This window comes from Bos javanicus, chromosome 9 (genome assembly GCF_032452875.1).
Source record: "Bos javanicus breed banteng chromosome 9, ARS-OSU_banteng_1.0, whole genome shotgun sequence".
In the NCBI taxonomy this organism is placed as follows: domain Eukaryota; kingdom Metazoa; phylum Chordata; class Mammalia; order Artiodactyla; family Bovidae; genus Bos; species Bos javanicus.
In genome coordinates, this window is record NC_083876.1 from 63,929,605 (window position 1) to 64,073,783 (window position 144,179).

Genomic DNA, 144,179 nt, shown 5'->3' on the forward strand with positions numbered 1-144,179 from the left:
TTATGTTGTCTCTCCAAAGGAAAGGTATGAATTAACTGTATTCTTTGGGGAAAGTTAAATAGTTATTTTTAAAGGTTCAACATTTAGAGTTCTGCTTATAATTTCTCTTCATGCTGTGATTTTCTCCCTGAATCATATTTGTCTTTTGAGATCAGGCACTTTGGTTATTGGCTGTAGTGTACATTCAGAGTATATTTATTGAGTTTCAGCCATGTATCAAGTGCTGATAATGTGGGGACTCTAAATATAATTTGGAAAGTGAAACCAGTTGAATGATACTGTTCAGTTATTTTTTTCCCAGTTTTGAAAAATGGTCTATAGATACTATAAAATTTTTAAAAGGTTTTGCCAGTATTTCTATTATCTTTTTAATTGCTTAAAAATTCTAAACTGTGTATGAGTTTCTGTGCATCAAGTGCTTTTAACCAAGCCTTCAACATTTTACTTACTTCTCAGGGACAGGTGGGAAATTAATCAAGCTAACTCTTCACATTTAAATCCATAGCATTTTGGCTGGAAAAATAAAATATTTACAGCCCTTTTATGCCATTCTTACCTGCTTTCTTATAAATTGTGATATTTTGTTTATTTAGATGAGAAAAAATTCTTACGAGTGTATCAAACAACCTAGGCTTACTCTGATAAAATACCATAAATGGGGTGACTTAACAGAATTTTATTTCTCACAGTTCTGGAGGCTGGTAAGTCCAAGATCAAGGTGCCCAAAAAGTACATTTCATTCTGGGACATCTTCCTTTGGTCTGTAGATGACTGCCTTTTTTCCCTGTGTACTCACATGACCTCTGTGTGTGGCCGTGTGGAAGAAAGAAAGAGATCTTTCACTCTCTTCTTCTTTTCTTCTTATAAGTCCCCGAATGCTCTTAGGTTAAGCCCATGACCTCATTTAACCTTAATTACCTCCTAAAGGCATCATCTCCACATATAATCATATTGGGGTTTAGGGTTTTAACACGGGAATTTTAGAAGGACACATTTAAATCCATAGCAGTGGGTGAGCTCTATTTAAAGAAAATGTAATGTACAAAAATCTATAAATACAAAGTCATCTGCATAATAAAAGAGAAAGGAACTGGATGCATTCCCCATTGGCCAGGCATTTTATATCACATTTCACCATCCAGTAACTGTGAGATGGTATTATTCCTCTCTTGTTATTTATATTGAAGCTAGAGAGAGTTGGAATTTGAAGTTGAAGTTGGAATTCAAGCAGATCCGTCTCTAGTCTTGTACTCTTGACAGTGTTGCCCCATGAAAGGAGCCTTTATTTCCAAAAGTGATTACTTGAGATTCCTTTAATGGTTCCCTGGTGCATTTCAGATATTTTATTTTGCACTTTCCTTTCTATCCATCTTTATGTATGTCTTATACTGCATGAGTTTTACATTTTGAAATGTGTTTAGAGAAATAACTCTGGTTGTGTAGGTAAATTAAATAGATGAGAAGACACTGAAATTTATAAAGGACATTATGTCTGTGTTACAATCATTAAGCTATAGATATCAGAAGATCCTGAGAAATGGTTGACACACTTAAATTATCATTTATTGGGACTTCCCTGGTGGTCCACTGGTTAAGAATCTGCCTTCCAATGCAGGGGACTCGAGTTTGATCCATGCTGGGGGAACTAAATTCCCACATGCCCCGGGAAAACTAAATACTCCCCCCATGCCCTGCACCACAGCTAATGAGCCCGTGGGCCACAATTAGTCAAGTACTGCAACGAGGATCCCACGTGCTGCGACTGAGACCCAACACAGCCAAATAGATAAATGTTTTTAAAATTATTTATTGACTTACTAAAAACAGAGTTTACAATAAAAATATAAACAGAAGTCTAATTTGCTATTGTTCTTTGTAATGATATATACATAAGTTGTAACTTCAGACATAGTCAATATTAGAATAAAAATTACCGACTGAATGAGCAAACGCATAGACCTTGCTAGTCCACTCCACTTCCATTTCAAAGACTGTTCTCTTTTATGTATACGTTAGTGTCTTCAGTGTTGCTAGTTACATGAGGAGAGATCCTTAACCTGAGGCCTAGGACTCTGGAAGATTTTTAAGTCCATTGCAAATGGTTTTTTATTTCACTATTTTTTTAATTAATTGATGTTAATTTTTTTCTATCAAGTTACACTGAAGTATTATTCCAGGTATTGGATGTGGCTGTATTCCATTAAAACCTTATTTATGTGAAGCAGTGGCAAGCAGGATTTGGCCTTTAGGCTATAGTTTGCTGATCCCTTATGTAGAAGAGCAAAAGTGGAGAGGGAAAAGGGATGCTATTAGAAAAATTGTAATCACCTTCAAATTTAGGAGCAGGGGGTGCATGTGTGTGTGCTAAGTCACTTCAGTCACGTCCAACTCTTTGCCGCCCCATGCCGCCAGGCTCCCCCGTCCATGGGGTCGAACCTGTGTCTCTTACGTCTCCTGCATTGGCAGGTGGGTTCTTGACCACTAGCGCTACCTGGGAAATCCAGGGAGCAGGGAAGGAGGCTAGAAAATTTACTTTTTAGAAAAAGGCAGCTATCCTTTTCAGGGAAGACTTAGTTGGCCTTTTGGTTGCAGAGAGGTTATAGTAAGAAAGAGGCAAACTGCTCTGCATGATGAAAAGGGTGGTTAGATAGAGAAATTATCTTCTGGAGGAGCTGATACTGGAGAAGAAGGACTGTGTGGCTTTTGGACTGAGTCCAGAGGGTGAGAGAGAGGTAGCAGAGAAGGAATTATTCATGGTTTATTCAATTTATTATACATGTGTGTATTGAGCACTCACTATGTGCCAGGCAGTTTCAGATGCCAAGGATATATTTGTGTGTTTATAAACTTATATGTAGCCCAGGTAACAGAGACAGTAAAAGAATGTAAATAAGAAAATAGTGTATAGTATGTTAGAAAGTAACAAGTGCTCAGAAAAAAAATTAAACTGAAAAAGAAAATAGAATGGTGAGGGTTGCAGTTTAATGCGATCACTGACATTGAAGAAAGAGACCTGAAGGTGAGAGATTAAGCCATGCAGATATTGGGAGCCCATATTCCAAGTAGAGAAATAGCAAGTGCGAAGGTTTGAGTGGAAGTGTGTCCTTTTGAAAGAAATGGCCCAATCATGGTTCGTGAAGGTAGATAATGTCAGAGAAGTGATGGGAAACAAGATCACAGTGGTCCTTGGAAGCCATTATGATAACTCACTTGTACTTGGTCTGTGATAGAAAGATTTTGAGCACATGAGCAATGTCATCTTTCTAATATTGTGATAGAATCACTTTGGTTACTGTGTTGAGAGTGTTGAGAAGAGACTAAAGTGGAGTAAAAGTAGAGACAGAGGATTTCCCTAATGGTTAAGAATCTGCCTGCCATTGCAGGGGAGACAGGTTCAATCCCTGGTCCGGGAAGGTTCCACGTGCCTCTGGGCAGCTTGTGTGCCACAAGCACTGAGCCCATCTAGAGCCTGTGCTCCTCAACAAGAAAAGCCACCACGATGAGAAGTCCACACACCGCAGCAAAGAGTAGCCCCCACTCCTGCAAATAGAGAAAGCCCTCACGTAGCAACAAGAACCCTGTGTAGCCAATAAATGAATAAATAAAAATTAAAAAAAATAAAAAATAAATTTAAAACAGAGATAAATGGCTCATTTAGGAGGCTGGTAAAGTAATTCAGGTGACATGGCAGTGATTTGAATCAGGGCAGTACTTGTGAAGTTTTTGAGAAGCTGAAGGCTCTTTTTAGTTCTTTTAGTTAGGAAACAGAATTTATTGCTGGACAGGTTGTGAGTTTGAGAGAAAAACAGAGCAGCCAAGGATATTCCAAGGTTCAGTTTGAGCAATAGGAATGATGAAGGGTCCACTAAATTGAGCTTAAGGGAATTGTGCCTGGCACCAGTTTTCAGGAGGAATCAAGAATCCACTTTTGGGCATGTGAAGTTTGGATTGCCTATTAATCATCTCAACTAGAGATGCCAAGTAGGCCATTGTATTTGTGAATCTGGAGTCCATGGGAGAGATCTAGACAGGGGTATAAATTTGAGAGTCACCAGCATTACGATGTAAAACTGAATGAGAGCACAGAGGTTAAGTGTAAAGAGAAGAGAAGCAGTCCAAGGACTGTCCTCCTGGGGCTCTCCAGTGCTTGATACTAAGAGAGCTGGAAAGGACCCCAAAAAGGACTCCAAGGGTGGGGTTGGTTGATGTGTTTGTTTGTTTGTTTAAGTTTTTATTTATTTACTGATGACTGTGCTGGCTCGCAGAAGGCAATGGCACCCCACTCCAGTACTCTTGCCTGGAAAATCCCATGGGCAGAGGAGCCTGGTAGGCTGCAGTCCATGGGGTCACTGAGGGTCGGACACGACTGAGCGACTTCACTTTCACTTTTCACTTTCATGCATTGGAGAAGGAAATGGCAATCCACTCCAGTGTTCTTGCCTGGAGAATCCCAGGGACGGGGGAGCCTGGTGGGCTGCCATCTATGGGGTCGCACAGAGTCAGACACGACTGAAGCGACTTAGCAGCAGCAGCAGCAGTGCTGGCTCAGTAGTTGCGGCTCCCAGGTTCCAAGCAATGGACTTAGTTGCTCCACAGTATTCAGGATCATCCCAGAGCAGGGATCAAACCTGTATCTCTTGCATTGACGGGAGGATTCTTCACCACTGAGCCACCAGGGAAGCCCTGGTTGATGCTTTTTAGGAGCATTGCTGTCTCACATTGAGTTGTAAGTTTCCTTTTGCATTGTAACTCCCTCCATTTATGCCTAATGACTAAAGCTTTAACACTTCAGCATTATGCTAGCTGCTGTTGGGAGTGAAGGCAGTACTATATCCATATTTTGGGATAATTCAAGGTGGAGAAAACTGGTGCAGCAAGGAGAGGTGGTGCTGAGGTTACCTGAAGAAATTGTGGAGCAGCCTAGAAGGGCTTCCCTGGTAGTTCAGCTGGTAAAGAATTCGCCTGCAGTGCCAGAGACCCCAGTTTGATTCCTGGGTCGGGAAGGTCCCCTAGAGAATCGATAAGCTACCCACTCTGGTATTCTTGGGCTTCTCTGGTGGCTTAGACGGTAAAGAATCTGCCTGCAGTGTGGGAGACCTGGATTCTATCCCTGGGTTGGGAAGACATCCTGGAGAAGGGAACAGCTACTGCTACCCACTCCAGTATTCTGGCATGGAAAATTCCATGGACAGAGGAGCCTGGCGGGCTACAGTCCGTGGGGTCACAAAGGGTTGGACACAGCTGAGTGATTTCACTCACTTACACTAGAGCAAATGCAGCAACCTGGATAGGTAAGCAAGTCCTGGCAACTCTCACAAATAGGAAGGGACCTGCCAAGTTATTTTTACAAATTAATTGTTTTTGGCTGTGCCAGGTCTTCGTTGCTGTGTGCAGGCTTTCTCTAGTTGCGGCAAGCCGGGGCCACTCTCTAGTTGCAGTACACAGGCTTCCCGTTGCGGTGGCTTCTCTCGTTGTGGAGCATGGACTCCAGAGTGCGTGGGCTTCAGTAATCTCAGTACTCGGGCTCAGTAGTTATGGTGCACAGGCTTAGTTGCTCTGCGGCATGTGGAATCTTCCTGGACCCAGGGATCAAATCCATATTCCCTGAATTGGCAGGTGAACTCTTAACCACTGAGCCACCAGGGAAGCCCCCTGAGGGAACTTACTCTGTTGTAAACTGCTCAGCGCAGCTCTGCCACCAAATGGATTTAACGTGTCTGCTCAAGGTGTAATAGCTGGTCTGCTGTATCATCAGTATTAAATGAGGAAGATTCTTAGATTCATGGACAGTTCAGATAAATTAATTAAAATCCCCAACACTGTGTAACTTGAACATCTTTATTTCTAGGAAACCGTTATTGGCATCAAAACAGATTCTGTACACAAAAGCCGTAAGTTTGTTTATTTTTTTATTTTTGGCCGTGCCATGTGGCATGTAGGGTCTTAGTTCCCTGACCAGGGGGAACCTGTACCCACCGCGGTGAAAGCATGGAGTCCTGACCACTGGACCACCAGGGAAGTCACATTAGTCTTAAGTACCCTTTATCTCCTGTTCTTCTGTACCTAAAAATTGAATGTATTTTTCTTATTTTTAGGGGGGGGTGGGATATAGGGAGGGCTGTCAGATGGCAGGGGCCTTATAATCATGGGCAGTGATACCAGTGATGAGCTGTCAAAACAGTTTTCCTTCAGTCATATTGTCTTGGGTTGTAAGTATTTGCTTGAGAGAAGAAATAACTACCAAAGACAAAGAGTGTATCTTCAGTTTTATTGTTTGGAACCTAGAATTGAAAAGTATTTTTAGGTCATTTCTTAAACCACTGAACAATACAGGCACACAGATTTAGAAAACTTACAAAAATGTTCTTTAAAAATTTGTGTTTCAATAGGGTTTATCCTATTTTACTGGCCAGGCATAAAAAATGTAGCCCAAATGCAGTCCTGTTGACATTTTCCTCTTAAAATCTTATTGGCATTCATTTATTGTCAATCTCTATAAGCATAGAACCTGGGGCATTACTTTATTGCGTCAATCTTTATAAAGAGGTTATGACATTTAAAAGTACATTTGTATCAAGAGTACCTAATATTTGTAAACATTAAAAGCAAACATCCTCACTCTTCAGTCCTTTAGCTGTTGTCTGCTCACTCTTTTTTAAGGTGAGGCCTGCCATTTCTCGTTGAATCATGTATACAATGATGAGCAGGCTCACATGGTCCCCACTACCCCTTTCAGCAAGTATTTGTACATAAATCATGTGTGACATTAGTCTGGGTATTTCCTGAGCACCCACTCAGAAGGTGCTCCCACTCTCAGGCAGGAGTCCTTATGTGCGTGTTTGAGAATGACTGAGAGTGACTGTTCAAATATGGAGGCAGAGCTGACTTTAAACTTAGGTGGACCACTTGAAAAATCAACCTTGTCTTTCCTCTGGATTTTCCATAAGTGAGGAAGGGGTGAAGTGTGTCTTGGGTTGTAAGTTGTTGTCTTGGGTGTGTGCCTAGAATAAGTACATCTTGCTAGGGAGACACAGGTGCAGGTTTAGAATTACACCTTCTCTAAGAAGGTTCTCTTCTTGTGACACCTTCCCATTAGGAAGAAGGAGGAAAGAAATGGAGAACTGATGGAATGTCATAAAATGCCATGTGTTAGGCACTCTGCTGCTACTACCTAGCAAATTTCTATGTAGCTAGAGTAAATGGGCTTTAGCTGTTTCTCTTCTCTAATGGAAGTTGTTCCTGGGCATCCCAGTCTTTGCTTCCCTTTCTCACTAGCCCCAGATGGCCTTTTGCAGCTCCTGGCCTTTCCCATTATCCGCTGCCCTTTGTGTCCCAACTCCTCAAAGGTGCATGGTGGTGAGGAAGAGAGCACCACTGTGTGTTTAGTCCGTTAACTCCTTGTCACACACACTAGAGAGGAAAAACAGAGAGACCAGAAGTAAAGCAGAGACTTGTCCTCCATGAGTTTGGGGCTCCAGTAAATATCATCCTGAACAGTAACTGGATGAAAGAGTGTGGGACTGAGGTTAGAGGGCCTAGATGCAGGTCTGGGATCGTCACTTTTACCAAATGGCCTTAAGTCGGCTCTGAGCTTTAGTTTCCTCATCTTTCATACGGGAAGAAAACAACGCCTGTCTTCCCACGCACAAAAGTTATGGACATCAAATATGAAAATGTGCTCAGAATTCCCTTGTAAATGATAAAGTTATGTAAACGTAAGTTGTTTGGTGGATTAGAATGGATATAAAGGAGAAAAATGATGTGTATGGTTTAAAGGTGTTAATAAAGTTTTATTAAAATTTGCATATGTAAACTAAAGATGGCTGGCCTTCTTGTCAGAGGTCCCACTTTCATTTCTTTTCCTGTGTGTTCACTAAATTGCTGATCCTGAGTGATGATGCCAGTGTCTTTACTTACAACCCTCTAAGCTCAGCTTCTAGGAGACTGCAAAGACGGTCTGCGCCATCGTAAAACCAGTTCCTAAAAAACCGACTTGAATCTCACGTGAGAAAAAAAATACAGTTCCATTTAATGGCAAGGAGAATTTTTGGCTATTGGTATAAAATAATGATCACTGCCAAAACTGAAAGAAATATTAAAGAAAAACTTCCACAGCAATGACTTCCTGCAGAAAACTGGATCCGACCTTCAACTGCTGGATAAAGCACTTTCATTTTTGAGATGTATCCAGAAACCACGTTGATATCTTGGTCACCTAGAAAAATACATGCATTATTTTAACTACAGAAAAAATAGTGATTCATTAATAATAATAAGGGGAAAGCCAGTGTATTTCTTTAAAGTCCTTTGTGATTATAAGAAGGAAGGTACTCCTTTCATAAGCGAGGCTAAAGTATCACAAAGGACAAGGACAGTGGTGATCGTAAGTGCAAAGAATCTGATTGCTTTTCATGTTTCAGATGAGAAATGTGCCCATTGTCTACTATTGGATAATTCAGGGGAATAGAGTCCTCTCAACTCTGAGATGACTTGATAAGAAGGGACTTCCTACCTAGGGACTTCCCTGACACTCAAGTGGTTAAGAATCTGCCTTCCACTGCAGGAGACATAGGTTTGATCCCTGGTCGGGGAACTAATATCCCACATGCTTCAAAGCAACTAGTAGCCCACACACCACCACTACTGAGCCTTCAGGTTCTGGAGCCTGTGTGCTACAGGTAGAGAGTCGGCCTGCCACAACTGAAACCTGAAGCAGCCAAATAAATATGTAAACATTTGAAAAGGAAAAGGCTGTTGTCATTATTGTCACTCCAGAGTCGGGGCACTAAGGAAGTGGGTTAAGATAATTAGTTGAGAAATAAATGTGGCTTTTTTGTTTTGGGGGGATTTTTTTGGCTTGCCTGCTCAAGAATCATTTTCACATAATTGATAGTGAAATAATGGAGGCTTCATTTCCAAAAGAGAAGACAACTGACAAATACTAACTGCCTGTAACTACAGCAAACCCACAGTGACCTGACAGACTTTTATTTTAAAAGTACCACTTCAAATCATGTATCTGATAAGAGGTTAATATCCAAAATATATAAAGAATGCACACAACTCAATAGCCTACCCCCCAAAAAATCTGATTAAAAGATGGGCAGAGGATCTGACAGACATTTTACCAAAGAAGAAATGCAGATGACCAAAAAGCATATGAAAAGATGCTCAATATCATGAATTATCAGAAAAATACAAATCAAAACCACAATGAGTTACCACCTCACACCTGTTAGAACAACTATGATCAAAACGACAAAAAATGTCAATGAGGATGTGGAGAAAAGGAACTCTTGTGCATTGTGTGCAAAAATGTAAATTGGTGCAGCTGCTATGAAAAATAGTAGGAGGCTCCTCAAGAAATTGAAAATAGAACTTCGAAATAATCCAACAGTTCCACTCCTGAGTATTTACCTAAGAAAATGAAAATACTAATTTGAAAAGATATGTGCACTTCTGTGCTCATTACAGCATTATTTACAATAGCCAAGATAAGGAAGTATGTTAGTCACTCAGTTGTGTCCAATTCTTTGTGACCCCATGGACTGTAGCCTGCCAGGCCCTTCTGTCCATGGAATTCCCCAGGCAAGAATAGTGGAGTGGGTTGTCTTTTCCTCCTCCAGGGGATCTTCCCAACCCCGGGACGGGACCCAAATCTCCAGCATTGCAGGCAGATTCTTTACCATCTAAGCCACCAGGGAAGCATAAGGAAACAAATGTCCATTAACGGATGGATGAACAAAGATGTGTGTATATATATACAATGAAATACTCTTCAGCTATTAAAAAAAAATGACCTTTTGCCATTTGCAACTACATGGATGGCCCTTGAGGACATTATGCTAAGTGAAATAATTCAGACAAAGACAAATACCATAAATTCAACAACAAAGCAAGCAAGCTTAGTTACAGAGAACAGACTGATGGTTCCTAGAGGTGGAGGGAGTTGGGACTCAGTGAGGATGCAAATGGGTGAAGGGAGTCAAAAGTTAATACAAACTTCCAGTTATAAAATAAATAAGTCCTGAGGCTGTAATGTATAGCATAGTGGATATAGTTATTAATGCTATTGCATATTTGAATGTTGATACAAGAATAGATCTTAGAAGTCCTCATTACAAGAAATTTTGTAATTATGTAAGGTGACATTAATTGGACTTAACGTGGTGATCATTTTGCAATACATACAAATATGGAATCATGTTTTATACCTGAAACTAATGTTATATTTCAATTATACCTCAATTAAAAAATGTATTACTATAGTACTTAAAAAGAACCCTTCTCTGCAGTGGTTCTCACCCCTGGGTATACATCAGAATCACTGCAAAGCCTTTTGCCCCAACCAAGTAAATCACACTCTCTTAAGTCGGGACCAAGTTGGTATTTAATTTAAAATACTCCCCAAGTGATTCTAATGTATGATGAGGGCTGAGAACACTTACAGCCAAAGCTTTCCCAGCCTTCCATGCGAGATCTTTCTCTCTAGCACTCACTAGTCTGGGCTTGAGTGATACACAGCCATTAACTTTGTTTCATGCAGGACTCAAGAGGACACCCTCTAAGCCTGCCTTTCCATTTCCTATCATGGAATGGTTGGGAGTAGCTGGCGCCTTTCCTCCCAGGAAGGGCTGCCTCCTTGGCCCTGGCTCTGTCCTCCACCCTCCTTGGGATATGCAGCTACCGTGGCAGAACCCTCATGATAAGGCCGTAGAGACGGACGCAGAGAAGCTGTGCATGTGTCTTGTAAACACATGAGGTTTAGCCCTGGAGAACAGGAAGGGGTCATGTACTGGCAGTGCACTCCATGCACAGGAAGTGGTTCTCAATTGAATTTTTGAAAATGAGGCTGGGGTATAATGACCCTCACTCACCTGGGGTCATCTTGGGGGTTCCTATGATGTCCTCCACCAACACATTGTGCTGAATGCAGCAGGCGGCATATCCCATTCATGCCTACCTGACCTTTTCACACCAAAAGCTTCTTCAAGAAAGTTGAAGTGATTCGGGGACTTCCCTGGTGGTGCAATGGATAAGAATGTGCCTGCCAGTGCAGGAGACATGGGTTCAATCCCTGATCTGGGAAGATTCCACATACAGTGGAGCATCTAAGCCCTTGTGCCACAACTACTGAGCCTGTTTCAGAGCCTGTGCTCTGCAACAAGAAAAGCCACCACAGTGAGAAGCATGAGCACCGCAACCAAGAGTAGCCCCCTGCTAGCTGCAACTAAAAACAAACAAACAAAAAAAAGCCCGAGCAAACTAACCAAGACCCAGCATGCCCCAAAGTAAATGTAAAAAAAAGTTGAGATGATTTAACATGGTTTCCCACATCCAACCTAAAAATGCAACGTTTATATTTCACAATTTAAATAGCTGCTTAGCTGCACTTTAAAAGTTTTAAAACACTTTTTATGTAAAAATACGTTTTCCCTGGGCATAGATGGATGGGTTGAGTGCTGGGGAGGGGCAAGACTCTACTACCCTAGGCTGTTTCCTAAAAAAGTGGGAGGGAGCTGACAGTGTAGGGGCAGATCTGGTTTCTGGCTTTGCCCTCCTGGTGTCATCGTGTGCTGCTCCCCTCCTGGGATCTGTTCTGTTCCTTTGGGTTAGGGAGAGGAAGAGACACTTGAGCTTACCAGAGTCATGTTTTATCTTTTCATCTTTTATCATCTGGAATCCGTCTCCACCACTGACAAGGAAGCTTGGGAGGATCACCTTGTACACCTTATCCATTCTAAGAGGCTCATAACTGGGCACACGACACTGGGTGCAAAGAACCTCTAACTTGACCACCCTGTCCCCAGGGTTTCGGGAAATATCATACACCACGTGAATTCCTAGAAAAGAAAGGAGGCTGTAGGTTTTCACTGGATCCAAAGGAAAATTTTTGTTTTCTAAGAAAGATTTTGGCCCAAATCTGGAGTCATGGGGCTGCGGCTTAGTTTTCATTTAGTTTGAGCGAAACTTCAGCAAGAGAGCTGAAGTGACGTTGCAGCTACTGTATCTGGTTAAGTTTATCCTTGAGTCTTTCTGGGAGGCCTGAGAATGCCCGGGTGGGTAATCAGGGACTCTGCAGGGAGAAAACCACACCTTTTTTTAATTCATATCATGAATTAATCGGTCCAGCAACTTGGTTCAGTAGCTTTGGAAAATGAGGAACAGATGAGAGCTGACCAACAAATAGTTAATAATTTGGCCTGGGTGATTTCTGCGAAACATACAACTACCCAGCACAGTTCCTCTCTCTGTTCCCTCTGCTCTTTCCTGGAAAATGGAGAATATCTGGGCAACCCTACGGGCAGTGGGTGGGACTCCACCACCCTCTGCAGCCCCTTAGTCCCAGCAGTGGGGTGCTCTGGGACTTTCCAGAAGGGGGAAGACTTGAAAAGCAATCAGACCCCTCAAATGGGGTCTACCATCTAAAGTACAAACAGTGAGGTCAGACTATGGTGTCACAGTCAATTAAGATTATTCATATTAATTTTAAGTTTAACTCATTGGACTGTTGACAAAAGCACTTTAGAACTCCTTAACAATTTGGGAAGCATTTATTTTCCTTCCACTTTCATGGCAGTCCATAAGATAAGCAGGCACATTTTCTCACTGTTCTCTGAGAGGCTGAATGAAGACTTGCCCCAGGTCCCAGTGGAACTAGAACCAGGTTCCAATGTCTTGTCCTGGCTGCCCCTTGCAGAAATCATCTTTATTAATGGTGATTGGACATTGCATTCCCTTGAACCTCTGCATGCTTCCAGGCAATTACCAGGCAGTAGAAAAAGGTTTGGTTTGTTTTTGTTGTTGTTGTTGTTGTTTTACAAAGAATACTGAATGTTAAACAACTAAGGTTTTAATAGAAACTAGACCTCAAGGCTGGAGAAGGCAATGGCACCCCACTCCAGTACTCCTGCCTGGAAAATCCCATGGACGGAGGAGCCTGGTAGGCTGCAGCCCATGGGGTCGCTGAGGGTCGGACACGACTGAGCAACTTCACTTTCACTTTTCACTTTCATGCATTGGAGAAAGAAATGACAACCCACTCCAGTGTTCTTGCCTGGAGAATCCCAGGGACGCGGGAGCCTGGTGGGCTGCTGTCTATGGGGTCACACAGAGTCGGACATGATTGAAGTGACTTAGCAGCAGCAGCAGACCTCAAGGCAGCTGACCTGCTTAGACCCAGAGGGCTAGCTCCTGCAGAGAAGGTTGTCTGATGTCCAAATCAGACTTGGAAAATATTGCTCATTTTCAGGGCCTTGGGGCTTTGACCCCGACCTATTCTTAGTGGTCTGGGAGTCTACAGCCACTGAAAGACTGTGCATTGGTGTTGGGTGTGTGAAGCCCAAGCAAGCCTGGCCAGGAGGTCCTGGTGAGGTGGGGAGCTAAGCCAACCAGCAGGAAGCCTCCCCTCACCTTGGAAGGTGACTTACCTCCCACCTGCAGAAACTCGCCTGTGGCCTGGCCATAGCGGTGCACGCTGTGCTCGAAGGCCTTCTTCAGGGTGGAGCCTTTTAACTGGACCAGGTCAAAGGTGCCTCCAAAGGGCAACACAGCAGCCAGGTTCTCCCAGGTAATCGTGCCTGAGGGTAGTCACAGATGAGGCCAGAGGGAAAACGGCTTGCGAACAAGCCCAGTGTCCTTCAGGACCCGCAGAGGAGGTAAGGGAGACGGGGCCACGAGGAGACTATGAGGACAGCACAGCTGCGTCTGAGTGTTCCTGATGCTTGGGAAGACAGAGATCAGGAGGCCCCTGGCCGTGCCCTCCTCCACTGAGACTGTTTTGACAGTATATCAAGGAAGATGATTAGGGCATCTCTGGTGGGTCAGTGGTAAAGAATCTGCCTGCCAATGCAGGAGACATGAGAGGCCTGGATTTAATCACTGGGTCATGAAGATCCCCTGGATGAGGCCATGACAACCCCACTCCAGTATTCTTGCCTGGAGAATCCCATGGACAGAGGAGCCTGGTGGGCTACAAGTCCATAGGGTTGCACAGAGTTGGACTTGACTGAAGCAACTTAGCATGCACGTACGCAGGGAAGATGACAGGAGTGTCTCGAATATCTGTCTGGTTGGCTGGTTTTACCATGTGCTATAATCCAGGATATCTGTAAATGCACTAAAGGAAGTTGTCCAGCTGTTTTGTCCAGGGCTTGAAATTGGCAGTTTTGTCCTCCTCTTTCCAGATATCCAGGTGGAAGCTGTCACCATTTTGCATAAATCAGTCAATGATTCATGTGAGTCAGAAGTTCGATTTTTTTTTTTTTTTAATTTTTGGCTGCACTGCGCAGCATGTGGGATCATAGTTCCCCGATCAGGGATCAAACCCGTGCCCCCTGCATTGGAGTTGCGGAGTCTTAACCACTGGACCACCAGGCAAGTCCTAAGTCAGAAGTTTAGGTAAAGCTTGGTTCCACTAAGGCTAACTGCTCCCTCTGTGTGCACGTGTATCCGAGAATACAAGCACGTGTGTGTCCTTTGGGTGGGGCACTGACTTGAGTGGCAGCTAACCCAAGCTGAGGGGCCTGGCACTGTGGGCTGTGGCAGGCAGCACAGAGGAGCTAAGGCTGCCCGTGGCCAGGTTTGGGGAGCTGGTCAGACAGAGAGCTGAGGCCAGGGCCCAGGAGCATACCATTGTTCCGCTCGTCAATGGGCGACCGGATGCCACCTCCATTTAAAATGCACATGGACACATGGTTCCAGGACATCTCATCCGGGTGTCTCAGGTTGTTGTTAATCTGCAACAGCAGCAGGAATTTACACTCGTTATTCTGGGCCTTCTTTCTGAGGGTTCGTTCCCAGAAATGAAGCTGCTTTTCTTCTGCCCCTGTGTGCCCGGAGCTCTCTCAAGTATAACTTGTCAAAACTAGCTTTATGATCTGAGAAGCAACAATAAGATACTGTGACCAGTCCCAGGTCAGACTCTGAGCAGCCAGCAGCTCTGAAACCCTCTCCTAAGACCCTGCATCCCCAGAGCAGGGGCCCTGAGCAAAGCCCACCCCCCCAACCCCCAGCAAAGGCCGGGGGCCCCTGTGCAGAGTGGCTCATGGGGCTGCTCCCCCAGGACAGGCTCACACTTGCTCCTGAGGGCAGAGTCCAGAACCCTTTCAGCTCTAGACCTTGGGCCACCAAGAATCCTGGCAGTCTGGTCTAGGTCCCCAGACAGTTCCTAAGCTGGCAATTTTGGAGACACAGAGACAGCCCCTAAGATGGAGTTCCAGTCTTTTCTTTTACATAATATGTGTTTAGTGACAAGAAATAAAATGAATACATTCTCATTTGAAAAAATAGGATGGTGGAGGAGGTGAGGGAGACACGGGGTTGCGGCCAGGAGGACAGCACCGAGGCAGTATTCCTGACATGGGGGGAGGAGGGACTCCTTGTGCAGTGAGCACTGCTAGAGCCTGGGGTGTTTCCTTGCACACCTGCCTCCACACAGTCACACTCTGGCTTCTCTACAGCTACTTGTCTCACATGGATTGCATGGTGCTTAGGAGCCAGTGCTGGTCCTGCCTTGGGAAGTGTGAGTGTTGTCATTTACTTGGCAGGCTTTTTTTTAAAATTATTTTTAATTGAAGGATAATTGCTTTACAATATTGTGTTGGTTTCTGCCATACACTAACATGGATCAGTACTTGGCAGACTTCTACTGAGTGTGGCTTCATCCTAGATACCAGGCACAGAGCTGAGCACAAAGGTCCCCTGGGTTCCCCTGGGCGTGGTGAGTTTGACCCTGAGACCTCAGTTCGGCATGGCCCCTGGGGGGCTGCCCACAGATAGGTGAACAGAGGGGTGCTTTGGGTGTGAGATCTCACTCACCATGGGACTTACTATTCTCATGATAACTACATGTCATCGTTCTCTGCTTGTGAAGGCTGTTCCCACAAGGCCAGTTTCTCAGGGCCAAGAGGAGACAGATCAGGGAAATGCAGTCTGGCTTTGTTAGGCCCAAGCAAAAGTGTTTTATTTACTATGTCCACATCTTCAGAGAAGCAGAGTTTGTGGAGTCAGGTCATCTTACAAAAGGAAAGCCATATCCAAAATTCAGACACTTAAGATGAGCACCTCGAAATAAAGGCTTCATTCTTGTCCAGCAATAAAGAGGTTAAATAGTCTTGTTTAGCCTTCAGAGACAAAGCAGAGCAGACCTCTGAGCTTGCTTCTAACCTGCCTGGACATAGCCCTGACTGCTGCTGTGAGTGTCAGCCATGCCTGCTGTGAGGGTTGGCTGAGAGCCACCATAGATAGATAGAGGGAGGATCTTTGAATTTGCTGAGCCATCTGGCCAACCAGGACCAACAACATTCCAAGATTTGCAGAACAAAGCAAACAGCATTGTAAAAAAGGTTGTTGTTCCGATGCTCAGTCGTGTCTGACTCTTTGCAACCCCATGGACTGCAGCATGCCTGGCTTCCCCTTCCTTTGCTATCTCTTGGAGTTTGCTCAAACTCATGTCCACTGAGTCGATGATGTCATCCAACCATCTCATCATCTGCAGCTCCCTTCTCCTCCTGCCTTCAATCTTTCCCAGAATCAGGGTCTTTTCCAAGACCTACGTAATCTACATGACAAAGATTAACACAATACCAGAGCTGCAGTTTTGCTTGCAGACTGATGATGATGGTTTGCGGCCTGGGAATTGTGAGCGGGAACCCCAGACTGCAACCTTTGAAGTCTCATCCACAGAGCAGACATGCTGCCTTGAACCTTTTCCCAGTTGGAACTCCAGATGTGCTGTGTCGTGGGACTTCCCAGCACTGTTGTGCTATGTCACGGGACTTCCCAGCACTGTCTGTTAGTCAAAGCCCAATTTGGTGATGTATCCTCTGCTGTTCCTATTTCTCTTTTCTTTTAGTGTTAGTATATTGAAAGTAAGCTAGATAATTCTCTGATAAATATTTGTATTATTTATTTGTATATAACGAGTGGCTTGTTTTGTTAACAAACCTCTTGAACTTGAGATAAAAGTGAAAACTTTCTACAAAACAGGGGTGGTCCACTGGTATGGTTCAGGCACCTTCCCAGGGTACTCAGTGCGAATCCACACCAAGCTTATATCTGGGCATTAATTTTTAAAAAACATTTGTATTGGAGTACAGTTGCTTATAATGTTTTGTTAGTTTCTGCTGTATAGCAGAGTGAATCAGCTGTATGTTACATGTATATCCTCCCCTTTTTGGATTTCCTTCCCATGTAGGTCACCACAGAGCACTGAGTAGAGTTCCCTGTGCTATGCAGCAGGTCCTCATTGGTTACCTATTTGGGCATTAATCTTTAAACGTCTTCATTCTGTATCAGGCGGTCCGTCCTCACATCCTCCCTTCCTTCTTCCATCTCTCCTCCACCCTCCCTAGGCGTGGGCCCTGCTCTCCCGGGAACCACTCACCATAGCATCACAAATCAGATTGCCCATGTTGCATTCTCGAAAGCGGCAGGACTGAGCAGTACCATCCAGATAGACAATTGTTTTCCCCAATTCCTGGGTTGAATAGTTATCTAATTTTACCCGCCATTTGTTAATGTCTGCTTTTATGTTTGGATCTAGAAGAAAACAAACAAATCAGCCTGCAGTTAAAGCAGATCTCACACTGGCTTAAACGTGAGAGAAAGACATCATTCAGCTAACCTGACGTGAGTCTACAGTTCTTCACCATATTTGTGTACATTTTGGTTTTTGACCAGGAAATTTCCTTAGGCACATCTGTTCTATTTCCTGGAAATAAGGCCCTGCTTGGATCTTAAAATGCCAAGTGAACCAAAATCAACTCATCACATCTGACTACCGGCTGGCCCATTGGGGATAGCATCTGTGGTGCAGATGTGGGCAATGATTAGGCTTATACTTGGGCAGGTAAAGGGATGAGAGGGCCTGCTATGGGGTCCTGGCCCCTCCCTCTGGCTGTCAGAAGCTCTGACTCTCCAGGGCCCCTGATCACCAGTCTTTCCCTATCTGAACCCAGGTCTCCCCCAGCTCTCCTCTGGGACGTGAGCTGAGAGCGGTTCTCCTGTGCCAGGGTAGAGCTGTAAAAGCACAGCAAGCAGTGACACAGTGTCTGGTGCTGAGAGGGCTTAGAGAAGCCCTGGCTTCTGAAATTTGGGTGTGTTTTAAATCTCCTTATCCAAGAAGACAGTAGGGTAAACTCAAGGAAGAAACTCAGTTCTTCAGAAACATTGTCCTGAAACGTTAACAAAGCAAATAAAACACAATCCAGCCATCTAATTTTGCAATTGGTGGATCACTGCCCTGAATTTCACATACCTTCTGGGATGCTGCTGTTGAGAAGAATGGGATTTCCATGTGAAGTGACAACATTTCCTTTTTCATCAAACTCAACCTTCAAATAGCCTAGGTATTTGCCAAAAGCATAGGCCTGGACCACAGGAACCTTCCGTCCATCATCAGAAGTGACTATGAATGGGTACTGCCCTGCTGGCACCTCTTTGGAAGGTGGATTGCCTGCAATGAAAGATCCAGAGCTGATCAAGTCAGGCCTTGTTCACAGCTGGCTGTGGGCCTGCAGGCCACCGGCCAGGTGACTGCAAATTCTGAACCAATTATTCCCCAGCTGCTGCTCTACGCAGCTGGTCTTTCAGAGCCCGGCTTGGGCATCTGCCCCGGTTTCCAAATGCCCTTTTGGCACATGAATCCTCCCATTCTCAACCCAGCAGACATTTGCTAAGCTCTTCCTAAGTCCAGGGCACCGTGCCTGGTGCTGGGGGCACACAAAGATACGACACTGCTAAACTCTCCTGTCTCCATCCTGACCCGGCTCCACTCTCACCAACCAGGTGGCGTAGCCAAGTCACTTCACTTCCCTGAGCTTCAGTTTTCCCACCTGTCGGTTGTTCAGTTACTCAGTCTTGTCTGACTCTTTGCAACCCTATGGACTGTAGCCCACCAGGCTCCTCTGTCCTTGGAATTCTCTAGGCAAGAATACTGGAGTGAGTAGCCTCACTCCAGATCAAACCTACAACTCCTGTGTCTCCTACATTGCAGGCAGTCTCTATCCACTGACCCATCAGGGAAGCCCTTTCCCACCTGTACAATGGGCAAAATAATTCCTGGGGCTGTTGTGAGGATGAAACATCTAATCTCCCTTGTGTAATGTCTAGGACACAGTAGAAACTCGTTACATGTGTATTTCTTTCCCTTATGAGAGGATGGCAACCTCTTGGAAACTCTAGATGTACATTGGGAACTTAGACTCTTTAATGGAGATGACAAGAAATTAACATGGTAAATCAACTGCACTTTAATTAAACAAAAAGAGAAATGACAAAGGGCCATCCCTAGGTTTTGTTGCTGAGTTCTGTGTCCCCTTGGTGCCCTGTGGAATGGCCACACTCATGCCAGGAGCTGACCAGTGCACACACCACCCGCCCCAGCCAGACCACAGACCAGCTAAGTTCTGCTGAATTGTCTCCAAGGGGAGCCCTGGGAGAACCTGAGTGCCGCTTATCAGCCAGACGCTGAGACCCACCCCAGCATTGCCTTCTAGACACGGGCCTGTGGGAGGCTGGGAGCCGGGGCAGTGGGACCCTGAGCCCTGGTCTCTGATCACCTTACCTGACATGTTCCAATTCTATAGCTGCAACCTCCTGTGGGCACCCTGCACTTCCTATCTCACCTCCACAGGGACCAGGACCTCATTTGGGCTGTCCTGAGTCAGAGACAACGAAACAGACACCCTTGACCTGCCACTGTTTCTATCACCTCCCTCCACACACCCACCACCAGCGCTTCCTATTAGATGTTCACAGAGGGCCTGGGCAACTTCAGCTCGTGTTGACTGCTCACTGGACCAGTTAGGAGAGTCAGCCAGGAGCCAGTCCTGGACCAGATCTAGTTTAGCCCTCCAGGCACCCCACAAGGCAGCTCCTATTATTGCCCCCACTGTACAGACTGTACACCCTGTGTACCGGGCGTCATAGGCCTTGTGCCCAAGGTTATGCAGCTGGTCTGTGAAGGAGGGGGTTGCAAACAGGATTGTGAGGCACTGGAGCTTCTGTTCTCTCTACCTCCCAACACGGCCGATGATGTGCTGTTTTCAGAAGCCTGTAAGAGTTAGTTTCCAAAGGCCACTGTCCAAAGCAAGTGCAAGCCTGGGGCTGTGCCCTTGTGCTCCAAGCTGTGTCTGGGCTTCCCTCTTCACTGAAGACAAGCTGGGGTGAATGTTTTATGAAAAACCCAGTCCTGCTTTTGCTCTTGTCCTCAGTAATCACAGAGCAGACGTGCTGCAAATACCAACATTCCAAAAGCAGGAACAAGCCGTTGCCCGTATTAACTTCCCATTTTCTTGCTTCCCATGGAAAAAGAAAAAAGCCTTGGAACTTTATTTTCACAAAAGCACCTGACTAGAGATCCAGAGCAGGCCATGTCCCATCTCCATTTGCACGGATCACGACAGATGGTGGCTAGGACTGTTGTAGATGGTTGGAGGCATTGCAGAATAGCAAGGAAGGTTAATGCTCACACCATCCTCAATCGGTTCTGTGGTGGTCCTTTTTTGGACAAGCTTGGAGCCTGCTTTTTACTTCAGAGGAAGGGGGTATAGCAGCCCTCCCCCACCCCCTCAGCTGGAGAAGGTTCCTCCTTTGAGCTCAGAGAACCTTGGCAAGGTGCAGTTTCCATTATGTCCACGAGGTGGCGCAGAACACCCCATCCAGTAGGCAAAGGCCCTAAGTCTGTTTCAGAAAGGAATCTAGCAGATTCCTGGAAACCCAAGAAGGGCAAGCCTGACTGTTTTGGTCTCTATTTTTCTGCCTTCCATATATATATCTGAATTTAAACAGAATGTAAAAATTTGGAATCTAACTATTCGGTCAGATGTCTTATCAGATCAGCTTGCTCTTTAGAAATAGGAGCCACCAACCCCCAGCTCCTGCAGGACAGGGACCTTTTCCAGTTCTTGAAAGGCCTTGATGTGCCTTTTGTTAGAACAAATGGTGTGTCATCTTCATCCCAGATGGACCTAATTAGGAACAAGGAGGACGCTTCCCATGCAGCTGAGGCAACAACCAGTCTAGTTTGGCTCAGGGCAGCCTTCTCCACAACTCTGCTTCCCCTCCACTCATCAACCCCAGAAAACCGCTGGCAGAGAAATGTAATCCAGGGAAACCGTTCACAGTTCCCACAGCCCTCTATTCAGCCAAAGATGCTCAGGCGCCAAATATTCTCTCCACACACGGAACTACACGTCTTTAGATCCAAGCTTGTTTTCTTGGCGGGGGAGAAATGATTTACCAGAACTCTATTTCAGCCATTTGGCAAACAAATAATCTTGGGAGCAAGCCTGAGGAGGAAGGAGGTGTGGGCTGACATTTTATCCTGGTCACCGGGCATTGCCCAGCACAGCGAGGGAGCAGCCCCTCAGGACGTGGGGGTTCCCAGTGCTGGCCTTGATAAGTGCCTGTCTGGTGGCCCAGTGGATGGATCATGTGGTCACAGAGATGCCAGGGAGCAGACCTTCAACATAGTTTTCACTTGGCTGAATGAATTGCTTATTTTTAAAATATTTATTGAATTTGTTATGATACTGCTTCTGTTTTATGTTTTGTTTTTTTGGCCATTAGGCATGTGGACTCTTAGCTCCCTGACCAGGGATCGAACCTGCACTCCCTATATTAGAAAGTGAAGTCTTATCACTGGACCTCCAGGGAAGTCCTGGCTGAATGAACTGTAGAATGTTTGAGGCAGTCCATGTGATGATTTTAATGTATAATGGGACTGGTCTAAGAATTTCCAAAGTGAAAGTGAAAGTCGCTCAGTCATGTTCGACTCTTTGTGGCCCCATGGACTATACAGTCCATAGAAGTCTCCAGGCCAAAATACTAGAGTGGATAATCTTTCCCTTCTCCAGGGAATTTCCCAACCCAGGGATTGAACCCAGGTCTCCCACATTGCAGGCAGATCCTTTACCAGCTGAGCCACACAGGAAGCCCAAGAATACCACCTATCCCTTCTCCAGTGGATCTTCTCGATCCAAGAATTGAACTGGGGTCTCCTGCATTGCAGGTGGATTCTTTACCAACTCAACTGAGCTATCAGGGAAGCCCCAAGAACTTCCAATATTCCTACAAAAGGACTGGATTACAGTACTTGGTAATTTGCATATTTCACATCAATGCCTCTAAGGGACTTGAGTCTCTCTTTTAAATGACTGGGAAGTGCTTGCTTTTTCATCTGTTTACTCCTCAACGTCTCAGAAGAGTCACACTTTGGTCACCATTATCTTGTCCCTGGGCCACTGCACAGCCTCCTAACTGATGTCTATATATCTATCTCTTCTTTTCCTCTTTCTGATCCAGTTTCCCCACAACAGCCTGAATGATCTTTCTAAACACAAATATGATCGTGCACTCCGTGGTTTAAAATATTTCCTATCCCCTTAGTTGTTGTTGTTCAGTCGCTAAGTCATGTCCGACTCTTTGCCATCCCATGGACTGCAGCACACCAGGCTTCCCTGTCCTTCACTATCTCCTGGAGTTTGCTCAGATTCATGTCCATTGAGTGGATGATGCCATCTATCACTGGCCTTAGGGAGAATAGCAAAACTGATCAGGACCCTGCAAAGCCTTCCCAGGTAAAAAAAAAAAAAAAAAGTCCCTCCATGTTCCCTATTGCTTGTTTGTAGAAAAAGGCTTTAGTCTCCTAGACTTTCCCTGGGTTCCAAAGACTCAAGCAGTTACTAATTAGGGAAGTTAGAGACTGAAGAAACAAAGGGAAAATAGTCAAGCAAGAAAACCAATGATAGCTTAAAAATAATAATTTAGTGGCAGGGGAAGAAAAACGGAATCCTAGTTTCTCCACAAGGGATATACGTAACAATCTGACATATAGCTTTGAGTTGTTCCCCTACCCTCATCCAGGTGGAGAGTGGTGACTCTATGCTGACCACAAGCATGCAGATCCCAGACCAATTAGAACCAGAAGACTGATGATTAAGATTCCTGAAATACCACACTGTTACCTCACTACCACCAATCAGAAGAAGGTCCACCAGTTGTAACTCTTACCCGCAAAACTGCCTTTAAAAATTGTCCCCTGAAAGCCATTGGAGAGTTTGGGTCTTTTGAGCACAAGTTACCCATCCTCCTCGCTTGGCACTTGGCAAATAAATGCTGTACTTTCTCTCACTGCAACCTGATGTTAGTAGATAGGCTTTTCTGCACAGTGGGGCGAGCAGACCACAATGCTACCCAAATTGTAGCAACACTGTAATTTTTGTCATGAACATCATAACCTATCAGACGTACATGATATGGCCCTGCTTTGAGGCAGGAGGTAGATGCCCACCACCCCCATCACCCCCAGGGCAGATACTCCAGGATGAAAATAGCAGGACAATCAAAAGAAGAGGCTAAGCCCTACCCAAATAGAAGAAAAAAGATCACATTATTTCTCATTCTTGAAATCAGAAGACCTCCCTGACTACATATGTATAGGAAGACTCCTTGGAGGTCAAAAGGGGAGTGATGCTAAGTGATACTAACTACCCATAGGCTTCTTTGGCAGCATCCATCTTGGCTAAGAGATGCATGTACACATACGGGAGGATCCTGAGATACACCAAATATGCAGGCAAATCAACGGAAACCCAGAAGAAATGCCCCATATAAGAAATTCAAGCTACCACGAGGGAGTGACTCTCTCTGAGTCTATCCATGTATCTATCCACACGTACAGTACTCTTTTTTCCTTTTCATAAGTGCTTTCTTTGTTTCACTACTTTCCCTCTTTGTGGGAATTTTCTGCAAAGCTGAAGGGCCAGGTTCTTGTCACTGACCACTAGTCTAGTGGCTAGGATTTGGTGCTCTCATAGCTGCAACCTGACTGGATCTCTGGCCAGGAACCAAAACTCCACTGAAACCTCCTGCAGGCTGAGGCCGCTATAGATCAGCTTCATGCGGACCTTCTGCTCTGCACTTCAGCAATCTTAGTGTCTTCATTTCTCACACCACACCCACCTGCACAGTCACAAACATAGAGTAAGACTCAGAACCAGAGGCCCACGGGTGAATTATTTCCATTTTTTTGCTTGAGTTTATTCATCTGTAAAATGGAGAACGTAACAATACCTGACTTGGAGGGTTCCTGGGAGGATTTAAGAAGTTAATGAAGCATATGAAGCCTGATTCAGGTAAATGTTCAATAAAGGTTAGTGATAATTTGTTACCAAGCTACTTCCTGGACATTTTTCTGATCTTAGTCTAAATGTCAGTTCCTCAGAACACTCTCTGACAATTCCCCAGACGTGGTCAGGGCCTCCTACACCTGCCCTCCCAGCATTGTGGACTTCTTTCTTCACAGCATGCTTTGTAAGTATATATGATTGATTTTGTTGCATACTTTAAAAAAAAAATCTGATCAGCATCAGTATCCCTTTTAAGATAGTGAGTTCCATAAGGGCCCAGGGGCTGGCCCAGCACATAGCAGGTGGTTGACAAATGTTGAATGATTATGCCTGAGTAGTTCAGCCAGCTCTTTTTCAGATCAGACAAGATGTGTATGCCCTTCCTGTGGAGGAATCCATATGTCAAGGGGAGTCAAGCCCCAGTTCCCAACTTCCCTCTATCTAATTTCTTCAACAAGCTGGGTGGGGCTTGTAAAGCAGAATGAGCTGCCTGTTGAGAGAATGGGTTTGGGTATAGCTCCTTTTCAATCTGGTGACCTTGGGAGAGACTCTTAGTTCCTGGAACCTAAATGTATTTCCTGTATTTGTAAAATAAGAGATTTGCTCAGTGGTTGAAACCAAGAGGGTTTAATTTTTTTTAAGCTATGAGTATCTTCTGCATGCTGGAGATCTCCTGGCATTGCAAGCCATGAAGTAGGTGGGCCAAGAAGCACTCTGTGAGCGGGCACTCAGGCCAGCCGCTGTCAAGAAGCATTCTGCAACCACAGAGGTGAGTCACCAGCTCCTCGGCCACCTCTGTACCCAATCCTGACACACTGGCTGTCACATCTCCTCCGGGGACTCAAGGGGCCGCCAACAGTCTCCATATCTGGACCGTGTCCCTCTGTGTTGTACGTGCTTCGATTTACTGCCCACATTCTTGCTCTTAGATATTCAGTGAGGTCTAAAGAGATGATGCATCTCTGAGTGGTACCCGAGTGTGGACAAACCCCCTGGAATCCAACCCAGGCTGTGTACCTCTACCCAGTTGCAACTGGCTAGGGCAATTACAGGAGCTTGGCAGGGTGGGAACGGGCTCATACACTCACTCACTTACTCAATAAACATCTCCAAGCTCCAACAAGTCCTGGCATGCTGGACTCCACTGCCCTGTGGGGCCAGGCCTGAGGGCTTTGCTTCACCTTGTGAGGCAAAGGCCACCCAGTGTGACAGAGCAGGGGACGGAGTGACACTCCTATGGTCCGCCACCCTCTTCTCTTCACAGCAGATTAAGTCATGGCCGAGTTTCCTTCCAGATACCAGCATTCTTTTTTTAAAAAAATTTTATTGGAGTATAGTTGCTTCCCTGATAGCTCAGTTGGTAAAGGATCCGCCTGCAATGCAGGAGACCCCAGTTTGATCCCTGGGTTGGGAAGATCCCCTGGAGAAGGGAAAGGCTACCCACTCCAGTATTCTGGTCTGGAGAACTCCATGGACTGTACAGTTCACGGGGTTGCAAAGAGTCAGAGACCACTGAGTGACTTTCACTTTCATAGTTGCTTTGCAATGTTGTGTTAATTTCTGCTGTACAGCAAAGGGAATCAGCCATATGTATACATACACCCCCTCTTTTTTGGATTTCCTTTTCATTTAAGTCACCACAGAGCACTGAGTAGCGTTCTCTGTGACAAGTAGGTTCTCATTAGTTATCTATTTTATACATAACAGTGTGTGTATGTCAATCCCAATCTCCCAGTTTATCCCAACCCCCTTTTCCCTCCTTGGGGTCCATGTGTTTGTTCTTAATGTCTATGTTTCTATTTCTGCTTTGCAAATAGGTTTCAGATATCAGAATTCTTTTTTTTTTTTTTTTACAATATAGAACAGTGTTTTATATAAAAATTAAAAACAAAATCCTAACAACACAGCTGTCCTCTGGTTCTTTCACTGTGGCCTGTTAAAACAGAGTTCAGACCCAGCAATCCCACCACTGGGCATATGCCCTGAGAAAACCACAATTCTAAACGACACATGTACCCCAATGTTCATTGCAACACTATATACAGTAGCCAGGACATGGAAGCAACCAAGATGTCCATCGACAGATGAATGGATAGAGAAGTTGTGGTACATTCATACAATGGAATATTACTCAGCTATAAAAATGAACGAATTTGAGTCAGTTGTAGTGAGGTGGATGAACCTAGAGTCTCTTATACAGAGTAAAGTAAGTCAAAAAAACAAGCACCATATATTAACACATATATATGGAATCCAGAAGTTTCCACAGAAGTACACAGAAGAACTATACAAAAAAGATCTTATGACCCAGATAACCATGATGGTGTGATCACTCACCTAGAGCCAGACATCCTGGAATGTGAAGTCAAGTGGGCCTTAGGAAGCATCACTATGAACAAAGCTAGTGGAGGTGAGGGAATTCCAGTTGAGCTATTTCAAATCCTAAAAGATGATGCTGTGAAAGTGCTACACTCACTATGATGGAAAATTTGGAAAACAGCTGTGGCCACAAGACTGGAAAAGGTCAGTTTTCATTCCAATCCCAAAGAAAGGCAATGCCAAAGACTGTTAGTACCACACAATTGCACTCATCTCACATGCTAGCAAAATAACGCTCAAAATTCTCCAAGCTCAAAATGCTCAATTCTCCAACGTTCAAAATTCTCCAATGTTGGCTTAAAACTCAACATTCAGAAAACTAAGATCATGGCATTCAGTCCCATCACTTCATGGCAAATAGATGAAGAAACAGTGGAAACAGTGACAGACTTTATTTTTGGGGGCTCCAAAATCACTGCAGATGGTGACTGCATCCATGAAATTAAAAGACACTTGCTCCTTGGAAGAAAAGCTATGACCAACCAAGACAGAATATTAAAAAACAGAGACATTACTTTGCCAAAAAAGGTCCATCTAGTCAAAGCTATGGTTTTTCCAGGAGTCATGTATAGATGTGAGAGTTGGACCATTATGAAAGCTGAACACCGAAGAACTGATGCTTTTGAACTGTGGTGTTGGAGAAGGCTCTTGAGAGTCACTTGGGCTGCAAGGAGATCCAATCAGTCCATCCTAAAGGAAATCAGTCCTGAATATTCATTTGTTGCTGAAGCTGAAACTCTAATACTCTGACCATCTGATGTGAAGAACTGACTCATTGGAAAAGACCCTGATGCTGGGAGGGATTGGGGGCAGGAGGAGAAGGGGACGACAGAGAATGAGATGGTTGGATGGCATCACTGACTCGATGGACATGAGTTTGAGGAGGGTCCAGGAGTTGGTGATGGACAGGGAAGCCTGGCGTGCTGCAGTCCATGGGGTCACAAAGAGTCAGACACAACTGAGTGACTGAACTGGCAACTGGGATGGAATCTAGAAAAATGATACTGATGAATCTGCTGCTGCTGCTGCTAAGTCGCTTCAGTCATGTCCAACTCTGTGCGACCCCATAGACGGTAGCCCATCAGGCTCCCCTATCCCTGGGATTTTCTAGGCAAGAATACTGGAGTGGGTTGCCATTTCCTTCTCCAACGCATGAAAGTGAAAAGTGAAAGTGAAGTCACTCAATCGTGTCTGACTCTTCGTGACCCCATGGACTGCAGCCTACCAGGCTCCTCCGCCCATGGGATTTTCCAGGCAAGAGTACTGGAGTGGGGTGCCATAGCCTTCTCCAACTGATGAACTTAGTAGAGAACAAACTTGTAGACACAATGGAGGAAGGTAAGGGTGGGACGAATTGAGAAAGTAGCATTGACATATATACATATCATGTATAAAATAGTTAGTGGGAAGTTGCTAAATAACACACAGAGCCCAGCCTGGCCGTTCTGTGATGATGCAGAGGGGTGGGAAGCTCAAGAGGGAAGGGATATATAAAATTATGACTGATTTGTGTTGTTGTATGGCAGAAACCAATATATGATTGTAAAACAATTTTCCACCACTTAAAAATATGAAAAAAAAAAGACAAAAAATGCAGAGTCCAAAGAAATGGGACAGACAAAGAGAGAATGATTTGCATTATAACAGGCCTCTCTCTCTCTCTCTTCTTTTTTTTTTTAGAGAAAACTAGCATTTAGTTGGAGAGGGTGTTTCAGAGTGGTTGTGTACCCTGGGAAATGCTAGGTGTTTCTATTCAGTGAGGGTTTGAGCAGTTGATTTCCACAAAGCATGAGCTACAGCCACACAGGTGAGCAGTGGAGCATGGGATGCACAATTCATATGAACTTACTCCACTACTGATACTATGTGTAAAATAGATAACTAATGAGAACCTACTATACAGCAGAGGAAACTCTAGTTAATGCCCTGTGTTGACCCGGATGGGAAGGAAATCCAAAAGGGAGGGGATAGATGTATTCGTGTGGCTGATTCACTTTGCTGTACAGCAGAAACTAATACAACACTGTAAAGCAATTATACTCCAATACAAATTAGTTTAAAAAATGGGCTTATTTTAGAACCCAGAGGACTTCTAGTGAGGAAGCCAAAGTTCTGCTTTCACGGTATGACAGAGCATTTGGAAATGTCCTTACACATGAGCTGGCAAAACCGACAATCCTAAGAGTTTCTAGGCCTGAGAGAAATTTATAGACTGAGGACAAGAAATCTGAGAGAGTCATAGCCCAGATGCTTGGGACAAAGCATCATACTCCCAGTTTCTTATTGTTTCAAGGTAAGAAGATACATTTGGCCATTTGTGTATTTAGGTCAGGTTCTCAAATTGAGTCTATACAGCGCCTTAAAAAAAATTTAACAGCTATATTTATAAGAGCTCAAGTTGTAAAATAACCAGATCAGTTCCAAGATGGAGTCACTCATGCTAAGCTTTCCGTGAGTAAACCAGAACCACCTGTCTTCTGCGAGACTCTCCCAGAACAGGCAGACCCAGACCCCCCAGTCTGTGCCCACAGGCCCCACACACAGTCTCCACAGAAGGGAAGCTAATGTCAGCAAGGCCCAGGGCCAAAATCACTGAGAATGGTGACTGCAGCCATGAAATCAGAGGACATTTGCTTCTTGGCAGGAAAGCTATGACAAATCTAGACAGTGTGTTGAAAAGCAGAGACATTACTTTGCCAACAAAGGTCTGTATAGTCAAGGCTGTGTTCTTCCCAGTGGTCACGTACAGTTGTGAGACCTGGACCTTAAAGAAGGCGGAGTGCCGAAGAATCGATGTCTTGGAGCTGTGGTGTTGGAGAAGACTCTTGATAGTCCCTTGGACAGCAAGGAGATCAAACCAGTCAGTCTTAAGGGAAGTCAACCCTGAATACTCATTGGAAGGGCTGATGCTGAAGCTGAAACTTCAGTATTTTGGTCATCTGATGTGAACAGCTGACCCATTGGAAAAGTCCCTGATGCTGGGAAAAATTGAGGGCAGATGGAGAAGAGGGAATCAGAGGATGAGATGCCTGGATGGCATCACTGACACAATGGACATAAACTTGGGCACACTTTGGGGAGATGGTGAGGGACAGGAAGGCATGGTGTGCTGCAGTCCATGAGGTCGAAAGGGTCAGACATGACTAGGTGACCGAAAACAACAACAACAACCTCCTTGTTACTCCTCCTTTGGTCTTTAAGACTCTCTGGCCTCCTACAGTCCTTCCAAGTGACTTTTCTCTCTGCCAGATGGGATGCTGCTCCATCCATGAATTGCTGAATAAAAGCCTACTGATCAGTACATTGTAGAAAATTTTCTTTTAACAAACCTTAGGATTAATGGTTCCATTTACAAAGCTTGAAAGAAAGTGAAAGTGAGGTCACCCAGTTGTGTCAGACTCTTTGTGACCCCATGGACTGTAGTCTACCAGGCTTCTCCGTCCATGGGATTTTCCAGGCAAGAATACTGGAGTACGGTGCTATTTCCTTCTCCAGGAGATCTTCCTGGCCCAGGGATTGAACCCCAGTCTCCCGCATTGTAGGCAGACACTTTACTGTCTGAGCCACCAGGGAAGTCTGTTGACTTGGGAAATGGGTGGCAGAATCCATTCTAGAGAAAAACCATTTTCCGTCTAGTGAATGCCCGTGAGAGGATGAGGGTCCAACAGGTTCCCCTAAAAGCTTAGAGAGGTTAAAATTTTTTTTAGATCAATGTGAAATTAGCATGACAATATTTGGCAAATGGAGAAAAAAAAAACATTATTTGCAGTCCCACTGCCACCCCTTGGCAATAACCAATATAATTTCTGTGAATTAAAAAAAATGTATGTATGGAGAGAATACACTTGTGGTTGCCAGTGGGCTGGGGGTGGGGAGGGATGGATTGAGAGTGTGGGATTAGCAGATGCAAACTCTCATACAGGATGGATGAACGACAAGGTGGTACTGTAGCCCACAGGGAGCTACAGTCACCATCCTGTGATCAATCACAACAGAAGAGAATATGAAAAAGAATGTATATGTATGCATAACTGAATCACTTTGCTGTACAGCAGAAATTAATACAACATTGCAAATCCACTATCCTTCAATTAAAAAAATATACGTCTATGGATCGCTAAGAGAGGGAAATGGGTGGCAGAATCCATTCTAGGGAGAAACCATTTTCTGTCTAATGAACGCCTGTGAGAGAATGAGGGTCCAACAGGCTCCCCTAATGATGACTTGGGTCCCTGTCCCTCTCCTTCTTCCCATGGGGAGGTGAGGCAGACCTGCCTGCAAGGAGGGTCCCTGACAAAGATGGGGATGCAGCAGGGCAGGGGTGAATGCAAAGAGCTTATTTTTTTGCATAAAAATAGTGGGAGACATTTGAGTTTCAGGAAGTAGCCTTGGATAAAGGGTGTGGGGACAGGAGGAACAACAGGAGAATGTGGAATGGGAGGTCGATGAGAATGGGGAGGAGGGTGGGCTGGGGAACAAAGTCAGCCAGTGAGGCACGCCCGCCCTGAGGTGCTGGAGCCTTGGAAGGTGAGGCTGCACAGTGGTGGGTCCCCTGCAGGGCCTGGCAGACTTGAAAGGAAGCTGCCCTGTGTGGATGGAATTCGCAGGGATCAAGAAGAAAGGTCACTTTTCCATATTTGGGTCTTTGCTTCATACATAAGAAGAATGGTTTGAAAGAGGTAAGAACAGAGGAGACACAAGAAAGAATTAGGACCAAGGGGATCAGGAAAAATACAGGCTCCCCAAGGAATGGTCAGATTTTGGGGGAAGAGGGTAAGAAGAGCTCCAGTGTTCCCTAAGTTTTGTAGGATAAAGAGTCTTTCCATTTACTAAAGGGAGGAGTGACCTTATAAATTTGTTTGGAGTTACAAGTGTCAAGGGGCTTCCCAGGTGGTGCCAGTGGTAAAGAACCTGCCTGCCAATGCAGGAGACATAAGAGATGCCGGTTCAATCCTTGGGCCAGGAAGATCCCCTGGAGGAGGGCATGGCAACCCACTCCAGTATTATTGCCTGGAAGATCCCATGGACAGAGAAGCCTCGAGGAATACAGTCCATGGGGTCGCAAAAGAGCTGGACAGGACTGAAGCAACTTGGCACACGTACACAAATGTCAAATTACTACAATCTGGGTAAGAAAATTCTGTATAGTTATAAAAAATTTCTTGTATCTTCCTCTTTTTCATTTAAAATGAAATTGCATACATTTTCCTGTGTTACAGAATATTAGAGAATTGACATTTTTTTCTTGGACCCATTATGTTCTGGGGTCCAGTTCTGTTACTATACAATCTTATTTAATCCCTACAACATTCTCTGAGGTAGTCAAATCATTGCAACCATTTTTAAAAATAAAAAACTGAAGCCTAGAGTGGTTAAGACATGTCCAAGTTTGGACAGGACTTTCCAGGAGGAGCCAGTGGTAAAGAACCTGCCTGCCAATGCAGGAGACTTAAGAGATGTGGGTTTGATCCCTGGGTTGGGAAGATCCCCTGGAGGAGGGCATGGCAACCCACTCCAGTATTCTTGCCTGAGAATCCCATGGACAGAAGAGCCTAGCAGGCTATGGTTCATAGGGTCGCAAGGAGTCAAACACGCATGCACACAAAGTTGGCCAGCCAGCAGTGACCAACCCCAGGAGGGAGACTGGATCCATCAGAGTGCAAAAGCCTTCTCCACAATCCCATGACGCTTGCCAGAGAAATCAGAGAATTGAAATCCGTCTCCAAGACCATCAAGGGGAAATATCAGAACAGCAGGAATGTAAAAGATTCTTCTCTCCTCCAGGGAGAGATTTGATGAGATTTGACTCTGTGATAGGAGTAGGCTTTCGATTTCACAATATGTAGTTGGCCATCAGCTTTCCTACAACTCAGCCTGCCAAATGACATGATCCTCTTCTATATTAATTTAATAGCTGTTCTTTTCACTTTTGGGGCTTGGCTCGTCCCGCTTCTCCTTGGAAAGCACTTCCATGAGATGCTACTAAAACCGATCAGTGTTATGTGGCTGCAGAAATCATTAGCCAGAAGGCTCTGGTTTCGCTCCGTGAAGGATGTTGGTGCTGAAATTGGAAGTTGACTGAGGGGTCCTGAGTAGTGACCCTCAGAAAGAGTGAGTCCCTGTGCCTGGTGGCCATCATCTCTGAAGCTACCAGCCACACCTCTGCCCTGTGGCTGGTTCTCCCAGTTCACTCAAACCCACACATCCTCAGTCCTATGGATGCCCAGAGGAAGTGGTTCTTTGTTGGAGAGTGTTTCCCTATCCTGTAGGTGTTCAGTTCAGTTCAGTCACTCAGTCGTGTCCAACACTCTGTGACCCCATGAATCGCAGCACATCAGGCCTCCCTGTCCATCACCAACTCCTGGAGTTCACTCAGACTCAACGTCCATCGAGTCAGTGATGCCATCCAACCATCTCATCCTCTGTCGTCCCCTTCTCCTCCTGCCCCCAATCCCTCCCAGCATCAGAGTCTTTTCCAATGAGTCAAGACTCCTTTTTTGTTCTAAAAGGCAAGATTATCTAAACTACAAGAGTGAAAATCAATGGTAAGATGAACAATGACTGCAAAGCACAACCAAATCTCTTGCCCTCTTTCACTTATTCTAATGAAGCAGGGATGGGTCCACCCCTGCACAGTGCATAGCTGGCTGCTGGCTGCAGTGGGAAGAACAAACACTAGCCTTCATGGTTCTGTTTATACTTAAAACTGTGAACTTCATTTATTTTAAGAATAAAATACTGTGTGCTTTAAAATCACTTATGTTCTCTTAAGTCAATGACAAGGCTCGGACTTCATATTTAAGAAATGTGTGATGAAATCCAGAAGCAACACAATTAGGTACTTAATGAAAAAAAAAAAAACTCCAAATAAAGAAATCTTGCTTAAAAAATGTGTGTGTGTGTGTGTGGGGGGCAGGGTGGGGGCTGTGCCACGTGGCATGTAGAATCTTAGTTCCCCAACCAGGGATTGAACCTGGGTCCCCTGCAGAGTCCTAACCACTGGATTGCAAGGGAATTCCGAAGAAATGTTACTTTTAAAGGAGCCACATCTGTTGGCATTCACTCAACAGTCCTGGCACCTGTCTTCCTTGAATCAACTAGAGACCTGGTAGTGAGGCTGCAATGGGTGTTCCCAGGCTAAGGAAGAGAAGTGGCACCTGCTGGGCTGGGAGGGGTGGAGGGTTCACCAGACTGAGGTTTCAGTGAGGCTGCAGGCAGCTTGCTGAAGAATAAGGTGAGAGCGCCTTATGGGGAGGAGGGAGTGGGGTTGTGGGGATGAGCAATTCAGGATGATGACTAAGTCTCAGGTTGCGACTCCAGAAGTGAAGTTGCTGAAAAAGCGGTGAGAGTCCAAGTTGATAGGATCAAGAAACTCTGAACAGAAGGGATTGTAGACCTAAAACTTTAACTCTGCAGAGGGAGAAACGCATGCCTACACTCACCACAGCCACAGCTAACCAGACAGACTTGCATGATCCAAACTAGTTAAAATAGTGGGAGGCAAACAGAGTGACAGCATCTTAGGAGCCTGTCTGCTTTCAAGGGTCACACACGGAGGAGTCCTCTGTCACACCTGCCACATCTTTCAGTCTGAACGCACTTTACTTCTTTTCTTCTCCCAAGGCAAATGCACAGACCAGCTCATAACTCTAGGGTTTAATTCCTTTAGAGAAGACGTCTGCATTCTAGCCCTCGTCCTTGTAGCCCTGACATTTTGCAAAGCTGGTCAGGAAAGTTCTCTCATCTTCATCCTGACATAAGAACGGTGAGGCAATACCAGGGTGGCCTGGCCTGCACGTGCGTGGCGGCTGTCGTCCAAAGCACCTGCAGTCGTGTTCAGTATTCGGAGGGAAGCTGTTCATGCACTGTTTGGGCCATTTTGGCCTGCCTCATTTAAAGCTGAGTTTTTAAAAATATGGACAAGACAAACCTCTTTAGTAAGTGGTTACAGCATTTAAAAGAATTAAACAGAACATAAAATATCAGGTACAATCTAGACGCTTTGTGAAACTGTTTTAGGTGAGTGTGTGTGTTGGGTCTTGTGTTGCTGAAACGGTTCTCAGGAGACAAGATCACAAACGATGCACTGCTGTTGTTGTTGTTTAGTTGCTCAGTCGTGTCCGACTCCTTGTGACCCCATGGACTGTAGCCCGCCAGGCTCCTCTGGCCATGGGATTCTCCAGGCAAGAATCCTGGAGTGGGTTGTCATTTCCTTCTCCAGGAAATCATGCATTATTTTAACCCTAATTTGATTAATCAAGCATATCTAACTTTATGCTAATTCTTTTGTCTTTTTCTTGGCTTGCTGGATCTGAGTTCCTGGACCAGAATTGAACCTGGGCCCTTAGTAGTAAAAGTGCAGAGTTCTAACCACTGGGTCGCTAGGGAATTCCCAACTTTATGTTAATTCTCAAGGCAATGGAGTGAAGGGCTGTGTTTTGTTGTTGTTTTGTTTTCTGTTTGCTTTTTAAGGTTGGGAAAATATATTTAAAGAAGCAAACATATCTCATTTCCTATTGTGTCCTAGAATTCCCTTTAATTGTTAAGTTCATTCCTCACAATGATGAGTGTCCAAATTGAACATTTTCATGAGAATAATTTAATCTTGGTAAGCAATCATGAAATGTGAGATAAAATACTAACTCTACAGGTAGTTTTTTCTCGAGACTGTAATTATCTACTTCAAAGTTTGTGGATAAATAGTATAATTTTTATCCGCAAATCTTTCTTTCAACCAGTCATTCATCATTTATCATCTCCTTAGCAGAAGACACATTCTCTTTTGCAGGATCTCATTGGCTGGAACCAAAGTGACAGGAACAAAACAAGAGGCTGCAGAATTTAATGGGAGGCGGGGCACAGCCATTCAGCCTTTTCAGGTCCAGCCGGGCTCACTGACTGATGGCCGTGTACCAAGGCTGCGGATGGTGGCTGGGCCTTCAGAGGGTCTAAGGCAAGTCAAAGGGAGTGTGGCAATGCCTTCAACATCTGAGAGGCGGCATCGGATTCCTTTAATTCTTCTTGCCCATTTTGGCCATAGCTCATTGAAAACTCAGCATTCAAAATATAGCCTAGCTATAATATGAAGAAATTAATTAAGTGGGTGGTAATTGGCACTTAAAAAGTGAAAAAGTAGACTTCTTCCCTGGAGTTCCAGTGGTTAAGAACTCGCCTGCCAATGCAGGGGACAGGCGTTCAACCCCTGGTCCAGGAAGATCCCACATGCCCCAGAGCAACTAAATGCTCATGTCGAAACTAAGAACCCACACACTCTAGAGCCTGCGCTTCCCAAGAGAAGCCACCACAGTGAGAAGCCTGAGCACTGCAAGTAGACAGCAGCCCCTGCTCGCTGCCGCAGCTAGAGAACACCCTCTCACAGCAGTGAAGACCCAGCACAGCCAATGAATTCAAAAAAGTGAAACAGAACAGAAAATATCAGGGTGCACCCTGAGTGCCTTGGGAAATATTTCATTTAGTGTGTGTGTGTGTGTGTGAGCACGCACTGGGTCCTCGTGAACAACACCCTTCTTACTATGGATCACAGTCAAACGCCTTTGAAGCCACTGCTCTACCAGATGCAGGGGTGGGATGCACCGAGTTCTTCCTGTGTGTCCTCAGGCGCTGATGCTGCCTCAGAGGGAAGCTAAGGAAAGACCAGGAGGGTGTCTTATTCCAGAGCTGGGACATGGCCGAAGTGAGAGCCTAGAGCTCCAGGCCCTGTTCTGAGGCACTTCACCACCGTCCACTCACATGCACATGAAGCCACAGCAATGCTTATAACTGACCCTCATCCTAGCAATGAGGGAGGCCAGGCCGACAGGCGCCCAGCCCTTGTTAGTAGTCTAGACCGTCCACACCAGAATCTTAACCTCCACCCAGTGTTGCCCGATGACCTGCTCCAGTGGGGTTTCTTGGTGTTGGCATCCTCAGTCTAGCCAACTCCCCCATCTTGAATTACTTAAGTGGCTCTCAGACGCTTGATGGCAAAGTCACCTGCGCTAAGAAAGGTGGCATCTCTGTCAGCATCCGCACCGTCTTCATCACACTCATACTTTGTCTGCAACCTGCCTGCAGTCATTCCCACCCAATGTGGTAAATCAACTGTATTTCAATACAAAAATTTTTTAAAAGTCTCTTTGAGTAAGATTCACACATTATCACTCGGTGTGTATCACTTATATACATTATTACACATATTAATACATATTATACTTTATATCAACATATATTATCTAACCCTCCCGGGACCATTACCTGTGTAGAGAAACGTGTTGGAATGTCCTCCCACCACCACATCCACACCCTTCACTTTCTGAGCAATGAGTTTATCCACTTCAAAACCAGAGTGTCCCAGTGCAATAATTTTGTTCACATTTAGAGTTTTTAACTTATCTACTTCTGGTTGCAATGCAGTGATTTCATCTTCGAATACTAAATTCGTTCCTAAGGAAGAAAAGAAAATGGACATTTACTCAACAATTGCTTTTTTAAAAATCATATTGCTTATTATATAAGCATATCAAGTAAAAATACCTTACTATCTAAAGTTCTTAAATTTTTAAGACCAAAACTTATGTATAAGTTCAGTGTAATATCTCTACAAAGCCAATAAAAATTCACATCAATATTCTCAGTTACATTCCCTTAAGTTGCAATGGGGCTTCCCTGGTGACTCAGATGATAAAGAATCTGCCCAATGCAAGAGATCTGGGTTCAGTCCCTGAGTTGGGAAGATCCCTTGGAGAAGGAAATGGCAACACACTCCAGTATTCTTGCCTGGAAAATTCCAGGGACAGAGGAGCCTGGCAGGCTACAGTCTATGGGGTCACGAAGAGTCAGACAGGACTGAGAGTCTAAGACACACACACACACAAGGTTGCCTGTTGGCTTAAGGCTGTGGATGATACTATGTTGCTCGAGTTCAGTCTTAAACTGTAAGCAGGGTTCAGATTTGTGATCTATTTCTTTAATCTATTTGTATTTTTATTCAGACTTCCATTAGGTCAACACAAAGCATGCCTGAGCACATAAACATGTTGGACTGTATACATGCCAAGTCATTATGCTATATACCTTAGTGCTGGATGTCAATCATATCTCAATAAAACTTAAAAAAAAGATTAGCTACTGTATGGCTTTGTTTGCAGGTTCAGCACAATCAGCCTTCAAACTCGAAACTCTTGTCAGTGACTAGTCCTTGAATTGACGCCATTGACAACGCTGTCTCGTCCACTGGATAAGGTCAGTGTTAGAGCATCGTTGAGCACTGATTAGATTGCGTTCTAATCTGCCGAGGACTGCTGGCCCTGGGAGCCTTGCATCCCTCCCAGGAGGCTCACCCCCTACACAGTGGGAGCTGAAGCTTGCCTGGCGAGTGTGAGTGTGACCGCACAGCTGGGCGCTGTGTGCTGCAGGCTCGCACTACCCGGTGTGGTAAGCCCACCAGGCTCTCCCTTTGTCCCTGTCCTGCAGTCAAATCGCTGCATGGCTGGAGGGCTTACAGCTCTGACTGGCACAGACAGGACTACAAATACAGATACGCTGCCCTGAAGTCACAGCCAGCCAGCTGTGACTCCGGACCTTCCAGAGGATCTGCAACCAACCCTAAAACAAAAATGCCAAAAGATGAATCAGTCTCCTAACAACTTTTCAAAACCCAGGAGTCTGTTATGTACAGTTTGAAAAGTATTCATCTATGGAGCTATGAGATGGTTAAACATATCACTTCTGATGTGTGGTGTTTGGGGGTCTTGGTGTGTTCCAGGAGGGAACTCTGGAGTCCCTCGAATCAGTTAAGATGATTTGTGCCAAAGAGCATGGAAAATAAGCAGCAAGGCTGATGGTAAAGCTGGGGGTACCCCAGACTGACAGCTTGAAAACAAGTGGTTCACAGATGTGGATGGGATCTGCAGTGCTGCCAGTAGCTCACAGGGCAACATTTAAAGATCAAGAGTTATAACAGCTTGGCCATCACTGTCTGCAATGAGGCCACTAAGAATCATCTGATTATTCTTGCCAGCCACCCCAAGAAGCTCAAGGCTCCCAGGTCACCCTCAGTGCTGTGTCAACACTGATCCTCTCACTGATCTCCCCTTAAAACAATGAAGTGCACCCTCCCCATTCCACACTTCTGCTTAATTTCTCTCTGTGGCATTCACCACCTTCTGGTGTACCAAACATTTTCCTCATCTATTTCTTTTCCCACTAAATGGGAAGATCCAGTGGGCAGGGCTTTTTGGGGTCAGTATCTCTGATGCCAAGAACACTGCCAGGAACAGAGGTAGGCCCCCAGAGGGAATGAATGAATGAGTAATTGAATGGATGTTTGCTGAGACTTATGCTTCATCCTCTGCTTCAGTGTGGTGGGCAGGAAAGAAAAAAAGTCGAGAGAAAGGCCTCTGAGGACAAAGGAATGTATTCTCCTAACACATCAGAAACCTCACATGATTGGTCATCCCACCTACAGAAGGCATGGGATTTATTTCAGGATAATATGAAGGGAAAAGTGCAAGTGTTAGTCGCTCAGCCATGTCCGACTCTTTGCAACCCCATGGACTGTAGCCCATCAGGCTCTTCTGTCCATGGGATTCTCCAGGCAAGAATACTGGAGTGGGTTGCCAAGCCCTCCTCCAGGGATCTTCCCAACCCAGGGACTGAACCTGCATCTCCTGCATTGTAGGTGGATTCTTTACCATCTGAGCCACCAGGGAGTGAGAGGAATTTCATTATCTAAATAAAATAAATGAAATGTGCTAGAAATACAAATTATATCTGTGGGCACCCAGGCCACCAGGACTGAAGGATTAAGACTGGATATTTGGGGCCAGAGATCGACAGAAGGAGCCAGGCTGCTGAGCCTGTGGTCTTGGGAGAAGCAAGCGTCCCCCGAGACACTGCTGCACCCCTGCCCAGCTCCTGCACTGGTCCCTACATGATGCAGCCCCTTTCTCCTGGGAGATGCTGGAAAGAGTGTGGTCCTTTCAGCTCTCACGTCTTTTGTAATCTGGTAAGGTGCCGTCTGAGTCCCAGCAAGGCTGGTCCCCGCCCCGTCTCTCCACCATCCCCCTCTTCTATCTTTTTATTGGTGACTATTTTTAAGAACGATTTTTAAAGTCTTTATTGAATTTGTTACAATATTGCATCTGTTTTGTGCTATGTGCTTAATCGCCCAGTTGTGTCCAACTCTTTGGGACCCCGTGGACTGTAGCCCACCAGGCTCCTATGTCCATGGGATTCTCCAGGCAAGAATACTGGACTGGGTTGCCATTTCCTTCTCAGGGGATCTTCCCAACGCAGGAATTGAACCCAGGTCTCCCACATTGCAGGTGGTTCTTTACTGTCTGAACCACCAGGGGTGTCTGTTTTACATTTTGTTTTTTTGGCCATGAGGCACATGTGATGTTAGTTCCTCAACCAGGGATGAAACCCATACCTTCTGCATGGGAAAGTGAACCACTGGACCATTAGGGACATCTCCTTATTGCTGACTATGAAAGAAGGGACTAACGTTTTTCTCCAAATCATGCTGAACTCCTCAGCCCAACAACCAGTCCTCACCCCACTTTCCAGCTTTCTCTTAGAATCCATGTTCCAGGAAACTAAACACCTACTACTTTGGGATTGTGGCCCCACACCTGCCTGCTCTCGTGTGTTCATTTCACAGCTTTCACTGGGAAGCCCCTCGTACTGGCACCAGGCAGGTCCCTGCCCTTGGCAGCATGGGTCTCAGAAGATGACTCTGACCTCGCTTCTGGAATGCCCTTTGCCCCAGGATTCTTCACACACCTTAGAGGGGGCCAAGGAGGGTCTTCATCGTGTCTACCTGACCCCCGAGCTGGCCATCCTGCTCTTCACTCACCAGACTCTCTTCCCTCCCTCCCCGACTTTGTTTATGACATTAATTAGATTCTACCTTTAATGAACTCAAATCCCCCTGGAAGGAACAGACATCATGGAGACACATAACTATTCTGTTATTCAACATGTCCACATCTTTAGTCAGAGATCCTGAGCTGGCCCCTCTATTAGGTTCCAGATGTTCACTGAGAGCAGACTAGCTCTGTCCTCGGGCTGCTCCCAAGGAAGCCCAGAGTGAGGACAAATGTGATCAGGGGAGGCATTTTTGGGGGGTGCTAGGGACTCACAGCAGGAGCGTCTCACCAGAGGGCGACCTGCGGCAACTGGGCCTCAGGACCCCAGCCCAACCCACGTCAGTGATTGGTTCACTCTGTAATCACCACCCTCGCCTCTGGGCAGGAAAACCCCCGGGGGCCCAGACAGAAGGTGCCCTGAACCTGGGAAGGGCTGATCACCTTGCTGTAAGCAGCGGGACGGAAGGGCCAGAGCCATGCTGATGGTGGAGAGAAGCCCGAGACTGTACTCTGGGTACCTCCAGTGGGGCCACATCCTTTTTACTCAGAAGACCACTCACATAGCTCTTCAAAAGCCAGTAATTCATGAGGTCCACGGGTGCCTGCTGTGGCATTTTCACAATGATTTCAGCCACAGCCATGGACCACGTGCAAAGGCTTGGGGGAGGGATGTCACCTGGCGCCTGGGGTGCCTGACGAACCCCAGGTCCCCAGCAGTGGAGAGCAGCCCAGCCCTGCTTCTGAGCTCACACCACTCAGGGTCAAGTGCACTGACTTTTGTGTTGTTTCTGATGGCCTGCAACTACTTTAACAGCAACAGGAAACACATGACATTTCTGTCATTTTCTAAAATTTCCTTTATCAGTTTATTCTTGCCAAAAACCCTTGTTTCCTTTTTTTCTTCAAATATGGAAAGAAAATTGGCTTGGATAATTTAGAAAAATCTTCCCAGGTGACACATTGGTAAAGAATTTGCCTGCCAACGCAGGAGGCGCAAAGAGATGTGGGTTTGATCCCTGGATGGGGAAGATCCCCTGGAGAAGGAAATGACAACCCACTCCAGTATTCTTGCCTGGAGAATCCCACAGACAGAGGAGGCTGGTGGACTATATATAGTCCATGGGTCTGCAAAGAGTCTGACATGACTGAGTGACTCACTTGCAATTTAGGAAAAATGTTTTTTTGTTTTCACTGCCAAACCATTCCTGTAAAAGTGGCTCAAAAATGGTTTTCTGAATGGTCTTAGGGTTATACAGATATATGTGTGTGTATATTTGGCTATAGCAGATATACATATATATCTGTTGTATGATACACACACACACAAAAGACCATTCAAAAAAAAAAAAAATATATATATATTTCCCAGAAAGCCAGATACAACAAAGCCATTAAAACAAGAGATAATGAAAAAGGGAGCTAACTATTCATAGAATAATCATACTAGAAAAAAGGAAATTGAGGTAAAACCCTGGCTCTGGGCTCCCTGGTTCCACAGAAAAAAGGGGTGAGTTACGTGACTCTCATTTCCCAATAAATGACTCCTTCTGACATCAGCACTGGATATAAATGGCCCTCTCATCCAAATTCTGAATATGCTGAATTAAGCAATGTTACTGTTGATGTCAACATTTCACTGAGCAGGAGAGCAAGGGTCTTTAAGAAGTTACTTAGGGCAACTGGAAACCACTAGATTGATATTTCAATGACATCCACAAGTGGCCAACACCACACACTGTTCCTACTTTGACCAACCATCCAGAAAAATAATGCCACACTCTGATTTAGTGCCACCTATTTTCAAGCAATGAGTGCTGTAAAAGAAGAAAATACCTGGATTTGAGAGGAAAGGGGTTTCCTTTGAAGTGTATCCAACAATCCCCACAACTTCATCACCAACAGTAAGAATTTTATATGGTGAATAAAGTCCTGAAATTTTAGACGCTAGAGGCCCCTTGGCTTTAATGTTTGCGCTCAGAATTGGAAAATTGACCTCTTTGAGTAGTGGATCAATCAGGCCTTCCACACCATTATCAAATTCATGATTTCCCAGTGCCTGGTGGAAAGGGAAAAGAGAAAAAGAATTAGGTACTCTGAAATTGCCAGTAAAAACATACTTCAGAGAATATTACCTTGGGGAATTCCCTACTGGTTCACTGGTTAGGACTCCATGCTTTCACTGTGGATGACATGGGTTCAATTCCTGGTCAGGGAACTAAGATCCCACAAAGCATATGGCACAGCCGAAAAAAACAAAAAAAAAGACCTTAACACAGAGTTCTGAAAACTGGAGAAGCTCTAGGAAGCTGACTGTATGACTGATGTCCTCCTCAGGCTCAGAGATTTTACTCCGGAGCCCTGGGGTCAGGCCCAGGGGCAGTCAGATCACCAGGCAGATTTCCAAACCCCAGGCCCTGTATCACCTGCTGAGGTGACGTCAATGTGTGTGGAAGGCACTCGCAGACAGGTCAGTGTCCTCCACCTCCAGGTCTGGGGCAGGTTGAGAGTCTGCATTTACCAGGCTCTGTCCAGCCCCTTCTCTCATAAGCCCATATCTCAATTCACCAAACCAATCATTCCATTCCCATATGCTGGGGACAACTGTTAAAATCAACAGGACTTTAGCAAAAGGGGCTGGAGTCGTGTGATGAACAGACACTTGAGGCATCCCCTCCCTGACACAGCTCCCATCCCCTGGGTCATGACACCCTTACGTTCCCATAGCTGTTTCTTCCCTAGTACTCCGTGGTCCTCTGTTCTTCTGGGAAGGGGAGGATTCCCAAAGGTAAGCAGGAGATTGCACTTTGATAGCAGAGCATTGGTTTCTGCTTCCTGTCAGTTCTGGGTCACCCTGGGTTTCACTCTCAGCAGCTTCACATCCAAGGATGAGTAGGATGAAACCACCACAGGCCTTTGGGGCTCTGGATGGGCTCCGAGCCAGGGCTCTGGGAGGAGCTGGCATGCTTTAACACAAGACACCCTACTCCCAACTTATTCCCTAGCTCCTTTTCCTCACTACTTGGGGAGTAGCTGCTGAGCCAGAGCTATCACCCTGATGTCTGGTATCTTTCCCCAGGGTGATGCTAACAAAAGAGGACCGGCTGGCCACCTCCCCCAAAGCCTTCCACTCCTTCTCTATCCGTCTCCTGGAAAAAACTTACCCACCGCAGCCACCCACCCATGGGCTCTGGCTGCCAAGGCTGATTTGCTATCTTAGTACTTAACTCAGTGAGTTCAAACTTTCTATACAGCACACTTGATTTTGCTTCACTTTGAGGGTCATCTGGGAACAGGCTTAGAAGTGCTGACTGGTGACCCCTCCATCTACATGAACACCCCCATCCCCGTGTTCTCTGACTGTCCCCATCCTCCTCCTTCCTACCCATTCCACCGTGTAGCAGCTTGTTCTGCACATCCGTGGGGTCCTCCCCACAAGGAGTGCCCCTGAGTCACTGGGACCTTCACCTCCAGCCTTCACCCCGCTCAGTGCTGGAGCTCCTCATCTGCCTGGCAGGTGACCCTCGCCAGGACCCACACTCAAAGGGCCGTGTGCATCACATCCTCATCTGCACGTGTTTCCACAAAGAAAGCAGCACAGTGTCTTCATGTTTCCATGTACCTGTCTTCCTGATTAAACTCAGAATTTCTGAACTTGCCTTTTATCCCATCTCTGAATATCTGCTCATTTTGACTTCTTCCTCTTACCTAAGTGCTTCCCTCTTAAAGGCTGACCTACTTAAAGGTTCTCCCAGTCTTGGGTAATTGTCTTTTTCTCTTGTATTCTTAGAACATCATGGTTTCTTCCTATGGTGAAATAAGTCTGCCTTATGAGGTTACAATAACTCATAATAATCTGGCTTAACTGTACAGGTTTTTTTTAATGAATGTTTCCATAGCTCTTCATGAAAGATTGTCAATGCGTCAGCTGCCTTGCACTTTACCATTATACTGCTAGTACTCAGCAACAGCTGGACTTACAGTTTTCCTTTATTTGTCTTGCTTGGTGTCTCCTCCTTGGACTTGAGTGTAAAGCCCTGAAAGTGGTGACCTTGGCTGCCTTTCCACCTCTCTGCCTGGCAGGGAGAGAGTGTGCTTGGAGGTGTGCAAGAGTTGCCTGAACGCTGTCGCTGCCACCCACACTTTCAACACCCAACTGAACATCTACAACCCCAACTTGACTCTGCATCTCTATGTCTGGCTGCCATGTGGACATTGCCCCGAGTCTCACAGGCACCCCAAGCTTATTGCGCTCAAGCTCCTGCCTCTGGAATCCCCATCTTGGTCCAAGGTACTGCCCTTTCCCCAGTCAGTTGCAGCCAGAAACCCTGGAGCACCCGAATCCCTCCCACTCGCTCACTCCCTCTCCTTACCTCCCACCAGCATCTCTCGCTTTATTTAAAAGCTCCAGTTCAGCCTACCCCATTGCTCCCACCTGCATGTGGTCCTGGCACCCTCACTTCCAACCCTGCCCCCCAGCCGGGCCTTCAGATGCCACCACTGCCGTCTCTAAACCTGCACCTTGCTGCCAGAATCATCTTTCTAAAATGCAAATCTGAACTTGTTGGTCCTGACATTAAAGGTCCTGAGAGGCTCCATCTGAACTTCCTCTGTGATAAAGTTCAATGTCCTGAGCCCTTTGAGGTCTGGTCTTGCCTTCTCTTGCAGCTTCCTTCAGACACCCACCTCCAGACAGGCCTGGATGCTCCATCATTCATGAGCAGTGACCTGAACACATTTCTAAACTGAGGCTTCCTCCGGAAGAGGAATGAATGAATAAAACAAAAGCTGTAATGACAGCGAGTCAGTATTTACTAAGTACATGCCACACACCAGCATCAGGTAAGGTGATTTTGTGTAGCAAACCTGGTTTTGTGCTGTGACGTTGGTATTATTACTATGCTTGTGTTACAGAGGGGAAAAACTGAGATCTAGAGACATTAAATGAATGGTTCAAGGTCACAAAATTAGTAAGGAGTGGAGCTGGGACCAGAGCCACTTCTGTTTGACTTCAACTTTCTTAACCTCTATGCTTGGCTATAATGGGCTTTGCATAAGAGAGTAAGGACTCAAAATAAATTCCTGACTACTCACAGTTTTCTGTGTTTTCACTTATCTTTATCCCTCTGTATATGATACATGGACTTCCCTGGTGGCGTAGTGGTAAGGAATCTACCTGCAATGCAGGAGACACAGGAGACATGGGTTCCAACCCTGGGTTGGGAAGATCCCCTGGATGAGGGCATGGCAACCCACTCCAGTATTCTTGTTTGGAGAAACCCATGGACAGAGAAGCCTGACAGGCTACAGTGCATGGGGTTGCAAAGAGTCTGATCCAACTGAAGCAACTGAGCATGCATGCATGTGCATATGATACATAATTGCTGATTGATTGATATATACATAGAAGGGGCTCCCTTGGTGGTCCAGTGGTTAAGAATCTGCCTTGCGACACAAGGGACACTGGTTCAATCCCTGGTCCTGGAAGATCTCCATGCCATGCAGCAACAAAGCCTATGAGTCACAACTACTGAGCCAGTGCTCTAGAGCTGGTGCTCAACAGGAGAAGCCCGCAGTGAGAAGCCCTCACACAAAGATGAGTAGCCCCTGCTCACTGCAACCAGGGAAAGCCCACGCACAGCAATGAAGACCCACCACAGCCAAAAATAATAATAAAAAGATATATACATAGATAGGAAGATAGAACATTCCTTTCCCATGCCAGGCCTTTACTGCCTTATTCAACTAATTACTCTAGCTCCTGAAGGCCAATGGACCTTCTGGAAGAAAGACCCCAAACACTCAAGGTCCTCCCTGAGTTAGCAGTCCTTCCTGTGCTTGATGGTCCCCTCATGGCAGCCCTGGCAGACCCTGCACCTGCCCACTGAGTCCCTTACCATGCAGCACAGTTTTGGGAAGAGAGCAAGGATGCAGCATCAAATGAATAAATAAATGAACAGAAAAATCCTCCATCAATTTCTTTCTCCTACACACAGCTAATTCGTCCTACAAATACCAAAGCAGAACAATCCCTTTGTAAATGCGTATCTCTAGAAACTCAGCGCTTCCACCTTCTGACCTTGACTTTGCCTGCTCCCTCCTGTTCTCCTGCACCTATCAGAGCTCCACCATTTGCCCACTCTGCAGGGGAAGGATCGTGCAGTTCACCTGAGGACACCTGCTCCCACACCCTGCCGGCACACAGGAAACTTGTGAAATACACTGCTTCTTCATTCGTTCCTATTGCTTTTATTAATAATGTGAAAATACTTCAGGAAGAGTCTGCCTAGGAGTAGAACTTAGAGCAATAAAGATACAATGTAACAGAGCCTATAGTCTTTCCTTGTTCCTTTATATCTCACAGAAACTTTGTAGGGCAACCATGTTGTTGCTGTTGAATCTCTAAGTCGTGTTTGACTCTTTTGCAACCCCATGGACTGTAGCCCTTCAGGCTCCTCTATCCATGGCATTTCCCAGGCAAGAATACTGGAATGGGCTGCCATTTCCCTCTCCAGGGGATCTTCCAATCCAGAGACTGAACACATGTCTCCTGTGTTGGCGGGCAGATTCTTTACCACTGAGCCATTAGGGAAGCCCCAGTACAAGAATTTAGAAATTCACATTGCAGTATTATTACGTCTTCTCGGGTCCTCTCTGAAGACCCTGTCCACCTTCTCATATGTATGCTTGTTGATTTTTTGCTGCTTTGCCCAACTAACGTGTACCAACTTATGTTGTACCATACCCTGATATGAGCTAACCTCTTCTGTGCCACTTATCACTCTAATCCTCACATAAGCAAGTGATTTTCCTGGCCCTAAAGGACATTCTCACATTTTTTCTCACTTTTCTGCTTTCCAAACATTTCATTTCCAATACTAGAAACGAAACTCATTTTCATTCATTTGTTAATTTGAGAGCCCTATGCAGCCACTAGTTCTAGCACTGTCATCACCTTGAATACTTTTAATACAAACACTAAATTTCACCAAATGCACTTTTCTGTAATTTAAGAGAGTCGAACCTCACAAAATGACCTTTTTCAGTATCTCCAACACTGGGATCATAGGAACACAATGCGAGCGTCTGGTCTAACCCCAGCTTATTATCCTCATCACTTCCTTGGTGTAGGAGAACCCCGGGGTTCTCACCGTTAAAAGCAAAACAAAACTTGATGATCATATAAGAAAGAGACTTTTCATGTTCTCTGCCTGGCTCAGCCCAGTATTTTCGATCATCCAAATACCTGGAATATTGCCAGCCTTTTATTCTTCTTCTTCTTTTTTATTTATAAAATTAAAAAAATTTTTGGCTGTGCTGTGAGACTTGTGGGATCTTAGTTCCCTAACTAGTGGCTGAACCCAGGCCCTGGTGGTGAAAGTGCAGAGTCCTAATCCTGAACCGCCAGGGATTTCCCTTGCTTGCCTTTTAAAGCTAAAAGCAAACTGAAATGTAAGGACAAGGGAGATATGCTTCTTCTCTGACTCAAAATCCTATTGTTGTTAAATAAATTCTGCAGAACACAGTCAGATGTTTTTAACCCCAACTGCAGGCATTTGTGAATATTTACATTTGCATGCCAGGTGGTACTAGTGGTAAAGAACCTCCCTGCCAAAGCAGGAGACATAAGAAATGCAGGTTCAATCCCTGGGTCAGGAAGACTCCCTGGAGGAGGGCATGGGAACCCACTCCAGTATTGCTTGTCCACGGAGAATCCCATGGACAGAGGAGCCTGGCAGGATACAGTCCATAGGGTAGCACAGAGTCAGACATGACTGAAGCGACTTAGCATGTATATTTGCTGTGTATAGTTTGTGAAAGGCTTTGCAGAAACTCTGCAAAGACAGGGCCCAAAAGGCTTTTCAGGTCGTATGAATCAGCAATGGAAGAATGAATTCATCTGGTTGAATCAGCAAAAGAAGAATGAATTCATCTGGAGTTTCTTGTTTTGATTAAAAACATTCTGAAGTGAGGAGTGAGGGAAAGCTTGTGTTACCATCATTGGTTTATAACTCTCATTAATTCTGAATGCAGGACAAAGTCTAACTTCCTTTTGGGGATAAGCAATTCCTGACATATACCCATTTTAAGGGGCTTATACGGTGACCACATGCCTATTTATTCATTTATTATCATTATACTGAATGCTAATGAGAATTTAACAGTCAATTCAGTTCAGTTCAGTCGCTCAGTCGTGTCCTATTCTTTGCGACCCATGGACCGCAGCAAGCCAGGCCTCCGTGTCCATCACCAACTCCCGGAGTTTACCCAAACTCATGTCCATTGAGTCAGTGATGCCATCCAACCATGTCGTCCCCTTCTCCTCCTGCCCTCAATCTTTCCCAGCATCAGGGTCTTTTCAAATGAGTCAGCTCTTCACATCAGGTGGCCAAAGTATTGGAGTTTCAGCTTCAACATCAGTCCTTCCAATGAACACTCAGGACTGATCTCCTTAAGGATGGACTGGTTGGATCTCCTTGCAGTCCAAGGGACTCTCAAGAGTCTTCTCCAACACTACAGTTCAAAAGCATCAATTCTTCGGCGCTCAGCTTTCTTTATAGTCCAACTCTCATATCCATACATGACCACAGGAAAAACCATACCCTTGACTAGATAGACCTTTGTTGGCAAAGTAACGTCTCTGCTTTTCAATATGCTGTTTAGTTTGTACATAACTTTCCTTCCAAGGAGTAAGTGTCTTTTAATTTCATGGCTGCAGTCACCATCTGCAGTGATTTTGGAGCCCAGGAAAATAAAGTCAGCCACTGTTTCCACTGTCTCCTCATCTATTTGCCATGAAGTGATGGGACCGGAGCTTTAAGCCAACTTTTTCACTCTCCTCTTTCTCATCAAGAGGCTCTTTAGTTCTTCACTTTCTGCCCTGAGGGTGGTGTCATCTGCATATCTGAGGTTATTGATATTTCTCCCGGCAATCTTGATTCCAGCTTGTGCTTCTTCCAGCCCAGCATTTCTTATGATGTACTCTGCATAGAAGTTAAATAAGCAGGGTGACAATATACAGCCTTGACGTACTCCTTTTCCTATTTGGAACCAATCTGTTGTTCCATGTTCAGTTCTAACTGTTGCTTCCTGACCTGCATACAGATTTCTCAAGAGGCAGGTCAGGTGGTCTGGTATTCCCATCTCTTTCAGAATTTTCCACAGTTTATTGTGATCCACACAGTCAAAGGCTTGGGCAGAGTCAATAAAGCAGAAATAGATGTTTTTCTGGAACTCTCTTGCTTTTTTGATGATCCAGCAGATGTTGGCTGTTTGATCTTTGGTTCCTCTGCATTTTCTAAATCCAGCTTGAACATCTGGAAGTTCACAGTTCACGTATTGCTGAAGCCTGGCTTGGAGCACTTTGAGCATTACTTTACTAGCATGTGAGATGAGTGCAATTGTGTGGTAGTTTGAGCATTCTTTGGCATTGCCTTTCTTTAGGATTGAAATGAAAACTGACGTTTTCCAGTCCTGTGGCCACTGCTGAGTTTTCCAAATTTGCTGGCACATTAAGTGCAGCACTTTCACAGCATCATCCTTTAGGATTTGAAATAACTCAACTGGAATTCCATCCCCTCTACTAGCTTTGTTCATAGTGATGCTTTCTAAGGCCCACTTGACTTCACATTCCAGGATGTCTGGCTCTAGGTGACTGATCACACCATTGTCACTATCTTGGTCGTGAAGATCTTTTTTGTACAGTTCTATGTATTCTTGACACCTCTTCTTAATATCTTCTGCTTCTGTTAGGTCCATACCATTTCTATCCTTTATTGAGCCCATCTTTGTATGAGATGTTCCCTTGGTATCTCTAATTTTCTTGAAGAGATCTCTAGTCTTTCTATTCTATTGTTTTCCTCTATTTCTTTGCATTGATCACTGAGGAAGGCTTTCTTATCTCTCCTTGTTATTCTTTGGAACTCTGCATTCAGATAGGTATATCTTTCCTTTACTCCTTTGCTTTTGGCATTTCATCTTTTCACAGCTATTTGTAAGGCCTCCTCAGACAGCCATTTTGCCTTTTTGCATTTCTTTTTCTTGTGGATGGTCTTGATCCCTGTCTCCTGTACAATGTCACGAACCTCCGTCCATAGTTCTTCAGGCACTCTGTCTATCAGATCTAGTCCCTTAAATCTATTTCTCACTTCCATCATATAATCATAAGGGATTTGATTTAAGTCATATGTGAATGGTCTAGTGGTTTTCCCTATGTTCTTCAATTTAAGTCTGAATTTGGCAATAAGGAGTTCATGATCTGAGCCACAGTCAGCTCCTGGTCTTGTTTTTGCTGACTGTATAGAGCTTCTCCATATTTGGCTGCAAAGAATATAGACAGTCTGATTTTGATGTTGGCCATTTGGTGATATCCATGTGTAGAGTCTTCTCTTGTGTTGTTGGAAGAGGGTGTTTACTATGACCAGTGTGTTCTCTTGGTAAAACTCTATTAACCTTTGCCCTGCTTCATTCTGTAGTCCAGGACCAAATTTGCCTGTTACTCCAGGTGTTTTTTGACTTCTGGGGGCCATGAAGAGATACCCCACGTCCAAAGTAAGAGAAACCCAAGTAAGATGGTAGGCACTGAGAGAGGGCATCAGAGGGCAGACAGACTGAAACCACAGTCACAGACAACAGGCCAATCTGATCACACAGACCATAGCCTTGTCTAACTCAATGAAACTAAGCCATGCCATGTAGGGCTACCCAAGACGGATGGGTCATGGTGGAGAGGTCTGACAGAATGTGGTCCACTGGAGAAGGGAATGGAAAACCACTTCAGTATTCTTTCCTTGAGAACCCTGTGAACAGTATGAAAAGGCAAAAAGATAGGACACTGAAAGATGAACTCCCCAGGTCGGTAGGTGACCAGTATGCTACTGGAGACCAGTGGAGAAATAATTCCAGAAAGAACGAAGAGATGGAGCCAAAGTAAAAACAACACCCAGTTGTGGGTGTGACTGGTGATAGAAGCAAGGTCTCATGCTGTAAAGAGCAATATTGCATAGGAACCTGGAATGTAAGGTCCATGAATCAAGGCAAATTGGAAGTGGTCAAACAGCAGATGGCAAGAGTGAACGTCAACATTCTGGGAATCAGCAAACTAAAACAGACTGGAATGGGTGAATTTAACTCAGATGACCATTATATCTACTACTGTGGGCAAGAATCCCTTAGAAGAAATGGAGTAGCCATCATAAACAACAAAAGAGTCCAAAATGCAGTACTTGGATGCACTCTTAAAAACAACAGAATGATCTCTGTTCATTTCCAAGGCAAACCATTCAATATCACGGTAATCCAAGTCTATGCCCTGACCAGTAATGCTGAAGAAGCTGAAGTTGAACGGTTCTATGAAAACCTATAAGATCTTTTAGAACTAACACCCAAAAAAGATGTCCTTTTCATTATAGGGGATTGGAATGCAAAAGTAGGAAGTCAAGAAACAGTCAATTACCATCTTGTAGATACTGAAGTCAATGGAAAGTACCTAGTATCCACCCAACGAAAACAAATACATGATGTCATATTGCCACAGTCCCCCATCCCTTCCTCTATCTGGGGCGGATGCTGAATAACTGATGGAGTCAGTCTTCCCCACCGAGTTTGAAATGAATCTCAAAACTCTTCTTTTCCTGGCCCTGCAGGGAGTTACTGTCAATTAACTAGAGACTGATACTTGAGATGAAATTGTTCTCCATGCCTGCATGAAGATAATAATGATAAGTGTGAAATCTATTGACTTCCAACAACAGTAAAATAAAACTTCAGAGAAGAACATGTGCTAGAGCAAATGATTTCACATCCTTCCTGATGTTTCTCTCTTTTACCATGTTTGTTCCACAAAGAGTGCAGATGGAACCTGCATCTGAATCCAGCTGTCACCTGACAAGGCGCGCCTGACCACCTTGTCCTGTGAGGCCTCATGCCCACGTCCAGTTTTTTTCTTTCTCAAAGCTTTTCCTAAGAGAAGCTGCTATTTCTTCATTTACTCCCTTCATCCATAAACACATGCTCTCAGTGGTGCTGAGTAAATGAATGAACAAGGGCAAATAAGAACATCCTCAGGGTGAGAGTGAGAGAAACAAAGCCCTTGGTGTTGGAGTGGGTGGCACTGGGGGCTGACACAGGGAAGAGGGCCAAAACCTGAGCCTTCTGCTCCTTCTTCATGGTCCCCAGGAGGGGACACAGAGGTCGGTGGCCACTGGCTGGCCTTCTATAAAGGTCTCCCATTATGCCAGAATTGGAGCAGGAAATGGCAACCCACTCCAGTGTTCTTGCTTGGAGAATCCCATGGACAGAGGAGCCTGGTCCATGGGGTCACAGAGAGATGGACAAAACTGAATGACTAATGCTTATTATGCCAGAATATTTAGTCTTTATGGAGAAATCTCCCATTTTCTGAATTCTCCAGTTACAAGTGATTGATCAGAGCCGTTTCTGTCTGTTATTGAAGTCTGCATTAATTGGTGGATAAAGGAGATGCAGTACATATATACGATGGAACATTACTCAGCCATAAAGAGAATGAAATGATGGCATCTGCATCAAAGTGGATGGACCTAGGGATTATCATACTAAGGGAAGTAAGTCAGACAGAGAAAGGCAAATATTGTACGGTATCACTTAGAGGTGTACTCTAAAATATGACACGGATGAACTTAACTATGAAACAGACTCATGGACAAAGAGAGTTGTGTTTACCAAGGTGGAAGGAGGGTGGGGGAAGGATGGATTGGGAGTTTGGGTTAGCAGATGCAAATTATTATATACAGAATGGATAAACAACAAGTTCCTACTGTATAGCACAGGGAACTATATTCTATATCCTGTGGTAAACCATTATGGAAAAGAATAGGAAAAAGAATGTACACTTTGAATGAATCACTTTGCTGTACAGTAGAAATTAATTCAACATTGTAAATCAATAAAGTAAATTTGAAAAAAAAAAGAATATGCATTAATCAAGTCCCATAATCTATTTAAAATGGACTTGTCTAGTAGTCCAGTGGTTAAGAATCCATGCTCCCAATGCAGGGGGCCCAGGTTTGATCCTTGGTCAGGGAACTCGATCCCATCTGACAAATACACCTGGCACAGCCAAATAAATAAATAAAAAATAAATGTAGCTACCACAGGGGAAATGCTCGGTAAATATCTACTGGATGAAAAAACAACTTAATAAATGATTGGTGAGGAAGAGGAAAAAAAGAGACTGAGACTGAATGCCCAAGGCTGGGGTTACTGGTTCTCAGTCCCTGGGTGGTGTTCCCAGCAGCTTCTTCTCTGTAACCTGTACTGGTGTTGGCCTGTCTGTGTGGGCTGCAGTGGGAAAAAGGTTCAGATACAGTGCCTCTGGGCTCTGGCACCAGACTGATAAAGAGTTCTGTTCTGAAACCCTCTGATGAGTGGACACAGCAGCCACATAGTGATAATTTTCACAGAACACAGAGCCACAAAAGGCAAGCGAGCAGCAAAACCCAAAGAGAGAGAGTCTCTCAGGCCAAGAACATGCCAGGCCTCCCTGAATAAAGCAAGCTGTGCGGCGGCAGTCACAGTGGCCCAGCTCTGACTAGTGTCTGATGCTACATCCTTGGTTGGTTTGCGTCAACCCGCAGCAGTATTTTTATTTCAAGTGTACCAGAAAACGTAGATTTTTCTCCCAAGTTTGAAATGACATCCCCCACCCCAATTTCAGGCCAGCCCAGCTTGAACCCAGATGAGGGGATTACAGACACTGAAACTGGGTCGGCGGTGGGGCAGAGAGCTGGGCTCCTGTTGCAGGAGATGTTGCATGGAATTGCCTGGGAGAAACCTGGTGCTCACTGCCCGCTCTGTACCCTACCCATGGATCCCTGCTCTGCATAGTCTGTTGGCCAGGCAGTCCCCACCAATCAGCCAGCAGAACACGTGCCCTCAATAACCCATGAAGGTTACTGTGAGGATGCATGTGGTTCCGGGTGCTAGGAAAGAGCAATCCCCAGTGCAGCACGGGGCAGACCTCCCCTCTCCCTCAGGCCTCCCCTCCTGGTGACCCATCCAGGAAACCCCTTTGTTTCTGCTCCTTCACCATCCCCTCCAGGGCTCCCCTCCTCCAGGCACTCCCACTGCCCCACTCTGTCTCATCGTTTCTCACCTAGACATTTCGAGAACCTCTGAGCCAGTCTCTGGCTTCAGACCTCCTGCCCACTGCCGGGGGGCCACCAGAATGCACGTCCCCAAACACTTCCAGCCCTGCTGGGTGTCTCTACAAGGCTCCCCGCTTCCCACTGAAATCCTTCCTGCTCAGATGCTAAACCAGCCCTTCTATGATCTCCCTGAGTTTGCCTCATTTTTTTTTTTTTTCTGCCTGACCAGGCACCTTCGGTTCCAGGAAGACAAAGCCACCTGCGTGTAAGAACTACCTCAGACGCAGCTCAAGTGTGTGTGAGAAAGCTTCAGTGGCGCCGCCACCACAGACGGCCCTCCTGTCACATCCACCACATCCTGCTGCCGCTGTCTGTTTATGTCTTTCTCCCGGAGGCAGGAGCGGTGTCAATTGTCCCATGGTCCTTGGTAATGCCAGATGAGAGCCTGGCACCAGCGGCTCAGCAGGTGTTTACTGAAGGAATAATAAAACCACCCACCCACCTGCTCCTTTCAAATAGGTTCCATTTTCATCTCTGATTTGGTAGGTGAGCCACTGAAGCTGTTCAAGAACAGCATATAAAAACACACATGATAAAGAGTAGTTAAGCAGCAGCAGTAGTGTTAGTTGCTCAGTCATGACTAACTTTTTGTGACCCCACAGACTGTAGCCCACCAGGCTCCTCTGTCTATGGGATTCTCCAGGCAAGAATACTAGAGTGGGTTGCCATTCCCTTCTCCAGAGGATCTTCCCGACCCAGGAATTGAATCTGCATTGCAGGCAGATTCTTTACCATGTGAGCCACCAGGGAAGTTGTAAAACAAGAGAAACCAAATTGCTTGGAAGAAGGTGAACCAGACAATAAGCTTGGAAGATTAGCTGACACAATTCACAGCTCAGTTTGGCTCTCTTTTTCATTTCCTGTGTCTTCATTTATATTTCTATTAATATCTCACTGACACTTGCTTGTGAATAGATTTTTTTAAAAGTTTTTTTTAACTGTTCAGTGTCTTGTGTGTGCACGTATGAACGTTATATAGATTTCATGAAGGCAGTTAATAAGAAAAAGGAATTTTTAAAAATCTCTTTCTATTGGGAATCTGTCAAGGAGACCAACCACCTATACGGTATCTGAATTACCAAGGGGGCATTTCACAGCCCCTGCTTGGTCCATGAAGGACTGTGAAAATTACCAGTGAATTTGACACAAGGGAATTTCAAGAAAGAGAAAAAAAAATACATGACAATAAGAAATATGAATAGTCAATACTTTCATGCTACATGGCTAAGCCCTGTTCATACATTAACTTATTCAATTCTTACAATGCTGTGAGATAAGTACTAATTACTTGTCCTTTACAGAGATGGGAAACCTGAGGCATGGGGTTTCCACAACTAGCAAGAGGCATAGCTAGGACTGGAACAAAGCAAGGCTTTGGCATTTGGGACTTTCACTATCCTGCCAAACTGCTGCTAATACAAGCACCTGTAAACCATAATGGAAAGGATATTAAAAAAAGTAATGTGTATATATACACATGTATATATATATATATATATGTATAACTGAATCATTTTGCTGTACAGCAGTAATTAAAAACATTGTAAATCAGCCGTGTGCTTATTTGCTCAGTGGTGTTTGACTCTTTGCAACCCCATGGACTATAGCCCGCCAGGCTCCTCTGTCCATGGGGATTCTCCAGGCAAGAATACTGGAATGGGTTGTCATGCCCTCCTACAGGGGATCTTTCCAATCCAGGGATTGAATTCAGGTCTCCTGCATCGCAGGCAGATTTTTACCACCAGGAAAGCCCCAAATCAGCTATATTTCAATAAAACTAATAAAAAAAAAACAAGTTATTGTATTTGGGATGGATAAACAGCAAGGTCCTCCTGTATGGCACAGAGAACTATGTTCAAGATCCTATGGCAGGGCCTTCCCTGGAGGCTCAGTGGTAAGGAATCTGCCTGCCAATGCAGGAGACACAGGTTCCATTCCTGCTCTGGGAAGATCCCACATGCCGTGCAGTGACTAAGCCTGTGGGCCACAACTACTGAGCCTGTGTTCTAGAGCCAGGGAGCCACAACTACTGAAGTCCGTGCACCCTAAAGCCCATACTCTGCAACAAGAGAAGCTACCACAATGAGAAACCTGCACCCCACAGCTAGAGAGTAGTCCGCAATTGCTGCAACTAGAGAAAAGTCTGAACAGCAATGAAGACACAGAATAGCCAAAAATAAATAAATAAAATCATAAAAAATACAGTAAGGTCTCTGACTTCTGCAAATAGTTTTTTTTTTAAAGATCCTATGATAAACCATACTGGAAAAGAGTATGTTAAAAAAAATAAATAACAAGCATCTGGAGAGGGATGAGTATCATTAAACAACCCACTGGTTTCTTCTAGGTTTCCACAGTGCTGAGTAACACAGCCCTGGTCTTTGCCCTCAGGAAGGGTTGGGCAGTCAGGGAGAGAGCATGAAATAAACACATCCATCCATGCATTCATAAAGCAAGTGGGAACCACAGGCAGAGATGTGTTTGAGAGAGCCTGACAGAGATGCAGGCTCACCCTGACAGTTAAAAATGGACGGGGCTCCAAGCGTGAGCTTCACCTTCGAGGCACTAGTCAGGGAAGCTCACAGGCCAATGACATCAGCTGTAGTAACAAATGTGGGGATGGAGACATGAAAGCTGAGGCAGTCAGAAATGTTCCAAATAAGAAAAGAGGCTTAAATCCAGGTAGAAGAAAAACAACGGAAAGACGAATTAAGAGCAGCACAGGATGCATGATGCAGAAGAAAAGAATTTCAGTTTTAATCCGCAGAAATTGATTGTAACAACATCAAAGAGCCATATGTCAGAAATTTGCAACACGTGAATTCAGTTAGTCACTTAGACTCTAGCTCATCCCATGAAGAAGGCTGCAGGACACCCTATAGTTTAAGGATTAGAGGAAACTCTGGTCTGTCACTCAACAGGGCATAGTTGCCAATCACTCAGGGAGACTCAGCAACAACCATAAGCAGAGAAGATTACAAGGTAGGTGTCGTGGCTGCTTCTGGTGTTGGGTTGTGCTTCACATCCCCAGTCTTAGTCCCTGGCAGATGAATGTGGCATCTGACTGAATGGCAGAAAAGATTCCTGAGCTCAACCCAGTTCACTCACAACTCAGTGTCTGTTGAATGAATGAACAAACAAGTACTGAACAGACAGCATTTTATATTAATTCTCTGCCCATGCAAAATACCCACAGCAATACTACCTTTAGAAATACCTGCTCAACTATTTGGGTTCCAGGAAGGATTCACTACTGGGCTGGTCAAAAGGCTTATTCGTTTCCCCCAAAAGATGGCTCAAGCAGTGCTTAGATGTTTTTAGCTTTATTCAAAACAATTTTGTTTGTATTGTGACAGCTGTCATATCAGTGTGCATTTTTAAAAAACTTATCTAAATTGGTGAATTTTTGTGTAGCCATTTTAATTTTGAGGATAACATCTTTGGCATATTATGCTTTGTTATTTCACAAAAGGTGAAAGTGCAATTGAAATGCAAAAAAAGATGTATTTAGTGTATGGAGAAGATACTGTGACTGATTGAACGTGTCAAAAGTGGTTTGTGAAGTTCTGAGCTGGAGATGTCTCACCGGAAGATGTTCCACAGTCAGATAGACCAGTTGAAGCTGATAGCAAGTAAATTGAGACACTGAGAACAATCACCATTATACCATGCGGGAGATAGCTGACATATTAAAAATATCCAAATCAATCATTGAAAATCATTTGTACCAGCTTGCTTATGTTAATTGCTTTGATGTTTGCATTCCACATAAGTGAAAAAATTTCCTTGATCATATTTCCACATGCCATTCTCTACTGAAAAGCAAGATGTTCCATTTTAAGAACAAATTGTGATGTGCAACGAAAAGTGGTTACTACACAATAACATGGAATGGAAGAGATTGTGGGGCAATTGAAATGAACTGCCACCAACCACACCAAAGGTCAGTCAATCTTCTTTTAAAGGAGGTGATATTGTGTATATGGTGGGATTGGAAGAGTCTTCTATTAGGAGAAAACCTTCCAGAAAATCAGATGATTAATTCCAACTAGTACTGCTCCCAATTAGACCAACTGAAGGTAGCACTCAATGAAAAGCATCCAGAATTAGTCAACAGAAAACGGATAATCTTCCATCAGGATAATGCAAGACTGCATGTTTCTTTGATGACAGACAAAAACTGTTACAGCTTGGCTGCAAAGTTCTGATTCCTCCACCGCATCCACCAGACATTGCATTTACAGATTTCCATTTATTTTGGAGCAACCCCATGTCCAAGGAGCGGTGGTTGCATGGGCGCAGGAGGGCCAAGAGGAGCTACTCCTCATTCAAGGTCAGGAGGCGGGGCTGTGAGAAGATACCCCTCGTCCAAGATAAGGAGCAGCGGCTGTACTTTGCTGGAGCAGCCATGAAGAGATACCCCATGTCCAAGGTAAGAGAAACCCAAGTAAGACAGTAGGTGTTGCAAGAGGCATCAGAGGGCAGACACACTGAAACCATAATCACAGAAAACTAGTCCATCTGATCACATGGACCACAGCGTTGTCTAACTCAATGAAACTAAGCCATGCTGTGTGGGGCCACTCAAGATGGGCGGGTCATGATGGAGAGGTCTGACAGAATGTGGTCCACTGGAGAAGGGAATGGCAAACCACTTCAGTACTCTTTCCTCGAGAACCCCATGAACAGTATGAAAAGGCAAAATGATAGGATACTGAAAGAGGAACTCCCCAGGTCAGTAGGTGCCCAATATGCTACCGGAGATCAGTGGAGAAATAACTCCAGGAAGAATGAAGGGATGGAGCCAAAGCAAAAACAATACCCAGTAGTAGATGTGACTGGTGATAGAAGCAAGGTCCAATGCTGTAAGGAGCAGTATTGCAGAGGAACCTGGAATGTCAGGTCCATGAATCAAGGCAAATTGGAAGTGGTCAAACAGGAGATGGCAAGAGTGAATGTTGACATTCTAGGAAACAGAGAACTAAAATGGACTGGATGGGTGAGTTTAACTCAGATGACCATTATATCTATATATCTGTATCTATCTATCTATATAATGATATAGATACCATTATATCTGTATATACTGTGGGCAGGAATCCCTCAGAAGAAATGGAGTAGCTACCATGGTCAACAAAAGAGTCCAAAATGCAGTATTTGGATGCAATCTCAAAAACGACAGAATGATCTCTGTTCGTTATCAAGGCAAACCATTCAATATCACAGTAATCCAAGTCTATGCCCCAACCAGTATTGCTGAAGAAGCTGAAGTTGAATGGTTCTATGAAGACCTACAAGACCTTTTAGAACTAACACCCCCAAAAGATGTCCTTTTCATTATAGAGGACTGGAAGGTAAAAGTAGGAAGTCAAGAAACACCTGGGGTAACAGGCAAGTTTGGCCTTGGGATACAGAATGAAGCAAAGCAAAGGCTAATAGAGTTTTGCCAAGAGAACGCACTGGTCATAGCAAACAACCTCTTCCAACAACACAAGAGAAGACTCTACACATGGACATCACCAGATGGTCAACACCGAAATCAGACTGATTATATTCTTTGCAGCCAAAGATAGAGAAGCTCTATACAGTTAGCAAAAACAAGACTAGGAGCTGACTGTGGCTCAGATAATAAACTCCTTATTGCCAAATTCAGACTTAAATTGAAGAAAGTGGGGAAAACCACTAGACCATTCATGTATGACCTAAATCAAATCCCTTATGATTATACAGTGGAAGTGAGAAATAGATTTAAGGGACTAGATCTGATAGATAGAGTGCCTGATGAACTATGGACAGAGGTTCATGACATTGTACAGGAGACAGGGATCAAGAACATCCCCATGGAAAAGAAATGCAAAAACGCAAAATGGCTGTCTGGGGAGGCCTTACAACTAGCTGTGAAAAGAACAGAGGCGAAAAGCAAAGGAGAAAAGGAAAGATATAAGCATCTGAATGCAGAGTTCCAAAGAATAGCAAGGAGAGATAAGAAAGCCTTCTTTAGTGATCAGTGCAAAGAAATAGAGGAAAACAACAGAATGGGAAAGACTAGATGTCTCAAGAAAATTAGAAATACCAAGGGAACATTTCATGCAAAGATGGGCTCAATAAAGGACAGAAATGGTATGGACCTAACAGAAGCAGAAGATATTAAGAGGTGGCAGGAATACACAGAAGAACCGTACAAAAAAGATCTTCATGACCAAGATAAGTACGATGGTGTGATCACTCACCTAGAGCCAGATATCCTGGAATGTGTAGTCAAGTGGGCCTTAGAAAGCAACACTATGAACAAAGCTAGTGGAGGGGATGGAATTCCAGTTGAGCTATTTCAAATCCTGGAAGATGATACTGTGAAAGTGCTGCACTCAATATGCCAGCAAATTTGGAAAACTCAGCAGTGGCCACAGGACTGGAAAAGGTCAGTTTTCATTCCAATCCTAAAGAAAGGCAATGCCAAAGAATGCTCAAACTACCACACAATGGCACTCATCTCACACGCTAGTAAAGTAATGCTCAAAATTCTCCAAGCGAGGCTTCAGCAATACGTGAACTGTGAACTTCCAGATGTTCAAGCTGGATTTAGAAAAGGCAGAGGAACCAGAGATCAAATTGCCAACATCCGCTGGATCATGGAAAAAGCAAGAGAGTTCCAGAAAAACATCTACTTCTGCTTTATTGACTATGCCAAAGCCTTTGACTGTGTGGATCACAATAAACTGTGGAAAATTCTAAGAGAGATGGGAATACCAGATCACCTGACCTGCCTCTTGAGAAACCTATATGCAGGTTGGAAGCAACAGTTAGAACTGGACATGGAACAATAGACTGGTTCCAAATAGGGAAAGGAGTACGTCAAAGCTGTATATTGTTACCCTGCTTATTTAACTTATATGCAGAATACATCATGAGAAACTCTGGGCTGGATGAAGCACAAGCTGGAATCAAGATTGCTGGGAGAAATATCGATAACCTCAGATATGCAGATGACACCACCCTTATGTCAGAAAGTGAAGAGGAACTAAAAAGCCTCTTGATGAAAGTGAAAGAGAAGAGTGAAAAAGTTGGCTTAAAACTCAACATTCAGAAGGATTATGATATCTCAGACCATGGCATCTGGTCCCATCACTTCATGGCAAATAGATGGGGAAACAGTGGAAACAGTGTCAGACTTTATTTTTTGGGGCTCCAAAATCACTGCAGATGGTGATTGCAGCCATGAAATTAAAAGACACTTACTCCTTGGAAGGAAAGTTATGACCAACCTAGATAGCATATTGAAAAGCAGAGACATTACTTTGCCAATAAAGGTCCATCTAGTGAAGGCTATGGTTTTTCCAGTGGTCATGTATGGATGTGAGAGTTGGACTGTGAAGAAGGCTGAGCGCTGAAGAATTGATGCTTTTGAACTGTGGTGTTGGAGAAGACTCTTGAGAGTCCCTTGGACTGCAAGGAGATCCAACCAGTCCATTCTAAAGGAGATCGGTCCTGGGTGTTCATTGGAAGGACTGATGCTAAAGTTGGAACTCCAGTACTTTGGCCACCTCATGCGAAGAGTTGACTCATTGGAAAAGACTCTGATGCTGGGAGGGATTGGGGGCAGGAGGAGAAGGGGACGACAGAGGATGAGATGGCTGGATGGCATCACCAACTCGATGGACATGAGTTTGGGTGAACCCTGGGAGTTGGTGATGGACAGGGAGGCCTGGCATGCTGCGATTCATGGGATCACAAAGAGTCGGACACGAGTGAGTGACTGAACTAAACTGAACTGATTTATTTTGGTCTTTACAAAATTCTCTTAGTGGAAAATTTTCAATTTTCTGGAAGACTGTAAAAGTTACCTAGAACAGTTCTTTGCTCAAAAAGATAAAACGTTTTGGGAAGACAGAATTATGAAGTTGCCTGAAAAAGGCAGAAGGTATTAGAACAAAATGATGACTACACTGTTCAATAGAGTTCTTTGTGAAAATGAAAAATGTATTTTATTTTTATTTAAAAACCAAATAAACTCTTTGGCTAACCCAGTACATCTCTGAGGAGCTAGGAGGCTGCAGCTAATTTTTGGATTCTATATAGAGCCAACTTGAGAAGGAAATGGCAACCCACTCCAGTATTCTTGCCTGGATAACCTCAACGGACAGAGGAGCCTGGCAGGCTACAGTCCATGGGGTCACAAGTGTCAGACATGAACTAGTGACTAAACCATAAAGCCAACTGTTCAAGTGAAGGAAAAGAAGTGTCAAGAGGATTTGCAAGTTCTGGTTATATAGTTGAAGAACAGACAGGGAGGGTGTTTGCACAGCATCCAGATGGTTTTGTGAGTGAAGCAGGGAAAGCTGCCAATCTGTTGTGTGACTTGTCCGGTTCTTCTCCCATTTTCTTTTTTTTTTTTCTTCTTCTCCCATTTTCAGTTAAGCAAACACAGATGCCTGGACAAGATGAGCTCAGAAGCTGCTGCTGCTTCCTTTTCTCCATGCCTGAGGCTGGTTTCACCCAGACCAGCCCCGATGTGGAACTCAGACTGGGGACAACAGCCATAGGATGGGGCTGTTCACACATATCACTAAGACCTGAGGATCCACAATCCACACACGTGCACGACTTTCAAGGTCTGAGCTCCAGGAATAACCACCAACTTTCTATGCTTAAACAAAACAAAACAACAAAACACTGCCATCAGATATTTCTTTCAAGCTTTCCGAACTGGCACGACTAGTCTGTCTTCCCAGAACATGCTGCTTTGTAACTGAAGATAAAGTAACTCTGTTTCCTTGATATGAGAGACTTTGTAAGCACTTGAATATCAGGTGACTTTGTTACTGACAATAAAGTAATTCAGTTTCCTTGATATGAGAGACTCTGTAAGCACTTGAATATCAGGTGACTTTGTTACTGACAATAAAGTAATTCAGTTTCCTTGATATGAGAGACTCTGTAAGCATTTGAATATAAGGTGACTTCCCTTTCCTTAGGGATTGCTTTCCTGAGAGGAGGGGAAACATACCCACTGTGGATTTGGACATATATGGTACCTGAGCATTGTCTTCTGCAGATAGGATCTGTAGTTGGAGAATCCTTGTGCACAGGTGTTAGAATTTCAGTCATTTTTGCTTTGCTTTGCTTCTCCCTGCTCACCCCCCTTCATAGGTCTTACCCAGCCTCTCTATGTGGTTAGGAAGGGCTCAGATGGTCACGATCCCCTCACTGAACAGTAAGTTTCACTCTGGCAGGTCTTGTTTACTGTCTAAAGTACTCAGCACAGAGTCTGGCACAGGCTTGGTTGGTTGTTTAGTCACCAAATTATGTCCGACTCTTGTGACCCCATGTACTGTACCCTGCCAGGCTCCTCTGTCCATGAGATTCTCCAGGCAAGAATACTGGAGTGGGTTGCCATTTCCTTCTCCAGGGGATCTTCTCAACCCAGGAATCAAACCCGGGTCTTCTGCACTGCAGGCAGATTCTTTACCAACTGAGCTGCAAAGGAAGCCAATTAAGTGAAAGTCAGTCAGTTGTGTCCGACTCCTTGTGACCCTATGGTCTGTAGCCCTCGCCAGGCTCCTCTGTCCATGGAATTCTCCAGGCCAGAATACTGGAGTGGGTACTGTTCCCTTCTCCAGGGGATCTTCCCAACCTAGGGATTGAACCCAGGTCTCCTGCATTGCAGGTGGATTCTTTACCATCTGAGCCACCAGAAAAGTGAATATCTGTGGACTGAAAGAGTAAGTAAACCTCACAGAAAACAGACTTGAAACTGGGTTCATCACCCTCCCACTTTGGCCATAATTTTCTATTACAAAACAGATAACCCTCCATCTAAAATCCTGGAAACCTCTTTGGAAGCAGTAGCTACCTGGAGGTACCTGGGAGAAGACCCAAGCCATCCCTCCACAAGAAAACAGCTTCTATGAAAGGAACTGTGGAGGAGAAACAAGAGTTGTCAGGCCAACTTAGACCCGTGCGTACTATTAAGTCCTGGGACCAGTCGAGCCGTGTTGGCAGATTAGAAGCAAGACATAGAGCTGGGCAGGGCCTGAGGCACTGAGAAAGGACATGGGCAGAGCACCCCCTCCAAATCCCTTGTTTTATGAGGAATCCGCTGCCCAAACTCACATAGCTGCTGCTGCTGCTATGTCGCTTCAGTCGTGTCCAACTCTGTGTGACCCCATAGACGACAGCCCACCAGGCTGCCCCATCCCTGGGATTCTCCAGGCAAGAATACTGGAGTGGGTTGCCATTTCCTTCTCCAATAAACTCACATAGCTAGGAGCTTGAAAAGCCAAGAAGTAAAACCTGGGTGTCCTGAGGTCCTGTCCAGATCTCTTTCTACTGCTTCTGTCTGCCACAACCCCATGGGCACAAGCATGTCCACTAAGTCAGGAAAAGCCTGGAAATAGGAGGCTTTAGCTGTCAGGGGGTAATCTTACTACACCTCTGCACTCTTGAGGTGCAGTGTCAAACACCGCTGATTTGCCCTGTGTCCCAGGCTTGAACCCTCTTAGTCGTCTTTTGATTATAAGCTCTTCTGAGCCACCCCTGCCAACAGAAGGTGAGTACAGTCAGCACTTACTGACCCCTGATTGTGGCTGGCACCATGTAAAGAACTTGACACACACTATCATCTCCTTTAAAATTCATTAAAAAATATTTATTTATTTATTTGGCTGTGCTGAGTCTTTGTTGTAGCATGCAGGATCTTTAGTTGTGGCATGTGGGATCTAGTTCCCTGACCAGGGATCAAACCCAGGTCTCCTGCATTGGGAGAGTGGAGTTTTAGCCACTGCACCACCAGGGAAGTCCCTGTCATCTCCTTTAAACCCTACAACAACCTATGGGGAGAAAATCATGATCACACCCACCTTACACCTGTGGAAAGAAAACCTCCAGGAGATTCAAGAACCTGCTCACACTCCATAGATTTTAAGTGGCAGGGAAGGGACCTGATCCCAGATAGTCACCCCAAATTCACCCTCCTAGCCCTGTGCCATGCTGCCTGTCCTACTGAAAATGGCCCTGGTGGATTCAGCCTTTCTTTCCCCATCACCATAGTTCTGACCTGGAGTGCCCCTAAAACTGAGTTCCCTCCCAAGTTAATGATGAATCTCTCTATTCAAAACTTTATTCCCTTTCTATCCCCTATGACCTCAACCACGGGCTAACAGAACAGTAATCTACCAGAGTTGGAGGAACTGCTGTTGTAGATTTCATCATTAACATACAATTACAAGTTGCTCTTCTAATAGGCCCCCAAGTCATAGACCATCTGGCCTGAGAATCCTAAACCAGAGACTTACTGGCTGCCGAAACTGTGACTAAGAAACGTCACAAAATGATGATTAATTCCAGTTTCTTTGTTTTTTCCCTTTAAAAACACCCTCAATTCAAAACCCAAGTGGGAGTGGATCTGAGGCTCTCTCTTACTCCCTTGCTCGGCGCCCTGCAATAAATACTTACTTTGCGGCAAATGTCTGCTGTTACATCAGCTTTCTGCACTGCAGGCATACAAGCTCTTTGCCCAGTTACAGTCTGTGTTCATCATCTCTTGACTAGACTATATTGTCCAGCCCCTTCTCCCTTCCTCTTTTCTGGTATCTTTGCCCTCCCATCCATTTCTATTCATTCTTCCAAAACTGTGATTTCCCTCTGTGGCTGAGAAGTGTTTTCTCATATCAGCTAATTGTCCAGGTCTCTGAGGTTACTAACTGGGTGTCCAACAATTCAATTCCATGCTGACAGTATCTACCTGGGGCTTCCTAGGTGGTGTTAGTGGTAAAGAAACCACCTGCCAAGCAGGAGAATCAAGAGACACGGGTTCAATCCCTGGGTTGGGAAGATCTCCTCCAGTAAAACCCACTTCAGTATTCTTGCCTGGAGAATCCCATGGACAGAGGAGCCCAGAGGGTTACACTCATGGGATTGCAAAGAGTAGGTCACAACTCAAGCGACTTAGCACGCACACACTGTCTACCAGGAGTGAACATCAAATCACAGATCCTGGCTTCAGAGCCACAAGCCTGCCCCCACTTCAGATGGCAGTTGCAAGTTCTTGGATCATTTGTACTTGTAATACATCATCTGTAAATCAGGGATTCCCACAAGACCCTACACAGTTTTGATAATTTACTAGAAAAACTCACAGAACTCAGGAAAGTACTTTGCTTTTATGGTTACTGGTGTACTATAAAGGCTGCAACTCAGGAACAGCCAAGTGGAAGACATGCATGGGGCAAGGTGTGCAAGCAGAAGGCTGCACAGGGCTTCCCGGCTCTCTCTGGGCACACCACCTTGCCACCACTTCACTGTGTTCACTATTTAGGACTTTTTATGATGGTTTCAGGCCCTCCTGCACCCGCGTAGCCACCGCTCCTTGGACGTAGGGTATCTCCTCCCCGGCCGCCGCCCCTGGCCTGGGGCGGGGGGTAGCTCCTCTTGGCTGCTCCTGCGCTGTTGCAGCCTGGCACTCTCGGCCGCTGCCCCTGACCTCCGATGTGGGGTAACTCCTCCCAGCTGCCGCCTGACTGCGACGGTACACATAGCGCGGCCGAGAGGAGCTACCCCACGTCCAACGTCAGGGGCAGAAGCCCGGAGGACCCCATGCCCAAGCGGCGGTGGCCAAGAGGAGTTACCCCACGTCCGATGTCAGGGGCAGCAGTCGGGAGGAGCTACCCCACGTCCGAGGTCAGGGGCAGCGGCCGAGAGTGCCAGGCTGCGATGGTGCAGGAATGGCCGAGAGGAGCTTCCCCACGTCCGAGGTCAGGGGCAGCAGCCGAGAAGAGCTAATCAGCGTCCTAGGTCAGGGGCGGCGGCGGAGACTGCCAGGCTGCGACAGCGCAGGAGCAGCCGAGAGGAGCTACCCCACGCTGGAGGCCGGGGCAGCAGCTGGGAGGAGCAACCCCATGTCCAAGGAGCGGTGGCTGCGTGTGCACAGGAGGGCCTAGGGGAGCTATTCCACACTCAAGGTCAGGAGGGGCAGTGGTCAGGAGATACCCTCATTCAAGGTAGGGAGCAGTGGCTGTGCTTTGCTGGAGCAGCCGTGAGGAGATACCCTACGTCCAAATAAGAGAAACCCGAGTAAAACGGTAGGCGTTGCAAGAGGGCATCAGAGGGCAGACACACTGAAACCATACTCACAGAAAACTAGTCAATCTAATCACACTAGGACCACAACCTTGTCTAACTCAATGAAACTAAGCCATGCCGTGTGCGGCCACTCAAGACAGGCGGGTCATGGTGGAGAGGTCTGACAGAATGTGATCCACTGGAGAAGGGAATGGCAAACCACTTCCGTATTCTTGCCTTGAGAACCCCATGAACAGTATGAAAAGGCAATATGATAGGATACTGAAAGAGGAACTCCCCAGGTCAGTAGGTGCCCAATATGCTACTGGAGATCAGTGGAGAAATAACTCCAGAAAGAATGAAGGGATGGAGCCAAAGCAAAAAGAATACCCAGTTGTGGATGTGACTGGTGATAGAAGCAAGGTCCAATGCTGTAAAGAGCAGTATTGCATAGGAACCTGGAATGTCAGGTCCATGAATCAAGGCAAATTGGAAGTGGTCAAACAGGAGATGGCAAGAGTGAATGTCGACATTCTAGGAATCAGCGAACTAAAATGGACTGGAATGGGTGAATTTAATTCAAATGACCATTGTATATACTACTGTGGGCAGGAATCCCTCAGAAGAAATGGAGTAGCCATCATGGTCAACAAAAGAGTCTGAAATGCAGTACTTGGATGCAATCTCAAAAACGACAGAATGATCTCTGTTCATTTCCAAGGCAAACCATTCAATATCACAGTAATCCAAGTCTATGCTCCAACCAGTAATGCTGAAGAAGCTGAAGTTGAACGGTTCTATGAAGACCTACAAGACCTTTTAGAACTAACACCCAAAAAAGATGTCCTTTTCATTATAGAGGACTGGAAGGTAAAAGTAGGAAGTCAAGAAACACCTGGAGTAACAGGCAAATTTGACCTTGGAATACAGAATGAAGCAGGGCAAAAGACTAATAGAGTTTTGCCAAGAAAAGGCACTGGTCATAGCAAACACCCTCTTCCAACAACACAAGAGAAGACTCTACACATGGACATCACCAGATGGGCAACACCGAAATCAGACTGATTATATTCTTTGCAGCCAAAGATAGAGAAGCTCTATACAGTCAACAAAAACAAGACCAGGAGCTGACTGTGGCTCAGATCATGAACTCCTTATTGCCAAATTCAGACTTAAATTGAAGAAAGTAGGGAAAACCACTAGACCATTCAGGTATGACCTAAATAAAATCCCTTATGATTATACAGTGGAAGTGAGAAATAGATTAAGGGACTAGATCTGATAGAGTGCCTGATGAACTGTGGACGGAGGTTCGTGACATTGTACAGGAGACAGGGATCAAGAACATCCCCATGGAAAAGAAATGCAAAAAAGCAAAATGGCTGTCTGGGGAGGCCTTACAACTAGCTGTGAAAAGAACAGAGGTGAAAAGCAAAGGAGAAAAGGAAAGATATAAGCATCAAGAGGTGATATAAGATATAATGCAGAATTCCAAAGAATAGCAAGGAGAGATAAGAAAGCCTTCCTCAGCGATCAATGCAAAGAAATAGAGGAAAACAACAGAATGTGAAAGACTAGAGATCTCTTCAAGAAAATTAGAGATGCCAAGGGAACATTTCATGCAAATATGGGCTCAATAAAGGACAGAAATGGTATGGACCTAACAGAAGCAGAAGATATTAAGAGGTGGCAGGAATACACAGAACTGTACAAAAAAGATCTTCACGACCAAGATAATCATGATGGTGTGATCACTCACCTAGAGCCAGACATCCTAGAATGTGAAGTCAAGTGGGCCTTAGAAAGTATCACTACAAACAAAGCTAGTGGAGGTGATGGCATTCCAATTGAGCTATTTCAAATCCTGGAAGACGATGCTGTGAAAGTGCTGCACTCAATATGCCAGCAAATTTGGAAAACTCAGCAGTGGCCACAGGACTGGAAAAGGTCAGTTTTCATTCCAATCCCAAAGAAAGGCAATGCCAAAGAATGCTCACTACCGCACAATGACACTCATCTCACACACTAGTAAAGTAATGCTCAAAATTCTCCAAGCCAGGCTTCAGCAATATGTGAACTGTAAACTTCCAGATGTTCAAGCTGGATTTAGAAAAGGCAGAGGAACCGGAGATCAAATTGCCAACATCCGCTGGATCATGGAAAAAGCAAGAGAGTTCCAGAAAAACATCTATTTCTGCTTTATTGACTCTGCCCAAGCCTTTGACTGTGTGGATCACAATAAACTGTGGAAAATTCTGAAAGAGATGGGAATACCAGACCACCTGACCTGCCTCTTGAGAAATCTGTATGCAGGTCAGGAAGCAACAGTTAGAACTGGACATGGAACAATAGACTGGTTCCAAAAAGGAAAAGGAGTACGTCAAGGCTGTATATTGTCACCCTGCTTATTTAACTTATATGCAGAATACATCATGGGAAACGCTGGGCTGGATGAAGCACAAGCTGGAATCAAGATTTCTGGGAGAAATATCAATAACCTCAGATATGCAGATGACACCACATTTATGGCAGAAAGTGAAGAGGAACTAAAAAGCCTCTTGATGAAAGTGAACGAGGAGAGTGAAAAAGTGGGCTTAAAGCTCAACATTCAGAAAACTAAGATCACAGCATCTGGTCCCTTCACTTCATGGGAAATAGATGGGGAAACAGTGGAAACAATGTCAGACTTTATTTTTCTGAGCTCCAAAACCACTGCAGATGGTGACTGCAGCCATGAAATTAAAAGACACTCCTTGGAAGGAAAGTTATGACCAACCTAGATAGCATATTAAAAAGCAGAGACATTACTTTGCCAATAAAGGTCTATCCAGTCAAGGCTATGGTTTTTCCAGTGGTCATGTATGGATATGAGAGTTGGACTGTGAAGAAGGCTGAGCGCTGAAGAATTGATGCTTTTGAACTGTGGTGTTGGAGAAGACTCTTGAGAGTCGCTTGGACTGCAAAGAGATCCAACCAGTCCATTCTGAAGGAGATCAGCCCTGGGATTTCTTTGGAAGGAATGATGCTAAAGCTGAAACTCCAGTACTTTGGCCACCTCATGCGAAGAGTTTACTCATTAGAAAAGACTCTGATGCTGGGAGGGATTGGGGGCAGGAGGAGAAGGGGACGACAGAGGATGAGATGGCTGGATGGCATCACTGACTCGATGGACGTGAATCTGAGTGAACTCCAGGAGTTGGTGATGGACAGGGAGGCCAGGCATGCTGCGATTCATGGGGTCACAAAGAGTCGGACACAACTGCTCGACTGCACTGAACTGATGATGGTTTCATCACGTTGACATAATTGATCAAATCCTTGACTGCTGGTGATTAGCTGAGTCTCTTGGTCCCTGCCTCTCCCCAGAAGTCACTCTGAAGATGCCTAGGAGTCTCCAGCCATCAGTCATCTCATTGACATTAAGAAGACACTGATCAAGTATCCCCAAGAGTTTGGGGAGCTATGTGACAGGAACTCAGACAAAGACAAAATGTTTATTTTTTATTAACAACAAATTCCTCCATTCAGACACCTCCAGTGGCTCCCCATGACAATAGAGCAGAGCCTATTTTCTCAGAGTGGCCTGTAAGTTGCATGTGATCCCATCTCTCCTGATTCCTGCCACCTCGCTCTGGTTCAGGCTGGTCCATCTTACAGATTTCTGCTTCTGCACCTTTGCCTCATCCTCCCGTCCCTCCACTGAATTGAAATGGAATCAAAATATTTCTCAGGTCGCCATTGGTTTAGAGATGTGAGGACCCTCAGACTTTACAGATGAGGAATTGATGGCTCAAAGAGCTGAATGGCATACTCCCAGTTATAGATTCAGCATCTCTCAAAGGCAGAGAGAACAGTACTCATGTCTGAATTCCAGTGATGAGTGCTGGGGATGACAAGCTTCAAATTACTAAAATCTTATGTAAAATTTCAAGAGCACAAACCATAAGACAAAAAAAATAATAAAAATTAATTTGATTATACCAAGTGGAGGATTTCTGTTCAATGAAAAGACACTAAAAAATGGAGTATTTTCTGCCATATCAGTAAACACGGATGTCACAGTCATCAGAGATGGCAGCCCTCAATGTGGGCCCTAAGGGAATTTGAAGAGATGAATACCTGCTATCTAGCAGCCATCAGACTGCAGCCACTCCCTAGGCTGAGCCCTGAGGAACATCAGGATATGAAACCACACATACTGGCCCCAGATATTAGAGGTACACGTCAGAGGAATAACTGCAGTGAGCCAGACTCTTGCAACTTTCCATACATAGAAAAGCACTACAATCCTTAACTTGGGATATTTAGTTTTCTTTAACTGACATAACTCTTTTGATGTTCAGACTATTTACTATTTTGATGTTGCAAAACTATATAAAGCACTACACTCCTTAATATAAAACTACATAGCACAACACTCCTTATATAAAACTTTATATATAACTATATAAAGCAATACAATCCTTAACTTGGGATATTTAGTTTTCTTTAACTGACAAAACTCTTTTGATGTTCAGACTATCTAGTATTTTGATGTTGCAAAACTATATAACCAGGCTCCTCCCCTTGGCTCCTTGAGGCAGTTCTCTCAGGGTCACTTGAGATGCTATCTCCCAGGCCTGGGCCTGATGTCTTAAAAATTCCCACCCAATAAAACAAGTTGACAATGCTATGGACAAAATTAATAGATCTAAAAATGGTAAATAATCCACCTGCAATGCAGGAGACCTAGGTTCAGTCCCTGGGTTGGGAAAATCCCCTGGAGGAGGAAACAACAATGCCTAAAACTGATTTCAGGGACTTCCTTTGTGGTCCAGTGTGCTTCCATTGCACAGGTTCAATCCCTGGTCGGGGAACTAAGATTCCACATGCTGCATGGCTAGGCCAAAAAAAATTAGAAAAAATAAAATTGATTATAGATTAATACTTAGAACTCTTGAAAAGTAAGAAAACTAGAGCAAACCTAATTTATAAAAAAGAGCAAAGCATGTGACCATGCAGTTAGGGCAGAGGAAACCCATAAAGTTAACAAACATATTCAGTTCAGTTCAGTTCAGTTGCTCAGTCGTGTCCGACTCTTTGCGACCCCATGAATCACAGCACGCCAGGCCTCCCTGTCCATCACCAACTCCTGGAGTTCACTCAGACTCACGTCCATCGAGTCAGTGATGCCATGCAGCCATCTCATCCTCTGTCATCCCCTTCTCCTCCTGCCCCCAATCCCTCCCAGCATCAGAGTCTTTTCCAATGAGTCAACTCTTCACATGAGGTGGCCAAAGTACTGGAGTTTCAGCTTTAGCATCATTCCTTCCAAAGAAATTCCAGTGCTGATCTCCTTCAGAATGGACTGGTTGGATCTCCTTGCAGTCCAAGGGACTCTCAAGAGTCTTCTCCAACATTACAGTTCAAAAGCATCAGTTCTTCGGTGCTCAGTTTTCTTCACAGTCCAAATCTCACATCCATACATGACCACAGGAAAAAACCACAGCCTTGACTAGATAGACCTTTGTTGGCAAAGTAATGTCTCTGCTTTTCAATATGCTATCTAGGTTGGTCATAACTTTCCTTCCAAGGAGAAAGCATCTTATTTTACTAATTATTAGAAAAACACAAGCTCAGATAGTGAGATGTCAGTTTACACCTCTTGGAAAGCTGCAGAATGATGCAAAGTAGGGGTAAGGATGTGTGTGGGGGGGTCATATCTGCCTGGGGGTCGGTGGGGTGAATAGAAGGCCCCAGGAAAGCCATCTGGTGGTCAGTTCCTGAGTAAGTGTACACATCCTTGTGCCCAGCAAGCCTGCCCACGGGTATGGATCCTAAAGGAAGGCTCACAGTTGGGACCTGCAGGAGGCTATTTGGGGCAGCACATTTGTGGAACTGCAGCATGATGTGTACCATGTCCAAATCCATCAAAGGGGAGCAAAAGCTAAAATGTGGGGAGGTCTTCGTGGTGCACGAGGCACAGTGCGTGTACATGATAGACACAGAGTGACACCGACAAACCCCACGCAGGACCAGGTCAGGACAAAAGAAACAATGAGCTGAGTAACAGAATGAGTTGTGTAACTTAAAAGTATAAGCAACTAAAACTATAACAAAGGTCTACAAGCGCACATAGAAATCAAACACAAACATCAACATGCGAGGAAGGCTACCTACGTGGGAAATGGAAGGTGAGGCATGTGGACAAAAGGGGGTCTATTGGGCTTGAGTGAGGTAAAGTCAGGGGCCACGGTCCCCACTCAGCTGCTGGCTCTGGCATCAGGGAGTGATTTGCTCAGGTTGAGGCTGCTGGCTGTCAGACAGAAAGTGGGTTCAGCAGCCAGGGCCTTACAACGGGGCCCAAAGGAGGCTGCCCTTCCCCACAGCCCACCTTGGTGGTTAGAATCCCATCCCTGGAGATGAATCCCTTTGCTTCTGTGCTTTTTGGGGTTCACATAAGTCTGCTCAATGAGTAAACATGAAGATAGCCCAAACCAAAAAAAAAATCCAACCTCTAGTGAGTCTTGCAAATATAAACCGCTTCCGTGATGGAAAATGTTACATGATTAGCACTTAAAAGTAATTTTTTCTATAAAAACAAAAAAAATATAAAAAAGAAAAAATAATAGTTCAGAAATGGGACATAGAAAAGTTGGTGGAGTGGGCGGAGGAGGGTGGTAGGCTGTGCTGGGCAGTCAGAATCAGATAAACTGAGAGCTTAAAACCCCAACCTCCCTTACTCATACCTTTCTCTTTTTTTTGGCAGGACACATGGAACTAACTTTTACTGAGTGTTTACTCTGAGCCAGCAGGGAGCTAGGGAGTTTTACATTTGCCATCTCATGGATCACTTACAAAAGTCTTACACAGAGAGGCGGGGTGGTGGTTGATCCCGCCAGTCTTGCAGTTGGGAACAGGAAGCTCAGAGAAAGCAACCCGCCCAACTCACATGGTGAGTACATCAGAGCTGTCTTCCTGTGCCTCCACCAACACAGCGACACTAACTAGCAGCTTGTGACGGCCTCCCTCTAGAGTTTTCTGCCTGGCAGCTGGGTCCAGAGGTCTCTAAGCTTGCCTTTGGCTCCAGCACTATCAGAACCCCCCAGCACTGCTGGTGGACTGTAAATTAGTACAGCCACTGTGGAAAACAGTATGGAGATTCCTAAACAAATTAAGAATAAAACTACCATATGATACAGCAATCCCACTACTGGTCACATGCCCTGAGAAAACCACAATTCTGAAAGGCACAGGTACCCCAATGTCCACTGCAGCACTGTTTACAATAGCCAGGACATGGAAGCAATCTAGATACCCATCAACAGATGAATGGCTAAAGAAGTTGTGGTACACATATACAAAGGAATATTACTAGCCATAAAAAAGAATGAAATCGAGTCAGTTACAGTGAGTTGGATGAACCTAGAACCTGTTATACAGAGTGCAGTCAGACAGAAAGAAAAAAGCAACCATTGTACACTAATGTATATATATGGAAGCTACAAAAACACTACTGATGAATCTATTTACAGAGAAGAATGGAGACACAGGCACAGAGAATGATCTGGTGAACACAGCAGAGGAAGGAGAGAGTAGGACAAATTGAGTAGTAGCATTGACATATATACACTGCTGCTGCTGCTGCTAAGTCGCTTCAGTCGTGTCTGACTCTGTGCGACCCCACAGAGAGCAGCCCACCAGGCTCTCCCATCCCTGGGATTCTCCAGGCAAGAACACTGGAGTGGGTTGCCATTTCCTTCTCCAAGGCATGAAAGTGAAAAGTGAAAGTGAAGTCGCTCAGTCGTGTCCAACTCTTAGCAACCCCATGGACTGCAGCCTACCAGACTCCTCCATCCACGGGATTTTCCAGGCAAGAGTACTGGAGTGGGGTGCCATTGCCTTCTCTGATATATACACTACCATGTGTAAAATGGATAACTAGTGGAAGCTGCTATGTAACATAGAGAGACCAGCCCGGTGTTCTGTGATGACCTGGGGGGTGGAATGGGTCGGGGGAGGGAGGCTCTAGAGGGAGGGGATATATACACACAAACATACACACACACATACACACACACACACACACAGAGTTATGACTGATTCAAGTTGGTGTATGGCAGAGACCACCATAACACTGTAAAGCAACTAGCTACAATAAATAAAAAAAGAATCCCTCTAGCTGTTCTCACTGGGGCTCGAAGGTCCGGAGGTTGAGGGAACTCCTGGGGTTAAGTTAAATTCTAGTCACTTCCTCTTTGCCCTCCAAACCCATGCATCTTAGATGTGGTTCCTCTAACCAGGTCCAGTTTCTAGAGAACTGGGGATATCCTTTCACGACTGTTTTCCACCCTGATCTACATCTCCAGCTTCCTGAGAGTCAAGAGGTGGCAGCAGGTTGGTGAGCTGGGGGTGGATTTTTAACAGCAGAGGACTTCCCTGATGGTTCAGACGGTAAAGCGCCTGTCTACAATGTGAGAGACCTGGGTTCAATCCCTGGGTTGGGAAGATTCCCTGGAGAAGGAAATGGCAACCCACTCCAGTACTTCTTGCCTTGAAAATCCCATGGATGGAGGAGGTTGGTGCAGGCTACTATCCATTGGGTCACAAAGAGTCGGGCATGACTGAGCGACTTCACTCAAACTTTCTTTTAACAGCAGAACAGCAATAAACTCGCTGAAAGGTGTGTTAGCAAAATGCCAATGAAAAGCCACTGGAAAACCAAAACACAGTGAATGTGGCAGAGCTTTATCCCTTACTAAAGCATCACAAGAACTAAGATTTTATGCAGGTCAAACCATGTTTGTCAAACCTGCATGGAGTGAATCTGATGAGAGGCTATCAAGAACCTGGCCACCAGCCTTACCTTTGGCTTTCCTCCTCTTTCACAACCTGCCAACATTTCATAAGTTGCCTAATTTCCTCAGGCCCCGGTCCAATTGTTTTGAGTGAAATTTAAAAGACAGTAAATCCATCCAACAATAAGCATTCTAAACATTTTTGGTGGTGACGGACTGTAACTTGTAGCAGATTGCTTCAGCTTCACCCAGCATCTTATCATAAACACTTGATTAACACTGTGAACTTAATTCATCTGAAAGAGGAAAACAGTATCACTTGGGAAAACTGGGAATTATCCACTTTTTTTTCTACCGAAAGGAGTCAACACAACTGTGGAAAAAAGAGCGTCATGAAAAGAAAAGTTTAGAAAGTTGTGGTTTGTGGATGAAATCAAAACAAACTCACATAAGGTTTATTCTTTCTGGGAGGAAATGGCAACAATTTTATAAATATTTATTCTGTCATCACCTAGGACAAAGCATCAGGCAGGTCTAGCTGCTGAGATAAGAACACTAAAAGGCCACATACAGAATTCTTGAGACCCATGAGTCTTTGGCACAGTTCAGATGCTGGCAAGTCCTCCAGATAAAGGCTGTGGCTCAGATAAACACAAAGGCTACAGGGCTCATAGCCTTTGAATTGCAGCGGCTCTGAGTGTTCCTGATAACCTTAAAACCAACGATCAGATAGAGAGGACCTCTCTGTCCTTCTTTCATCTCTCTACAATGAGCTTTCCTGGAAAAAAAAAAATAGTCTACCCCCCTATATCTTTCCTGTCCTCCTCTCTCCAAGTTTCCAGGGGGAAAAATACAGCACTGTGCTTTGCCCACCTCTGTGTTCCTCTGTTACAAAGTGTACCGTTAGCCTGCTGTATCCCAGGCAGGACCACACCTCTCCCCATCTCCCATATCCACATACCACATCTCCCTGGACCCCTTGCTCTGTTCCTGTTCTAAAACTTCTAGGATTTCTTCCCCCAGTTTTGCCACACAGAATCCCTTCACTCTAGGATTTCACACAGGGCTAAACTCGGGCGTTGGTTTGACTTACAAAAGTCATAACTATTTATTACTGTGCCGCTCCTCTCTGCTCCTTTTCTAGAATTCAGTCCAACAAAATAAGGCATCACCTTTAACAGAGCACTGGGGAACTGGCACTTCAACTCTCACATATGTTTTAACAGCCTCTCAATCTCTTAAATGGGACTCTCTTCCTACATCTCTGCTGCCAAACTGATTTTAATGAAATTCTTTGAAACCCAGTGCTTTCAGCATTTTGGCTTCCCTAGGGAAGTTTCTTTATTTCTGTTTTTAAACCTCTACAACAGTGTCTGGTGATAATAAGAACTAACATTTAAAGAGGTCATACCATATGCCAGCCAACCCTCTGAAGTGGGCTTCCCTAGTGGCTCAGTGGTAAAGAATCCACCTGCCAATGCAGGAGATGCGGGTTTGATCCCTGGGTGGGGAAGATGCCCTGGAGAAGGAAATGGGAACCCACTGCAGTATTCTTGCCTGGGAAATCCCACGGACAGAGGAGCTTGGCAGATGACAATCCATGGGGCCTCAAAAGAGTCTGACACAGTTTAGCAACTAAACAACAATTATGTGTCAGACAACCCTCTGAAAGCAGACAGGATTATTACCCTGTTTTCTAGAGGCAGGAACTAAGGCACAGAGAAAGTCAGCTGCACACAGAAGGTGTCCAGCTGGGATTCTCCCCAAGACTGTGAGCTTAATTATGCTTAAACTCTGGGGTCAAAGGGATCTGGGATCTATTATTATCCTGTCTCGCTCTCTCTTTTGGAGCAGGTGACCTGGATAATGCACTTAACCTCTTTGACCCTGAGTTTGTTTCCCTTCCAATTAACTGGAGATAAAGTATTTCTTTGAAAGACCAAGCAGTAAATGAGAGATATGTGCGGATCTACCTCGGTCAGGTGGAGAAGGAAATGGCAACACACTCCAGTATTCTTGCCTGGAGAATCCCATGGACAGAGGAGCCTGGCGGGCTACAGTTCACAGGGTCGCAAAGAGTCCGACACGACTGAGCGACTTCACACACACACACACACACACACCTCGGTCCAGGGCACAGGGTAACTGGAGTCCTACACATCCCAGCTGAACCTCCTCATTGGCAAGTCCGAGTCCCGCTCCTCTAAATACCCAATTTCTTGGTGGAAGTACATCAGTCCATTTAAGTCGAATCAGCCAAGGGGCGTCTATGTAAGCATCCACCTGGAAGACTGACGGGAGTTTCGCTTCCTCTCCATTTCGCTCTGCGCCCGGGTCCTAGGCTCGCCACCCACGGCCTCGCCATCGGCGGCTCCTTCACCCGGGCATCTCTCTCGCACGGGCACTCCACCCCGGGGGCTCCCTAGCCTGCCGTGCTGGCGGTCTTACCATGGCATCATAACCCAGGGCGTTCATGAAGTGCGCCACCTCGGTGCCCTTGTACACGGTGAACCAGATGGTGCCCTGGTACTGGTCGCCGGCGTCGAGCAGCAGCACGTGGGGCTCGGCGCGGCGGATCTGGTGCACCTTGGTGGCAAGCCGTGCCACGCCGCCCACGCAGCGGCTGGCGTTGACACACTTGCTCGAGTCCTCACTCGTCTGCTCCAGGCGGCTGTGTACGTCGTTGGTGTGCAAGATGGTGAGCTCCCAGGGGCGCGCCGCGGGCCACAGCAACGCGCCCAGCGCGAGGATCCTCAGCGCCGGGGTGCGAGCCGCTCCGGGATTCATGGCTGCGGCTGGTGGCGAGAGCGCGAGCGCCGGTGAGTGCGAGCCAGACTGGCTGTAGGAGGAGGGCGGGGGCTAAGTCGAAGGAGGCTTGCGCGGGCCGGCGGGCGGGGCTGGGCCCGGCCGGGCCGGGGCGGGCTCTCCCGAGGCCGGCCCCACACGGCCAGGCGCACACCCCCGCGGTCACCCCATCCGACCCTGGCCAGCGGGGTGGCTCGGACGCGGCTGGCGGCTGGCGGCTGGCGGCTGGCACTCGCTCCGGGCGGGAACAGTGAGGAGGTTGTTCCCCGCGGCGAGAGAGCACCGGTCGCGGTCCCGGCCCGACCAGGGAGCCTGGGCGCTGGTGGTCCCACTATCGGTGATGAGCTGCTCTTTGGAGGGTGCGCGGGAGGATTTGGAGCGTCCACTCCGCTTCCAGGTCTTCGCTGATCTTGCCTCTTTAAATTTTTCCAGAAGGATGCGTTGTTTCTGTGGGTTTGTGGTTGCCAGTTCTCACTTGAAAGAAGGGGAAAAGGGAAGAGAGAGGAAGTGGAAAGGAAAAGAGGTGAGAGGAGGGAGCGAGGGCAGCGCTGTGCTTTGGGGGCTGTGGGAGTGCTGACTTAAAAAAACTGCACAGCCTGAGAGTTGGCTGTTAAATTTTATTTAGGGCAAAATAAGGACTGTAGTCTGGGAGACAGCACCTCAAATAGCTCTGAGAAACTGCTCCAAAGAGGTAGGGGGGAAGGAGAATATATGTGTGATTTTGGTGAAGGGAGAGTACAGGCAATCAAATCCCTATTTTTTTCCAGAAAATTTCTACTGGTCTCAGGAAGCTTTAGTCACAAGAAATAGTCGTCACCATGAAGGACTTCAGCGCTTTTCTAGATGTGAGGAAATACAAGAATTGGGCTCATAAAATCAGCTCCTGAAAATACCTATCTGAAGACCTGTCCTTTCAGTCCCCATCTCCCTACCACCGCACCCCCCCCCCCCCCACCTCACCAACATCCCCCCCTCCACCAGCACAGAGTGCCTCATTTCTGCTCTCCACCCTGAACTCCTTTCAGGGGATGTTGAAGGTCGGCAGCTGCAGCAGTACATGGTTTAATCCTTGTAGAGGTAGATGGCAAGTGCCGGTTTGTAGTTGACAGGGCTCTCTCATGGTCATAAATCCGACTGTACTTTGGAAGACATTTCCTGACCATTTCGTTCCACAGTACCCAGAAGACTCATTCCGAGATCTGGCAAAGATTTTGCTGATGGGCCACTCAATGTGCTGTTACTGGACTAGGTCTATCAACAGTAACCAAAGGGCTCTGGACCACCTACCTCTCTCACTCTGTTATGGTCCAGGAAAAATTCCCTCTTGTTTTATCTTCTCATATCTAGAGTTACACTATTATAATCATTGATCACATAGTGTTAGTTGCTCAGTTGTGTCCGACGGTTTGAGACCCCATGGACTGTAGTCTGCCAGGCTTCTCTGTCCATGGAATTCTCCAGGCAAGAATACTGGAGTGGGTTGCCATTTCTTTCTCCAATTGACTGCATGTTGCTGCTGCTGCAGCTAAGTCGCTTCAGTCGTGTCTGACTCTGTGCGACCCCTGAGATGGCAGCCCACTAGGCTCCCCCGTCCCTGGGATTCTCCAGGCAAGGACACTGGAGTGGGTTGCCATTTCCTTCTCCAATGCAGGAAGGTGAAAAGTGAAAGTGAATTCGCTCAGTCGTGTCCGACTTTGAGCGACCCCATGGACTGCAGCCTAGCAGGCTCTTCCATCCATGGGATTTTCCAGGCAAGAGTACTGGAGTGGGGTGCCATTGCCTTCTCCGAATTGACTGCATACAGAACTATAGATTCCATCAACTTCTTTAAATCGCCTAGTCATCATTATTTTCATTGAAGTTTCTGTCACACATTTGGTAATGTAAGAAACAACAATCTTGTAAAACAGGCAAAGTACAATAACATACTAGCAGTATTATTAAAGTCATAAGTAAGAATTAAGCCGAAAACTTCCAATAAGTGTAGCCCATATAGTCTCAGGTTGTTTGACTTAGTTTATTCTGCACCAATCTTTATTTTTCAGGGAAATTATATATCCACACAGTCCATAGGCTCCCAGCCCAATTTCCTAGTGTTACTAGGCTGTTTACCTTAGTATAATTTAATTGTTCTCAAGATAAAGGAAGGCCTTAAAACTTAAATGATGATCAGTTCAGTCGCTCAGTTGAGTCCGACTCTTGGCGACCCCATGAATTGCAGCACACCAGGCCTTCCTGTCCATCATCAACTCCCAGAATTCACTCAGACTCACGTCCATCGAGTCAGTGATGCCATCCAGCCATCTCATCCTCTGTCGTCCCCTTCTCCTCCTGCGCCCAATCCCTCCCAGCATCAGAGTCTTTGCCAATGAGTCAATTCTTTGCATGAGGTGGCCAGAGTATTGGAGTTTCAGCTTTAGCATCATTCCTTCCAAAGAACACCCAGGACTGATCTCCTTCAGAATGGACTGGTTGGATCTCCTTGCAGTCCAAGGGACTCTCAAGAGTCTTCTCCAACACCACAGTTCAAAAGCATCAATTCTTCAGCACTCAGCCTTCTTCACAGTCCAACTCTCACATCCACACATGACCACTGGAAAAACCATAGCCTTGACTAGACGGACCTTTGTTGGCAAAGTAATGTCTCTGCTCTTGAACATGCTATCTAGGTTGGTCATAACTTTCCTTCCAAGGAGTAAGCATCTTTTAATTTCATGGCTGCAGTCACCATCTGCAGTGATTTTGGAGCCCAGAAAAGTAAAGTCTGACACTGTTTCCACTGTTTCCCCACCTATTTCCCATGAAGTGATGGGTCTGGATGCCATGATCTTCGTTTTCTGAATGTTGAGCTTTAAGCCCACTTTTTCAGTCTCCTCTTTCACTTTCATCAAGAGGCTTTTTAGTTCCTCTTCACTTTCTGCCATAAGGGTGGTGTCATCTGCATATCTGAGGTTATTGATATTTCTCCCAGCAATCTTGATTCCAGCTTGTGTTTCTTCCAGTCCAGCATTTCTCATGATGAACTCTGCATATAAGTTAAATGAGCAGGGTGACAATATAGAGCCTTGACGTACTCCTTTTCCTATTTGGAACCAGTCTGTTGTTCCATGTCCAGTTCTAACTGTTGCCTCCTGACCTGCATGCAGATTTCTCAAGAGGCAGGTCAGGTGTTCTGGTATTCCCATCTCTTTCAGAATTTTCCACAGTTGATTGTGATCCACACAGTCAAAGGCTTTGGCATAAATGATGATAGCCTGGTGTTAATCACATAAATCCATCCCATAATTGTGAGAGCTTTTATTCCGTAATTCCTTGGCTGAATTTTTGCTTGTTGCTCTGACTGAGCTTGAGTAACTTTAGAGGAAAATTCATATTTATGGCCAGAATCAGAGCAGGTATAACTAATTGGCCAGGTGAGAGAATTATAGTAATATGAAGAGTAGCCTGAACAGGATTGAACTTCCTTTCTTCTAAAATAGAGTTCCTTAGGGCCAATTAGAGCCTTGGAATGGAGAAATCCATCAAAGTAGTCTAGAAGTATTAGACACAGATAATTGGCTGCAAACCCAACAGTTGGATTGATTTTTAAAATTAGCATAGAATCGTGTCCATGATAGAAAAACATTTGAATTATATGCAAAGGTTTAAGAAGTCAAGAAAATATTATAAATAATTGCATGATCAGGTCCACCATCTTGGCTAAGCTGTCACTTCTGATGTCATCTTCTTCTTCTTATGGTGTGGATGTAGTTTCCTCTGTTTGAGCTTTGTTTTAAGGTGGGATTGAGGTCAGCATTCCTCTCTATAGACCAGTCTGATGTAGGGGCCTTTAGAAGTGGGAATTAATCCAAGAGTCAATTTCCCTTCAGATTCACTGTACATGAGCTAGTTAAGAGCACCTGATAAAAAGTCCTTCCATCTAGTTTGGAAACAATCCTTTATATTTTATCTTTTCCAATATACATGATCTCCTGTTTGCAGGTTGTGGGGCATCTGATTTTCATTCAAAGATTACTGAGATAAGCTTTAGAAACAAAACTTAGAGTGTCCTTTTATAATTCAATTACCTTTACGATAATTTAGTGGAACAACAAGGAACTATCTGGGAAATGAATCAGTAAGTGCAGACCTCCATGAACAAAACTGGAATTTAACATTTTTTGAAACATAATCTTTTTCTCTCTAAAATTACCCTGCTGCTGCTGCTATGTCACTTCAGTCATGTCTGACTCTGTGCGACCCCATAGATGGCAGCCCACCAGGCTCCCCCATCCCTGGGATTCTCCAGGCAAGAACACTGGAGTGGGTTGCCATTTCCTTCTCCAATGCATGAAGGTGAAAAGTGAAAGTGAATTCGTTCAGTCGTGTCCTACTCTTAGCGACCCCATGGACTACAGCCTACTAGGCTCCTCCGTCCATGGGATTCTCCAGGCAAGAACACTGGAATGAGTCGCCCTTGCCTTCTCCAAAATTATCCTAATTTCTACCAAATATATCCACATTTTGTTGTCGTTGTTTAGTCGCTAAGTCATGTCCGACTCTTTTGTGACCCCATGGACTGTAGTGCGTCAGGCTCCTCTGTCCATGGGATTTCCCAGGCAAGAATATGGAGTGGGCGAAGGGGCATCTTCCAGGATTGTTGCTGCCAGTGCCCCCATTCCCATGGCGAGCCACTACTGATCCACACCTCCATAGGAGATCCTCCAACATCAGCAAGGTCTCATTTCTCCCAAACAATCCCTTTAGCTGCACGCCATTGAGCAAGGGACATACTCTTTGATGATGTAAGGATCCACAATGAGGGTGGCTGGCTGCCTCCTTTGAGGAAATCACATTGAACCATCCTATAAGAAGGGAGCTCCTATAAGAAGATGATTTACAGCCTGGACCCAAATAAGGAAAAAATACTTGACTCACAAAGAAAACCTTCTGTACTTAGGTTTTTAAGATACACACAACTAAAACATTAAAAAAAACCCCAAAAACTGGAGTATGTTGCCATTTCCTTCTCTAGGGGGTCTTCCCAACCCACAGATAGAACCCATGTCTCCGGCATAGGTGGGTGGATTCTTTATCACTGAGCCACCTGGGAAGCCAGTTGTCACCTATGTGTGCTTAGTCACTCAGTTGTATCTGACTCTCTTGCATCCCCATGGACTGTAGCCTGCCAGGCTTCTCTGTCCATGGGATTTTTCAGGCAAGAATACTGGAATGGATTGCCATTTCCTCCCTTCTCCAGAGGATCTTCCCAACCCAGTATTGAACGTGCATCTCCAGTGTCTCCTGCATTGCAGGTGGATTCTTTACCTGATGAGCCATTGGGGAAGACCTAATTTGTTGCAAAATAAGTCTGGTCTCAAAAAACCATGGCCTGATAATTTATGTAACTATAATTTATCATATAGGCTTTTTGCTTTGCAGAAACTTCTGGAAGGAGTTGCAGACTGAACTTAAAAAAACAAACAAACAACACCTTTCAGGGCTGGGAGAGTCATGCCAAGTACTTAAGAGATCTAGGTGAGTTCCTCCCTTTACAAGGTACCCAATATACCTTGAAATTTCTGACCTGTTAGTGAGGTAGCCCTCCTAATTTACGTGATAAAGCTGCTGGGAATCTAAGGGTTTCTAATCTCTGGAGGAGCAGATAGAGAAAAAGGATAAATGCTTCAATTCTGCTTATAAATGTATAATTTACCAAATTATTGTAAGCCATGATTAGTTGGAGGGGAAGGTTTTCCTTATACCTGGAAAACACAGATTCAACCCAACAATTTTTCAGATGGAAACCATAAAAATTGTAATGATGTTCATCTGTTCACTGTCTTCTGTAACTAACTCTTTTTATTAACAGTTTTATCAAGCCATCAGGTTTTTTCCCATTAGGATTCTTTCATTTGTTACTCAGTTCAGCATTCTGGTCCTGAAGGTTGGAAACTTCAGAAGGTTCTTTCTGTTAATCTTAAAAAGGAAGCACTTTTGCAAAGGCATCAGTGAAACCACAATGACAAAAGACTTAAAAAGGCACATTTAAAATCTGATGACAATTGACAAAGTCACTTGGTCACTGCTGTAACATATAACACTTGTAGACAATAACTAGAATTATGACTGACAACATTTTACTCCATTTCAGAATTTTAGAAACTCCATATAATTTCTAGGATATCTGTATTAGTAATATTTACTGTACATATAACCTAAGTGGTCACATACAATTGTGAGAGCTGGACCTTAAAGAAGGCAGAGCGCTGAAGAATTGATGCCTTTGAACTGTGGTATTGGAGAAGACTCCTGACAGTCCCTTGGCCAGCAAGGAGATCAAACCAGTCAATCTTAAGGGAAATCAACCCTGAATACTAGTTGGAAGGATTGATGCTGAAGTTGAAACTCCAGTATTTTGGACATCTGATGGGAACAGCTGACTCATTGGAAAAGTCCCTGATGCTGGGAAAGATTGAGGGCAGATGGAGAAGAGGGTATCAGAGGATGAGATGGCTGGATGGCATCACTGATGCAATGAACATGAATGTGGGCAAACTTTGGGGGATGATGAGAGACAGAGAGGCCTGGTGTGCTACAGTCCATGGGGTCACAAAGAGTCGGACACAACTGGGCGACTGAACAACAACATAACCTAAGAAGATTTATTACTTATTGACAATACTTCCCATGTAATTTAATGTACCAAAAAACTTAATTAGTTTAATATCTCTCTTTGGGATGTTTCAGGGGCCCTTTGAAGTATCCCAAAGTTAACTAATGGTCAAAGGACTTCATTAAATTTTTATTTAGAGAATTTTGTCAATAAATATCAAAAGAGTTTAGAACACTCAGTCAGATAGGATCATAGGTCACTGTGAAACAACAGTTATTCACTTAGCTAAAGTACCAAAGTTTCCAAGGGCCAATTACAGAACAGATCACTTCAGAGGTAAATAAACTTAAAATGTGTTATCAAAGGCCGTTCAGCATCTTAAGAAAACTTGTACCATGCATGAGATTCTTTTCTTGGGGTCTGCTTTCTGCAAACCTTCCTCACTTTCTGTAGCCATCACTTAATTTGCCCATCCAGAAACAGTCATCTGTAAACCAGACCTACTTCCTTTTTTCTTAATAAAATGCAATTCCATTTATGTGCCGTCTTTACTGAGAATCCGCATCCTACTTTTCTTAAGCAACCATCAACTGTCATTTATATTAGTATTCTGTAGATTGATGAACATAAATACCAGTGATAATAATTTAGATAATTTAGGAAAAATTTCTAAAAATATTTGCTTTCTTGTAGAGAACCTCTCAGGATGGCAGCAAACATATTCATTAGTAGTCCAAAATATCTTTAGGTTTTCTATAAGAGGGAGCCAGTGTTTAGTATTAAATGTTGCAGTACCTTATTTTGTTTAGGAGTGACTAGCTATTCAATAAACTTTCTCTTATTCCATTATCTCATTACATTTTTATGTATCTCTTGCTTAAAGGTTTCTTCACATTGAGTTATTTTCCTTGCTGACAAATTTGCAACACATATAATAAGATCTTAGTTAGCTTATATTAAACCTAGGCACAATGAAAGTATTATACTGATTATTATATTGACGACTCTTAAGACATACATGTATTCAGACAGACACAATGAGAGAGCTAACTTCATTTTCTAAACCTAGTCATGAGTCAGATATCACAATATAAAACTCACTAGTTTATAAATAGCAGTTGGAATAAAATAATTTTTTTAAAGGCTTCATACCCTTTTTGTCCCCCTTCAGTTTCAGAAATTAGAGATGGTCTAGATAAGTGATCCTGAGAGCTCTGGTCTCAAGGATCAGGAAGCAAAAATCAGGTTCTTCAAATAGGACTTATTTCCTCAGGACTTATTACTATTTTCTTTCAAGCTAGCTTCTCTACTGGTTGGGAATTAAACGAGTTGGGGGTCGCTTAACCTTCAACAGGCATTGTGTACTTAATTGGTTTTAATGGTTTTGAAAAGTTGGTCAGCCAGTATAACAAGAGCGTTTATGTGTAACTCAGACCCACCTAGATTGTCTTTTGACTAAGTAGCCAAATCTTCATCTAATCCTTCTGAAAAGACAGAATTAAGCAAAGGGTCATATTGGTGGTTAGAGAATGACTCAGGTGTTAAGCCAGAATATTGCTTAAATTTTTTCTTTTTTTTCCCCCAAACCTTTCACAATAGTCCAGAATTGATTCATTTGATCTTTGTTTACACTGTTGAATCTCTGTCCAGTCTACAGTTTTTGGGAAAAGCTCTGGATTAAGTTCAAGTAGTTTTTGAGCTAATCCTTTGTATTCAGTGCGAGCCTCTGGAGTACGTGATTCAAAGCTCACTAAGAGGTGTTTCCATTCTTTTTTCTTTATTCATGTCCTTGCTTTACTTTCAGAAACTAACAGCTGTATTAACTGATATATATCTGAAAACCTGGGCTCATAGGAGCAGATGGTTAACTTGAATTTATTAGCAAATTCCAATGGATCCTGACTTGAATTGGGAAATTCCTCAATCAAGGCTCAAAGTTCTGCTTGAGTTCTGATTGTATATGTAAGCACTGAGGATGGTTCACTTCTCCTTGGAATAATTTTCTCTTTAAGGCAACTATAATCACTTCTGAATTTTTAAATCCTCCTTTACTGGGGAAAGGGGAGCAGCAGGAGGAGGAAGAATTGGAAGAGAAACAAGTGCCAGCATCTGGTCAAGTAACTCAGATAGAAGAAGATATGTAGTGGGAGGTTGTTTCCATCTCTGGCTACTGTGAATAATGCGGTTATGAACGTGCTGTACAAATATCTGTTCAAGTCTCTGCTTTCAACTCTTTTGGGTTTATGTCCAGAAGTAGAATTGCTGGATTATGTACAGTAGTTCTGAGTGAGTGAATGAGTGAAGTCACTCAGTCGTGTCCCACTCTTTGCAACCCCATGGACTGTAGCCTACCAGGCTCCTCCATCCATGGGATTTCCCAGGCGAGAATACTGGAGTGGATTGCCATTCCCTTCTCCAGGGAATCTTCCCATCCCAGGAATCGAACCCAGTTCTCCCACCTTGCAGGTGGATTCTTTACTGTCTGAGCCACCAGGGAAGCCCATTCACCAAATACTTACTGAATATTTGACACACTGTGATGGGTGTTAATGGGGCTCTGGGGCTAAAATGGGTGACAGGACAGACCTGTCCATAAAGCTCTTACCGTTCAGTGTGCGCCAAAGTGTTCCAGGTTGAATTGTGTCCCACCAACTCTGACCCCCAAGACCTCAGAATGTGACCTTATTAGGCAATAAGGGCTTCCCTGGTGGCTCAGATGGTAAAGAATCTGTCTGAAATGCAGGAGATCCAGGTTTGATCCGAGGGTAGGGAAGATCCCTTGGAGAAGGGAATGGCAATCCACTCCAGTATTCTTGCCTGGGAAATCCCATGCACAGAGGAGCCTGGTGGGCTACAGTCCATGGGGCTACAAAGAGTCGGACACGACTGAACAACTGCCCGCGTGCACACACACGTGTTCTGGTATGACTGGTGTACTTATAAAGGGAAATTTGGACACAGAGTCAGATGTGCGTAGAAGGGAGATGATGTGAAGATGTTGAAAAGACAACAGGCCCTAAATGGAGTCATTTATGCCAAGCCCCAGATCACCAAACTAAGACTTTAATTACAGTTTCAGCTCTCCCAGAAGTGGAATCTTACACTAGTCAATCAAGAATTGCCTGACCAACATTAGTCAGGTAATCTGCCTGGCAGACCCTTGCCATCCCCTCTAAGGAAAGTCATCTTGCAATAAATAATCTGCTTTTTGGCCTAGTACTTCTTTATTCCCACTCTAGTCTGCCTATAAAATCTCTTGCCTTGTTTAACTGTTCAGGGAAACTTTCCATCTGCTAGATTGTTGATGCTGCTTGAATCTTGAATCATGAATCTTTATACAGAGCCAATAAGATCTTTAATGTTTACTCAGTTAAATTTTGTTTTTCATAAAGGCACACACAGGGAGAACACCACATAAGCTTGAAGGCAAAGAGCAAAGTGATGCTTCCACAAGCCAAAGTATGCCAAAGATTGCCTGAAAACCATTGGAAGCTACAAGAGAGGTATGAAACAAAATCTTCCATCATGGCCCTCAGAGAGAACCAACCCTGCTGACACCCTGATCTCATTGTAGCCTCCAGGAAAGTTTGCCAGTGCATTTCTGTTGCTTAAGCCACTCAGTTGGCTTAAGCAACAGAATATGTTGTTACAGCGGCCCTGGGAAACTAATATGTGAAGGCAAAACAAAGCAATCACAAAACTGTGTGACATGTGAATGGGACATATATGTGATGCCTTGGAGGGTCGTGTGGGTGAGGTGGAAACCATGTCTTACTGGTCTTGAGGGCCCATGAAAGGGGTTTAGATTTGCCCCTGGGTCACAAGCCAGGAGAACCTTGCCATCTGGCAGAACACACAAAGGAATTTTATTTTTTTAAACTGCAGAAGAGGACATATTCTTCCCATCCTTAACTCTTCATCTGGTAGAATGCAGGCTTTCTCAACCGGAAACAGCTAAGAGATGGAGCAAAGCCCCAGAATCCTTGGCAGGATAGGAGGCTGTGAAAGTTACCCCTCAGAAGGCCTTACACTGGAGTGCACTCCCTGGTCCTGCTACCTCCCATCTGTGTTGCTCCAGGTGTCGCCCTGGTCACGAGGAACTGCTCTGGGAAGAACACCATGGATGGGGCCATTTTGATTTCATGTACTTGATGAATTTTAGCTAGAAGGTCTGTGAATGAAATTATATCAGTTCGGTGAATTAAACTGGTTTTAATTCAGTTTAAAGCAATGATCCTCCCCGCCCCATTCCTGACTCTTGGCAGAGTTTAAAACTCAAGAAGGAAATTTATATTGAGGTCAAGAAGAAGACACCAAAGAGTTGATAAGAAGTTTGGGCTTGAGACCAAGGGCTTACAATCTTCCAAAGGCAAAAAATCTAGATTCTGGAAAAGAACAGGGAGTTGCTGTTCTTTGTCAATGTGGTCATTTTAAAATAATGTTTCTTTTTCTGACAAAAATGTTGTTTCCAAATTTGGGGATTTTTGTATTGAATGCCCTTTACATTTCAAAAGACTTTTTAAAAAAGCATTGCAATGAAACTAGAAAATATGTGGATTTACCCTGATTTTTAAAGAATATAATTTTGTGTTTCATTCTGTAATGATATATGCAGTTATTACAGAGTTCAAAATTGGAAATTTGGGGCATGGCAAATATTTAGATTTTACCTTAAACCAAAAATGCTAAATCTTATGCAAATGTGATAAAACATGGGATTTCAGTTGCAATTAAAATGTACTATAATGGGAAAGAATGGTATCTTGTAGGAAATAGTTCTATTTCCTAAAAGGAATTATATGAATCTATAAAATTTTCCTCTTGAACATTCTGAGTAAGATTCATTTTACAATCAAAGTTTATTTTTTGTTTGTGTATTTTCCTTTCATATGCTTTGGTTATATATTATAATATTTTAAGTTGACTTGGGGAAATTTGAACTCATAATTTTACAGTAACAGATATTCAGTGAGTTCTGAGAATTTGCAGTTCTATACCATGTTTATTTGTAATTAAAATAAGGATGGTGGTACTGAATGTTACCCAGAAATCTCTTGAATAAAACCTCAAAAGCCTGTAATTCCACCACTTAGCCTCTTTCTGGCCAATTAGTGGAATTATGAAGTAGTTTTACCATCTTCCTGACCTGCATACAAATTTCTCAAGAGGCAGGTCAAGTGGTCTGGTATGCCCATCTCTTTCAGAATTTTCCATAGTTTATTGTGATCCACACAGTCAAAGGCTTTGGCATAGTCAATAAAGCAGAAATAGATGTTTTTCTGGAACTCTCTTGCTTTTTTGATGATCCAGCGGATGTTGGCAATTTGGTCTCTGGTTCCTCTGCCTTTTCTAAATCCAGCTTGAACATCTGGAAGTTCATGGTTCACATATCGTTGAAGCCTGGCTTGGAGAATTTTGAGCATTATTTTACTAGTGTGTGAGATGAGTGCAATTGTGCGGTAGTTTGAGCATTCTTTGGCATTGCCTTTCTTTGGGATTGGAATGAAAACTGACCTTTTCCAGTCCTGTGGCAACTGCTGAGTTTTCCAAATTTGCTGGCATATTGAGTGCAGCACTTTCACAGCATCATCATGGGAAGAGTTGACTCATTGGAAACGACTCTGATCCTGGGAGGGATTGGGGGCAGGAGGAGAAGGGGACGACAGAGGATGAGATGGCTGGATGGGATCACTGACTCGATGGACGTGAGTCTGAGTGAACTCCAGGAGTTGGTGATGGACAGGGAGGCCTGGTGTGCTGTGATTCATGGGGTCGCAAAGAGTTGGACACGACTGAGTGACTGAACTGAACTGAATTTAACTGTACCGTCTTGATCTCTCTGTAGGAAAATTAAAAACTTTGATGGGTATTGGTTAAAATAATACTTATTGGGAGAATCATTTGGATGTATACACTACACACTTTAGAATAAGTATTATATTTTAAATTTATAAGACAGGACTGACACTACTCAACTTAGAAACTTACTGTAAAGCTACAGCCCTCAAAACAATGAAGTGTTATAAAAGAGTAGATACATAGATGAATGGAACAGAATAGAGAGCCCAGAAGTGATCCATAGAAATGTAAACCGATCAGTAAACTGACCCTTGACAAAAAAACAAAGATGATACAATGGAGAAAAATTAGTCTTTTCAACAATTGCTACTGGAACAACTGGATATCCACTTGCAAAAAAAAAAAAAAAAGAAGAAGAAGAAACAGAGTTTTTACTTCCATCACAAGAATGAACTCAAAATTACTCATAAACCTAACTATAGAACAAAAAAACTACAAAACTCCAAGGAGATAACACATGAAAATCCAGGTGACTCTCGGTATGGTGATGTCTTTTTATTAGATACAACACCAAAGATAGGACTCATGCAAGAAATAATTGATAAGCTGAGCTGAACTTCATTCAAATTAAAAACCTCTGCTCTGTGAAAACTCTCAAGAGAATAAGTAGACACAACAGACTGGGAGAAAATATTGGGAGAAAATGACATGCCTGTTAAAGAACTTATCCAAAATATACCAAGAACTCTTAAAACTCAACCATAAGTAAAGAAACTATTCCAATTAAAAATGGGCAAAAGACCCTATCAAGAAATATATACAGACAGCAAATAAGCATATGAAAAGATGCTCCACATCCTGTGTCATTGAAAGTGAAAGTGAATTCTCTCAGTTGTGTCCAACTCTTTGCGACCCCGTGGACTGTAGCCCATCAGGCTCCTCCGTCCATGATATTCTCCAGGCAAGAATAAGGAGTGGGTTGCCATTTCCTTCTTCAATGCAAATTAAAACAACAGTGAGGCTCTCAAGTCACCCATGCGCAGCCTTCTTGCAGCAAGTGAGCCTGAGGCAGCCATTGCTTGCTCAGTGTTCTCTAGTACCTGGATTCTTATCCTTGAAGATGCCTGAGGAAGTGCACCATGGAGACGGAGGTGGAGCCATTTGCCTTTGAGGCAAAAATTGCCGAACTCATGTCTCTTATTATTAATACCTTCTATTCCAACAAAGAAATTTTTCTTCCGGAGTTGATCAGTAATGCTTCTGATGCCTTGGATAAGATTTGCTATGAGAGCCTGACAGACCCTTTCAAATTGGACAGTGGTAAAGAGCTGAATACATCATGAGAAACGCTGGGCTGGATGAAGCACAAGCTGGAATCAAGATTGCTGGGAGAAATATCAATAACCTCAGATATGCAGATGACACCACCCTTATGGCAGAAATTGAAGAGGAACTAAAAATCCTCTTGATGAAAGTGAAAGAGGAGAGTGAAAAGGTTGGCTTAAAGCTCAACATTCAGAAAACTAAGATCATGGCATCTTGTCCCATCACTTCATGGGAAATAGGTGGGGAAACAGTGGAAACAGTGTCAGACTTTATTTTTTGGGGGCTCCAAAATCACTGCAGATGGTGACTGCAGCCATGAAATTAAAAGATGCTTACTCCTTGGAAGGAAAGTTATGACCAATTTCTAGATAGCATATTGAAAAATGGAGACATTACTTTGCCAACAAAGGTCCATCTGGTCAAGGCTATGGGTTTTCCAGTGGTCATGTATGGATGTGAGAGTTGGACTGTGAAGAAGGGTGAGCGCCGAAGAATTGATGCTTTTGAACTGTGGTGTTGGAGAAGACTCTTGAGAGTCCCTTGGACTGTAAGGAGATCCAATCAGTCCATTCTGAAGGAGATCAGCCCTGGGATTTCTTTGGAAGGAATGATGCTAAAGCTGAAACTCCAGTACTTTGCCACCTCATGCGAAGAGTTGACTCATTGGAAAAGACTCTGATGCTGGGAGGGATTGGGGGCAGGAGGAGAAGGGGACAACAGAGGATGAGATGGCTGGATGGCATCACTGACTCGATGGATGTGAGTCTCAGTGAACTCTGGGAGTTGGTGATGGACAGGGAGGCCTGGCGTGCTGTGATTCATGGGGTTGCAAAGAGTCGGACACAACTGAGCGAATGAACTGAACTGAACTGAACTGAACTGAACGAACTGAAAATTCTCATCATCCCGAACCCCTAGGAACATACTCTAACTCTGGTAGACACAGGCATTGGCATGACCAAAGCTGACCTGTAAATAATTTGGGAACCATTGCCAAGTCTCACACTAAAGCATTTATGGAGGCTTTTCAGGCTGGTGCAGACTTTTCCATGATTGGGCGATTTGGTGTGGGCTTCTACTCTGCCTACCTAGTGGCAGAGAAAGTGGTTGTGATAACAAAGCATAAGGATGAGGAACAGTATGCCTAGGAGTCTTCTGCTGGCGGTTCCTTCACTGTCCATGCTGACCATGGTGAGCCTATTGGCCGGAGTACCAAAGTGATTCTCCACCTGAAGGAAGACCATAGAGAGTACTTGGAAGAGAGGCGGGTCAAAGAAGTGGTAAAGAAGCACTCACCGTTCATAGGCTATCCCATCAAACTCTATCTGGAGAAAGAACGTGAAAAGGAAATCAGTGACTATGAGGCTGAAGAAGAGAAAGGTGAGAAAGAACAGGAAGATAAATATGATGAAGAGAAGCCTAAGATTGAAGATGTGGGTTCAGATGAGGAGGATGATAGTGGCAAAGATAAGAAAAAGAAGACAAAGAAGATAAAGGAGAAGTACATTGCTCAGGAAGAACTGAACAAGACCAAGCCCATTTGGACCAGAGACCCTGATGACATCACCCTGGAGGAATATGGTGAGTTCTACAAGAGTTTTACCAATTACTGGGAAGATCACTTTGCAGTAAAGCACTTCTCTGTAGAAGGTCAATTAGAATTCAGAGCACTGCTGTTCATCCCTCATTGGGCTCCTTTTGACCTCTTCGAGAACAATAAGAAGAACACCAAACTGTATGTCCGCCATGTGTCCATCATGGAAAGCTGTGATGAGTTGATTCCTGAATATCTCAACTTCTTCCGTGGGGTGGTTGACTCTGAAGACCTTCACCTGAACATCTCCTGAGAAATGCTCCAGCAGAGCAAAATTCTGAAGGTTATTCATAAGAACATTGTTAAGAAGTACCTTGAACTCTTTTCTGAGCTGGCAGAAGACAAGGAGAAATATAAGGAATTCTATGAGGCATTCTCTAAAAACCTGAAGCTTGGAATCTGTGAGGACTCCACTAACCGGCGATACCTTTCTGAGCTGCTGTGCTATCACACGTCCCAGTCTGGAGATGAGATGACTTCTCTCTCAGAATACATGTCTCTCATGAAGGAGACCCAGAAGTCCGTCTGTTGCATCACTGGTGAGAGCAAAGAGCAGGTTGTGAACTCTTCCTTTGTGGAGTGCATGTGGAAGCAGGGCTTTGAGGTGGTGTATGTGATGGAGCCCATTGATGAGCACTGTGTGCAGCAGCTCAAGGAGTTTGATGGGAAGAGTCTGGTCTCCATGACCAAGGAGGGCCTGGAGCTGCCTGAGTACAAGGAGGAGAAGAAGAAGGTGGAGGAGAGCAAGGCCAAGTTTGAGAACCTCTACAAACTCATGAAAAAGATCTTGGATAAGAAGGTGGAGAAGGTGACAATATCCTGAAGACAGGCTCATGTCTTCACCCTGCTGCACTGTGATGAGCACCACAGCTGGACAGCCAACATGCAGTGCATCATGAAAGCTCAGGCACTTTGGGGCAACTCGACCATGGACTAAATGATGGCCAAAAGCACCTGGAGATCAGTCCTGATCACCCCATCGTGGAGACTCTGCAGCAGAAGGCAAGAGGCAGGCATAAACGGCAAGCCTGTCAGGGACCTGGTGGTGCTGCTGTTTGAAACTGCACTGCTCTCTTCTGGCTTCTCGCTTGAGAAAATCCCCAGACCCACTCCAGCCATATCTCCCACAAGATAAAGCTTGGCCTGGGCATTGATGACGACATAGTGATGGCGGAGGAGCCCAGTGCTGTTGTTCCTGCTGAGATTCCCCCCTTGAGTGTGACGAGGATGCCTCTTGCATGAAAGAAGTAGATTAGGAGTTTTTACCTGCAGCCTGCTCCCTCTGTGTAGCATCCCCATGGCTCCCCCAGTGGCAGCCCTAGTGGCCCTGGCTCACGTGGGTCCCTCTGCTGATGTCTAGTGGTTTTATTTCTGTCCTTCTGTCTAAGGCAGGATACAAGGGCCTCAAGCAAGCCCTATCCCTATCCACGTTTGACATGGGGTTTGAATATTGTGTGCTGTGTTTTTTGTTGTTGTTGTTCTGAAATTAAAGTATTGGGGAAAAACAAAACAAAACAGTGAGATACCACTACATGCCTCTTAGAAATGGCCAAAATCTAGAATGCTGCAAGAGCAAATGCTGGCAAGGATGAGTAGCAACAGGAACTCTCATCCGTTTCTGGTGGGAATGCAAAATGGTATAGTCACTTTGGAAGAAAGTATGGTAGTTTCTTACAAAAAATAAACATACTCTTACTATAATCCCTCAATCTCTTTACTTGATAATTTACCCCAGTGAGTTGAAAATTTATGTCCACCCAAAAACGTGTACATGGATGTTTATAGCTTTATTCAGAATTGCCAAAACTTGGAAACAACCAAGATGTCCTTCAGTGGGTAAATAGATAAACTGTGATACATTCAGACAATGGAACATTATTCTGTACTGAAAAGAAATGAGCTATGAAACCATGAAAAGGTGGAACTATGAAACCAGCTTCATTCCATAACCAATGAAATGTTATTTAGTGCTAAAAAGAAATGAGTTATAAAACCTTAAATGTGCATCACTAAGTGAAAGAGAAGGCAATGGCACCCCACTCCAGTACTGTTTCCTGGAAAATCCCATGGACAGAGGAGCCTGGAAGGCTGCAGTCCATGGGGTTGCTGAGGGTCGGACACAACTGAGCGACTTCACTTTCACTTTTCACTTTCATGCATTGAAGAAGGAAATGGCAACCCACTCCAGTGTTCTTGCCTGGAGAATCCCAGGGACGGGGGAGCCTGGTGGGCTGCCGTCTGTGGGGTCACACAGAGTCGGACACGACTGAAGCGACTTAGCAGTAGCAGCAGCAAGTAAAAGATACTAATCCAAAAAGCCTGATACTATATGATTCCAACTGTATGATATTCTGGAAAAGGCAAAATTCTGGAGACAGGAAGAGGGTGAGTGGTTGCCATGGGTTAGAGTAGAGGGAGGGATAAAGAAGTGAAGCACAGAGGATTTTTAGGGCAATGAAACTACTCTGTATGACACTATAATGGTGGATTTGTTATACATTTGTGAAAATGCATAGGATGTACAACACCAAGAGTTCAACAATGCAGAGTATGGACTTTGGGTGATAATTATGTGTCAGTGCAGGCTCATTGATTATAACCAGTGTACCACTCTGGTATAGGGTGTTGACAGGCAGGGAAGACTGTGTGTACGTGGAGCCAGGGAGCATATGTGACATCTCTGTACTTTCTGCTCTGTTTTGCTGTGAACCTAAAATTGCTCTAAAAAATGTTTTTTTGAAAAAGTTAGAAGGATGCCAGTCCTGCTCTCTTTGTTTGATCTCAGCAGCTTAGCCGAGAAAGCATATAATTTTTCAATAGTATCCATGATGGTGACTGTAGAGATTTTAGTGGAAAGATTTATTTTATTCATGTAAGTGTAACTAACTGTCAGGTAATGCAACTAAAGGATATTTCCCCCCCAAGGTCAAACAAGAATGGGGTTTCTTTTTCTCTTAGAGAAAAGGAAACTTTTGCTCATAGTTCAAGTGCTTTTAAAGATTTTCCTCTTCTGAGTGGTCATGCAGTCATCTCCCCCACGTTTCCATTTCCTGACAAAACCCTTTAAAAGATGTGGCAATTCAGAGATCTGGTTCTAATAATGGTCTTGCCTCTGTAACTAAAGGACTTGCCTGGTGGTTCAGCGACAAAGAATCCACCTGCCAACGTAGGAGATGTGGGTTTGATCCCTAGGTCAAGAAGATCCCCTGAAGGAAGAAACTGCAACACACTCCAGTATGCTTGCCTGAGAAGTCCCATGAACAGAGAAGCCTGGTGGGCTACAGTCCATTGGTTTACAAAGAGTTGGACATGCCTAAAGTGCCTGAGCAGGCATGCTAAAAGATGTCTTCAGGGTAACCTGAGGAGTCTTAGTTATCAGCACCTGTCTGTGTAGAAGGTGATGACTGATAATGACCTGAGGAGGTCCCTTTTTCAGGAAAATAGCAGAATAAGCTGTACAATGGAGTATGGCAAGAATTTTATCTTGTGCAAAGAGTTTCTTTTCAGCCAACAGTTGTGTTTGGCAATCCTTCTTCTTTTCTTTCTTGTCTTAGAAAAGTCATTTTGAAAACATTCAGTCATCAGAATTCCTAAAACAGACTAAAAAAAAAAAAAAAAAGAATTTTTCTTTGATGGCACCAGCAAGCACATAGTGAATAAAACAAGGAGATGCCTATTATAAAGAGATGTCCTGCAGATACAAGGGAACTGAGAGGTTGCCAGTTCTTCAATGATGTGCTTCAAAATACCCCTGAGTATGAACCATACTCTCCTGTTTCTTTGCACGTCTCACAGTTTTGTTTGTTTGTTTGTTTTTCCTTGTTGGTTAAATACTGCTTTTAAAATAACATATTATGAAAACTCTGATAATCAGACCATCCCCTCCCTCCCCTCCCCCTAACCAGGGTTTGTTGCTGCTGTTTGAGATTGTGGGTGTCACTGTAGTTGCTGTTTGTTTTTTTAGTGACTTCCCTGGACTAGTTATAGAGTCGATATTCTTTGCTATGTACAGCCACTGAAGTCTTTGCTCAGTTAGCCTGCTGCTGCTGCTGCTAAGTCGCTTCAGTCGTGTCCGACTCTGTGAGACCCCATAGACGGCAGCCCACCAGGCTCCCCCGTCCCTGGGATTCTCCAAGCAAGAACACTGGAGTGGGTTGCCACTTCCTTCTCCAATGCATGAAAGTGAAAAGTGAAAAGTGAAAGTGAAGTCACTCAGTCGTGTCCGACTCTTAGCGACCCCATGGACTGCAGCCTACCAGGCTCCTCCGTCCATGGGATAGCCTGGTGAACAGCTAATGATGGAGATACATGTACTAAAATTTCTTGAGCCAGTAAGTCTCCCAGCCAGTAAATTCCCAGTAAGAACTCCAAGGGGGTGCATTTCGGGACTTGCTTTTAGTGTTCTCACAGGGAGTTCACAACCTTAGCCTTCATTCTCTTCTCGTGCAGAATCTCGAGGCTAGTCAGAGGTGGAAAAATTAGTACCTTCTCAGGTCTTCCCTGGACATACTCAGAGCCCAGTACATGCAGGTGGCTTTCTAGGTTCCAAGGAGTATGTTGAGCTTTTCAAAACCCCCCAAAACTTTTTATTCACCAGATTTTTCTTTTAAAATGTTTTGTTCAGCCCCTTATTTGCCCAACTCCTATTGCTATCTTAGGCACCTGGGATGTTAATTGCCATGGATTTTTCTGAGGTTTTGTTGTTTGGTTTTATTCTTTTCTGCCTATGAGGATTTTTTCAAGTCTAAGTATAATTGACTTACAATATTGTATTAGTTTCAGGTATATAAGAGTGATTTGATATTTTTATGCATCATAAAATGATCAGAAGTCTAGTTATCATCTATCATTATACAAAACAGTGTAATATGGTTATTGGCTATATTCCCCATGCTGTATATTAGATCCCTGTGACTTATTTATTTTATAAATAGAAGTTTGCACCTCTTAATCTGCACTACCTGTATCACTCCTCTTCCCATCCCTCTCCCTTCTGGCAATCACCTGTTTGTTCTCTGTATCTATGACTACTTCTCTGTGTTATGCTTGTTCATTTGTTTTGTTTTTGAGACTCCACATATAAGTGAAATCATACAGTATTTGTCTTTGTCTGACTATTTCACTTAGTATAATACCCTAAATCCATCCATGTTGTCACCAATAGATGAGTGAAAAAAGAATGAAATTGTTTTTTTTTTGGCTGAATAATATTCCATTGTATACATATACCACATCTTCTTTATCCATTTATCTATTGATGGACACTTAGGTTGCTTCCATATCATGGCTATTTTTTTATTTTTTATTTTTGGTGTGTTGTATGGTTTGCAAGATCTTAGTTCTCTAGCTAGGAACTGAACCTCAGCAGTGACAGCATGGAGTCCTAACCACTGAACCTCCAGGGAATTCCCTTCATGACTATTGTTAATAATACTAAAATGAATAGTGGGCACATATATCTTTTCAAATTAGTGTTTTCAGTTTTTTTTTTTCAGGGAAGTAAATACCTGGAAGTGAAATTGCTGAGTAGTATGGCCTGGAAAATCCCATGGATGGAGGAGCCTGGTAGGCTGCAGTCCATGGGATCGTGAAGAGTCGGACACGACTGAGCGACTTCACTCTCACTTTTCACTTTCATGCATTGGAGAAGGAAATGGCCACCCACTCCAGTGTTCTTGCCTGGAGAATCCCAGGGACAGGGGAGCCTGGTAGGCTGCCGTCTGTGGGGTCGCACAGAGTTGGACATGACTGAAGCGACTTAGCAGCAGCAGCATGGTAGTTCTATTTTCATTTCTTTGAGAAATCACTGTACTGTTTTCCATAGTGGCTATACCAATTTACATTCCCATCAACAGTGAGCAAAGCTTCCCTTTCTCCACATCCTCACCAACACTTGATATTTGTGTGTGTGTGTGTGTGTTTTGGATAATAGCCCTGGTAGGCAGGGTCAGGTCCCAACATAGTTCACTGTGGGCTCTTAAATTTTCTGGAGCTGGTGTCAACCTGCTGGTGGATAGGGCTAGGGCTGGATGCCAGGGAGGCTGGCTGAGGGGCCCAAAGTGTCTGGAGCTGCTATTGGTCTGCTGGTGGATTAGACCAGGGCCCAGGTTAGCCTCGGGCTGGTTCCCACCCACTGGTGGGTTGTGGAGAGTCCTGGGACTAGTGTTGGCCCACTGGAGAGGAGCTGGATCCTGGGGCCTCTGGTGGGTGGGACTGAGTTCCTGGGGCTCAGGAGGGTCCTATGGTAGCCCTCTTGATGGTGGGTGGGGCTGTGTTCCCATCCAGTTAGCTGCTTGGCTTGGGACATTTCAGGACTGGTGTCCACCGAGTAGTGGGAGGGTTGAGGTTCTGGTTCTAACAAGCTATAGGGAGGAGTCCAAAATGGGGCTTGCCAGCACTGTCCTCATGGTGGGATATGTACCCCAAAATGGCTAGTGCCCGTGTTTATGTCCCTGGGAGGGAGGGTTCTAGTTGTCTCCTGTCGCTCCAAGAGGTGCTCCAAGATTAGCAAGTGGGTCTGACCCAGACTCCTTTACATACAGCTCTGTCCTGGGGCTTGGAGCATGTGAAATTTCATGTGCATCCTTTTAAGAGTGGAGTTGTTGTTCCCCTCTGCTCTCTGGCTCTCCCAGCTTTCAAAGCCAAATGTTCTGGGAGCTCATCTTCCCTGTGCGGGACCCCCAGATTGGGAAGCCTAGTTTGGGGCTTGGACCCCTTGTTCCTTGGGGAGAACCTCTGCAATTGTGATTTTCCTCCTCTTCTCAGGTCTCCTGTGTGTGTGGGTCTTGATTACGCTGCATCTCTGTCCTTCCTACCTGTCTCGTTCTTCCTTCTCTATATCTTTAGTTGTGGAAAGCTTTTCTTCTAGTCTAGTCAGCCAGTCATAAATAGTTGACTCTGGAAATAACCGTAATTTTGGTGTGCCTGTGGGGGAGGTGAGCTCAGTGTCTCCCAACTCTGCCATCTTGACCACCCAAAGATGGTTTTGGACTGGTGTTGGGGTGGGGACAAGGCTGTTCCACTGAGAACATGCTGGGTTAGGTCAAATAAGAACCAGGTCTGTGAGTGGGGGTTTCTAGGGAGTTACCAGATAAGTTATAGAATGACAGTTCTTTGGGAACAGAGATTTCAGGGGAGTGTCAGATCTGTTCTGCCTCCCTCAGCCATTTCTAGGTTGCTGCTGATAGCAAGATTGTTACATTTCAAGATTACTGTGGGGATGGGAATAGGGCAAGTTAAAATTGCACATGATTTTCTTTTCCTACAGAGATTCAGTCAGTTTTCTTGAGGAAACAAGAAAAATTGTATTATCACAAGCCTTTGCTTAATGTCCAGAATAATTAAAAAATTAATTTTGACTATTTTTGCCAGTACTTACTGTTTTTATAAAGAAGTAAGTTTGGGAGGGCTTTTTTTTTTTTCCCCTTTTGGAAGTGCTTTTCCTGATTTTTTAAAAATTTATTTTTTAAAAGCAATTATATTGAAACCCATCCAGGAGAGAAACAGAAAATTTCCACTTCACTGTGCCTTTCCTCACCCTCAAGTCTACTGTTCAATTTTAATCATAATAGCTCTCTGAAAAAAGTCACAAGATTTTCTGATCCTTCATCCAATCCCTTAACTCTTAAAAAAGAAAGGGGTTTGAAGTGTTAATATCTCCTTAGGTTTGATAGTTAAGGATTTTAATAATCTTTCCATGACTTCAATTTGGACTTTAGAGAATTATTATGTATTATTTGTCTTAAAAAAATTTTAAATGTAACTTACTCTCCTTGATTTTACTAATATGTAAGCATTGCACAGAGCAAGTTAATAACTTATCACTTCCTTTGATGAATGGGTGTCTTATAGCCAAAGTTGAACAAGGAAGAAATCTTATGATTAATGAGTTCTTGTTCACTTCTTTTTAACCATCTGAGTTATTTTTTAATGAAAAAAGAAAAATTGAGTTGAAAGCTCATAGAAAAGGAGCAGTCAATGTTAGACCAAACACTGTTGCTGCTGCTGCTGCTAAGTCACTTCAGTCGTGTCCGACTCTGTGCGACCCTGTAGACGGCCGCCCGCCAGGCTCAGCCATCCCTGGGATTCTCCAGGCAAGAACACCGGAGTGGGTTGCCATTTCCTTCTCCAATGCATGAAAGTGAAAGGTGAAAGTGAAGTCGCTCAGTCGTGTCTGACTCTTAGCGACCCCATGAACCACAGCCTACCAGGCTCCTCTGTCCATGGGATTTTCCAAACAAGAGTACTGGAGTGGGGTGCCATTGCCTTCTCCGGACCAAACACTGGAGTACTGTAAATTCTTTTATGGCTCTTACTTACTATGTAAGCATTTTTCAGCTCTGAGTCTTCCTCTGAGTTTATTCCTCTTACTCTTTCTTTCCAGCCCCCTAGACTATAGAGATTGCCCTCAATCACATATCCATAGTGAGGAGTTTTATAGGGATGGTTCAGAGGGTGTGATCAGCTCATGGACATTCTTCTGATGGGTTGGAGGTGAGGTAAGTAGGAGTCCGCATCATCAACCTACAGTTTCCAGACAGCTTGGGATCTATGTGCTTGTCGGCAGCTTACCATTGTTAATCCTTAAATTCTCCCACCTGGAGGGTGTTTCAGTATCAGCAAAACAGCTCAGAAATATTGTTTTGTGTACTGATGGGAAACCAGGACCTTGCCTGAAGGCTGCACTATTATTTCTCTTGACTGTTTATCCTTGGTCTCCCATACTCTTCCTTCCCTTCTTGAATCTCCTGTAATCAAAGAATTGGGGAACTCAGAATAGTTTTATGCCCAGGAGCTCCCCAGTGTCTTGCTTAGTATCAAGTTACATTTTTGACTTAATGTACCCTGATCATTTTTCCATATGAATACATAGAGATTTTATCTTTTAAAAAAACCCAAACAGCTGTTTAGTATTCTATAAAAATATCCTAAAAAAAAAACCCAAACAAAAAAATCTTAATTAATTTACTTCTCTTAATAGATCCTTGGATTGTTTACAGTTTTTCAGTATTGCAGACAATGTTTCTATCGTTAACAACCTATACATTACTATGCATGCATGTGGGTGAGGAAAGATTTTGGCTTTTAGTTAATTCAAAGTGCCACTCTTCAAAATGCTATATCAATTTTCACTTTTACCAACAATGTGAGAGAGAACCTATACTCCCCTGTCTTAATCAAAAGCTGAGTATTTCAGAAAATATTTTTCAGTTTTTTAATAAGAAAATAGTGTCTCATTATTATTCTGGTTTAGTTTATATTTCTTTTTTTTTTTCAGTCTTCCCATTTGTGAATAATGTAGTGTTTCTTCTAATTGTTAGGGAGATTGGGCATCTTCCATAAATTCATTGATATTTTGTGTGTTGTTGGAATGGACTTTGTACTTTATGTAGTATTGTTTATTAAATAATACAGATTGGAAATATTTTTTTCACATGTTGGTTCTTGTCCTTGACTTCTGTTTCTGGTGTTTTTAGGCCTGTAAAAATTTTACATTTTAATATAGTCTAATCTATCTGTTTTTCCATTTGGTTCTGGGTTTCATGTTATAAGTCAAGTTTTCTTGTATTTTCTTCCAGAGTCTTAATAGTTTCATTTTTAATAATTGTTCCAACTAGAATTTATTAGTCTAAGGAGTGAGGTAGGGATTCACTTTTGCTGTTTTCCCAAATAATTTGCCAGGTGACTCAATTCTATCATTGAATAGTTTTACCTTTCCCCAATTTATAGATAATGCAACTTTTTATCAAAAGAAATTTCTATATGTGCTTTAGTCTTGATTATGTTTTATTTATCATTAAATCTTGACAAAGTTATCAATTATTATTGCTACTAAAATGTAGTAGAACTACTAGCTCATTACCAAGGAGATACAGGTTTTGTGTGACCTGAAGTTTTAACAAAAATGATACAAAGTTATGAAAATAAAATCAGTACAAAAAAGAATATTTATATACAAAGAGAAAAAAATCATCACAAATTATAGAGTTTTAAAAGATCATAAATGCTACAAATGTCATAATATCTGGAAAAAGCAATATTTCTATTCATTGCCTCTGATCTTTCTATATTTCCCCTACTATTTTTGGCAGTGCCCTCTGATTATCTCTTCATGTCAAATGATTTTATAATTTTCTATAGGAAAAAATCATTTTTTCCTATCATGTTTAGATGAAATTTATTTTTTTATGATTGAAACATTTTTATAATTGAAGTTTATAGTTTTTATTTATTTAAATTTTATTTTATTGGGGTAACACTGTTTCATACTGTTACATTATTTAGGTTTCACATTTCCAATGCTATATTTCTAATTCTATATACACTACAACATGCTCATCACCAAAAATTTAGTTTCATCAACATACATTTTACCTCAATTTTACCTTCACCTCCCCACTGTGGTCACCACTATATGTTCTTTTTGTCTATCTGTTTTGTTTATTGTTTCTTTATTTATTAGTTTATTATATTCCACATTTGAGTGAAATCGTACGGTATTTGTCTTTTACCATCTGACTTATTTCAGTTTGCATAATAACCTCAAGGTCCATATATGTTGCAAAGGGCAAGCTTTCATCTTTTTATGGCTGGTAGTATCCCATTGTATTTATTACCACATCTTCTTTACCCATTTATCCACTGATGGGTACTTATGTTGTTTCCATATCTTGGCTGCTGTAAATAATGTTTCGATGAACATAGGGCTGCATATATTTTTTGGATTAGTGTTCCTGTATTCTTTGGATAAATGTCCAGAAGTGGGTTAGCTAGATCAAATGGGGGTAGTTCTGTTCTTATCTTTTTGAGGCATCTCCATAGTTCTGACATTTATAAATTTTTATAATTGAAATAAAATTTTTTTCAGCTTCATAGTTTGTAATTGGTAATGTCATGTAAATTGGAGGAAACTTCAAGTTTGGTTCTCAATGTCCATCAACCTCTAGAAAGTTTCTGGATCTGCCAGAGCTCAGGGCATTTTAAGTTTGTTCATTTCAGTGACTAATCTTGTATCTTCTTCAAAATGGTGGCTCTAATCAATAAATTGATTGTTGATGTTGTCATAGTCACGTTGTACCTTTACATCCTGAATCTGAGGGAACTGGTTTAACAGACAGCAGAAATATTCTTAGCAGCCATTCCTATACAAAGATGGCAACAATGAGTTTAACTATATACAAAATGACTGAATATTATGTAAATGTATCCATTAAACCTAAACTAAGTGAATCTTCAAGTCAGCATTCCCTTACCTGGCTTCCATTATGGCCCCTCTGGTACTATCCATTGTAAGAGAAAGTGTTATATAGAGGAAGTTGGAGTGAAAAGAGATAGAGATCTTAACCAAAGTTGGTTGAAATACATTACATTCCAAGTTTTTATAAACACATTTAACCATATGGGGGCTTCCCAGATATTGTTAGTGGTAAAGAATTTGCCTGCCAGTCCAGGAGATATAAGAGACATGGATTTGATCCCTGGGTTGGGAAGGTCCCCTGGAAGAGGGCACAGCAACCCACTTCAATATTCTTGCCTGGAGAATCACATGGACAGAGGAGCCTAGGAAGCTACTGGGAAGTCTGTTGGGTTGCAAAGAGTCAGAAATGACTGAAGTCACTTAGCATGCATATTTATATGAATACATTGCTAGATTCTTCCCAGGACCTTGAAAGTGGACCATGCATGTGTGGGACCCTGAAGTTTATCAGCTTCATTGCAAATCTATCTCTGCACATTATTCTCCTTTTCCATAAAGCTTCAAGCTATTCTCAGTTGTTTATTTCTTCATAAAAGCTTTAGAATAATTGTATCCAGTTCACAAGAATCTTATTTGGTATTTTGGTTAGTGTATCAGTCAAAGGAAAGAAACCACACAATAAGGTGAACAGGGAATTTTTCATATAAATAGCTGTTAACTACAACAGAGGATTTGGGGCAGGAGGAGAAGGGGACGACAGAGGATGAGATGGCTGGATGGCATCACTGACTCAATGGACATGAGTTTGAATGAACTCCGGGAGTTGGTGATGGACAGGGAGGCCTGGCGTGCTGCAATTCATGGGATCGCAAAGAGTTGGACACGACTGAGCGACTGAACTGAACTGAACTGAACTGAACAACAGAGGATTGGAGAAAGAAGGAATTGGCTAGTAAGAAATGAACAAAACTCTAAGGAACATAGAAATAGCAGATATAAGGAGCAGCCCCTACTCCTGCGGCTGAGAGATCTGCCCAAGGAAGAGGCCCCAGGCTGAAATCCAGAATGTTAGTCTCATGCAGAGTGTTGGGTTTTTGTTTTGATTCCTACTTTTTAAATTAACAAACAGTTGATATTGGATTTTACAAATGTCTTTTCATCATATATTCAGGCAAAGAAATTGTATTTCTCCTTTGACCTTTAAACATGATGATTTGCTGATACTGAACTAATTTTGCATTGCTATACTGACCTGTCCTTGGTCATGGGGTTATGGTCTTTTAAAATATTGTTTGATTTTATTTTCTAATACTTTATTTAGGATTTTTGTATCAATATTTATAAGATAAATTGGGATATAGTTTTCTGTTATATTTTAGAATCAGTGTTACATAGTTTTGTACAAATAATTAGAAAGTTTTTCACTTTTTGCCCTGGAAATGTTAACAAACATTTAAATATTTATTCCTTGAAGACTGGAAAGACTTCATATGTAAAACTCTCTAGTCTCTGTGTCTTGGGGGATGTCTTTAAAAACATTTTCCAGGGTTAAAAGTATCTTTAGATATCCATTTTTCTTGAGTCATTTTTGGTAATTTGTATCTTTCTCAAAAGTTATAAATTTCTTCTGAATTTCCAGACTTATTAATAAGAAGTTTAAATTACTTTACTCCTGGTAGTTATTTTAATTTTCTCATTCTTTTTTCTCTTTTAATTGAAGTTTAGTTGATTTAAAGTTTATTGTTAATTACTGCTATACAGCAAAGTGTCTCCATTATACATCAGTTCAGTTCAGTTCAGTTGCTCAGTCATGTCCAACTCTTTATGACCCCATGAACTGCAGCACACCAGTCCATCACGGAGTCTGCCCAAACCCATGTCCATTGAGTCGGTGATGCCATCCAACCATCTCATTCTCTGTCATCCCCTTCTCCTCCTGCCCTCAATCTTTTCCAACATCAGGGTCTTTTCCAATGAGTCAGCTCTTCACATCAGGTGGCCAAAGTATTGGAGTTTTAGCTTCAACATCAGTCCTTCCAATGAACACCCAGGACTGATCTCCTTTAGAATGGACTGGTTGGATCTCCTTGCAGTCCAAGGGACTCTCAAGAGTCTTCTCCAACACCACAGTTCAAAAGCATCAATTCTTTGGTGCTCAGCCTTCTTCACAGTCCAACTCTCACATCCATACATGATTACTGGAAAAACCATAGCCTTGACTAGATGGACCTTTATTGGCAAAGTAATGTCTCTGCTTTTTAATATGCTGTCTAGGTTGGTCATAACTTTCCTTCCAAGGAGTAAGCGTCTTTTAATTTCATGGCTGCAATCACCATCTGCAGTGATTTTGGAGCCCCCAAAATAAAGTCAGCCACTGTTTCCCCATCTATTTGCCATGAAGTGATGGGACCAGATGCCATGGTCTGAGATATCATGATCCTTCTGAATGTTGAGTTTTAAGCCAACTTTTTCACCCTTCTCTTTCACTTTCATCAAGAGGCTACATTTTTTCCATATTCTTTTCCATTATAGTTTATCACAGGATATTGAATATAGTTCCTGGAGGGCTACAGTCCAAAGGGTTGTAGAGAGTTGGACATGACTGAGCAACTTAGCAGCAGCAGCAGCAACGCAACTAAGCACACACACACACACACACACACACACACACACACACACACAATCCTTGTGGTATATAGTACTTTCTTGCTGTGGTCCTTTAATGGACCAGAACCTGGTGGTCTGGAGTCGATGATAAGAAAGTGAGAAAAGGAAAGAGCCTAATAATCTCTGGGTTACACAGAAAACCAATAAAACTCTAGGACAGGGCTTGTACTGCTCACGTAGGCACAGGGCGCCCTCTCAAGAGGTCTTGAGAGGTCTTAAAAACCCGGGCAGGAAAATGAGCTCTGCAGGTCTCCATGCTCCAGGAAATCATCCAGAAAGAGAGAGAGAGAGAAGGACATGGAGACCCAAGACTCTAGTGGAACAAGGGTGCTTTACTGAACTCTGTGTTAGTATATATACCGTATTACAAGGTAGCTTCTTCAGATAAAGATCAAAAGACCAGACTTTACAAGTTACCAAGGAAACAAGGAATAATAGAGGCCATAAAGCCAAAAGACAATCCATATCAAAGTTCAGTTCAGTTCAGTTCAGCCTCTCAGTTGTGTCTGACTCTTTGCTACCCCATGAATTGCAGCATGCCATGCCTCCCTGTCCATCACCAACTCCCGGAGTTCACTCAGACTCATGTCCATCGAGTCAGTGATGCCATCCAGCCATCTCATCCTCTGTCGTCCCCTTCTCCTCCTGCCCCCAATCCCTCCCAGCATCAGAGTCTTTTCCAATGAGTCAACTCTTCACATGAGGTGGCCAAAGTACTGGAGTTTCAGCTTTAGCATCATTCCTTCCAAAGAAATCCCAGGGCTGATCTCCTTCAGAATGGACTGGTTGGATCTCCTTGCAGTCCAAGGGACTCTCAAGAGTCTTCTCCAACACCACAGTTCAAAAGCATCAATTCTTCGGCGCTCACCCTTCTTCACAGTCCAACTCTCACATCCATACATGACCACTGGAAAACCCATAGCCTTGACTAGACGGACGTTTGTTGGCAAAGTAATGTCTCTGCTTTTGAATATGCTATCTAGGTTGGTCATAACTTTCCTTCCAAGGAGTAAGCATCTTTTAATTTCATGGCTGCAATCACCATCTGCAGTGATTTTGGAGCCCCCAAAAATAAAGTCTGACACTGTTTCCACTGTTTCAAAAGAGGGTTGTAAATAATCCCTTTCACCATATGGAAAAGCTAATAAAGGAAATCCTATGCAAGTATCCCATCTCTTTGCTTTCAGTCCTGGGAGTGGCTTGCTGCTCTGCTCATTCCTGACAGAAACTGATAAGGAACAGAGGGCTCAAGTGAGACAAGAAACAGCACACAGAAATCCTACTGTTAAACATTCCCTGACACTTTCTTATTCTTTTTCTTTTTTCTAAGATTTCTTTTTCTTTCTATCTTTTATTTTTTGGCCGTGGTGGATCATCATTGCTGCTCATGGGCTTTCTCTAGTTGCAGTTAAGCAGGCGTTACTCTTCGTTATTGTGTGAGCTTCTCATTATGGTGGCTTCTTTTGTCCTGAGCACAGGCTCTCGGGCACGCAAAGTTCAGTAGTTGTAGCAGGTGGGCTCAGTAGTTGTGTCTCACAAGCTTAGTTGCTCCGAGGCATGTCTTTCTCATTCTTAATTTTGTGTATTTGTACTTTTATTCTTTTTGAGATTTTATTTTATTATATAGTTATACCCAAAATTATGCTTCATTTTTTCACTATATACTTTAACTTGAGGACATCTGTAAAATCAGTACCTTACAGAAATCCTGAAAGAAATTCCACTAGCTATAAGCTATTTAAATATTACTTATATACAAAGTATTTAAAGGGGGGATAAAAGCTTATTTACAAAACAGAAGTAGTCACAGATATAGAAAACTTATAGTTAGCAGGGGATTTGAGGGAGAGGGATACATTGGGAGTCTGAGACTGACATATATACACTGTGTGTGTGTGCACTGTGTGCTTAGTTGCTCAATCATGTCTTACTCTTTGTGACCCCATGGACTGTACTCTGCCAGGCTCCTCTGTCCATGGGGATTCTCCAAGCAAGAGTACTGGAGTGGGTTGCCATGCCCTCCTCTAGGGGATTTTCCCATCCCAGGCTGCTACTGCTACTGCTAAGTTGCTTCAGTCATGTCCTACTCTGTGCAACCCCATAGATGGTAACCCACCAGGCTCTGCCATCCCTGGGATTCTCCAGGCAGGAACACTGGAGTGGGTTGCCATTTCCTTCTCCAGTGCATGAAGGTGAAAAGTGAAAGTGAAGTTGCTCAGTCGTGTCTGACTCTTCGTGACCCCATGGACTGCAGCCTACCAGGCTTCTCCATCCATGAGATTTTCCAGGCAAGAGTACTGGAGTGGGTTGCCATTGCCTTCTCCTCCCATCCCAGGGATTGAATGTATAACTTATTCATTTTTCTATACACCTGAAACTAACACAACATTGTAAGTTAACTATACGCCAATAAAAATTTAAAAGGGAAAAGTGTTTAAGGAAAGCCAGCGCCATATGAACAGCATACACTTAAATAAAAGAGATGAATGCTTAACATACAGAGTAATGTTTTTTATTCCCCGATAAACTAAAGGTCCATTTCAAGATGTTTCTTTTGTATGCTTCATTTGTTTTATTAGCAAGCGAAGCCCTATAAAGGATGGCTTCATCTAGTCCTCAGACTCAGATTCATCTCCATCTTGACTAATTTGGAAGTAACAAAGCTCATAAGTCTCCTTGTCAGATGCAACCACACGAAGCCAATCACGAAGATTGTTCTTTTTAAGCTGTTTCTTGGTAAGATATTTCAGATACCTTTTAGAGAACTGTTTCTCAGAAAAAACTGTGATTTTGTTCTTGAAATGTTCAATGTGAGTGATTTCCCCAAGATTTCCAGTCTTTCTATGCACTTTAACCTTCTCCAGTAGAAACTGTTCAAAATGTCCAGAATCAAAATTCCATCTTTGTCAGGAAGCATTTAACAGGAGGCTTCCTGTGTGCTGTTTTGGATCTGTCAGGAATTCTCTGTTCCTTATTAATTCCTGAATATTCAGGAATTACGAGGAGAGACAAGCCTCTCCGGGGGGCTGAGGAATCCAGGCATTTCCTTTGTTAGTTTATCTATGTGGTGATAAGTACCCTCTTCCTTTTTATGAACCATATGGTAATATCTCTGCTGAAAATAGCTATCTTGTAAGACAGTATAAATACCTACACAGTGTTGAATAAAACACCTTTGCTCCATCAGAGCTCTGGTGCCTGTGTCTTTCTCTTTCTTTCTCTTTCCCTCTCAGGCTATTTCTTTGGAGTGCAGAGGCCCTCTGAGTTCACTTTCCTGCCCAGGCTTCTAAGACCCTCTCGAGAAGGCACTCTGTGCCTTCACCCTATCGAGAGGGCGCCTGAGGCCTCTGTGAACAGAGCAAGCCCCATGCAGGGGCTTTATTGGCTTTCTGCGTAAACCAAGGAATATCAGCCTCTTTCTCTCCCCTTTACTTTCTTATCGGTTGACTCCAGACCACCAGGTTCTGGTCCATCAAAGGACCTCAACACATCTTCTACTGGATGAGTAAAATCCAAAGTAAACTTCCAGGTTGACTCCTTAAGCTTCTTTTCTTTGTTTGGCTCTATCTTGAAGGCTTGCTGTATGATCAGAGAGCTGTATTTGTATTTTTAATTTATAATTTTATTGCATTGATATCAGAGAATGTTATCTGTACTGTTTCTACTTTTGGAATTCATATACTCTTTCTCTATGGCCAGTGTCGGATTGATTTTTTGTATTAATAAATATTTCAGGGACAAATGATTTAAACTCTTTGCTATAGGATGTTCCTCTTTTGTCATTAAATCAGATCAAATCTGATTTGAAAATCTAGTGTAAGAATGATGTTTTTGTTTGTATGTTTTACTGGGAAGTTCAGGCTTGAGCTCAAGCCACCAGGCAGTACTGCCAGACCAAGTGCCAAGTGCTGATCAGCAACAGAAACAAACAAGAAGCACTTTTTAAAAAAAAATTCTCCCTGTAGCCCAGCAACCCCAGGAAACCTTAGAAAGTCGGGGGCAAGGAAAAACCAGCAACTTGGGAGCCACAGAGGAGCTTAAAGGGTTGGGACTTGGTCCAAGTCAAACCAGAAGTACCAGGCATCTCAGGAATTAGGGCTTGTCAGATATAATTCATCATAATATTATATCTGCATCATGCCAGGCCTCAGCGACTTTCCTTAAGGGAACTGTCTAACATCTAAAAACAGGGCAAATGTTCTAGCTCTCCTAGGCTATTGCATTTCATTTTTGTGAACCAATAACTCTAGGGATATCTCTGGCAGGGGAGAATTTCAAACGAAGCCAGGAGGGCATAGAGCACAGCAACCCAGTTGTACAGGGCCTTCCTAGTTACCTGATCAAGTAGTGTCATTGTGTACAGATCAGCAGCACTTCAGCAAAGGTGTAACTCTCACTTATCTCCACCCCCCCCCCCCAAAAAAAAAATGCTGATTCTTGGTCTGATTAATAGCCTGGGTAAGACTGAATTCTCATATGAATAAAGTTTGGCATGAAAAATCTACTCAACTGATGTGTTTGAGAAATCATCAGTGCCTTGTTTCACAGACATCAGAAATATTCCAAGAGCAGGTTTTGACTAATTTTAACTCTAAGTTCTTATCAACTAGATAGGTGTCTCTTGGGTTGTTTTATGGCCACACCTTTCTGGAATCAAGGGATTGCCTTGGACTGAATTAGGCCTCCTATGCCATTGAGGTCGCTAAGAGGACTCCTGAGACAGTGTACCATAAAAGAGATTAGGCCCTCCACTTACAGATTTCTTCCTTTCTGTCCCTCTCCCTGTCCTCTTTCTCCTTCTTGTCTTACACCCTTCTCTTTACTTTCCATTCTTCTCTGGACTATATCTGGGAGCCCCAGTATCGGTTACCCAATAGGCACCTACCATGCACCAGGCATGGTGCTGGGTAGTAGAGGATACAGAGAAGACCACAGCATGTGTTTGTCCTTGATGAACTTATAACCTTATACCTCTGCTATAGGATGTTCCTTTGGGACATTCAATCAGATCCATGCTTTGGGAGCAGGCCACATTCTTTCAAGTTCACACACTTTCTTACCATAATCTAGAGTTTTGCTTAAAAATAAGATCCCAAGACCATCAACACCTGCTTGGCCTGGGAGCTTGTCAGAAATGCCAAGGAACTGAAGTCCCATCCCAAACTTAATGAGTCAAGCTCATTTTAACAAAATCCAGTGGTAATCCATGTGCACATTAAAATTCTAGAGCATTTCATACTTCATATAAAACATTTAAAATGGACATACTCCAAATGTGATTTATTAATGTTGCCCTTTTCAGTTTTATTTTATTTTATTTTAAGCCACCAGGCAGCACTGCCAGACCAAGTGCCAAGTGCTGAGCAGCAACAGAAACAAACAAGAAGCACATTTTTTTTTTTTTTTAATTCTCCCTGTAGCAGCAACCCCAGGAAACCTTGGAAAGTCGGGGGCAAGGAACAACCAGCAACTTGAGAGCCAGAGAGGAGCTTAAAGGGTTGGGACTTGATCTAAGTCAAACCAGAAGTACCAGGCATCTCAGGAATTAGGGCTTGTCAGATATAATTCATCAGAATATTACATCTGCATCATGCCAGGCCTCAGGGACTTTCCTTAAGGAACTGTCTAATGTTTAAAAACAGGGCAAATATTCTAGCCCTCCTAGGGTATTGCATTTCATTTTTGTGAACCAATAACTCTAGGATATCTCTGGCAGGGGAGAATTTCAAATGAAGCCAGGAGGGCATGGAGCACAGCAACCCAATTGTACAGAGCCTGTCCAGTTAACCAATCAGGTAATGTCATTGTACAGATCAGCAGCACTTCAGCAAAGGTGTGTAGCTCTCATTTATCTCCCCCTGAAAAAATGTTGATTCTTGGTCTAATCAATAGCCTGGAGGAGGCTGAATTCTCATAATAAATATGAATAAATCTTGGCTTGAAAAGTCTACTCTACTGATGTGTTTGAGAAATCATCAGTGCCTTGTTCCACAGACATCAGAAATGTTCTGAGAGCAGGTTTTGACTAATTTAACTCCTTTAAGTTCTTATTAACTAGACAGGTGCCTCTCAGGTTGTTTTATAGCCACACCTTTCTGGAATCAGGGGATTGCCTTGGACTGAATTAGGCCTCCTGTGTCATTGAGGTCACTAAGAGGACTCCTGTGACAGCATTCCAGATACTAGATCAGGCCCTCCACATGCCTTTCTTCCCTCTCTATCCCATTCCCCTTCCTCATTACCCTTCTTGTCTTATACCCTTCTCTATACTTCCCATTTTTCTCTGGACTGTATCTGGGGCCCCCAGTAGCACTAATCAATCAGTTTCTGATGACAGACATGGTGCTGGGTAGTGGAGGATACAGAGATGACCACAGCATGTGTTTGTCCTTGATGAACTTATACCTTATACCCCTGTTATAGGATGTTCCTTTTTAGCATTAAATCAGCTAAATGCTTTTGGGAGCAGCCCACATTCTTTCGGTTTCTTAACCAATGTAGTCAAGAGTCTTGCTTAAAAGTATGGTCCCAAGACCATCAGCACCTACTTGGCCAGGGAGCTTGTCAGAAATGCAGCATCTCAAACCCCATCCCAGACTTAATGAATCAGTGAGTGAATGAGTGAGTGTTAGTTGCTCAGTTGTGTCTGACTCTTTGCTGCCCCATGAACTGTAACTCTCCAGGCTCTTCTGTCCATGGAATTCTCCAGGCAAGAATACCAGAGTGGGTTGCTATTTCCTTCTTCAGGGAATCATCCCGATCCAGGGATCAAACCCAGGTCTCCTGCATTGCAGACAGATTCTTTACTGTCTGAGCCACCAGGGATGTCCTTAATAAATGAAGCATATGCTTAATAAATATGTGTGCATGCATGTTAAATTGCTTCAGTGGTGTCTGGCTGTTTGTGACCCTAGGCTCCTCTGTCCATGGGATTCTCTAGGCAAGAATACTGGAGTGGGTTGCCATGCCCTCCTCTTGGGGATCTGCCGGACCCTGAGGTCAAACTCTTAATAAGCATATTCACACATAAGAGTGTGAAGAGCTTACTCATTGGAGAAGACCCTGGTGTTGGGAAAGATTGAAAGAAAAGGGAGAAAAGGCAGCAGAGGATGAGATGGTTAGGTAGCATCACTGACTCAGTGGCCATGAATTTGAGCAAACTCCAGAGGATAGTAGAGGTCAGAAGAGCCTGGTGTGCTGAAGTCCATGGGGTCACAAAGAGTCAGACACGAAAATGTGACCTCACATAGTGCCCACTGTGCTATGAATATAAGTATCATAGGATAAATTCAGGACAGGGCGAGATCTTCATTGTCTCAGATGGTCAGAGGGGAAAAGATTTTCCAGGGCCGTTGGAACTTGAAGAATAATCAGGAATCAATAGCTGAGATAGTCTTGTTTCTTAAAAAAACATTGTTGAGACCCAAACTAGTTCCTTCTAGACCTATACTTTTTTAAAAATTTGTTTATTTGGCTGTGTTGGGTCTTAGTTGTGTCATGTAGGATTTTTGATGCCTCATGTAGGACCTTCATTGCAATGCACCCATTCTCTACTTGTGGCTCCTGGGCTTAGTTGCTCCACGGATGTGGAATCTTAATTCCCTGACCAGGGATCAAACCCACATTCCCTGCAATGCAAGGTGGATTCTTAACCACTGGACCACCAGGAAAGTCCCTGAACTTATACTTTTTAAAGTTCTTTATTGTCCAAAGTGAAATATTGAGTTTCCGGAACAGATTTTTATTATGTTTAGAATTTTACTCAATATGTATTTTAAAAATACATCTTTCTGAAAGTACTATCTGTAGGTATAATAGTATAATATAATACTATAATTGTACAATATTATGTACTATACTAGTATTTATATAGTATATATTATATTATTAGTATATATTATACTATATACTAAGCTATAATACTCTGAGTAGTATTTTTCATGGCAAATTGAGTATCTAAGCTAGAAATTCCTAGCATGTTTTAATTTACTTGACCTTCTTCATATTGGCCCACCTAGGAAGCATCCTCCTTGAAGCCCAAGTTAGTTGACTGTACTATTTCCTTTTATCTAAACAAACTATGCTTCTCAGGTGGCTCAGCAGTAAAGAATCCACCTGCCAATGCAGGAGATGTGAGTTTGATCCCTGGGTTGGGAAGATCCCCTGGAGAAGGAAATGGCAACCTACTCCCAGTATTCTTGCCTGGAGAATTCCATGGACAGAGGAGCCTGGTGGACTATAGTCCAACAGGTCACAGAAAAGTTGGACACAACCGAGCAACTAAACAGCAAACAAACTGTATTGAAAGTTATGAGTTCTTGGTTATTTAAATTAAAATAGTGAAAATGACTGTATTTGCTGAGGATCTTCCTGGTAGGACGTAGTATCACATCAGAACTTTTATGCTGGTTCACAAGAACTACACGGAAACAAGGGTAAATATTGTGGTGGGGTCTATCCAGTGCAGCTACCTCACTACCAGAAGAGGCTGTGAAGAATTTCCCAAAAGTCAAGGATCAGCTTTTGCCTTTCTGCGTAAGTCTCGGCTTCTTTATCTTAGAGGTGAGAGTGAAGTTTGAAAGTCGTGATTCTCCTTGCCCTTTCTTCTATTGACCCTGGCTTCTGTGAGTGGGTTCCTTTTTGTACAAACCCCACTTCACATTCCTGAAAGGAAGAGAAGACTAGAAGGTCAAGAACTCCCACATTTCTTCATAGGTTCATGGCTGTTTTTCTTACATTTGTCTTCTCCAGGTTGTCTAATGGCTGACATGCATAACCAGTGGCATGGTTAAATTTGCTTAGGTTACTCTATTAGTGCGATCACCCTAAATGCACATTTGACAGCTGCCCCTGGCATTATTCCTGTCTCTGAGGTCATCAACAAAAAGCAAATGACCTCATGGTCATTTCTTTTTTCTTGTTATAATAGCATCATTCTGAAATCAGGAAAATCCTTTCTGATGACAGTTCTGTTGATCCATGTGAATGTTTGGTGTGATGGAGAGTCACAGAGAAAGAAGTGAACTTTCTCACTCATGTGCAGTTTTTTGAGCTCTCCTGGTGAGGGTTTACATTCTGTGTTGACTGGATGGTTGGAAATCCTCGCCTGGAATTTGCACAAGTTTTTACCTCCAGGCCAGATAGATCATTCTTTTTAGTTAACCTAATCTCTCATTGTGTGTAGATTTTATTTTTAGAGAATTTGTATTGGCGTATAGGATTTACAATGTTGTATTAGTTTCAAGCGTACAGCAAAGTGAATCAGTTATACATATACATTGTTGTTCTGTCACTCAGTCGTGTCCGACTCTTTGTGACCCCATGAACTTGCAGCATGCATGTATATTCCCCTTTTTCTTAGATTCTTTTCCCATAGAGGTCATTACCAAGTTTTGAGTAGAGCTCTCTGTGCTATACAGTAGGTCTTCATTAGTCATCTATTTTATATATAGTATATGCGGAGAAGGCAATGGCACCCCACTCCAGCAGTCTTGCCTGGAAAATCCCATGGACAGAGGAGCCTGGTGGGCTGCAGTCCATGGGGTCACTACCAGTCTGACATGACTGAGCGACTTCACTTTCACTTTTCACTTTCATGCATTGGAGAAGGAAATGGCAACCCACTGCAGTGTTCTTGCCTGGAGAATCCCAGGGATGGGGGAGCCTGGTGGTCTGCCGTCTATGGGGTCGCACAGAGTCAGACACGACTGAAGCGACTTAGCAGCAGCAGCAGCAGCAGCAGTGTGTATATGTCGATCCCAATCTCCCAGTTTATCCCTTCCTCCATTCCCCCTGGTAACTGTGAGTTTGTTTTTAAATGGTTTATGAGTGAATGATAACATGAAACACTTTATATGCACTTCAGTTGAGAAACATGATTAAATAGTCTCTAAAGTCAACGCTCCTTTTCCTTTTGCTGTCTTGGTGCTTGTTTGTCTACAGCAGCTGTTGACTGAGGGGTAAGACTTCAGTGTCAGTCACTGTGGACTCTGCTGACCAAGGATGATTCTAGGGTTAAAGGACTGGTAGCATTTTCTAGATAACCTGGCTGGGAAAACTGTTCTCTGGGCTACTGTGTCCCTCCTGGCTTATCTTGCTCAGGGTAGCTTTTTCCCCTTTTGTGTTCTCTTGGATAATATTATTATCTTTAGTACTCTCCTCCCTGCTTTGACCAGTTTCCTCCCTGTTTGATAAATAGTGCTTCACATTTTCCTAGGCCTAGTTAAGGCCTAGTTGGCTGGCCAGGAACCTCAGCGGTACGAAGAACCACAATAGCCTTTCTCTAGAAGGCCTTAAAACACAGCCTGAGGGAAGTGAAGTTTTAAAGCTGAGGGCAAACTGAGATTGACCACAAATTCTTTCTTGTTGCCATGGATGTGGAACTTCACTTGTTTTTCTAATTGTGTGTGGGTGTGAAGAGAGAGTGGGAGAGAGACTGTAGGTGTCTGTGTCTAGGGCTGTCTTTTATGTTTGCATTCACTCATTCTCACCTTCTCTTTTTCATGGTTTCAAAGTATTTGTGTTCTATTTCTCCTGCCGTTAAAGCACAACCAGAACTGGTGTTCGCACAGTGCACAGTGGTATGGCTGTGTACCTGATGACAAATAACTTTTGTCACAAACTCCATCTGAATTCTCCTCTGCTGCCAAGGGCCTTCACACAGTCCAGCTACTGGCAGGTTCATACTTGGCATAACTTGGGAAGGATCCCCTGGAACCCTAGGGCAGTGTACCCCTGCCTGCATCTACTCTGCTTAGTTCTTACCCTCTGTATACGTTTTGGGTATCACCTCCTGAAAATAGAAAAACTTAACACAGAGAGTACATGGTTATCAGGTCAATCTTAGTCCTGGAATTCAGCCAGGATTTGTGAAGGAAGCACAAGAAATAACTGAACAGTGAGGATAGATTCTTCAAAGTCTAAACACTAATGATAACACCTCTTCCTCATAAGGAAGAACTTTATGGTGACTTAGATGGTCACAATCCAGACCCAGCTATCTTGCTGAAGTTTGAGCCTCCTGTCACTGGAAGTGGACTAGAATGACCTCCAAGGCCCCTTCCAAGGTTTCTATTTAAAAAAACATAAACTTTGTAGATTCTTTCAGAAAGTGCATACCTAGCATGTTCCATGAGATTTATAAGCGCTATATAAATGAAGAATCAGGTGTCTTAAGGCCTCTGGTTGCCTGTCCTGGGTTTAGACATCTGCTGGCCTCGATATTCACATGAACACAGTGTAAGTCTGTAATTATGGGACTATATCTGGGAGCCCTGCTCATCTGTGGCCACCTGGAGAATGCGGGATGAAATGACAAGCCTGTGTGTGGGATACTAGGATGTGTGGGAAGGAAGTGGTATGATTTTGGGCATACGCAGTTGAGCTTCATAAGTGTAATGGCAACAATGAAGCAAGGATTTATTTTCTGGGAAAAAAAGCTGAAATGGAAGGAATTCCTAGTCTCCTGAAACTGATGAGGCAGTGGTAGGTCTGGGTAACTCAGAGAGGCATTGACTCCCTAGCTCTTTGGGCTCTGCAAGTTTGGAGTTTGGATGCAGAGGTTCTGGCAGACCCAGGTTAGTCCTCTGAAGAAGGTGGCAGGTGAGAGCCTTTGGGAGTGAAGGCACACAGAACTGGGCAGAGAGACTCCAGGGTATCCAGGCAGAATATCAAGGTGCCTCCTGCAGAGACTTCTCGTAAGGTGGCTGACTTGGGTGTGCTTCAGTTTTCTCCTTGGTAAAGCGGGGTTTGTAATGTTTCCCCCCATACTTTTGCTTGGAGAAGGCAATGGCACCCCACTCCAGTACTCTTGCCTGGAAAATCCCATGGATGGAGGAGCCTGGTAGGCTGCAGTCCATGGGGTTGCTAAGAGTTAGACACGACTGAGCGACTTCACTTTCACTTTTCACTTTCATGCACTGGAGAAGGAAATGGCAACCCACTCCAGTGTTCTTGCCTGGAGAATCCCAGGGACGGGGGAGCCTGGTGGGCTGCCATCTATGGGGTCGCACAGAATCGGACACCACAGCCTATTAGGCTCCTCCATCCATGGGAGGTTCCAGGCAAGAGTACTGGAGTGCGGTGCCATTGCCTTCTCCGGGTTGGGTTGTATACCTGTCTTCAATTACAAAATTAAAATCTGAGTAAAATTGAAAGAACAAAATTATTAACACTCCTGTACTGGTCTTCTGGGCTTCCCAGGTGGCTCAGTGGTAAAGAATCCATCTGCCAATGTTGGAGAACCAGGTTTGATCCCTGGGTCGGGAAGATCCACCAGAGAAAGAAATGGCAACCCACTCCAGTATTCTTGCCTGGAAAAATCCCATGGATAGAGGAGCCTGGCAGACTACAATCCATGGGGTGCAAAGAATCAGACACAACTTAATGACTAAACAACAACTGGTCTTCTAGATTCACTGTCTGTTAATGTTTTCACACACACTCACACACACACTTCTTTTGTAAGCCATCCAAAAGTAGTATACAGGTATCATGATATTTCATTCCTATATGATTCTAAATAATACACTTCTTGTAAACAAAGGCATTTTCACTTTCCTGGTCAATAATCATATTATTTCTACATCTAAGAAAAGGTTAATTCAATAATACCAAATATAGTCCATTATCAAATTTCCTAAATCATTTCCAGAATGTTAAGTCCAGGTTAATGCCTTGCATTTGCTGCTGTATTTCTTTAGTAGGCATCAGTCTAGAACAGCTACCATTTCCCTCTGTTCTTTCATGTTGAATCTTAGAATTGTCCAGGCCAGATGTTCTGCAGAGTACTCCATGGGTTCCTGTCACTGCTTCATGTTGTGTTGCATTTCTGAGCCAGTCGTTCTAGCCCTGGTCTATGAGTCATGAGGTTGTCTTTGATGTTTTAGCCCAAGAACATTACTGGATGTTTAGGGTCAGCACTTAAAGCAACTGAGTTTATTTTTCTACACATTCAAAGACCCAGCTTTGTTAATATGCCCCCTAAAGGACTCCAGACAGAATGTGGTCCACTGGAGAAGGGAAGGGCAAACCACATCAGTATTCTTGCCTTGAGAACCCCATGAACAGTATGAAAAGGCAAAATGATAGGATACTGAAAGAGGAACTCCGCAGGTCAGTAGGTGCCCAATATGCTACTGGAGATCAGGGGAGAAAGAACTTCAGAAAGAATGAAGGGATAGAGCCAAAGCAAAAACAATACCCAGTTATGGATGTGACTGGTGATAGAAGCAAGGTCCAATGCTGTAGAGACCAATGTTGCACAGGAACCTGGAATGATAGGTCCATGAATCCAGGCAAATTGGAAGTAGTCGAACAGGAGATGGCAAGAGTGAAGATCGACATTCTAGGAATCAGCTAATTAACTGGACTGCAATGGGTGAATTTAACTCAGATGACCATTATATCTACTACTGTGGGCAGGAATCCCTTAGAAGAAATGGAGTAGCCAACATGGTCAACAAAAGAGTCTGAAATGCAGTACTTGGATGCAATCTCAAAAACGACGTAATGATCTCTGTTCATTTCCAAGGCAAACCATTCAATATCACAGTAATCCAAGTCTATGCCCCAAGCAGTAATGCTGAAGAAGCTGAAGTTGAATGGTTCTATGAAGACTTACAAGACCTTTTAGAACTAACACCCCCAAAAGATGTCTTTTTCATTATAGAGGACTGGAATGAAAAGGTAAGAAGTCAAGAAACATCTGGAGTAACAGGCAAATTTAGCCTTGGAATACAGAATGAAGCAGGCAAAGGCTAATAGAGTTTTGCCAAGAAAAGGCACTGGTCATAGCAAACACCCTCTTCCAACAACACAAGAGAAGACTCTACACATGGACATCACCAGATGGGCAACACCGAAATCAGACTGATTATATTCTTTGCAGCCAAAGACGGAGAAGGTCTATAGAGTCAGCAAGAACAAGACCAGGAGCTGACTGTGGCTCAGATCATGAGCTCCTTATTGCCAAATTCAGACTTAAATTGAAGAAAGTCGGGAAAACCACTAGACCATTCAGGTATGACCTAAATCAAATCCCTTATAATTATACAGTAGAAGTGAGAAATAGATTTAAGAGACTAGATCTGATAGATAGAGTGCCTGATGATCTATGGACGGAGGTTCGTGACATTGTACAGGAGACAGGGATCAAGACCATCCCCATGGAAAAGAAATGCAAAAAGGCAAAATGGCTGTCTGGGGAAGCCTTACAAATAGCTGTGAAAAGAAGAGAAGTGAAAAGCAAAGTAGGAAAGGAAAGATATAAGCATCTGAATGCAGAGTTCCAAAGAATAGCAAGGAGAGATAAGAAAGGCTTCCTCAGCAATCAATGCAAAGAAATAGAGGAAAACAACAGAATGGAAAAGACTAGAGATCTCTTCAAGAAAATTAGAGATACCAAGGGAACATTTTATGCAAAGATGGGCTCAATAAAGGACAGAAATGGTATGGACCTAACAGAAGCAGAAGATATTAAGAAGAGATGGCAAGAATACACAGAAGAACTGTACAAAAAAGATCTTCATGACCAAGATAATCACGATGGCGTGATCACTCACCTAAAACCAGAAATCCTGGAATGTGAAGTCAAGTGGGCCTTAGAAAGCATCACTATGAACAAAGCTAGTGGAGGTGATGGAATTCCAGTTGAGCTATTTCAAATCCTGAAAGATGATGCTGTGGAAGTGCTGCACTCAATATGCCAGCAAATTTGGAAAACTCAGCAGTGGCCACAGGACTGGAAAAGGTCAGTTTTCATTCCAATCCCAAAGAAAGGCAATGCCAAAGAATCCTCAAACTACCGCATAATGGCACTCATCTCACACGCTAGTAAAGTAATGCTCAAAATTCTCCAAGCGAGGCTTCAGCAATACGTGAACTGTGAACTTCCTGATGTTCAAGCTGGTTTTAGAAAAGGCAGAGGAACCAGAGATCAAATTGCCAACATCCGCTGGATCATTGAAAAAGCCAGAGAGTTCCAGAAAAACATCTATTTCTGCTTTATTGACTATGCCAAAGCCTTTGACTGTGTGGATCACAATAAACTGTGGAAAATTCTGCAAGAGATGGGAATACCAGATCACCTGACCTGCCTCTTGAGAAACCTATATGCAGGTCAGGAAGCAACAGTTAGAACTGGACATGGAACAACAGACTGGTTCCAAATAGGAAAAGGAGTATGTCAAGGCTGTATATTGTCACCCTGCTTATTTAACTTATATGCAGAGTACATCACAAAAAACGCTGGGCTGGAAGAAGCACAAGCTGGAATCAAGATTGCTGGGAGAAATATCAATAACCTCAGATGTGCAGATGACACCACCCTTATGGCAGAAAGTGAAGAGGAACTCAAAAGCTTCTTGATGAAAGTGAAAGAGGAGAGTGAAAAAGTTGGCTTAAAGCTCAACGTTCAGAAAACTAAGATCATGGCATCCAGTCCTATCACTTCATGGGAAATAAATGGGCAAACAGTGGAAACAGTGTCAGACTTTATTTTGTTGGGGCTCCAAAATCAGTGCAGATGGTGACTGCAGCCATGAAATTAAAAGACGCTTACTCCTTGGAAGGAAAGTTATGACCAACCTAGATAGCATATTCAAAAGCAGAGACATTACTTTGCCAACAAGGGTCTGTCTAGTCAAGGCTATGGTTTTTCCAGTGGTCATGTATGGATGTGAGAGTTGGATTGTGAAGAAAGCTGAGCGCTGAAGAATTGATGCTTTTGAAGTGTGGTGTTGGAGAAGACTCTTGAGAGTCCCTTGGACTGCAAGGAGATCCAACCAGTCCAGTCTGAAGGAGATCAGCCCTGGAATTTCTTTGGAAGGAATGATGCTGAAGCTGAAACTCCAGTACTTTGGCCACCTCATGTGAAGAGTTGACTCATTGGAAAAGACTCTGATGCTGGGAGAGATTGGGGGCAGGAGGAGAAAGGGACGACAGAGGATGAGATGGTTGGGTGGCATCACTGACTCAATGGACTTGAGTTTGAGTGAACTCCGGGAGTTGGTGATGGACAGGGAGGCCTGGCGTGCTGCTATTCATGGGGTCGCAAAGAGTCAGACATGACTTAGTGACTGAACTGAACTGAACTGAAAGGACTCCAAGTTGACTCAGCACCTAATCATCACCACCGTAACCTGTGTTTCCAGTAAATCAGTCATATTCAACATACTGCCACCACTGGAATCATTTCTAAAATGTGAAACAGAAAATGAAAAAGGGTGTTTGATTCATTTTTCCTCCACAGTGATGATGTGGGCTCTCAAGTCACCAAAAGTAAAGTAGAGGTTGAATACAGCATTGGAAGAAGAGGATTTGTTGTTTTTATCTTGGATATTTGCCTGTAACAGACTGCCATTCTGCAGGTTATAAACTGGGCTAAGACTTTGAGTTGTGAACTGTCAGGTGAATAGAGTGGACAGAAGAATGGGTTGTAACTGCCACATGCCACTCCAGCATTTATGTGGATCCTCTTATTTCCCCAGAAATCTATAATTATGGAGACCAAAGGGATTGTTTTGCAGATGAAGAAATGAAGGCCCAGAGAGGAAAGTGATGTGACTGATGACACCCAACTCTCTGGTGGGCGGACCCTGGATTAAAGCCTTTCTCCCAATTCCAGCCCTGTGCTTTCTCTGTTATCCGTAATGATGGAGTCATTAGATTTTGTATTTAGACACTCGAGGAAACAGTTTTGAAATGACAAGGGCTAAGGAAGAAGAGAAGGCTTCCCCCCATTGCTCAGTGGTTAAGAATCTTCTTGCAGTGTAGGAGACGTGTGTTTGATCCTTGGGTTGGGAATATGCTCTGGAGGATGAAGTGGCAAACCGCTCCAGTATTCTCACCTAGAGAATCCCATGGACTGAGGAGCCTGGTGGGCTATAGTCTATGGGGTTGCAAAGAGTCAGATACGAGTGAAGCTACTTAGCAGGCACTCTTGCACACAGGGAAAAAGAACATGATTAATTAAGCAGACGCAAGAGACTCTCACAGTTGTTAAAACCAAAGCACAAGCGTTCCACTGTCATATCCTTGAATCTCAAAACAGGACAAGTGTGGCAGAGCCCTTTGCTTCTTTAAAACTCTCCTCTCTCTCATCTTCCAAAATCATAGTCCTTTGACCTTCAGAGTTTGAGTCAAGATACTATGTGTTTGGGGATAAGTAACTTTTTCTTGGGTTGTCATAATGGATTGTTTGTCTTTAAAATTGCAAACTGAATCACTTTTGGAATTATATCTTTTTTTTATAGGCTTTTTCCTTCTGAAGTCGTTTTGCAAAAATCTCTCTCTGCCTCCTCCACAGGTGTATAAATATTCTTTGCAATTACCAGGTATCTGTCTTCACCTGTCTATTACAGAGAGTTTTCAGAAGTTCCAGTTATATACCAAATTGCAGATTATGGTTTAGATGTACTTTGATCTTAAAAACAGAATTTAAGGTAACTTTTCTCAACCAAATTGCAAGTATTGATTTTTTTTTTACATGAAGTATATTTGTTCAATTAGGTCTCCTTTTTTCATTCTTTAAAGAATGTATCTTCAGTTACCTATAGAAAGAAAGGAAATGAAGGAAGGAGGAAAAGGAAGAAAGAAGAATAGAGGGAGGGAGGGAGGAAAAGAAAATCATCATCAGACACTTGCGCTTGGTCACAGTTCAGTTTTTTGGTCCATTGTCTTGGTTATGGATTTTTCAAGCTCTTTTTGATGAATATGAAAACCTCCTGCAGAAGCTGTTAAGAAAGGGAGAGTCAGTAAAATGCACATCTGGATCAGTGAGATGCTTTGGCAGCAAGTGGGCAGTGGTAAAGAATCCACCAGCTGATGCAAGAGATGCAAGAGACCCAGGTTCCATCCCTGGGTCAGGAAGATCCCCTGGAGTAGGAAATGGCAACCCACTCCAGTATTCTTGCCTGGAAAATTCCATGAACGGAGGAGCCTGGAGGGCTACAGACCATAGAGTTACAAAGAGTTGGACATGACTACACAACTGAATGACTGAGCACCCATCCACCAGCAGAAACAAGCAGACTGCCACCCCCACCAAAAAAACCTGTCTTACATGATAAAAATTTATGGCTTATATAATGAGAAATCTAAAAATCGATACATTGATTTTGTGACTCAGTGATGTCATTAGGGCCTCAGCCTCTTTCCATCTCACCATCTGTTAATCATGGTATAAACTTTGGTCTAGGACTGGATGACCTGGGGATCAAAATACACCTGTCAGTAGCAATTAGAGGTTGCCTATTCAGGTTTAGTTTGGAAGAGCAATCATCTTTTCCTATGGTTCTCTCTCAGTACAGTTCAGTTCAGTTCAGTTCAGTCGGTCAGTTGTGTCCGACTCTTTGTGACCCCATGAATCGCAGCACACCAGGCCTCCCTGTCCATCATCAACTCCTGGAGTTCACTCAAACTCATGTCCATCGAGTCAGTGATGCCATCCAGCCATCTCTCCTCTGTCATCCCCTTCTCCTCCTGCCCCCAATTCCTCCCAGCATCAGGGTCTTTTCCAATGAGTCAACTCTTTTCATGAGGTGGCCAAAGTATTGGCATTTCAGCTTCAGCATCAGTCCTTCCAATGAACACCCAGGGATGATCTCCTTCAGAATGGACTGGTTGGATCTCCTTGCAGTCCAAGGGACTCTCAAGAGTCTTCTCCAACACCACAGTTCAAAACCATCAATTCTTTGGCGCTCAGCTTTCTTCACAGTCCAACTCTCACATCCATACATGACCACTGGAAAAACTATGGCCTTGACTAGATGGATCTTTGTTGGCAAGGTAATATCTCTGCTTTGTAATATGATATCTTGATCGAGGTCAGGAAGCAACAGTTAGAACTGGACATGGAACAACAGACTAGTTCCAAACAGGAAAAGGAGTACGTCAAGGCTGTATATTGTCACCCTGCTTATTTAACTTATATGCAGAGTACATCATGAGAAATGCTGGACTGGAAGAAACACAAGCTGGAATCAAGATTGCTTGGAGAAATATCAATAACCTCAGATATGCAGATGACACCACCCTTATGGCAGAAAGTGAAGAGGAACTGAAAAGCCTCTTGGTGAAAGTGAAAGAGGAGAGTGAAAAAGTTGGCTTAAAGCTCAACGTTCAGAAAACTAAGATCATGGCATCTGGTCCCATCACTTCATGGGAAATAAATGGGCAAACAGTGGAAACAGTGTCAGACTTTATTTTGTTGGGCTCCAAAATCACTGCAGATGGTGATTGCAACCATGAAATTAAAAGACGCTTACTCCTTGGAAGGAAAGTTATGACCAACCTAGATAGCATATTCAAAAGCAGAGACATTATTTTGCCAACAAAGGTCCATCTAGTCAAGGCTATGGTTTTTCCTGTGGTCATGTATGGATGTGAGAGTTGGACTGTGAAGAAGGGTGAGCGCCAAAGAATTGATGCTTTTGAACTGTGGTGTTGGAGAAGACTCTTGAGAGTCCCTTGGACTGCAAGGAGATCCAACCAGTCCATTCTGAAGGAGATCAGCCCTGGGATTTCTTTGGAAGAAATGATGCTAAAACTGAAACTCCAGTACTTTGGCCACATCATGTGAAGAGTTGACTCATTGGAAAAAACTCTGATGCTGGGAGGGATTGGGGGCAGAAGGAGAAGGGGACGACAGAGGATGAGATGGCTGCATGGCATCACTGACTCGATGGACATGAGTCTCGGTGAACTCCAGGAGTTGGTGATGGACAGGGAGGCCTGGCATGCTGCGATTCATGGGGTCGCAAAGAGTCAGACATGACTGAATGACTGAACTGAACTGAACTGATCTAGGTTGGTCATAACTTTCCTTCTGAAAAGGAAGGATGGTTCTCTCTAGTGGTAAGAAAATTCCCCAGAATATCACAGAATCAAATCCCTTCAGTTCATATTAACTTGATTTGAGTCATGTGCCCATTTCTGAACCAATTCTTGTCACAGGGGACTATCATGCTTAGACATAGTATTAATACATGTCTTAGGGTGGATTCCTCAGGAAGCAAACTCTGAGACAGTTTGTGCACAGGAGGCTTACTGGAGGGTGTCCTCCAATCAGTGCTTGTTGGGGAGTGAAGGAAGCAGGATTAGGAAAAGGAAAGGGTTAAATAAAAGATTAGTTAATCCCATGGGGAATTCTCATGAGCAGAGAGGGCTCTGCAGAGTTGTCCTTTGCAACATGACTGCTGGGCTTTATACTTTTCACCTTGACCATCCCTGGATGTGAGCTAACTCCAGGGATAGTGTGTGGCCTTGGGGAAAGTGGCTTTTTTTGGCTTGCCTTTCCAGGGCAATGCCCAGAGACTGACTCGCTGAGCAGCATCAGGCCCCAGCAGGGCTAATGGTGGGAGGAATGGGTGTTTTAGTGTTGATGCGGGGATTTGGGCAGCACACCACAGCATTGGTTATACTTGAGCCATTTGGATCACCTTTTTGGTATAGTATACTCTGGGAATAGCTCCTTCAGGATACTGAATAGTCTATGTTCCCAGGGAACTTATAAAAGGAACTTATAAAAGGGGCATTGCTGCCCCTTGGAGGGTTGAAGAGGTTGAAGTAAGTCAGCTTGCCTGTAAGTGGCTGGTTAGTCTCTTCAAATGATGGCCCTATTGCTCCTTCCTTCCTTCTGCAGTAGTAGGCAGATCGGGAAATAATATCAGAATTTGAAGTACCGCTAAACTAGCAGAGAGTTTGCTCTCTCTCTCTCTGTTTTTATCTATCTATCTATGTTTATATATTGTTGTTGTTGTTCAGTTGCCCAGTTGTGTCCAACTCTTTGTGACCCTATGGCCTGCAGCATGCCAGGCCTCCCTGGCCCTCACCAGCTTCTGGAGTTTGCCAAAGTTCATGCTCATTGCATCAGTGGTGCCATCCAGCCATCTCATCCTCTGAAGCCTTCTTCTCCTTCTGCCCTCAGTCTTTCCCAGCTTAGGAATTTTTCCAATGAGTCATCTGTTGGCATCAAATGACCAAAATCCTGGAACTTCAGCTTCAGCATCAATCCTTCCAGTGAATATTCAGGGTTGATCTCTCTTAAGATTGACTGGTTTGGTCTCCTTGCTGTCCAAGGCACTTTCAGGAATCTTCTCCAGCACTACAATTTGAAGGTGTCAATTCTTTGGTGTTCTGCCTTCTTATGGTCCAGTTCTCACAATAATACGTGACTACAGGGAAGACCATAGCCTTGACTGTATGGACCTTTGTCAGCAGAGTAATGTCTCTGCTTTTCAATGCACTGTCTAGGTTTTTCAAAGCTTTCCTGCCAAGAAGCAATCATCTTCTGATTTCATGGCTGCAGTCACCATCTGCAGTGATTTTGGTGCCCAAGAAGAGGAAATCTGTCACTACTTCACCTCTACCTTATAAGAAAATTAATATTTTAAGATTAATTAATTAGTTTACTTTTGGATGCACTGTGTTTTCCATTGCTGTGCACAGGTTTTCTCTAGTTGCAGCAAGCAGAGGCTACTCTTCTAGTTGCAGTAGGCGGGCTTCTCATAGCCATGGCTTCTTCTGTTGCAAGGTACAGGCTCTAGGTGCATGGGCTTTAGTAGTTGTGGCCCACTGTCTTAGTTGTCCAGTGGCATGTGGGGTCTTCCTGGACCAGGAATTGAACCTGTGTCCCCTGCTTTGGCAGGCAGATTCTTATCCATTGTACCACCAGGGAAGTCTGTTTACTCTATTTTTCTCCTCAGGTATCTCCAGCCTGATCTCATAACATCAAAATTCAGAAGTAAGCATTATGGAAAAGACAGAGAGAGACCCAGGAAAACTCTTTTAGTTCTGGCTTGAGGAACGGAAAAGAACTCTTAAAACTCAGAGATTGAGGGAATCACCCTTTTTCTTTTCTTTCTCCTTTTTCTGCATTTACTTTCACCCCAGACCCTAGGCAATTTTGTGGTGGGGACAGTGGCAGCAAAGCAGCCTGTGTGGAAAACTGCAGGAGCCAAAATTCTGAGGGACCCTCATTTTTCATTTGATGGAGCTGCAGTTCCAAACCTCCTCTCCCTATCTCTGTCTGGCCTCTTGTCATTTGAATGCCAGATGTGATTCAGTCACAGAAGCAAGAGGCTTTTGGCTGATGGACTGAAAAAAGGAGGTTTAAGAAACCAGACAGTACTAGGGAGACAGCGGAGAAGGAAGAGTTCAGGAAATGGATTCATAAAATTGTTTGTCTTTCTGGGCTGTTCTCCAACCTGTGCATAGTGGATCTGCGCCTAATTAGCCTTCCAAAGACTATGAGAACTGACCTAACAGACTTCTTGCCTTGTTCCAGAATAATCTCTGGGTGACACACTTACAGGACACATCTGAATAGCACATAAAGCCTTTGAAATCTGAATTGATGTTGTGACTGCAACATACAGAAAGTGAGCTGAAACTTATGACTTGAACTTAACCAGGTCAAGTGCCTGCTAAAACAGAACCATCAACATTCTCTGATGGGATTTAAATAAGACCCAGAGTCATATAAAGTAATATTAAAGATATCCAGGATACAATCCAAAATTACCTGAAGTATGAAGAACTATGAAAATCTCAAATTGTTTTGGAAAGGACAATCAACAGATACCAATGATGAGATAATACAGATGTTGGAATTATTTGACAGTCTTTAAAACAGATTTTATAAATATGCTCAAAGGAGCAATCATGAGCACTTTTGGAAACAAATTTAAAAACAGATATAGAAGATAGAAAAGAAAACCAAATGAAAAATTTTAGAACTGAAAAACACAATAACCAAAATTATAAATTCACTGGAAAGAGTAACAGAATGAAGATGATAGGGGAAAGAAATAGTGAATCTGATATCATATTATTGAAAATTATCCAATCTGAACAACAGAGAGAAAAAAGTTTGAAAAAAATAAAGACCTGAACCTCAGGGTCTGATGGAACAATAGCAAAAGGTCTAGTCTTTGTGTCATCAGACTGTCAGTAGGAGACAAGAAAATGTGATGCTGAAAAAAGGTTTGAAGAAATAATGGTTGAAAACTTAACATATTTAGAGAAAGACACATACCTACAAAGTTAGGAAGTGGAATAAACTCCAGGTAGGACAAAAATCAGAGGAATCTATGGCCAAACACATCATATTTAAATTTCTGGAACATCAAAGACAAAGAAAAATTCTTGAAACAGCTAGAGAGAAACAGTGATTTTTTTAAAAAAATTTTAATTTTATTGGAGTCTAATTGATTTATAATGTGTTAGTTTCAGGTGTACAGCAAAGTGATTCAGGTATACATATACATATATTCACTCTCTTTTAGATTCTTTTGTCATGTAGCTTATCAAAGAATATTTAGTAGAGTTCCCTGTGCTATACAGTAGTTCCTTGTTGATTATCTGTTATCAGTTCAGTCCCTTAGTCCTGTCTGACTCTTTGCGACCGCAGGCATCACAGGACACCAGGCCTCCTTGTCCATCACCAACTCCCGGAGTTCACCCAAACTCATGTCCATCGAGTTGGTGATGCCATCCAGCCATCTCATCCTCTGTTGTCCCCTTCTCCTCCTGCCCCCAATCCCTCCCAGCATCAGAGACTTTTCCAATGAGTCAACCCTTCACATGAGGTGGCCAAAGTATTGGAGTTTCAGCTTTTGCATCAGTCCTTCCAAAGAACCCCCAGGACTGATCTCCTTTAGAATGGACTGATTGGATCTCCTTGCAGTCCAAGGGACTCTCAAGAGTCTTCTCCAACACCACAGTTCAAAAGCATCAATTCTTAGGCGCTTAGCTTTCTTCACAATCCAACTCTCACATCCATACATGACCACTGGAAAAACCATAGCCTTGACTAGACGGACCTTTGTTGGCAAAGTAATGTCTCTGCTTTTAAATATTCTATCTAGGTTGGTCATAACTTTCCTTCCAAGGAGTAAGCGTCTTTTAATTTCATGGTTGCAATCACCATCTGCAGTGATTTTGGAGCCCCAACAAAATAAAATCTGACCCTGTTTCCACTGTTTCCCCATCTATTTCCTATGAAGTGATGGGAGCAGATGCCATGATCTTTGTTTTCTGAATGTTGAGCTTTAAGCCAACTTTTTCACTCTCCTCTTTCACTTTCATCAAGAGGCTTTTGAGTTCCTCTTCACTTTCTGCCATAAGGGTGGTGTCATCTGCATATCTGAGGTTATTGATATTTCTCCCAGCAATCTTGATTCCAGCTTGTGCTTCTTCCAGTCCAGCGTTTCTCATGATGTACTCTGCATATAAGTTAAATAAGCAGGGTGACAATATACAGCCTCGACATACTCCTTTTCCTGTTTGAAACTAGTCTGTTGTTCCATGTCCAGTTCTAACTGTTGCTTCCTGACCTGCATATAGGTTTCTCAAGAGGCAGATCAGGTGGTCTGGTATTCCCATCTCTTTCAGAATTTTCCACAGTTTATTGTGATCCACACAGTCAAAGGCTTTGGCATAGTCAATAAAGCAGAAGTAGATGTTTTTCTGGAACTCTCTGGCTTTTTTGATGATCCATCGGATGTTGGCAATTTGATCTCTGGATCCTCTGCCTTTTCTAAAACCAGCTTGAACATCAGGAAGTTCATGGTTCACATATTGCTGAAGCCTGGCTTGGAGAATTTTGAGCATTACTTTACTAGCGTGTGAGATGAGTCCCATTGTGCGGTAGTTTGAGCATTCTTTGGCATTGCCTTTCTTTGGGATTGGAATGAAAACTGACCTTTTCCAGTCCTGTGGCCATTGCTGCGTTTTCCAAATTTGCTGGCATATTGAGTGCAGCACTTTCACAGCATCATCTTTCAGGATTTGAAATAGCTCAACTGGAATTCCATCACCTCCACTAGCTTTGTTCGTACTGATGTTTTCTAAGGCCCACTGGACTTCACATTCCAGGATGTCTGGCTCTAGGTAAGTGATCACACCATCATGATTATCTTGGTCGTGAAGATCTTTTTTGTACAGTTCTTCTGTGTATTCTTGCCACCTCTTCTTAATATCTTCTGCTTCTGTTAGGTCCATACCATTTCTGTCCTTTATCAAGCCCATCTTTGCATGAAATGTTCCCTTGGTATCTCTAATTTTCTTGAAGAGATCTCTAGTCTTTCCCATTCTGTTGTTTTCCTCTATTTGCGTTTATTGCTGAGGAAGGCTTTCTTATCTGTCCTTGCTATTCTTTGGAACTCTGCATTCAGATGCTTATATCTTTCCTTTTCTCCTTTGCTTTTTGCTTCTCTCCTTTCACAGCTATTTATAAGACCTCCCCAGACAGCCATTTTGCTTTTTTGTATTTTTTTTCCATGGGGATGGTCTTGATCCCTGTCTCCTATAATGTCATGAACCTCATTCCATAGTTCATCAGGCACTCTATCTATCAGATCTAGGCCCTTAAATCTATTTCTCACTTCCACTGTATAATCATAAGGGATTTGATTTAGGTCATACCTGAATGGTCTAGTGATTTTCCCCACTTTCTTCAATTTAAGTCTGAATTTGGCAATAAGGAGCTCATGATCTGAGCCACAGTCAGCTCCTGGTCTTGTTTTTGCTGACTGTATAGAGCTTCTCCATCTTTGGCTGCAAAGAATATAATCAATCTGATTTCGGTGTTGACCATCTGGTGATGTCCATGTGTAGAGTATTCTCTTGTGTTGTTGGAAGAGGGTGTTTGCTATGACCAGTGCGTTCTCTTGGCAAAACTCTCTTAGCCTTTGCCCTGCTTCATTACATATCTGAAAGCCAAATTTGCCTGTTACCCAAGGCGTTTCTTGACTTCCTACTTTTGCATTCCAGTCCCCTATAATGAAAAGGACATCTTTTTTGGGTGTTAGTTCTAAAAGGTCTTCATAGAACCGTTCAACTTCAGCTTCTTCAGCATTACTGGTTGGGGCATAGACTTGGATTACTGTAATATTGAATGGTTTGCCTTGGAAATGAACAGAGATCATTCTGTCCTTTTTGAGATTGCATCCAAGTACTGCATTTCAGACTCTTTTGTTGACCATGTTGGCTACTCCATTTCTTCTAAGGGATTTCTGCCCACAGTAGTAGATATAATGGTCATCTGAGTTAAATTCACCCATTCCAGTCCAGTTAATTAGCTGATTCCTAGAATGTCAACCTTCATTCTTGCCATCTCCTGTTTGACTACTTGCAATTTACCTTGATTCATGGCCCTATCATTCCAGGTTCCTGTGCAATATTGCTCTTTACAGCATTGGACCTTGCTTCTACAAGCTGCTACATCCACAGCTGGGTATTGTTTTTGCTTTGGCTCCATCCCTTCATTCTTTCTGGAGTTCTTTCTCCACTGATCTCCAGTAGCATATTAGGCACCTACTGATGTGGGGAGTTCCTCTTTCAGTATCCTATCATTTTGCCTTTTCATAGTGTTCATGGGGTTTTCAAAGCAAGAATACTGAAGTGGTTTGTCATTCATATCTGTTATATATATATATAAATGGTAGTGTGTATATGTTCATCCCTATACCTGATTTATCCCTCCCTGAGAAACAGTGATTTGATGACAATGATTCTTTCATCAGAAATCATAGATATCAAAAAGAAGTAGTACAGTTTTCTGTGCTGAAAGAAAAAAATTGTCAGCCTGAAATTTGTGTATAGCAAAAATATCTTTCAGGGATGAAAGTAAAATAAAGGCATTCCAGATGCTTTAAAGAATTACTAAATTCTACAGACGGAAGGGAAATGATACCATAAGGAAGCAAGGAATATCAAGAGTGAAAAAGAGGAAGAGAATTGTTGAATATTTGGATAGATATAATAAACTATTCTTCTCTTGGGTTTTTTATAATACATTTTATAGTTGAAAGCAAAAGTATAACATGGTCTGATGAAGTTTTTAGTATATGTGATATTTATGATAATACCTATAGCCAAAAGAAGGGCAGGGTAAGGGGAACTTTATGATGTTAAAGTTTCCAATAGAAGTTTCAAAATATTGAGTCTAAGTAGATTGTAAAAAAGTATATATTTTGTAATCCTTACAGCAACCACTCACTAAAGAACTTTATAGAGAGATACCATTAAAAATCATAATAGTGTAGAATAGAGTAATAAAATAGATTAAGTAGAGTAATATTTATTGCTATAAATAGCAATATAGCAATAAAATATAATAATAAAAAGTGCTCAAATAATGTCCCCCCCCCAAAAAAAAGGCAAGAAAGGGAAAGAGAGAAATGAGAAGAGAACAAAAAGAAAACAGTAATACAATGGTAAACAAATCCAAACATATCATTAGTTTCACTCAGTGTAAATACTTTCAATATACCAATTAATAAACAGAGATTGTTAGAATATATTATAAAAGCATGTCTAAACTGTATGCTGTATGTAAACAAAATACTTCAAATACAATGCTATTTCAGTTCAGTTCAGTCGCTCAGTTGTGTCTGACTCTTTGCGACCCCATGAACCGCAGCACACCAGGCCTCCCTGTCCATCACCAACTCCCAGAGTCCACCCAAACCCATGTCCATTGTGTCCGTGATGCCATCCAACCATCTCATCCTCTGTTGTCCCCTTCTCTTCCTGCCCTCAATCTTTCCCAGCATCGGGGTCTTTTCAAATGAGTCAGCTCTCTGCATCAGGTGGCTGAAGTATTGGAGTTGCAGCTTCAACATCAGTCCCTCCAATGAACACCCAGTACTGATCTCCTTCAGAATGGACTGGTTGGATCTCCTTGCAGTCCAAGGGACTCTCAAGAGTCTTCTCCAACACCACAGTTCAAAAGCATCAGTTCTTCAGCGGTCAGCTTTCTTTATAGTCCAACTCTCACATTCATACTATAGGTGGCCTAAAAGTTAAAGGATGGGAAAAGATATACCATGCAAATCTAAATAAAAAGGAGACTGGAATGAACATATTAACACCAAACCACACTTTGGAGGAAAGAAAATTCCGGGATGAAAAGGAACCTTGCTGTTATTGTTTTACCGTCTCCTTAGTTTTGCCTTTTCCAGAATGTCATATAGTTAGAACCAAATAGTATGTCAGCTTTTCAGATTGACTTCTTTACTTAGTGACATGCTTTAAGTTTCCTTCACATGTTTTTATGGCTATTTAGTTGTTTCTTTCTTTCTTTCTTGCATTTATTTTTATTTATTTGGCTGTGCCAGGTCTTAGTTGCAGCAAGTGAGACCTTCTGTCTGTGCTGTGACATGCAGGATTTTTAGCTGTAGCATGTGAACTCTTTATTTGTGGCATGTGGGATCTAGTTCCCTGACCAGAGATCGAACTCAGGCCCCCTGTATTGGGAGTTCAGAGTCTTGACCCCTGGACCACCAAGGAAGTCTCCCCAACCTCTGCTTTTTAAATTATTTATTTATGTATATTTACTTTGGGTTTAAGTTTTGCTTCTTTTTCTAGTTTCTTAAGGTGTCAGCTTAGATAACTTATTTTGAATCTTCCTTCTTTTCTAATAAATACATTCAATGCTATAAATTTCCTTCTAAGCACTGCTTTCAAAAACTCCCATAAATTCTGATAACTTGTTTTTCATTTTTATTTTGTTCAAAATATTTTAAAATTGTCTTGAGATTTCTTTTTTGGCCTATGATTTATTTAGAAGTATATCATTTAATCTTCAAGTATTTGGTGATTATCCAGCTACCTTTCTATTATTAATTTCTGGTTTAATTTCATTGTGGTTTGAGAATAGGTATTATACAATTTTTATTCTTTTATATTGTTAAGGTATGTTTTATGGCTCAGAATATGGTCTATCTGAGTGAATGTCATTACACTCAGACTTTGTCTTGAGCAGAGTCAATCTGATCAGGTACAAGGTTTATCTATAAGTCAGAAAGTCACTTTATCTATTTACAATAGTGTGAATTTTTTTTACATGAATATTTATATTTGTGATCCAGGCCTCCCACTAGTTCTGGTGACTTTTGGTATTAACATTAATTAAAAAGTTGCTTAATGAGTTTGGATCTCAGAGCAAAGAAATTTTCAGTTTTATGAGATAAAGAGAAGTTCACCTCTTGGCTGACCTGATGAATCTAGGTGCTGTCATGTCCAAATTATGAGCAGCTTAATGTCTGTAAATCATTGTTCGGGAAGCTATGCAGGCTTGGCTAGGTGCTTAGACTTGGAGCCAGGCAGTGCGTTCACCACCTGCTTGTTGAGGGACCTTGGAGAGGTTGTGAAACAAGATACTGAAAAACTTCTCTATGGCTCAACTTCCTCATCAATTAAACAAGAACAATAGTAGTCCCTGCTTTACAGCCTCATTGTAAAGATTAAGTTGATTGATATATGTAAAACATTTTGTAAAGAGTATGTCGTGTAAGTGCTCAATAAATATTAACCATGAAAATGAAACCAACCCTGCTGCTGGAATCTCTTTGACCCTTTGCCCTGGGGCTCCACCTCTCTTCAGTGATTAAGGCTACCTGATTTCTCACAACTGAATTCCTGCCCTTACGACTGGCCCAGTTATTCAAGTTCCCCTAGACCTTGTTCCAAGACCTGGAGCACTTTCCCAAACCGATGAGGCCTGGGGTGAGAGGGAGAATTGATAGGTGTAAGAGCTGAGTAGATTCTCAAAGGATAAGTAGATCTGAGAGAGATGAAAAGAATAGGGACAGATGTGGAGGGGAACATGTGAGCAGAGGCATGGAGGTGAGCACATCATGATGTGGGGGGAGCAGCAAACTCCTAAGTGGTTCTGAGGGTAAAATATGACACCAGGAATGGTGCAAGATGAGAGCAGCTTGCAAGCAGAGGCCAGGTCACTGACATTTCCCCCTATCATGTTAAGAAGTTGAATTTTATAGCTTTTATATCACTGACAGTTAGAAGCACAGAAACATTAGAAATTTCAGAGAAGCAAAATGATGGTGCACAAGCATGGCAGCTGCAATGGCGTGGCAGAGAGGAGCTACCCCACGTCCAAGCTCAGGGGTGGCGGCCAAGAGGAGCTACACCACGTCCAAGGTAAGGAGTAGTGGCTGCACTTTGCTGGAGCAGCCATGAAGAGATACCCCACGTCCAAGGTAAGAGAAACCCAAGTAAGATGGTAGGCACTGAGAGAAGACATCGGAGGGCAGACAGACTGAAACCACAATCACAGACAACTAGCCAATCTGATCACATGGACCACAGCCTTGTCTAACTCAATGAAACTAAGCCATGCCATGTGGGGCCACCCATCATGGAGAGGGTCATGGAGAGGTCTGACAGAACGTGGTCCATTGGAGAAGGGAATGGAAAACCACTTCAGTATTCTTGCCTCGAGAACCCCATGAACACTATGAAAAGGCAAAAGATAGGACACTGAAAGATGAACCCCCCAGGTCAGTAGGTACCCAATATGCTACTGGAGATCAGTGGAGAAAGAACTCTAGAAAAAATGAAGGGATGGAGCCACAGCAAAAACAACACCCAGTTGTGGATGGGACTGATGATAGAAGCAAGGTTCTATGCTGTAAAGAACAATATTGCATAGAAATCTGGAATGTAAGGTCCATGAATCAAGGCAAATTGGAAGTGGTCAAACAGGAGATGGCAAGAGTGAACATCGGCATTCTAGGAATCAGTGAACTAAGATGGACTGGAATGGGTGAATTTAACTCAGATGACCATAATATCTACTACTGTGGGCAGAAATCCCACAGAAATGGAGTAGCCATCATAGTCAACAAAGGAGTCTGAAATGCAGTATTTGGATGCAATATCAAAAATGACAGAATGATCTCTGTTCATGATAAGACCATTCCCAAGACAAAGAAATACAAAAAGGGAAATGGTTGTCTGAGGAGGCCTTAGAAATAGCTGAGAAAAGAAGAGAAGCTAAAGGCAAAGGAGAAAAGGAAAGATATACCCATTTGAATGCCAAGTTCCAAAGAATAGCAACGAAAGATAAGAAAGTCTTCCTAAGTGGTCAATGCAAAAAAAAAGTGAAAAAAAGTGAAGTCGCTCAGTCGTGTCCGACTCTTTGCAACCCCATGGACTGTAGCCTATCAGGCTCCTCCCTCCACGGGGTTCTCCAGGCAAGAGTACTGGAGTGGGTTGCCATTTCCTTCTCCATCCAGGCAAATGCTTTAACCTTATTGTCATAATTAGTTTGAGAGGAAGGTTTTCCCTACTCCCTGAAAACATAAGAATCAAACCCGTAAGTTTTCAGATAGAAACCATAAAAGTTATAAGCATATTTGTTGGTTCATTCAGTCCTTTTGTTAACTTTTGTGAAGTCCTCAGGTTATCCATTAGAATACCAAGACATATCAGAATGTTAAGAACTCCATGTAATTTCTAGGATATCTGTATTAGTAATTTTATCATACATTATAACATCAGTGGATTTATTACTCATTTGATAATAATCTTTTTCATGTAATTTAACCAACCAAATAAACACAGTTTAATCTCTCTTTTGGGGATGTTTCAGGGGCCCTCTGAAGCACCCCAAAGTTAGCTGGAGGTCAAAAGAACTTCAAAAGAATTCTATTTAGGAAGTTTTATCGAAAAGATCAGTTAAAAGGGTTTAGAACATTTGGTCAGATTTAGTCAATGTTGATGGGTGTATCATTTTAGCTTGTTGATATGTCACAATATGCCTAAATACCAAGGCTCAAGGTCTAGTGAAAGTCAGCTCCGCCATCTTGGACCTAGTTGACTCTAACCAGTTTTCTTATGGTTGTGTCATTTCTAACAAAATCCATTTATCTAACTAATTGTAAAAAAAAAAAAAAAGAAAAGAAAAGATAATCCTGATCGTGCGTAACTCTTTTTAGTATTTTTTCATACCTTTTTTTTTTTTTTTTTACTAAAAACAAACTTCCTACTTTCCTTTAGCAACCAAGAACTAACTTTTATATTAGCATTTTATAGATTGGTGAGCATAAATACCAGTGATAATTTCTAAAACCCTTGCTTTCTTAGACCATTTTAGGATGACACCAAACATTATTCATTTATAGTGCCAAATCTCTTTAGTTTCTCTGTAAAAGGAAATTAATGTTTAGTAGTAAATATTTCAAAATCTTATTTTATTTGGAAATGACCTAACTATTCAATAGACTTCCAACACTTAGCACACTTGGCACAACCCTTAGAAATTTAAGTTACACCAATCTGGAGAGACTATTTTAGACAGATATTTCTAAAGAATAATTATTCTTAATAGAGTTTATATAAAAGCTCATATCTCATTTACATTTTTTTAGAAGTTTCTTCACTCGAGGTGATTTCCTTGTTCATAAACTTGTAACAGATATAATATTTAACTTATATTAAACCTAGGTACAATGAAAATATTCTACTTAGTTACTCTAAGACATGTCTATATTAAATAGATCAAAAGAGGAAAACAATAGAATTAGAAAGACTAGAGATCTCTTCAAGAAGATTAGAGCTACCAAGGGAACATTTCATGCAAAGATAGGCACAATAAAGGACAGAAACAGTACGGACCTAGCAGAAGTATAAGATATCAAGAAGAGGTGGCAAGAATACACAGAAGAACTATACAAAAGAGATCTTCACGACCCAGATAACCATGATGGTGTGATTACTCACCTAGAGCCAGACATCCTGGAGTGAGAAGTCAAGTGGGCCTTAGGAAGCATCACTATGAACAAAGCTAGTGGAGGTGATGGAATTCCTCCATTAACTCACCTATTCCTCAAATAGTTGAGTTACTTCAAGTACTAAAAGATAATGTTGTGAAAGTGCTGCACTCAATATGCCAGGAAATTTGGAAAATTCAGCAGTGATCACAAGACTGGAAGAGGTCAATTTTCATTCCAGTCCCAAAGAAAGGAAATGCCAAAGAATATTCAAACTACCACACAACTGTACTCATTTCACATGCTAGCAAAGTAATGCTCAAAATTCTCCAAGCAAGGATTCAACAGTATGTGAATTTCCAGGCATTCAAGCTGGATTTAGAAAGGGCAGAAGAGCCAGAGATTGAATCACAGAAAAAACAAGAGAATTCCAGAAAAAACATCTACTTCTGCTGTATTGACCATGCCAAAGCCTTTGACTGTTGATCACAACAAAGTACAGAAAATTCTTAAAGAGATGGGGATACCATGCCACCTTACCTGCCGCCTGAGAAATCTGTCTGCAGGTCAAGAAGCAATAGTTAGGACTGGACATGGAACAACAAATTGTTTCCAAATTGGGAAAGGAGTATGTCAAGGCTGTATATTGTCACCTGCTTATTTAACTTATATGCAGAGTACATCATGTGAAATGCCAGGCTGGATGAAACACAAGCTGGAATCAAGATTGCCTGTAGAAATATCAATAACCTCAGATATGCAGATGACACCACCTTTATGGCAGAAAGTGAAGAACTAAAGATCCTCTTGATGAAAGTGAAAGAGGAGAGTGAAAAAGCTGACTTAAAACTCAACATTCAAAAAATGAAGATCATGGCATCCAGCCCCATTGCTTCATGGCAAATAGATGGGGAAACAATGGAAACAGAGACAGACTTTATTTTTTTGGGGCTCCAGAATCACTGCAGATGGTGACTGCAGCCATGAAATCAAAAAAGATGCTTGCTCCTCGGAAGAAAAGCTATGACCAACTTGGGATAGTAAAAAGCAGAGACATTACTTGGCCAACAAAGGGCCGTCTAGTCAAAGCTATTGTTTTTCCAGTAGTCATGTGTGGATGTGAGAGTTGGACTATAAACAAAGCTAAGCCCCGAAGAATTGATACTTTTGAACTGTGGTATTGGAGAAGACTCTTGAGAGTTCCTTGGACTGCAAGGAGATCCAACCAGTCCATCCTAAAGCAAATAGTCCTGAATATTCATTGGAAGAACTGATGTTGAAGCTGAAACTCCAATACTCTGACCACCTGATGTGAAGAACTGACTTATTGGAAAAGACCTTGATGCTGGGAAAGATTGAAAGCAGGAGGAAAAGGGGACAACAGAGGATGAGATGGTTGGATGGCATTACTGACTCAATGGATATGAATTTGAGCAAGCTCTGGGAGTTGGTGATGGACAGGGAACCCTGGTGTGCTACAGTCTATGGGGTCGCAAAATGTCAGACATGATTGAGCAACTGAACTGAACTGATTAGGCATTAACTTATTAAGACCAACCTACCTGTTCTTCCTTGATGGCTCAGACAGTGAAGAATCCATCTGCAATGTGGGAGACATGTGTTTGATCCCTGGGTTGGGAAGATTCCCTGGAAGGGAATGGCTACCCATTCCAGTATTTGACCTGGAAAATTCCATGGACAGAGGAGCCTGGCAGGCTACAGTGCATGGGGTCACAAAGACATGACTGAGCAACTTTCACTTTGAAAGAGAAAGTTTTCCATTTTGTTCCACTTGACTTTCAGCCCCACCTTTCCCCTAAAAGTGTTACTAGATCACTCATAACCAACTCTATGTGATCCTATGGGCTTTAGCCTGCCAAACTCCTCTGTCCATGAGATTTTCCAGGCAAGAATACTGGAGTGGGTTGCCATTCCCTTCTCCAGGGGATCTTCCTGATCTAGGGATCCAATCCAGGTCTCCTGCATTGCAGGCATATTCTTTACCTTCTGAACCAAAGATGTATGTAGTTTTTCTCCTGACAATAACAACTGACTTTATTCTTGTGTGCAAAGTTTTGTGGCTTTCAAAATCAGCACTATTTATTTTGAATTCCTAGCCACAGCTTGAACTGGACTGAAAGGATATTTACTGGAATGAAATTTGAGGGATTGTGGTTTGGAGGGATGTATTGTTCTAGCTAAGAAAAGAAATGAAATTTTCTCTTGTGATTTGGTGTGTTTTTTGTGCCGTTAAGTACTGACACTTGTGATTCCCTTCCATCAATTAGGGGGCGCCAGGGAGCACTCACCTGTATTCTGGTACCTGTGACCCCCTTCACTCAGCCAGGTGTCTTTTGGCTGTGACAAACAAAAGACAGGGAAAGTAACTTGGTTTAAGTCATCTCTCTCAGATGAGACTAAGACTCCACTGCCTCTCTTTTTTAGGTCTAAGAGTACATTTTAATTTTAGAAGGTAAATGAAAATCTTGCCCATGTCTGGGAGTATTATTTATTTGCATAGGGCGGATGGGCCTCACCCAATTTCCTGAACTGTCCCCAGTTTGACTCACCTTCCCAGTAATGCCCAATTATTCCATCAAGGCTGAAACACAGGGGCAAATTGTGTGACCATAAAATAATTATATTATATATATATATATTTATCTTTGGATGCAGAGTTCTAAATCTCTTTAATTTTCCCCCCAACTTTGATAAAGAATGCTCAGAACTACATACAACCTCTCCTTGGTAGCTCCCTACTATTGTTCTTTTAAAAGGAATTTTAGCCATGCTACTCCTAAAGCTGGATTCCCAGATTGCTTTGGCTCTCTTCATTTTTTCAGGTAAATGTCACTAATTAAGGGCTCTATATTAAGTCTACTTGCCCTTTCACTTGGACAAATACCTGAGCTTCAATGTAAAACCCACCTTGAATCAATATCAGAAGATGCCTATTTTCAGGGTTTCAAGTGTTTGGTTAAAGCTGCCTCCATCCAATGAGTCAACCAAGCTAGCTTTATTTCTTAAGCTATTTCAGTATGCTGATTTATTCAACGGGTTGTATTTCCTGAGGATGTGATCCATTCATACACAGCAGAAAGAGAAAAAACAACATTTGAAAGCCCACTTAAGGAGGGGTGGATAAAACTATTCTTTTTGGCAAACTGTCCTTTACAGTATGATGTGGATGTTTCTGGCATTTCTCTTTGGGGAAAGAGTTTGAGAAGAGGTTTTTGAGCCTGCAAATGGAGATATGAGGACAGCTTGTGGGGCCAGC

At 43.4% G+C, this 144,179-nt stretch overlaps 1 protein-coding gene, 1 long non-coding RNA gene and 1 pseudogene across 3 annotated transcripts; 2 read left to right on the forward strand and 1 right to left on the reverse strand.

The window, feature by feature from the left end:
* Positions 1 to 6,249: 6,249 nt before the first annotated feature.
* Positions 6,250 to 79,246, reverse strand: NT5E (5'-nucleotidase ecto). The gene is made up of 9 exons (XM_061427908.1): positions 78,849 to 79,246; positions 42,218 to 42,440; positions 36,768 to 36,956; positions 18,260 to 18,457; positions 17,387 to 17,541; positions 14,633 to 14,738; positions 13,431 to 13,580; positions 11,643 to 11,843; positions 6,250 to 8,215 (listed from the first exon to the last, which is right to left on the reverse strand). Exons 1-9 carry the CDS (start codon positions 79,185 to 79,187, stop codon positions 8,052 to 8,054), a joined length of 1,725 nt encoding a protein of 574 aa, XP_061283892.1. The 5' UTR covers positions 79,188 to 79,246; the 3' UTR covers positions 6,250 to 8,051.
* On the forward strand, positions 79,247 to 90,656 carry LOC133253994 (uncharacterized). 2 transcript variants are annotated; one of them, XR_009738523.1, is made up of 3 exons: positions 79,247 to 79,728; positions 84,627 to 84,722; positions 89,193 to 90,656. It is a non-coding gene; the product is annotated as an uncharacterized LOC133253994 (long non-coding RNA). The 2 variants fall into 2 exon arrangements; XR_009738522.1 differs by having other exon boundaries at positions 79,247 to 79,602.
* A 1,561-nt stretch (positions 90,657 to 92,217) lies between these two features.
* LOC133253993 (heat shock protein HSP 90-beta-like) lies at positions 92,218 to 97,511 on the forward strand (annotated as a pseudogene).
* Positions 97,512 to 144,179: the final 46,668 nt, after the last annotated feature.

What these genes read in the sequence shown, in the direction of transcription:
- NT5E (XM_061427908.1), bottom strand. Translation starts at nt 79,187, where the DNA reads ATGAATCCCGGAGCGGCTCGCACCCCGGCGCTGAGGATCCTCGCGCTG. An exon ending in CAACAGCAGCATCCCAGAAG is followed by an intron (nt 17,542 to 18,259) that starts GTATGTGAAATT and finishes GTTTTCTTCTAG; the next exon opens with ATCCAAACATAAAAGCAGAC. An exon ending in CATTGACGAGCGGAACAATG is followed by an intron (nt 13,581 to 14,632) that starts GTATGCTCCTGG and finishes GACTACCCTCAG; the next exon opens with GCACGATTACCTGGGAGAAC.